This window comes from Rhipicephalus microplus, chromosome 1 (assembly GCF_043290135.1).
Source record: "Rhipicephalus microplus isolate Deutch F79 chromosome 1, USDA_Rmic, whole genome shotgun sequence".
In the NCBI taxonomy this organism is placed as follows: domain Eukaryota; kingdom Metazoa; phylum Arthropoda; class Arachnida; order Ixodida; family Ixodidae; genus Rhipicephalus; species Rhipicephalus microplus.
The window spans coordinates 202185637-202307532 of NC_134700.1; the positions used below are offsets into that span (position 1 = coordinate 202185637).

At 43.8% G+C, this 121896-nt stretch overlaps 2 protein-coding genes across 5 annotated transcripts in view; one reads left to right on the top strand and one right to left on the bottom strand.

The window, feature by feature from the left end:
- Positions 1–8890, top strand: part of eIF3j (eukaryotic translation initiation factor 3 subunit j) — an 11708-nt gene extending 2818 nt beyond the window's left edge. For 2 of the 3 annotated variants that reach the window (XM_037412595.2, XM_037412597.2), the window contains exons 5-8: positions 1813–1869; positions 5274–5432; positions 8213–8286; positions 8706–8890. In XM_037412595.2, coding sequence (XP_037268492.2) covers positions 1813–1869; positions 5274–5432; positions 8213–8286; positions 8706–8816 — 401 coding nt within the window. In that variant the 3' untranslated portion in view covers positions 8817–8890. The remainder of the gene's footprint in view (positions 1–1812; positions 1870–5273; positions 5433–8212; positions 8287–8705) is intronic. The other variant, XM_037412596.2, reaches the window with a different exon arrangement.
- A 45417-nt stretch (positions 8891–54307) lies between these two features.
- On the bottom strand, positions 54308–118772 carry LOC142804054 (spatacsin). Of its 2 annotated transcripts, none has more exons than XM_075890574.1 (38): positions 118533–118772; positions 118329–118459; positions 118069–118263; positions 117415–117832; positions 115872–116013; positions 114862–115012; positions 113884–114056; positions 112348–112572; positions 111344–111526; positions 110112–110311; positions 106173–106390; positions 105494–105650; positions 104140–104340; positions 99755–99843; positions 98833–99036; positions 98028–98202; positions 96695–96861; positions 94918–95023; positions 93437–93596; positions 90997–91171; positions 88046–88114; positions 87257–87408; positions 86642–86821; positions 84553–84660; positions 83429–83797; positions 81980–82096; positions 80809–81051; positions 71692–71808; positions 71476–71596; positions 66742–66878; positions 65192–65402; positions 63641–63787; positions 62458–62708; positions 61849–62011; positions 61446–61531; positions 59241–59390; positions 56013–56164; positions 54308–54618 (listed from the first exon to the last, which is right to left on the bottom strand). In XM_075890574.1, exons 1-38 carry the CDS (start codon positions 118706–118708, stop codon positions 54435–54437), a joined length of 6603 nt encoding a protein of 2200 aa, XP_075746689.1. In that variant the 5' UTR covers positions 118709–118772; the 3' UTR covers positions 54308–54434. The 2 variants fall into 2 exon arrangements, with proteins under 2 accessions (XP_075746689.1, XP_075746684.1); XM_075890569.1 differs by having other exon boundaries at positions 88040–88114.
- Between the last annotated feature and the right edge of the window lie 3124 nt (positions 118773–121896).

Sequence of the window (121896 nt, forward strand, 5' to 3'; positions counted from 1 at the left end):
CTGCTTTAGTGAAAAGGGTAAAATGTGAATGTCGCCCATTTTCAGTGAGATTGTCCCTTGTGCTCAACATAAAAACGTCATTGCAATGTACTGTAGGTGGTACACAAACCCGCATCCCAGTGACAATTTACTCCAAGTTAGAACCACAAAGTCTCAAAGGTTGTGCTTCTAGGTTCCCATAGCCCCAAATTCAATAGCAGGAGCAGGAAACTTGTCACAGATGCTGTCTTTTTGACACTGTTTCTTAATGATGAGATAGGTGGTCAAAAAGTCTCATCTATGCACTTCCATTTCACTGGTGTCATTAATGTGTGGCACTTAACTGGTTCTGACTGATTTCAGAACTCGCTTCAACTGCAGGTAAGGGAAAGTGCCGTATCTATGTAGTGTCATTGGATCAGTCTTTAGCCGCCATGCTTTATTTTAGCCAGGATATCACAGCGTCAACTGCTATTTGGCTACACTTATGCCTTCACCTTTCATAGCGTCACCTGTCAAACATAAAAAGACAGTGGGGTCACATATGTTTCAGGGCGGGTGATTTGGGTTACACTAAGGACTAGACAGACCTTTCATGTTTTTTTTTTTTTTAGGCATTTTCTTGGCATGCAAGCGCTGCTGCTTGGTTTCAGGAATAGGATTTTAACAGTAGCCCAGCTTAACGTTTGCCTTTAGTGTCCTCTTAAAATTTGCTGCTGCTGCTACTAATGCTGTCGCTTGCTGCTTGTGTGTTGTGTCTTTCCCCCACTTATTGTCAGCGCGACCTGACAAATCTTAATGTCCTCGTGAACTGGCTTAAAAGCCAACTGCACTGAAAAAAATTTTATAATAGGTAAAAAATGTAATCTCGGATCATGTATAAAGAGGGCCCTGCCGCGGTGGTCTAGTAGCTAAGGTACTCAGCTACTGACACGCAGGTCACAGGATCAGATCCCAGCTGTGGCAGCTGCATTTTCGTTGGAAGTGAAAATGCTGTGGGCCCGTGTGCCCAGATTTGTCTGCACGTTAAAGAACCCGAGGTGGTCAAAATTTCCAGAGTGCTCCACTACGGTGGTTTTGAGACCTTACACCCCGCATATCTATCTCTATCATGTGTAAAGAGCCTCCGTAGAAAATTTATCATTTGAAATACAAGCTGTATTGTTAGAAACTACTTGCATAAATAGCTGCTTTTATTCGAAATGTGAAAAAGATGTGGCAATGACTGCTCACCACAAGGAATTCACCACAAAAAAGTAACCTAGAACAAGTGTCTCTTCAGTGCAAAATTCAAGATAAGAAGGGGATGGGTGGACCAAGGTTATTTAGAGGAAAGCAGAAAGCCATATGGAATGGAGTGTCGAAAATACGATCACAGGGATTATATGGAATCAGCTTGCTCAGGATATACTAGAGGTCATTACGAGAGGCCTTTGTCCTATAGTGATCATAATCAGGCCGAGAATAATAATGGAGGCCGCCTGAAATTTCAGTGGCAGGTGGTAGTGCAAACCACCAGGTGCAACATTCATTTGCATAAATGGCGACTGGCCGCTAAGCAGAAAACTATGCAAGTGCCGACCATCTCTGGAGTTTTGCCAAGATCGCCGCATTAGTGCATACACTCGCCTGTCGCAACAGTTGTGAAAAACTGTTGCAGTTAGTCATTAATTCAGTCCTTTTTAATGTATCGAGTTTATAATACAAAGTGCTTGCTTCCACTGCATTCCCAACTCCCTTAAAGGAAGGAAAGAAGCTAGGAAGAAGCATTACATCATGCAGCCAGCCTTTGCAAGCCTGCTGTCTGCTTTTTCTCTCCCATTTCTCCAAAAGTTGGCCCAGCAGGTGACCCAGAGCTTGGCGGACTCGACCCATTATCTTTGGTTCCTGGTATGTTCTAATCGATGTGCACCTATATTGGTGCCTTGCTAACCGCTCTGTGTGAGCTCTAACCCAATACATTTTTACAACTTTATAAGTAATTCTTTCAACACACACTTTGACTTCGTTGCAACCCTGGAGTATGGCACCAGCACACTGCTGTTGCACCTGTTGCTTTTTTTTTTTTTTTTTGAAAAGTGCACTTTGAGGGTGGCAGTGAGGACACTAAAACCTATCACCTACCATAACTTTGTCACATGTTGGGCCAACATTTTCTGGCTTCAAAGATATCATGGCATCATCAGGCTCCCTCTTAGTTTTTGCTTCCTTCATACTAACCTGTGACGGTGTTCTAGCTGTTGTGTTTCACTACTGACCCGAAGGCTGTGCGATCGAATCTCGGATGCAACAGCCCGCATTTCAATGTAAGTGAAATCTTACAAGGACATGTGTTCAGATTTATGTGTCCAGGTAGTTGACGTTTTCGGAGCCCTTGAATATGGCATCTCTTATATTCATACTGTGATTATGGGACATGAGACCCCAACAGTTAATATTATACGTCTTTCATACTGTTTCCAATAGACCAATGTGCAGGCAATAAATTGACACTATCCTATTTTGTATAGACCAATCTCGCCAGATTATCTGCGCATGCATGGATTGCCGGCAGTGGCGCTGCCGCCGTCTTAGTTGGAGTACTTAGGGCGCTACAGGGACGGCTGCAAGCTTCAAGTATTTTGGCATCTGGCCCGGATCCTCAGTGCATGAGGCAATTTAATGTGGTACAAACTTGAGTGGAGACCTCCAGTACATATTACTGTATTTTAGGCTGCGTTGCATAACCTTGTGTAAGAAAAAAAAAGCAGTCGACAGTGCTTACATGTGGCCAGGTCAACTTGGTGTGTTGATACACTTGTGTCGCTTCGCTGAATTCATATTAAAGAGCTTAGTCCCTGTCATCATGTGAGCAAAAGTTATCATTAGTGAACGTCAGCACGCGAGCAATACAAGTTATAGTATGCGGAAAAGAACTTCCCCGAACTCTGCGATCCAAAGACAGGAAAAAGGAAAAATGGGATGGAAAAAAGGGCTTTTGGTATTTGATCACAGAAATGCATTAAACGTGAATTATGAAACGGTCCCTGTGAAGCGAGCTATAGAAGTGCGTGCCGAACCGCGAGTGAACTCCACGCTCTTGGATTGAACGGACACAGTAGACGCGATCGGAACAAACCGAACAACACACATTTTATTTAACTACCTTTTCGATCGACGATATTGTCAGCCGAATTATAATAACAACAATCTTGATCAACACGCTAAGACATCCTTACACAATATTAAACAACAGTCAAGAACATGACAAACAAGGCGGTGTCGCTAACGCCTGACTCACCACAAGGGCCCTGACAGACGGCCCGCGGTGCCGTGCACCACGGGCTCACTGTGAGACAAACCGTTCGCGCCAACCGCCACCAGTTGAAGAGACTTGCTCAACTCTCTCTGCCACCAAGACTTGCCTGCTGCCAGGGGTTACCGCCGGCACTACTGCTCTAACAACCATTATGATGATAGGGGTGATCTACGCTCGCGAACACGCCACCTGCCGCTCAATAGTTGTGACCCCGAAGTACGGCTTCTGCGCTAGACACGTGCGCCACGTGGCGCAAACAACTTTACAGGGGGTGTCAGCACCGCCACAGTCTCTATAGACGGCGACTGGCCACATGCCATTTGAAAAGTTACTTCGCACAGAAATCTTGTCAACGTCAAAATATTTTCTACTGCACAAGGTATGGATCAGTCCTTAAGAGATAGCATCGTGACACACACATTAAGGTGAACGAGTAGTAGTCCACTCTGTCTACCGGCGACGGCCTCAACGGATTGACGGCTCTGCGCCGATTTTGTTGCTAGTCTTACCGCTTCGAAACTGCAGTGTGCCCACGCTCATCTAAAAAGATAAGCCTTGCTACCGCTGTTGCGACTTTCTGTCGCGTTCATGACATCACACTTTGAAAGGAATAGGGCCATTTTGGCGGCGGCGTTGGCTGCGATGCTGGCACGGCAGAGTTTTCGCTGTGCACTGCATGGCGTGCAGCTGTGCGCACGTGCTGCACGTGCTTATAAGCATAGTTTTTTTCACAGGTCTCATTCAAGCTGTACACTTCACAGTCATCATCGCTTTTGGTGAGAAGTTCGTTTAGGTGCTCTCTGTGTTGCCCTGAAAACATGTAAACACTTTGCCACCGCTGACGTCAATCGCCCAGGCAAGGGATCGAGCATGCGTTGCATTAAGTTTTGCTACCGCCGACCAACCCACCGGTCGCACACAAAACTTGGTATGGTGCAGTGTTGCTGTACTGCTAAACTACCATGCTTAACTTGATGCACACTAAACTCGCAAACACTTTGAGGTACACATTGGTAGAGCGCGGTATTTGCCACTTCGTTGGACCGCAAAGATTGGCGAGTTTGATATACACGCGTGAAAAATCGGAGTCTTTTTGCTCTAGGCTGTTCTTTTAGCATCTCTGTACACAGCACATGAAACCAACCATCACGATTCATCCAAATACCATTACGGCAATTAAAGCTTGTTGATGTAGCCAGAGAATACATGCAGCTTGCCGATGCAACCAAATGTACAGGGTGCTCCAAGTACCGGCATGCACTGCGGCGGCGGTGGCGAGAACTTTTGGTGAGATCAGTCTATTGCGTAATGCTTGATCAGGTGCTGTGAAAAATGCAGCAGCACAGTTTTAAATGCAGTATGTATCAGTTACATGGGCTAGATGATGCTACCATTGGACGACTTAGTTGCTTTCCTTGCAATATATTTTCTATATCAACAATTATAGGCACCTACTGCGCGTAGCCCATCCACCCTCTTAATTTCAGCCCTTATCGAATCATTCCATATCTATCAACTTTCAGCCTGCTAAAAGAAAGGTTTTTTTTTTCGTGTTTTTCTTTCTCTTGTCTATTGACAGGTAGACAGTTGTAAAAGCCTGCAGCATACTCTAGTAGTTTGTTCTTTTTTTCTGCTTTTTTTTTACAATGGCAGAAACTGCTTCGGTGTGTGGTGCAGAAGACAGTACCAGGTTACACTCTGCAGTTTTTTAGTCTTTCTAGTCGGTCCATTCTCACCTTCTAGATAACAAGTGCAGTGACAAAAAACAGAAGCACTGAAAAAAACTTGCTAAGCAGCTCAGCTTGACATTACCTCCTAGCCTCCAACTTGAGTGCATATCAAAAATGAAATGGAATGTGGTCACTCAAGTGCCTTTCAAAGCTCTGCATGTTGCAATGCCATTTCCACAAGACATTATGTGCGCCAGCCACAGCTTCTTAGACAATGCTTACCATGTGCTTTTTTGTTAATGAAAGCCAAATTTTATTTATTTCAGGATTAACAGAGTCTGATGGCATTGACAGTCTTCAGCCGGTGACAAGAGACGACTTCGACAACCTCCGAAAGGCCTTGGCAACCAAGCTAACGGCATGTGAAAGGTCACCTCACTACATGGGCTTCCTGGATGATTTACTCAGAGACCTCAGCCTCAATAGTAAGGACCGCTTGCGGCATTTTCTTTAAGTTGTCGGATTTATCACTTTCGTGCTTTATTTAAGCTTCCATGCTTGCTGCTTACAGTTTCTTTAATAGAGCCAGCAGATTTTCTAAATGTTGGTGTGCTGTTGTACTGGATACTGTACCAAGATTGGTGGTGTGATTGGCAGCAGTGTATGTGAAGGTTTAAGACGGGGCCAAAGATTTGCTTGCAAAACGAAAAAAAAGCAAGCATGACTAAACAGGGGGTTCAGCAAGATAAAACAAAAACAGCGATAGGCTTGTAAGTGGCCGCACATCGTGGCAACCTATCTACTATATAACATGAGCAGAGAAGTACCATATTTACTCGATTCTGCCGCGCTCTTGATTGTAATGCGCACCCGGTTTCCATGACGAAAAAAAAAAAAGAAAATAAGACATCGATTGCAACGCGCACCCATTTTTCTCATTGGCCCGCACGATCACACCACTCGACAAAAACGACTCCTTTCTGGAGCGTCTTCCATTTAAATATGAGGTACGGCGGAAGCTTGTGCCCATCTGACGTGTAACAGAGCATTGCCGTCACTGTAGTTTTACCATGGATCAATGTCAGCACGCAAACTTGCTTCGCCCCCTTCTTCTCGACGTTTGTGGTGCCAGGCATGTCGAAGTAAAGAGGCGTCTGATCGGCGTTCCCGATTTGCCCAAGCAGGTAGCCGTTGTTGTGCCGCAAGTTTAGGACGAACCGCTGAAAACTGTGAAGCTTTTCAGCGTACTCCTCCAAAAACTTTTCGCATATGCCCGTTCACTTTCGGAGGGAAAAGCCTTTCCTCTTCATAAAGTTAGTTAGCCAGCACCTGTTCGCTTTCAACTGGCTCCGCATTAGCCCTTATTCTAAGGCTAACTGCATAGCCCGCACTTGGAGCAGTTCTGTTATCACGGGCCGCTCGCTGCTCAAGCACATACTCGCCGAGCTGCTCTTCAATTTGCGGAAACCGACCCTGCTGTGATCCACTGAAGCCTTTGCGTGAAGCTTTGCTGTCGACAATCTTCTGCTTTTGTTTCCGCCAGTCCCGCGCGCACGTTTCCGGAACTCCGAACAACCGTGATGCGGCCCGATTTTCGTCCGTTTCTGCACAGGCGATAGCTTTTCTTTCAAAAGCGGCATCGTGGTGCACTCGAGTTTTTGGAGTCGGCTCTTCCATGTCGTCGATGCTAATGCACTACAACATGACGAACCCCTCAGTACACGTACGAAGTGCCGCACATGAGAAACACATAGGCAGAAATGGCCGCCGCGCCATGCCGACGCACATAGGGGGCGGCCATTTTGAAAATGCCGATGGCAATGGAATGACCGTATTCATTTTTTTTTTCGTACTCTATTCTAATGGCATGCGATTTATGAACTCGCTTAACCGGAAAAAATGTGCGCGTTAGATTTGAGTAATTACGGTATGTTTGCAGTTCCATGATATGCACTAGTGGCGTCAAAAGCTGCAGCGTCATTGAGGTACCTGATAGGTAGGTTTCGTAAGAGTTTTATTGAGGTTCTGTTATTACATGAGACCATTGTATCGTTACCGTACCCAGATAATTATTGCCTCACATTATGCTAGTTGAGCTAGTTAGCTTCTTTCTTTATAGCACAAAGTTGGTCACGAGTGTAGGGTTGTACAAATATTCGAATGCTTTGAATATTCAGATCAATATGACAGTCACTTCAATCCAAATTACTGAAATTTTAGAAGAATTCATAATGAACGAATAGGTATATATATAAATCCGCATTTATTTCCCTGTAAAGGTGGTTTCACAGCAGTGACGTGATGTTAAGCCATGAAAACACCTATTGATTGAAAATACGCATTGCTACAAAGCCCCACTTCAAGGTTAAATGTACATATTACCCTCACATCGATTCATCATTTTTTTATGTTTAAAAGCTTGTTATACTGGCTTATACGCTCTTAGTAGGGCCAGTATAACAATTAAAATGTAACATATCTTACAAGTTATCACTTATCACTTGAATTCTACCAAAAGTCAGATCCTGCTACTATTCAAAGTTGTTTCCGCTTCCTTTGAACCAAAGGAATGGCATTCGCTCAGGCCTTGTTTCAATTTAAACAACATAAATTGTGCAGGTTAGTTAAACTAGGTCGTGGCATATGCCCATTTTTCTTTATAACATGTTATATATACTATTCGAGTTCGCTTCGAACCTAAAATTTACTATTCACAAAAGCCTACACAACTAATTTCTAATGCAACAATGTATGCCCAGTGTTCATCTTCATTTTTCTTTAATTCAATCTGCAGAATTGTCCCTCATTATTTTCGCCCTATTTTGTATCCACTGCAGGATGAAAGCCCTTCCCATTCATCTCCATTTTAACAACCCTATCCTGTGCAAGCCGGTTCTATTTAATGCCTGTGAACTTCTTGATTTCATCACTCCATCTAACCCTCTGCTGTCCTTGGCTTCATCTTACGTCCCTTGGCTCTAACTGACCAAGGGTTATCTCTGTTTGCATTACAAAGCTTGCCCCCCAAGTCCTCTTAACGTCAGCTACCCTCATTTGTTTTCTAAGTTATCCCACCCTTTTTCTGTCTCTTAAAGTTGTACCTATCATTTTTCATTCCATCACACGTTGCGTGGTGCTTAACTTCTTGAGTTTCTTTGTTGTTGTTTTTCTCAAGTTTTCATCCTACATGTTAGTACTGCTGCCAAAGTGGTCACTTATGTTTTTGCACAAGCTGGAAAGAAAACTGTATTTTTATTATGTGCAGTGGAACCTGAAGATGTGAAAAGGCTCTCCAGTTCTCTCAATGCAGTTGCCAATGAAAAAGTCAAACAGCAAAAGGTAAAATTATATTAAAAGAATTTAAGTGAACAGAGATCTCATGAAAAAAAATTATTGCCTAATGAAACAGCTTCTAATACGGCTAGTTTTGTACTTGAAATATACTCTTCTGTTCTTCTCTCAGTGAATGCAACTTTTGTTAAACAGAACCTTTTTTTTGGTCCCCTGAGATTCCGTCTAACGAAAGCCTACTGTTTAAGAACTTCTATGTTTTAACGCAGGTTTATGAAGTGTCATAAAGTTTTTTATGGATAGTAAATGAATGGAAGTAAAAAGTAGCATTTCAGGGGGGAACACAGTAGGCTGTATTAAATCACCTGTCCCGTGTACTGTGAGGTGCCGCAATAATTCAGCTCGCTTTCTACAGTGTTGCTGCAGTCATCATTCTGAATTTTGTGTTCACATGTCTCCATTTCCAGCTGAAGCACAAAAAGAAAGGAGCGAAGAAGGGAGCTAGCCTGAATGTTGGAAAGGATGATGGCCTAGTAAACCTGGACGATTACGGCAATGAATACGACGACTTCATGTAGCATTGGCTACCTGTCTAGTTATTTATCCATTTTGTTTATACTGCTACTGCAATAAAAGGGCTTTTCTAGGAGAATGCATTTATTTCTGCATTACAATTTTGAACCACAATTTACATGGCATAGTAGTTATGGCCATCCAATTTAGACTGGTCTGTCCCAACTAGCCTGAATAAGTTATTATTAGCCCTGTGTGATGTTTCTTATGTCTGTGGTACCATTAAGAATACAGTCGAACTCCGCTACAACGAAGGCAGCTTCAACAAAATTTGCGCTACAGCGAAAAATTCACGGTTCCCCGTTAGCAGTCCATAGGAGTCAATGCATTAATATTGTTGCCACAACGAACACTTTTTCTTCAATTGCCCCGCTTCAACGAAATTTTACAATGCAATTACAGGCTCAGATACTTATTTCTATGCAGTAAACCTGATTATTAACCTTTTGATGCATTTTCACAGCCTGAAAATGCGTCAACGAGTCTAAAATGCGCATTGGCACCACCAGAAACCGCCGCACTTCAGCAAACATGGGCACCGTCATTGCTTGATAGCGATGCCAATAAGACTGCCCTGGCCCTGCTATTGCCACTGGCTTGCTTTTGAGCCGCGGACGATCTGAAGCTGAAGCTCAGTCGCTCAGTAGTTGATGGTTCTCTTCACGCAGCTGCTAGGTGCAACCGCGGAACGATGCCTTTCTCGATTTTGATGCTATCATTATATCCATGCTTGGTCAATGTGGTCACTAATCAGAGCGGCTGTTCGTCCGCATTATCAACAAAATCTGCAAGCCTAGAGTGATAAATGATAAGAATGGCATAGAATAGTGCATAAGTCACTGCTCCACGATACCCTGCCTTCATGTCGGCGTTGTCGAATAGTTTTGACGGCGGACAGCTGCTGGTGTTAACGTGTTAATGCAACTGTTTAGTTTGTTCACAAAGGCGGTTTTAGGCATTGTTTCAGCGTGCTTTTCACCATGGGCTCGCTATGCATGAGTGAGAATGACGTGACGCTGCTGTGAAAGAATAGGAAGCAGCTGCTGACATTTTTTCAATTTTCGAGAAGTTGAGTTTTTAAGAATAAACGTTCTTTTGTTTTGCTAGCTCAGATCATCTATATTTTTTTCCATTTCACTACTGGAAATTTTCGCTTCAACGAAATTTTTTACGCGTGCTGTCAGTTTCGTTGTAGCGGAGTTCGACTGTATGTCATTTTACCCAGATCTCGATAGCCTTCAGTGTCTCTTCAAAGTAGGCTTCCCAGCCACTCTCTAGTTTGTAGGTGCGTCAGTGCTTTTTCTTTTTCCCTACTGCCAACTAGTTTGGAAGCCTTTAACTACACCAGCAGTTTTGTTCATTGGCCCTTTTGTTGTGAAATTCAACTGATCAATCAGTAAAGAGGATTGAACTTCTTAGTTTCCCACAATAATTCGACAACACTTCTCATTAAAAGCCTGTGCTGTCCCTTCCCTTTCATTGCTGAAATTTTTCTGTGGTGCTTCACTCTGAAAAGTGTAGTGCTTGTAAACAAGGACTAGAGCAGGGTTCTCAAATCAGGTTTCTGTGGAGCCTTCTTAGGGGTTCCGTGATGCCCTTAAGGGGGGAAGAGGGTTTTAAATTTTTTTTTTATATTTCTTGACCAAATTCAATGAAAATTGTAACCCAGACAGAGTTTTTCAAGCTGATTTCAAAAATATAATTGCTTTTGAAATTGGTTGGCCAGTTGCAGAGATAATTAAAATTAATCCTATATTGTTTATCAGAACAATGGAAAGGCAATTATTGGCCAGAATATTAATATTGACATATGGCTAGATACTATGAAGTGTAATTAACACAAATGTAGGATTACTTTTTTAATATTACAAGTATTACCAATTTTATAGCAATTTGAAGTTTAATCTCCAGATATCTCTATCAAGCGATTAAATTAGTACCAAGAATAAAAATTTAGAAAGACTAGATTGAAAAATCTGTTCCTACATTTGTGTAGGAGACATATGTAGCTACATGCCACCACAAGAATTGTGGCTCTATGTGACCTCAAGACCAAGATATCGCTTTGGCAAGTTTCAAAAACATCGAAAATGACATTCTGAGAAAACGTCAAAAAACAAAATAGGCTCATATTTTAATACAGAAAATCACAAACTATTTACAATGTTCACAAATGGCCTAGCATCAGTACCCTCCAGGAACATAGTCTGTCTGTTTAGAGTCATTTCGGTGTTGTTTTCGTAGCACACGCTGCAAGTTTTCTGCAGAAGCATGCTTGCGTGCGCATGCTTCAGCACGGTGGCGATCTTTTTCACTCATGCGCTTGGTCAACTGTTGGCCAGGGTTTAGCTGAAGTTCTTGAAGTATGGCTGTAGAAGCTTTTTCATACCCAGAATTGAACTTCATTACAGCCTCTGCCACAGCAGCTTGCACAGCAAACAATGATGCATGTTTCTCCTTCGGCGCCAGTGCCCAAATAATTGAGTGGAGACACTCGTTGTTATTTTGGGTCTTCCCTCTTAGGCATCGCCGAAGAAGCGATTCATCAGACAAACGTCTGTAAACTGGAAGAAGCGCCTCACATACATGGGGTGGCAGATTGTGGCGGTGTTTTGGAGCAGGCTCACCTTTGGCCTTTGCTGCGTTTTGGCGGCACCATGAATCTGGGCCCTCTGGACAGAGAGTGTGGTTAGAAGTGACATCGTTTGAGGTGATGTGGTAGTATGTGGCCATGACTGCTTTATGCATGGCCTTGACATCACCTTTGTGCGATTTCAAGGCCCAGCCATAGTAGCTGCTGAGCTTGGTGATAAGCTCACCAGTCAGCTTTCCTTTCCCACCGAGACTCTCTGTACCAGAGGACTTCTGCTTGGAAACTAGATTTCGCAGTGCTGTGCCCATTCTCTTGTGAATGTGGTTAACACAATCTTCCTTGTCCACGGGTATGTATCCATAGACTTTCGCATCTTGAAGAGCAAGGTAAGCGCGGCTGTCACCATCCGACAACAAGGTCGTGTACCGCAGCTTATGCTTCTGCAGCGATCTTTGGAAGAGGATCAGTGCCGCTTCCACCTCCATCTCCCCAGCTTTTTTGTCCGTGTTTTTCTGGCATGCGTGTGCCTCCTTCCAAGCCTGGTAGGCAGGGTCAACTTCTTTTGGTGCCCGTGCGCACCCAGCACAGAAATTGCTGAGCACTACATAATCGAGCACAAATCCTGTGTAGAGCTCAATTACGGTGCCGACGCCGATATGAGACGAGTGGCCGCGCGTCATCCATGTGCCATCGAACGATATAGCGATGTTGTCCGGGCTGTTTATATTTAGGTCACGGTACAAATCGCGCACTAATTGTGCACATGTCCCCATCAACTTTTCTGCCCCATCGGTTGCCGCGGGGACGAGTTTCGTTTTCAAGTGTCCCTGCCATGTTTTATTGTGCATTCCTCTCTCCGAAATGTTCATCGCCGCAAAAATGTCGTTCATTGCGGTTTGCCCGTTTCCGGTGCTCTGCATTGCACGCTCCGCAAGGATGTTTATGACAAAAGGCCTGAGCTTTGCTTTGCCGCTCACGCGCGGCGAGCTCCATCCCTGCACATTATCGCCGCAGATCGCACATTCGGCAACAAACTTCACAGCAAGGCCAAAATCCCGCTCACCTTTTCGCACCGTGAGGTTACCACCACAAATTGTACACTTGCAACTGGTAGACGCCAGCAGCGCGTTCATCGAGTCGTAACTAGCGATGAAAAAACTTGTAGCGAGATCGTTGCTAGCTTGTGTGGCAGCGTCATCACGATCCAAAAAGTCAGATTTTCGGGCAGTAGCAGGAGTTGAAGCAAGTACATTAAGTTTTTCTTGAGCTTCACTCTCTATACGCCGCAAATCTTCTGGCTGCAACATTGCAGTGTCGTGCCGAAACGACGACGAAGACCCGCGGCGGTTGTCAAGAGCGCTTTGGGGGACTAGGCCTAACACGCCCGCATCGGCGCCGCTCGACTCGGGAAGCACGCCGTTCTCCGCATGGTCAGGAACTGGTGGTGGCACAGCAGCGCATTTCTGGAAGTTGTACGGAGTCTTCCTCTTCCTTTTTGTTCCGAATTTGTACTTCGTAGCGAACTTCGGCGACGGCGTCGACATCGTTGCTCACGTGCGAAAACCAGTTGACGCGTACCATGACCTACTACACTCCTGACCTGCCCAGAGAGCACCTCTTCCAGCGCCCACGTTCTAGTTCATACCTTCTGCCGCTAGGGCCGTCACCTACGAGCGGCGTGGCGCTAGTCAGCACCTGCTCGCTGACGTCATCTTCACTCTTTGTGGTCAAATTTTGACCAACAAAGCACTCGTAGTGCGTATTTATGATCCAAAATTTAGAATTATTCAGAAATAATAATACTAAAAGACATTCAGAATTTTTTTGCAATAAAATGCACGCTACCACGCATAGGCTGCCCTACATCGTGTAAATCTACGGGTTCCCACGTTTGTCAACCAGTGTGCTATAAATACTCAAGCGCTCTGAACACCTTGCTTAACCAGCAATGTATGGGAAGAAATAGTCACATATATGCCGCCAGTTCACTACAGAATGCAGGCATTCTTATACCAGCGCCTACAAAACAACCGTAAAGAAACAGACGAACAGGTTATAGGTAGCGCCACCAATGGTGAGCGGTTGAACGAGAGCGGGGACACGCGCTCCCATAGGAACCCCGCTATCTGAACAGGTCAGGAGTGTAGTAGGTCATGACGCGTACGGTGTGCGCACAGTCGCCGCGGAGTGATGCAGACGATGCCTGTCAGGCCAATGGCGTGACCCGCTGCGGGTCACGTGCCGTAACTGGCCAATTACTGCGCGTGTTGGGACTTCTTTTTGAATCGGGATATCTTCACAGCCAACGCGCGCTCGGAGCCGAAAATGGCGCGAAAATCAAGACGAGAGGCTGCGCTTTCAAACGATATATGATTCGCGGCTGTCGGACAAATATGACGGCCGTCGCGTGTCACGGAAAAGGCGCTTTATTTACCAAATTCTTGGCTCATATTTAGCTGGCACTGGTGCTAAAATTGATATTACGGCTAAGATATCGTTTCAAACTGCATAAAACTTGGCGAAATGGTAGAATATTGGATGGAAATAGCAAAACTGCCATTTCCAAAAAATCAACTTTTTGACGATTTTTCGGCTTTTAAAACCCGTGTCCCCCCTTAAAGGGGCCCTGCAGCACGTTTTGAGCATGGTCTGAAAACGCTGCCGATCGGTAGTAGAGGCTCCTGACAACACGCGAGCCAGATATTATAGCACTGCTCGCGGCCTGGAATTCACAATACATTATCAAAGTCAGCTAAAAATAGCTTCTCTCGACAAATCACGGAAAATGAGGCCAGTAAGCTGATCTATCAGCCATTAGATGATTTGAACATGACGCGCTCGGTTGTTACAGAGGTCGCCGCAAGACGCCGTCACTTGTCCACGGGTGCGCGCGCGATTGCACTATGGTTTCTTGAATACTCTAGGGACCCTAATCGCACTGAAAAAGCCGTGTATTCAAAGAAAAAAAAAAGAAAAAATCCTCAAGGTCACGAGGCGCAAGTGGCGTTTTTCTTTGTCCTTTTGATCTCTCTCTGCTCAGCTTCCAGCGCTTTCGTCGGGACGAGAGAAGAGAGAATGTAATTGCAGCGTACAAAACTTTGTAACTCTACTCGTACTGGACAAACTCCTAAAATTTTTGTGGCGTTTCATGCTTACAACGCTTTTCCAGTGAAGTAATTACATGGTTACTCAAAAAAGTGTTTTGGGGTTCCTTCAAGGGTTTTATAATGTCTTAGAGTTCCGTGATAAGTCCAGCATGCATGTTTCTCACCAAACATAGTTGAAGATCAAGAAACTGCAATGTATTCTCTAGTGAAGATTCGTAGGGTTAAAATGAGTGGAGCATGGAAATTCTGGAAGATGTTTAAAATCCCGACTTCCTGGTCATTGTTGCCAAGGGCTTTGTCATGAATGATTATATAGCTGTCAACAAATCTAAAAATTCCTGAATTCCTACCGTGAAATCTCAAGCAAGCACTTCCCTTCCTCACAACTTGCACCGTTTCATTCACTGTTTTTATTTCCCGACATGAGATACTGAAAACAGGAAATGCATGTGCATTCAATAAAGCATTTCATTGGAAGCACGGACTTGCTTCCTTTATTCCTAGCTGCTCATTTGCCACTTATTGAATTTAGATCCATGACCAAGCAAAGGCCCCCCTACAACTCTCTTCATATTATCCTTCAACATAGGGGGGGGGGGGGCTCTTGTTTGGGATTTCATGATAGTTCCTCGTAGGTTATTGATTAAACAGTTGCCCATTCTAACTAAAACCAGGTCACTCAGGACTGGTGCTAGGCAAGGACTGATGCCTTGTTTACACGTAAGCATGAGAGATGTATCGCACAAATTTCGGCGTCGGCGTGGGCATTGTTGGTTGTGAGCGTAAAAATAGCTGCAGATCCACAAAGTGAATGACGGAGCAAAGCTAGGTCCTAAGGTCCATATTGTCTATGTTGAAGTCGCCGATTAGTATGAAGGACGGACATGCACGGCCAGAGTACGGTCTATTTTTAAACCATATGCGCTCTATGCACGCTCGGTAGACAATTCGCACACCACCTGTGTTTCGGCACATGGGGGAACTATGACGAACCTGGTGACAGTTTAAACAAGCTTCGCTCCTAAAAGTCGTCTTGTACCATGACCGAAAAATCGAGACATGTAAATAAAATATAATTTCCGGGTCAGAGTGAAGACCGAACCCAGGCAGTCTACAGGGCAAGTGCCCTGCCTGGCAACAGACAGCCACAAGGCTTGTTGAAACTGCCTTGGAAAAAAACGCCGCATGAATTTTATCTAGGGGAAACTGCCTTGGGAAAAAATGCCATATTAATGTCATTTAGTGGAATAAAGTCCTCTGAACGCACCCTATATTGTGTGCAGAAGCGTAGAATCACACCAGGTTGATAATTGAGCGACGAGTGGGTGTTTTAAAAGCCCTACCGATACAAAGCGCTTAGACATTTCATCATCATCAGCAGCAGCAGAACCATGAATGAGGTAAACAGTTGCGTAGGTTCGTGTGTTGCCCAATAGATGTGTAGTGGCCCCTTGCTGATTTGCAAAACTTGTAGACTAGATTGCTTCTTTTTTGTTGGATGGCTTCCAATATATTGTCACAGGTAATGGGTATGAGCCATAACTGTAGCGTGAAATCGCTTGGAAGTAGAGAAAGAAGAGGACTTTTGCTTCCTGGTCTGGAGGCAAGCAATACATTACAGTGTTTCTGGCTCCCCTGTTGCTAATACCAATCCTGTGGCAGGTAGGCCTACAGCCTTAGGAGATCACGTATATTAGGGGTGAAGCTCCTTATGTTCTAGGGCATACCCTCGTCCCTCCGGCGTATCCTGTAGCGTCACCTTATCATACAATAGATGGCGCTGTCCCGTAGAGTGTGGGGAAGCACGTGCGCCCATGATTCCTTTCTCTTTTGTGACAGCCTAGTTGCGAGGACGTGTCTATACTGTGAAGAAGATGTGCCTGCAGCGAGCAGCATCGCCAACGCCCGACTCTCTCGGCTCGTGCTTCGGTTCGCTGCTGTGCCGGTTTCTGCTGGACGGTTCATCACGCTGCCTTGCCGTTTTTGTTAACGACTAATAAACCTCTTCACATTTGGTGGAGGTGCTGCGTATCCCCGTCACTACACCCTGGCGCTGCAAAGCGGCACGCTACCGCCCGTCATGACTGACAACCCCAACCTATCGGCGTCGTCGCCCCAGTTCAACTGCCCTGGCCATCCTAGGCTACGGGACCCGAAGGTCTTCAGCGGTGCGGATGGGACCGACATGGAAGACTGGCTCGAGCACTACGAGCTAGTGAGCGCCAATAACAAGTGGGATGAAGCCGACAAGCTGGACCACGTCATATTTTATCTCACTGGTGTCGCAGAATTATGGTTTAACAACCACAAACACAACATTCTCACATGGAGCGTCTTCAAGACGTCATGTGCTGAAGTGTTCGGTCGGCCGGCTGTCCGCAAGCAGCGGGCAGAACAGCGCTTGCGCGTCCGCTCTTAGCAAACTGGTGAAAATTTTACCAGCTATTTTGAGGATGTTGTCGACATTTGTCGACGCGCGAATGACACCATGCCCGAGTCGGACAAGGTCAAACACATCCTGAAGAACATCAACGATGGCGAATTTCAAATGCTCTTGGCTAGGAATCCGAGCACAGTTACTGAAGTCGTTAGCTTGTGTCAGAGCTACGACGAGTTGAAGAAGCAACGCACTCTGACTCGGCAGCCTCAGCGTGGTGGTGAGTCGCTGTCCAGTTTCGACACCATGCCTGGCAATTCACGGTTGCTTCAGCAAGTCCGAGCCTTCGTCCGTGAGGAAGTCGCCCGCCAACTTTCTCTAGTGCCCTTTACTCACGAGACCACCACCCGTCTACCTGCCCCGCTTCACACTGCTATATCGAAAGAGGTTGCACAAGCTGTTCCCCTTGCATACTACGAGCGTCCTCTATCTAGCCGCGTTCACTGCCCACGTGTCGCACAGCCAATAGGTGCCCCTGTCGCCTATCCGCCAGCCGTTCAGCCTGTGGCCGCGCCCCTAACGTATGCAGCGCAGTCTGTGGCTCCTCCTGTCGCCTGTTTGCAAGATATGAAGCCCGTAGCCGCGCCACTCACATATGCAGAGCAGACGCTGTGCGTAGGCTTCTGCAACCGCCCTACACCATGCGCTCACAGCCCGCACACCCAGCTGCTTATACTGCACCTTTGGCGGCACCACCAGTCGCCAATCCTTGGAGGACGCCCGATAACCGACTGATTTGCTACCCCTGCTTCACTCCCGGACACCTTGACCGCTACTGCCGCCGTCGACCTCAGACGTTCGGCAACTATTCCCGGTCGTCGCAGCCCGGCAGCCAAACCTTCGACCAATACGGACCGGTCTCTTCACTTCGTTATGCCCCTACTGACCACCTTGACTTCCAGCCGCAGCGCGCACCCTCTCCTCGTCGGCATCCGCCCTCCCCCATGCATCGCCAGCCCGGACCTTCCGAACCAGAAAACTGAACACCGCAGTTCAAGAGGCAATAACTGTGCCGTTTTCTAACTGTCTAAGCTCTCACTCTTCTCCTGCTAACGTGGTCGCAGTAACTGTTGAAGGTTTTTGTACTTTCGCCCTTGTGGACACCGGCGCAGCTGTTTCTGTTATTGCCGCTAATCTCTGCCGTTTATTACGCAAAGTCACGACGCCGCTTTCGGGACTGTCACTTCACACCGCAAGGGCACAGCAAGTAACGCCTCTCGCAGCCTGCACTGCAAGAGTGTCCATTGAAGGCATTCTTTACATCGTGGAGTTTATTGCTCTCGCTGTCTGTTCGCATGACGTCATCCTCGGGTGGGACTTCCTATCCCACCATAATGCCGTCATCGACTGCGCACGTGCCGAAGTTGAGTTTTCACCCTTGTGTGATGTCCCATTACTTGACGCTCTTCATCAGCCGCTGAACTTGCTCGTTGATGAAGATACCGATATTCCACCTGGAAATTTCGCACTTGTTCCCGTTTCATGCAACGCCTACACTGACGCTACTGTCCTTTTTATGCCTTCCGATATCTTCAAGAGTCCTCGAGCTCTGCCGCTGCCTTTCGCAACAATTGGCCTAGCCGCCGGAAGAAACAATATGTTCATAAGCAATCCGCTTTCCACACCTGCCACTTTGCTTGCGGGGGAATGTCTCGGCCGCGTGCAGGACCTCGACCCTTCGTCTTTATTGATGTCCCGGATGACTACTGCGACCACCCAAAAGCACTGTCGGCACTCGGGGAGTCGTCCAATGATACGTTTTCCAGCGCCATCGTCGACACTCTCACTCCCACGGTCCCACCGAACATGCCAACCTGCTGGATCTTCTGCGTGAGTTCAGGAGTTCTTTCGATGTGTCGCAACCTCAACTGGGCCGCACGTCACAAGTCAAACATCATGTTGACACCGGCCTACACCAGCCACTGCGTCAAAGACCATACGGTGTCTCCGCTGAAGAGCGCCGCGTCATCAACGATCAAGTCAAAGATATGCTCGTAGAGACGTCATTCGACCATCTCACAGTCCCTGGGCGTCTCCCGTCGTCCTGGTGCGCAAGAAAGACGGATCTATTCGATTTTGCGTGGAATATCGTCGTTTGAATAAGATAACCTGCAAAGACGTCTATCCTTTGTCGCGCATTGATGATGCCATTGACACCCTTCACGGAGCGGAATTCTCGTCGCTAGATTTGCGGTCTGGCTACTGGCAGGTCCCAATGGCTGAAGCCGATCGCCAAAAAACGGCATTTATTACACCAGACGGACTATACGAATTTAACGTCATGCCCTTTGGGCTTTGTAACGCGCCTGCCACGTTTGAACGTCTTATGAATAATCGCTACGTGGCCTCAAATGGAATATGTGTCTCTGTTACCTCGACGATGTCGTGGTTTTCTCCCATGACTTTCCTACGCACCTCCTTTACCTCAGGCACGTTTTGACTTGTCTGACCAACGCTGGCCTGCAGCTTAACCTGAAAAAATGCCGCTTCGCTGCACGCGAGCTCGTCATCCTAGGCCACATCGTGTCCAACCACAGCGTATTACCTGACCCAGCAAAACTTCGAGCAGTCGCAGAATTTCCCAAGCCAACGACCATAAAAACTTCGCAGTTTTGTAGGCATAGTCTCCTATTTCCGGCGCTTTGTTCGCAATTTTGCATCTATCATGTCACCATTAACCCAGCTTCTTCGCGGTGACGTAAACCTCTCCTCCTGGTCCTCTGCATGTGACATTGCCTTCACTACTAAGTGCCGTCTGCTCACCTCCCCACCTATTTTTCGCCACTTCGACCCGACGGCTCCTACCAAAGTGCACACCGACGCCAGCGGCGTCGGGCTAGGCGCTGTCCTCGCTCAACGAAAGCCCGGCTATTCAGAATACGTTGTATCCTACGCTAGCCGCACTCTGACGAAAGCAGAAACTAATCATAGCGTGACAGAAAAAAGGTGTTTGACTCTGGTGTGGGCGCTTGGAAAGTTTTGGCCGTACTTATACGGTCGCCCGTTCGATCTAGTAACTGATCACCATACACTTTGCTGGCTCTCCACGTTGAAAGACCCTTCTGGCCGCCTTGCGCGATGGGCACTCCGCATCCAGGAGTACGACATTCGCGTCGTATACCGCTGCGGACGCAAACACTCTGACGCTGATGCCCTGTCCCGCTCACCTTTACCACCAGATCCGACGTGCGGAAGCACTTGCCTCCAGGTCTTGTCATCGCTAAGTCTCGACTTGATTGCCACCGAACAACGTCGTGACCCGTGGATCGCCTCTCTTATCGAATATTTATCTGGCACGCCCAACCTTCCAGTATCTCGATCCCTCCGACGTCAAGCTTTCCATTTCGCCATCCGCGATCAACTTCATCGACGCAACTACGCTCCCAATGGCAGCCGGTGGCTACTGGTCATTCCACGCACTTTACGATTGCAAGTATGTGCCTCTCCTCACGACGATCCGCAATGTGGCCACGCCGGGGTGTTCAAAACATATCAACGCATTCGCCATCACTATTACTGGCGCGGCATGTACAATTTCGTACGCAAATTCGTGCAGTGCTGTCCTGACTGCCAGCGACGCAAATCAACACCGTTGCGTGCGACTGGCGCATTGCAGCCACTTCCATGCCCTGCCAAGCCATTTGATCGCGCAGGCGTTGACCTCTACAACCCCCTTCCATTGACACCAGATGGTAATCGGTGGATTACCACCTGACACGCTACGCCGAAACAGCCGCTTTGCCGAGCGCTACAGCTCAGGATGTCGCCTCTTTCATTTTACAACGCTTTATCCTTCGACATGGTGCACCTCGAGAGCTCCTTAGTGACAGAGGCCGCACTTTCCTCTCCGAGGTCGTCGAAACTCTGCTTTCGGAATGCCATGTCATTCATCGGAAAACGACAGCATACCACCCGCAGACTAACGGGCTAACGGAACGGTTTAACCACACGCTGGGTGATATACCCTCAATGTGCGTGGCATCTGATCATTGCAACTGAGGCCGTGTTCTCCCATACGTCACGTTCGCATATAACACCGCAATACAAACCAACACGAGATTCTCACCTTTCTTTCTTCTTTACGGACGCGAGCCTTCCCATACAATTGATACCCTACTTCCCTGCCGTCCTGATGCTTCCGATTGTCCACCTATCTCCGATGCTGCTCGACAAGCCGAAGACTGCCGCCAGCTCGCCCGTACGTTCACCTCGAAAGAGCAGCAACGCCAGAAAGAACACCGTAGCACCGCCCTTTCAGATCCCAGCTATACCCCAGGATCTCTTGTGTGGCTCGCCATCCCATACGAAACTCCGGGACTCTCCTCGAAACTTGTCCCCCGGTACGAGGGGCCTTTCATCGTTTTGGAGAAAACCTCTCCGGTTAATTTTCTAATTGAAACAGTTTCCCGATCGGACATGCGCCGGCGTGCACGTGACATCGTCCATGTTTCCCGACTGAAACCGTACCATGAGCCTCTGCCTGAAACTTCTTAAGTCGCCAGGATGGCTACTTTTTCAGCGGGGGCGATTGTGTAGAAGATGTGTCTGAAGCGAGCAGCATCGCCAACGCCCGGCTCTCTCGGCTTGTGCTTCGGTTCGCTGCTGTGCCGGTCTCTGCTGGACGGTTCATCACGCTGTCTTGCCATTGTCGTTAACGACTAATAAACCTCTTCACAGTACGTTCAAGAAACGAGACAATGAAGCCTCTCTCGAAGGGACCAGTCAACCCGTGGCCGGCGCACTCTATCCCCCTTCTCCGGCTCGCCAAATGGGTTATCCAGGGGTGAAAGTGCTGCCCCAATCTGACCAGCTGTGTCAAGCCGTGCATAAACGGCTATTTGCACGTGCAACGCCAAATTTATTCAAGAGTTTTATCAGCGACTGAGCAACACGCGTGGGCTACACAAAGGACGCAACCGCGTCCATATAAAATTCCGCATTCATATCAAACGTATCTTAGATCATGCAGAAATCTTGTGCCACGTGAAAGCAGTGCATGATACTTGTTAAGGTGGTGTTTGTGTGCATACCTCATTATGCAACTCAGTGTATGTTACCAGCAAAGCTGTTAGGCAAATTATAATGACGGCAGTGCTGTTGCAAAAAACTCACCGTACCATTGCTGAGCTACCGCCGAGCGTGTGATTTGCTCGGCGGTTGCTTGGCAACGGTGCGGCGAGTTTTTAGCCATGTACACTAAAAAAATAATAATTAGTGTCACCGGCGTAGCAGGGGCGGCGCCAGGGGGGGGGGGCAAGGGGGGGCTGGAGCCTCCCAAAATTCTCGCCTGCCCCCCCTATGCCCACCCAAGTGCCCGGAAGCATATATTGAAAACCTAGTAGGAGCAGAGCTAGCAACCGACGGCTTGCCCCCCCCCCCCCCCCCCGGAGGAACTCACTTTTCGTGGTTGCCCCCCCAGTAAAAACATCCTGGCGCCGCCCCTGCGGCGTAGTGATGATTGCAACAGCAACAATTTGTAATGTTGTAATGGTGATGCCGCACGCGCTCCTTTCTTAATTTTTGTTACCGCACCATTAGGCATGTAACACTGCCTTGCGCAAACCGTGCTCGAATGACTGGAGACTATCCAGATAATCTTGGAACCTTTCTATGAGATTACGTGCACAATGCGTACATTGCAGTTTGTTCTGGAACTTACGATGCCGCTAGTGATAGTGCTGGAATCTTTGATGGCGCATGTATAAATGCCGCTGCTCTATATTGCGTGGCAGATTACCGACGGCGACGCTCTATGTTCGGTGCTATCAATCTACAGCGTGTATTGCTTGTAGAATGACATTTCGTTTTCCAGGCACAGGTTAGCCAAGAAATAAAAAGTTCACTCAAGAAAATAGCTACTGCTGCCTTTATCGACGTCACGACCCCGTGTCAATACGAAGGGTGACAGCTAACTACAAAACGTTGGTGTAAGAAAAAGTACGTCCGCTCCAGAGAGAAATGTGCATATTGCATAACCTATTCCCGTTGAGAGCGTACCACGTAGAACGGTTTACGAGCCGTGGCTGGTGCTTGCCGATATCGCGCGCGCTACCTATCGCAACCACGCCCTTGATTAGAATCAAAGTTCACGACTGCTGCTCGAGTGAGCCTCCCTTTCCCCCGCCTATTTTCATGCTCTTCCAAGACGGGCGGCGTGTCTCCTCTCTGCTTGAGCATTCGACGGCAGTTCTGACATGTGATGGGATGCTAAAGCGTGCGCCCTCCAAGCGACGGAGATCGGCTGGCTCGTTTAATCTCGGCTTGAGCAGCGCTCATCATCCCAGCTTGCGCAATTTCAAGCGCGGGTCGAACGTATGATGCGCAGAGAGTGGTACCAACTTGTAGTTTACGCGGAACATGGCGGCGACGACGAAAACCCGTCGTGTGTCCATATAATTCTTATTGTAATAAAAAAAATCACTTAAATGCTCAGCCATGACGCGGCGAGCGCATCTCAATTTTCTCGTAGTTGTCATGTCGGCTGTGGCACTTCGATGATCGAAAAATAAGCTTTTTACATTTATTTTTATAGAGCCCTATGGGTTTAGTATGGATATAACTTTTGTTATATTGATACAAGCCATCATTAACATCAAGGAATGGACCATAAAGGCGACGAAGATGACGATCGAACAAAAGCTCGTGTTGTTGCCACTCCGCCATCTTGGTTCAAGGACACTGTGTACTCCGTGTACAATCTGTAAATATATTTCTACCCTCTGCCTACTCTCACCCAGTGACATTATAGTAGCTCATCTCTGGTCTTTAGTTGCTATTCGTGTTGTATGTGATGTGTTAATCACATTTTGAACATTGCAACATTTTAACATTAGTATTTTTCATTCATTTGAGGTCTAGTAGCTGTCCAGAACGCCGCTCATGTTTCTGTTTCTTTTTCGAGTTGCTGCGCTTTCACCTTTGATGTAAGCTTTAATATATATGCATTTTAAATAAGTCTGGTCACTTGATCAGCATTGCATGCTTAGTAGAAACCACTGAGATGTTATGTGTTTACCATAAAGGAAAAATTCTACTTAACAGTGATGTGTGGCCCGAAAAATCTGCTCCAAAACTAAATTTCAATGCTCCAAAATTCTCTTTTTACTGCTCCAAAGCTGCTCTTAAACCGCATTATTCCTGCTCCCAAATCTGCTCCAAAACACTGAAGCCCGCTTCCACCCCTGGTTACCCTCCCTCATTGAGGGAATCAACCCTCGCGGGGAGAGGGAAACTGGGAGGTAGGTCAAGGCGAGCGTGCTGACAGTGAGAAGCTCGCTTGCGCCGGCCACCAGACTGAGGACAGCACCCGGATACACCCCTGCGAGGTGCAATCCAGCCCGCGAAGAGCGGCGCTGCCTGATTAGAAGCTGCTGACGCCAGATGCCATATGTGGTTCCCGATTGGTGGCTGCTGACGCAAGGTCCAGCGGCGTTTCAGATTGGAGGCTGCTGACGTAAGTGAGGGCCTATAAAGGAACCAAGCAGCAGACGAGATCGTCAGAGCAGACAACAGCGTTGGAGCGTTTAAAGACATCTGGGCTCTTCGAGCTCCTCAAGCTGTCGGCCCCATATCGAAGTTGTAACGCCTCTGTTTACGCTGTACATAAATGTTGCCTTAACTCACCGTCGTCTTGTCCGCTCCATCTATCAGCTCTCCGCAGAAGCAGCCGCGAGCTGAGAAACACATGATACTCTACAGTGGTAGCCTTGGCACACGACACACCACACCCCACGCCATAATTTGCGAATCGGCGAAGTACCCACTACACGCTCATAGGATGCCACGTGAACCTGCGTAACTCTTTGCTACATAACACTTTGCATAACACTGCATAACACTGTGTTGATGCTATTTGGGCGCACGTTAAAGAACCCCAGGTGGTCAAAATTTCCGGAGCCCTCCACTACGGCGTCTCTCATAATCATATAGTGGTTTTGGGACGTTAAACCCCACAAATCAATCAATCAACTGTGTTGATGCTGTTGCTGATAACAATGATTATACATTAGCGCTTTGCAGCAGAGGGGTTTTTAAAACTTGCGTAATTCGTATCTTTTGACACCTGGTGCGATAAAGTTCTACGTAAAACTACGCTTAATTTTCCCACATGACATTCGTATTGTATGACATTCTGCCCCTATTAAAGAACGAAAGAGAGATATGAACACGACGATGTGGACGGCACTTCCAACTGATTTTTCACAAGTATATGGCGTTTGAGAAATACTTCTCAAGTATATGACATTCATATCGCGCTCTTTTCCGAATCAGTATCAAGCAGAGTCGTGGCTCTGTGGTCAAACGCCTGCCTACCACGCTACCAGCCTGGGTTTGCTTCTCGTTTGTACCAAACTATTTTTATTGTTCATTGTATTGTCTATGGGGTAATTCAGTAGGATAAAATCAAAGTAAGTGTTCATTTGATAGGTTGGTTTCACCGCAATAGGTACTCAAAAGCAGTAGAAAAAAATGAGGCCTTTATCAGTCACACCTCGCAGCGATGGTGCTTTTATGTGTCCCTTCTGAGCTTAATGTTCCCCTGACGGGTTGGCTCCACCGCAGCATGAATCCAAACCCACCCGAAAAAGTTTAGGCCCTTGTCACGCTTGATAAGGCACAACTTTTGTCTGACGTCACACCTTGCGGTGATGGGCCTCTTATGCGACCTTCTGAGCTAAATGTTCTCCTGCTGTGCTGTTCACTGCAACATGCGTCGAAAACCACTCAAAAAAGTTTAGGCCCTTATCACGCACGATAAGGCTCAACTTTTGTCTGACGTCACACCTTGCGGCGATGGGCCTTCTATGCGTTTCTTCCGAACTAAAGGGTCCCCTGATGTGTTGGCTTCACATATAGCTTCACCCAACTATACCTGCTACATCCTCCAGTCTGTTTCTGCTGGTATTGACTGTCCAAATCGGCAGTGCGCTTTGCATGCTTTGGTGTTGCTTCGCCGTGCCGGTAAACATGTAGGAGCATCGATATGCCACAAAGAGCACATAGCCACTGAAGGGTATGTGGGGCCGGGCCACAATCATGACGAACAAAAGAACTTTCACTATGATGGGAGTCGGTTTCGACATGTATGGCATGCTTGCCGTCTTTTAATTAGTCTGTCACAGTGTTCCTCTGTATGCTTTTGTAGAAAACAAAACCGAGGACAATGAGCACCGTGGGGTGCTTATGTAATTTTAGGGGGTCGTGTGTTTTAGGGTGCGGGTCGTGCCACTCACAGTAGTACGTTGCCGTAGTAGCCACTTGTGCGCAATCGCTTTTTACGAAGAAATGCGGTTGACTTGCATCAGTCTAGAAAGGGCGATGATATATTTAGTGCCCTTTTTAAAAGTGAGACATCCCGATTTTCAGAAGTATTGAGGATTGTGTTTAATTTCTTAATATATGCTGATCTGTACATTTACAGTGAATAAATTTGAAGCAATATGGGTGGGGGGAGTGATTTTAAATGAAAAGAAGAGAAAAGGGAGCCCCGTAACAGTCTCTCAGGAGAAGTACACCTCAGCTGTAGCTCACGAGGGGTTGATTGATATTGATTGATATGTGGGGTTTAACGTCCCAAAACCACTATATGATTATGAGAGACGCCGTAGTGGAGGGCTCCGGAAATTTAGACCACCTGGGGTTCTTTAACGTGCACCCAAATCTGAGTACACGGGCCTACAACATTTCCGCCTCCATCGGAAATGCAGCCGCCACAGCCGGGAAAAAACGCCTCAGCTGTACACCTCAGCTGTAGCTCACGAGGGGTGGGGGTAAAGGAGGGATTAAAAGGATAGGATTAAACGGTAAAGAGATAAAGAGAGAGGAAGGAAAGAGCGAGGCGCAGGGACAGCGAACGACGGAAGTAAGGAGAAGATAGGAAAGATGGAGACAGTCGCAGAAGTCCGAGGACGGGTCACCACTCGACGAGAGCTCTTGTCGGCAACAGGAGATGGCGTGGGTTAATTCAGTTGGCCAGAGCTACGCGGTCGTCGTCGCCGAGGATCGGCGTCAGAAGGTGGTGTTGGACCAACCCAGTCGGCCAGAGCTGCACTGTCGTCGGAGATCGCGAGGGCACAACCGGTCGGCACGGAATCCAGCGATCACCGGTACGGTGCAGCTACCTTTCTTACGGGCGTTAGCGCTCTGCAGATGCTGGCGCGTAGCTCAGCGCTTAGGGCACTTTCTTTTAGATCGAAAGGGGCTAGGCTCGACTCTGAACACTGTATGAGATTTTTTATTAAACAATAAACAAAGTTTCGTAGCTTTTTTATTGTTTACATCCGTTCTAAGTGACATAAACACGTCCGGACACACAATTTTGGTCGTTGATTGCGTTGCGTGCCGACGCTCTACACATCGTCGCAGCAGAACGTTCGATAGACTATTCCGCAGAGTTTTCAGCGGAGCGAAAGAATGCGACAATGCGCCCAGTTCGTTTGATCAAGCAATTGATGCTGTACAAACTTGCTACCAACTGCACGGACGTGTTCCTCGGTGGGTAAGTTCTTGGTATTGACACATTGTCAATAATAGGTCGATAACTCAGTCACTTCATCTTTGTTTGCCTTTTTGAGTGCAGCTACGACACGACGAGGCTGATGTCCGACCATATATCCCATTGCTTAATTATGGTCACCGGGGCAATGGTGTTTACAATGAGAGAAACCTGAGGTAAGAGTTCCCCTGATGTGCTGGTTTCTCCGCAATAGATGGTCGGAACTATTAAAAAAAGATCAGATTCTTATCATTACTGATAATGCTCAACTTTTGTCTGAGTCACAACTTGTCACATGAGCGTACTGTACGTTTGTTCCGAGCTAAAGGTTCCCTTGAGAATTTGGCTTCCGCAAAATGCATGGTCAAAAGCAGCGAAGAATTTTGAGGCCCTTATCACCCATGATAAGGCTCAATTTTTTGTCTGACGCGGCCCTTGTCACATAGACATACTGTACACTTGTTGCAGGCTAAAGGTTTGCTTGAGAAGTTTGCTTCACTGCAATGCATATTCAAAACCAGCGAAAAAAGTTGAGGCTCTTATCAACCCTGATAAGGCTCAACTTTTGTCTGACGTCCACGGCAAGTTGAATGACGTCAGACAAAAGTTGAGCTTATCAGGGTGATAGGCCTCAATTTTTTCGCTGGTTTTGACCTATGCATTGCAGTGAAAGCCAACTCCTCAGGGGAACACTTTAGCTTGGAACAAGAGACAGTACTGTACTCCTCGTGACAAGGGCCGACGTCAGACAAAAATTGAGCCTTATCATGGGTGATAAGGGCCTCAAACCTTTTTCGCTGGTTTTGACCATGCATTGCTGGATAGCCAACTTCTCAGGGGTACCTTTAGCTCGAAACAAACGTACAGTATGCCCACGTGATAAGGCGTCACCTCAGACAAAAATTGAGCGTTATCAGGGGTGATAAGGACCTCGACCTTTTTTCGCAGGTTTTGACCATGCATTGCGGGGAAGTCAACTTCTCGGGGGTGGCTTTAGCTCGGTACAATCGTACACTACGCCCACGTGTAAGGCGTGACGTCAGACAAAAGTAGAGAATTATCAGGGGTGATAAGGGTCGCAACTTTTTTCGCTGGTTTCGATCATGTATTGCGGGGAAGCCAACTTCTCAGGGGACACTTTAGCTTGGTACAAACGTACGGAACGCCCACGTTTAAGGCGTGACGTCAGACAAAAGTTGAGCGTTGTCAGTGGTGATAAGGGCCGCATTTTTTTTCGCTTGGTTTCGACCATCTATTACGGAAAGCCAAATTTTCAGGCGAACCTTAAGCTCGGAACAAACGTACAATATGCTCACGTGGCAAGTTGTGACGTCATATAAATGTTGAGCCTTATCAGTGGTGATAAGGGCCGCAACTTTTTTTAGCTGCTTTCGACCATATTTATGGAGAAGCCAAATTCTCAGGCGAACCTTTAGCTCGGAGCAAACGTAAGTACAATATGCCCATGAGACAAGTAGTGACGTCAGATAAAAGTTCAGCCTTATCAGGGGTGATAAGAGTCTGAACGTTTTTCGCTGGTTTCGATCATGCATTGCGGGGTAGCCAACTTCTCAGGGGAACCTCTATCTTGAAACACTTACTGTACGTCCACGTGATAAGGTATGGCATCAAACAAAAGTTGAGCCTTATCAGAGATGATAAGGGCCTCAACGTTTTTTCGCTGGTTTTGACTATGTATTGCGGGGAAGCCAACTTCTCAGGGGACACTTTAGCTTGTACAAACGTACAGTATGCCCACATGACAAGTTGTGACGTCAGACAAAAGTTGAGCCTTGTCAGGGGTGATAAGGATCTTAAATTTTTTTCGCAGGTTTCGACGATGCATTGCGGGGTAGCCAACTTCTCAGGGGAACCACTAGCTCGAAAAAAAAACTTACAGTACGCCCACGTGATAAGGTGTGACGTCCGGCAAAAGTTGATTCTTATCAGAGATGATAAGGGCCTCAACTTTTTTTCGCTGGTTTTGACCATGCATTGTAGGGAAACCAACTTCTCAGGGGACACTTTAGCTCGGTACAAACGCACAGTACGCCCACGTGACAAGTTGTGATGTCAGACAAAAGTTGAGCCTTATCAGGGGTGATATGAGACTGATCTTTTTTGACTAGTTTTGAACATCTATTGTGGGGAAACTAGCACATCAGGGGAACCCTTACCTCGGGTTTCTCCCATTGTAAACACCATTGCCCCGATGATCATAAGCAATGGGGTATGGTCGGACGTTTGCTTGATCAAACGAACTAGGCGCATTGTCGCATGCTTTCGCTACGCTGAAAACCTTGTGGAATAGTCTATCGTTCTGCAGCTATCATGTGTATGGCGTCAGCATTCAAAGCAATCAACGACTAATTGCGTGTCCATCCGTGTTTATTAGAACGGATGTAAACAATAAAAAACTATGAAACTTACATTGTTTAATAAAAAATAAACTCTCAGACAGTGTTGGGAGTCGAACCTAACCCCTCCAATCTAAAGGCAATAGCCTTAAGCGTTAAGCTATGCGCCGTCATGTGCAGGGCAAGAACGCCAGTAAGCCAGGTAACTGCACCGTCCCGGTAATAATAATAGTAGTAGTAGTAGTAATAATAATAATAATAATAATAATAATAATAATAATAATAATAATAATAATAATAATAATAATAATAATAATTCCTGTCACGTACATCTTAGTGCATCTAAATACTGTACGGGCGACGCGAGTTGGCCGGACGGGGTGCGCCATGGTTTCTGCAACTGTTTTTAATTGCAGGAAACGCGCTATAGCTTAACCGTGCTGCACCTCTTTACTCATGACTCTAATGAGAGATAATAGTTAGATAATAGTTATAGCGCGAGAACAGAACGACGACGCAGAGACAAGAAGGACACGAGCTGTCGTCACCTTTTTTTCTCTACGTCGTCGTTCTGTTTTCGTGCTATAACTATCGCCATGCCATACCAACTAGCCCAAGCTGCCACACTTCTAATGAGAGAGATGCAGAGGGAGAAAGTCTACGGCCCATTCACAGCGTGGAAATGGCGGTACATTGAAGCTGTCTATGCGTGATGATCCCCTTACGGCATTCCTTGCAGCGACCCTTGGTTTCCTCAGTAGTACCATGAGCCCTTTCTTGCCGTGTTGCCTCAGCTTCGTGAACTTGCATTTCGGAGCCTCCGCTGGCACTCGGCCACCGTTTCACGCATTACTGCATCTTGTGTATCAGAGCTCGTGTGATGTCTGAAATACGCCGCTATATATTTAAATGAAGGAATGAGCACTCCGGTGAATTCGCCGGAAGAATGCGGTCTCTTCTTCATGGGAATGCGTTTCTCGCCATCTGGCCCCTAGTAACGAGCAGCAGTTGATCTTTTAGGGCCGAGATTCAAAGCAAGATCTTCCATTGGTCTCGGGAGCGTATGTTAGCAGTGGGGTGAAAGAGGAGCGGTGGCAGGTGATTTTGGTTGAAGTTACATACTCCTGTCATGTGTTCTGGTGTTCCTGGTTCTTGGCACATGTACGGATCATTCCTGTCTGTTCTGGCTCGGCTGCATTATTTAAAGTATTCGGGAGTGCAGAATATCTCTGTTTCTATCTCTCTATTGCTCCCTCGAAAACCATGTATCTGAAGTGCGCGCGCTTAATTACACCTGACCGGTCACAGCGAGATCGCCTGCCCTGCTGGATCAGCCAGGTACTTGCTTGGAATATTTGGCGCGCGCCGACTACTACGGCACAGGCTGGCCTCACCTACGCCTTAGGACGCTTTAGCGCGTGCACGGCGGGCACGCTCACGTGTGCGCCCTGTCACGGTGCGATGCCAAATTCACGCGCCACACGCGGACGCGTCGTAACGCGTACGTGTGGTTAGGGCTTAAGAACGCTAAAAAAAGATTCACCTGTTTCTCCCAGGCAATGAAAGAGATTAACTGCAAATGTGCTAGACTGTACCTTATTGCTAGCCTCACGTACGCGTTACGACGCTTTAGCGCGTGCACGGCGGGCACGCTCACATGTGCGCCCTGTCACGGTGCGACGCCAAATTCACGCGCCACACACGCGGACGTGTCGTAACGCGTACGTGTGGTTAGGGCTTAACAACGCTAAAAAAGATTCACCTGTCTCTCCCAGGCAATGAAAGAGATTAACAGCAAATGTGCTAGACTGTACATTATTGCTAACAGTGATACTTGAAAGAAGCAAAATGAATTTCAGTGCAATTAAATGTATACTTAACAATTTTTTGATGTGCCAGAGTACAGTACATATGTACGACAAGGTGAACCACTATTTAATTTTTTTTTTGTTTACACTGAACTTCATGCAGACGGAACTACGTTTTCCGGTTTCCTCGAGGGCGGCGTCACCGAATTGATCAGGGGGGAGGGGGGCGGTGTCTCCAGCTCTACTAAATATGATTTGCTCAAGACTACACTGAAATTCTTGTCATGTGATGTCACGCGAAGGAACAATTACGGTTAATTAGTTACAGGAGCGATAACAGGATATTTTTTACTGGGTCGGTGGGGTATCCACTGCGAGTTCATTCAGGGGGGGGGGGGGTGTCAGGTAGTTGGGGAACTAAGGAACTTATTCTGTGTTTTGAGCATGTCTTTTTGGGTTGGGAGGGGGGGGAGGGGCAAGGGCATGCAGGCAGTAGTATTATAGGGGGCAGCTACCCCTTCCATCGCGGCACCATTGTTTGGCAACATCCAGTAAGTATGAAAGGCGAAGCTTACCTTTGCAAGGGCTTTTCCGGGGCATTATACAATGGCTTAGAATGATTCTGGAGCATTTCAGCCCACGAAACATTGCTTCCAGCACCTTAACTGCTTCTCAACTACTGTAACCACCATTAATGTTGTATCCTTAGGAACTTCAGATCCTTATGAATATCTGAACCAACATAAACTGTGCTCTCAAACCCAAGGTGCTCAATTCGATAATTTCAGCAGGTATAAAAAAGCTGTGTCACATCAAACATGGCTCGCAAAGTTTGAGTATCCAGGTACGCCCAGTCCAAAAACAGACTTGTTTTACCGCTTTACAAGCAACCATTGTTGGATACCATACTTCATCACAGCACAGATGTCAAAAGTGGTGAGATGGCACCTGCATGCTAAGTTGGAAGCTTGCCCACCAAACATGCACAATTATTACTTTGAACAACAGGCGGGAAAATGAACATTTTCACACAAGGAGGTACACAGGACAAAACATATTGTGCTTAAACCGGCATTTTGGCAAGCAGTCTTGTCTAAGCACCCCCCCCCCCTCTACATGAAGGTGAGACCATTTGTAGAATCAACCTCGCCAACATGCAGTGCTGAATATTCATCTCTTGAAGCCTTTATCTTCTGCTGTGTTTGAATTTCCATCTTGTGGGCTTGTTGCATATGTCGTTCCAATGGCTAGCAAACTATTTTATGAATGAGTTACCGAGCAATGCTGTGTGCGCCATCAGGCTCGACGTACCAGTCAAGGCAGCAGAGAAGCACTCGACTGGCCGAGCTCCAATGAACGCTAAGTAAGAAAACGCAATACACAAGCTACGTTTAATTTTTATGTACTGTAGTAACCACAAAATTTAAAACAAAGAATGTAAATGAACACAGCAGCTTAAGTCCCTGGACAAGGAATCCGTTCAGAAACCTGCACGTGTAGTCAGGTCTGATACAGAAACTAGATGGGAACTCTCACTTTACTGGGCAAAGATGAGATGTAGTGATACTATGAATTAGAATGAACATATTACATGTTACATGCTCTCAATTGAACAAGCCACATGTAAGCAACCATATGCCTTAGCCAAAGGAAGGAATTGTACTGAAATAACAGGTGCCTTAAAGTATTTGATAAATGTTGAGAAATAGTAAAAAGACCTTGTCCAACTGCAAATGTACAGAGCAGCCTATAATTAGAAATTAAACACAATCCTCAATACTTCTGAAAATTAGGATGTTTCACTAATAACCGCATTAAATATATCTTCGCCCTCTACTAGACTGACTGATGCAAGTCAACGGCATTTTTTTCCTCAAAGGCGATTGCACACAAGTCAGCACCAATAGGCATGTACTCCAGCTGTGAACAACTCAACAACCGGTCACTTTTTTAAAGGAACATCACAGAGTGCATGAACAGGACTATTTCTTTAGTCACAGCCGACCGGCGGCCATACTTCACTTATCTGGCCAGGGCTCATACGGTTGTACCCGACTACATATTGATCAACAGGGTTGAGAAAATTTATTCCCAGCATTTATATTTATTACACAAACAATTGTGGGCATGTATAGCTCGGAAGTAACCAACCGAGTGGGGCAATTGCCTGCGAATTTTGCAAGATTAGTTCCGCCAGCAACCTAAAAGATCCTGAATCCTTGCGGGCAAAAACATGCCCCTTTTAAGACAACCAAAATTCACTAAGCGGCACGTAGTTATGATCTTCTGATTGACAATCAACATTCTAGAACTTCCCCGGGAAAAACTTCCCCCACATAAATTCACAGCATATCCACGGAGCGAATAGACAGTTATAGTACAACGGGCTTATTGGGATACCGGCCGTACCGTGGTAGCGGGATCAAAGTGTACGTGCGCAGATACGTACGTTACCCGTACTGCTTACAGTATGCTCGCTGTTTTTCAGATTTAACGTTACCGTGGTAGCGTAGGTGTAAGTAGTGTACGTAGAACATGGCAGTGCTCTTGGACAGGCTATTACTGAACATGACTATATGCCATTGAACATGACTACATGCCACGCTCATAATGCGCTCGTCGCCATTTTGCTAGCTTCATATATTATAAATTTGGTATTACGTGACATGAAAGGACGACAAAAGTAAATGCCGCATTCAAACATGATAATCATGACATGCGTGTCTTGTAACAACATGACTACATGCTATGCTCATAGTGTGCTCGTGGTCTATTCGCTAGCTTCACATATATAAAATTTGGTGTTACATGACTTCAATGGATTATGAAGGTATATGACTGGTGAAAACATGATAATCATGACATGTGAGTGATGTAAGAACATGACAACATACCACACTCATGATGCGTTGACGGCCTTTTCGCTAGCCTCACATAAACCAAATTGGGTATCACGTGACGCGAACGGATGACAAAGGTAAATGACACGCCCAAATATGATAATTGGGACATGCGTGTCATGTAAAACATGACTTACTTGCTAAGCTCATAGCGCACTTGCAGCCATTTCGCTTGCTCCACATATACCAAATTTGGTATAACGTGACAAGGGTAAATGAAAAGTCCAAACATGATAATCATGACAAGAAAGTCATGTACGGCATATTTTACGTCCACCTCATCACGTTGTGCTGATTTTAGAGTGACCTATCAACCCTCCACATTTGTGCTTCGCATATCATCGATTCCCACTGTACATGGGATCCGCCAACCTTTTTTCATTTTTCATCTGCTCTACTTTCTCCTCTTGATCTATCCTCCTCCTACTCGCTTTTCTTTTCTGCCCTTATAAGAATTGCTCTAAAAGTTATGCAAGGCTACGGTCTCAACAAGTAGCTCCTTATCTGTTGCTTTTTTCATTTTTAGTACGTTCAGTGAGTAGTGGGATTTGTCCAATTTTTATGGCGCATACCTATTCTCACGCGAGTCCTTTAACGAACATCTTCCTGCCAGCTTTAATAGCTTCGCTGTTAGAAAAGCCACTTGAACCTGTGTAATGAAGTATTATAGCGATGAAGGATACAGCAGTGAAAGAGGTAGATAAAATTATACTAATATGAGGAAACTTGCTGTATGCAAAGTGTATAATGATTTTTTAAGTTTTAACGTGAAAAAACTGCTAAATGATTACAAGGAATGCCATAATGAAGGACACCTAAAAATTGGGCCACCTGCAGTTTTTTTACTTGCATCTTGATCTGAGCACAAGGGCCTCACGCATTTCTGTCTCCACTGAGAATACAGCCACCGAGGCCACGATTTTAACGCCTCGAACTGCGGCTCACCAGCCGAGCGCCATAACAAAAGACCACCATGGCTCGGGCCAGGGAAAGCATGCAAAGCAAGACCACTGGGTCGAACCATGAAAATGTCATACACGTATTGGCTTAAACGTGACAGCCCCGTTAATGCGTGGTCACGGTCGTCGTTTTTAAGTACTCTGGATTGTGTAGATTCCACTGCAAGCAACAATACTCGCGTTAAATGTGCCTGCAATTAGATCAAAACACAAAGAATCACTGCCGGATGGCATGTGGTTTGTATGCCAATGCAGCTGAATCAACACTCCTGGAGAAGCAGACAGGCGTTCTGTTGCTGCCGTTGGGGAGATCTATGTCGGTCCCAGAGCGATGGCATTGGCAGATAGATTTTTTTTCTAACTTCAGACACAAAGCGGGCAGATTTCTGGAGCGATTTGTCTCTGAACTTACGAAGTACTTAGCTAACCACCCTTGGTTATGTGTTCGTATACAGTGGTCACTCTGGTCACTCGGAGATCAAAGGGAATGAAGTAGCACACGCCATGTCCCGCGTAAATCTCCCAGGCCTTCCTCTGTAGTGGCCGGATTCACTGAAGTGCACTGAATTACTTGCTATGGCACGTTTAGATGAGATCAACAACAATCACAGCGTTTATCCCGATCCTCCTCACTTTGTGTCGAGACGCGAGGCAGCCCTGATAAGGCGTGCCCAAACACACTGTTTAATGACACTTCACATTCAGCACTACATATACAAGGAAAGGACAGGTCTTTTGCTTGCATGGCCTACGGTGGCTTCCCGGATTACGCTAATGTTCTGCTGTACTGTCTGGGTAGTTGCGCAGCCATGGGCAAGAGCCTCAAGCACATATCTATAAACCTAAGACCTGCGACCGTGGAGGAGTGGCTGGCGAACTACTCTCCAGACATCATGAAAACACTGCTCAAACATTTGAAACTTCTAGGCCTGTACGATAGATAGGCCTTTTTTTTAGAGGACGTGGACTGGGGTTCCTTTATTTTTGATAAAGTTGTTCTCTCTCTTATGCTGTTTTCGAGCCAAAGTGTGAATATATATTTAGGTATCTGTTTTTGCTCGAAGAGGCTCACCTCCGGAGTGTGCACCAGAATCAGGGCTTATTATAGCCCAAATAAAGCCAAGTCGCAGATTTTCAATAGCCCAAACATAGCCACATAGCCCACTCATCCAAATGACCGCCAAACTTTTTTTTTCTGAAGCCCAATTCGGCTATATATAGCCAAACCTGGCAACACTGCTTCCATGCCGCACCAAGACTTGCCTTCAGGCGTTATTGCCGGCACCACCATTCTAACCATGACGATGATGGTGGTGATAAACTCTTGCGAGCACAATGCAACCTACAACTCGATAGTTGTCATCCCTGAATGCGGCTTATGTGCGAGACACGTGCACCATGAAGTGCAAACAACTTTACAAAGGTGTTAGCACCTTTGTAAAGGTGCTATCACGAGGATGGAGCCGCTGTCACGAGGATGGGAGCACCCAGTCCAGCCCTGGTTGTCCAGACACCTTCATGGCCTCCGATACCTTGAGGCCAGGGCGCGGTACGCCCCGAGCCTGCCAGACTGAAGGAGCCTTGACTTGATGCGGCAGCCCAGGTCATGCTGGAGAGGGCAGCCTGAAACCAGTGCTGAATACACTTCACCAACTGGCTACTCTCATTTTCCACCAACGACCTGAGTGGCGGGGCTCAACGGGGTGCAGTCCGGACCAGAGTGCTACCGGCGTCGGATCCACGGCAGTGAAAACGACAGCAGTGGTAGTGACAGCGGCGAAGGTCACAGTGGTGGCGATGACTGGCCATGACGCAAGTGGGCACGGCAGCTGCGATGACTACATCGAATGCAGCGGTGATAAGTGGGTGCACCGGCGGCATCCACAGCAGAAAACCAAGCACAGGAGGGCACGGATTAGGACCCACTGTCCTAGTTTTACTTGATGATGAATAACAAATTATCCTCTTGTATCAGTCTGTCGTTCGGGGTCCTTCTTAAGAGGAGAAGGATGTGGGCACGCATGTGCACCCATGGTTCTTTTCCCTTTTACGGCAGCTCGGCAGCCTAGTTGGGAGAATATGTCTGTCGCTTCGAGAAACAAGACAATGAAGCCTCTTTCGAAGGGACCGGTCACCCCACAGCCGGCGCACGCTATCCCCCATTCTTGGTTCGCGAAATGGGCTACCCTCCCTCAGCGAGAAAACTAACCCTCGTTTGGGAGAGGGAAACAGGGAGGTTGGTTAAGATGAGCGTGCCAACAGCAAGAAGCTCTCTTGCACCGGCTACAAGACTGAGGACAACACTTGGATACCCCACTGCGAGCCAAGGACCTCAACGACCAAAGGGGTAAACGTATACCCTTTGTTATCTTCCTAGAGCGAACAGTCCCTCTATGTGACATTTACGTGTTATGGCTAATGTTGCAATAGAGTGTTGTTTTGATAGCCTAGCCTGTTTCCTTATTCACCTGAACCCATGCAGCTGTGATGACTCGAGCTATAGGAAGGGGACGTTATTCATGCACGGTACACCTGTGTGCAGCTAAAACATTAGCTAGGCCTCTGCGTCAGCCATACATAGGGCAGACTTTCTTCAAGAGATGGACAGACAGATGGGCGGCACCTTCGCTCCACTCATAATCATTCACTCTGGGGATATGCTGTGGATATTTTTCAATTTTTTAATGTCTCATCAAATTTTGTCAAAATTAATTGGGGGGCACATCTATTAAATAGGTAAGCCTTTGAAGATCTTGTAAATGTTGAGTTTTTAATGTTTGAAGTTTGGTCTATTTTGCCACACTAAGTACAAAAACTTCAGATGTGGTTTGGAAGGTGAGAAAAAAACTACGTATATATGTAGCTTGACTGGCCCCACGGGCCATTACACAGCAGTGGACACTTTAGCGGGAGCAAATTGAAGCAATACACAGAAAGGGTCTTTGAATTGTAAAACAAAGTTATTTAGAATATACATATAGAGCAGACACTTCCAGAGAAATAACGAAACATGCGCACAAAAGGTAACAACGTTTCATTAAAATTTATCAATGCTCTTTCTAGGTGTATTTCTGCTCAAGAATGTAAACCTATAGCCTTTGAAGATATCGTATATTTAGATTTTTTAATGTTTATGAACCTAGTGTAATAGGCTTTTTCTGAAGTGGTAGCACTATATTTGATTAGGGTGTGGATTAAAGCATTATAAAGTGAAAGTGCATAAACGATTGTATCAACGAAAGTGTATTCAAAAAGTGAGCGACCTTTAATGCATGCTCTAATTGAAGCCAATTTTTTCTACTAAATCAATGTGAGCCTCCCATTTTAGATTAAAATCTACAATCTTTCCTAGGAACTTTGCACAACTTATTTAAATTTAAGATAGCTTCATGTGTAAGTTTGATGTCTCCAGTATTTTAGGTGAATGAAAAAAAATGAACTGATATTTAACAGCATTTATTCCTATATAATTATTGTGACCCAAGTTCTCAAGCCTGCATACATTGTAGTTTATTTTATTTTAAAACTTGAATGGTGTTTGTGGCAGAAGCCACAATTGCCATATTGTCGGTGAAAAGAAAACACTTGCAATCAATCCCTGCATGGCAGATACGCTTAAATGTTTCTAAGTGTGTTCAGATGAGAGTCGCATGCTACAAGGAGCTGCTAGTTCACACCTATAACATTAATAATTCTTCATTAGCTTCAATAGACCAATTTAAATACTTGGAATTGCATGTAAGTTCTTTTCTAAGCTAGAGTAGCCTTGTGTGATAGTACATAGTTTCCAAAGCTTTGAGGAAACGCTTAGAAATTGTATGATACATTTCACTCCTAAATCTAACCTTGTGCTCTGCGTGACATTAGTTACACCACTATTAGAATATACAGATGCAATATCAATCGCATTGAATATGTACAAAAAAGAAGTGTTAAGAGCATCAACGCTTATAGCAGGCATGTGTACATTATTAACCCGAAACGTTAATGTGAACTTCCGGCTCTAGAATCATGCAGGAAATTGCACCGACTGCAAATGCTTTGCAATATTGTAAACAGTAACATTAAAATGGACATCACTGGTTACATGCAGTACAATAGCGCAAGGCCAATGAGATGGAAGCACAGTAAGACAGTTATAAGACCACAAGCTAAAACGAATGCACATCAATTTTTTTTTAATATCAGAATGAAACGAGCTTCCATGTGATGCAGTCTACCTGTTGTTGGTTCATGCTTTCACAAATTTTGTGCAAGATTATCTGTGATGTTTCACACAGATCTTTTCTTTCATTTTCTTTTTACAGCTGGCAATGTATGCGGGTATGTATTCATTTCATGGTATGCTTCCGTGGGCGCAAGCTGTTCTTTGATTCACACTCTTTGATTTTGTTTCGTTGACCATTTCCCTTAAGGTAAATCAGCTCTTGTTCAGTATTTCATTTATGTTCTTCAGGTTTTCAATCCTTCTCTTTTGTAAGTGTTATTGTTCCTCTGTGTGTAACTTCAGTGTATTATTGTGAATGTTGTTGGTCTCGTTTTTCATGAGCGCGTCTTTAGTTCTCATTCATCCGCATGTATTTTTATGATTGGTCAATGTGCTCTTGTTCTCCCCCCCCCCATTCATTAACTGAAACGATGCAATGTCTAATATTGTAATCTGGTATAACCACTCCTACCATGGCTCCTAAAAGGCAGCCAGTGCTACCTGATTATAAAAAATAAAAATAAAAAATAACCGGGTGGAAGCAATTTCCGGTTATCCGCTTCCCTTACTGAGCAAAGTGTGGGATCACGTGATCCAAGTTAGCATGTCGCAACAATTGCAGCGCACATTTGCCCAGTGACAAGTCCAGTGCCAATGGACAATTCTTTGTGGTTGCCCTGTACACTTGAATGAGGGCTACGCTTTGAACAAGAACAACTTTATTGCACTAGTCACTATTTCATAAGGTAAAAATCATTTCTTTACAGTACAGTACAAAATACAACAAATACTACTTTGACAACATTGTAGAAAATTATGAAAACAGTGGCTACCGAACGTCTTGTTCGAGGCGGTCGCAAAGGTAAGAGTGATCTTGCTGTTCGAGGCGGTCGCAAAGGTAAGAGTGATCGGCTGCATTTCCGCCTCCATCGGAAATGCAGCCGCCACAGCCGGGAAAAAACGCCTCAGCTGTACACCTCAGCTGTAGCTCACGAGGGGTGGGGGTAAAGGAGGGATTAAAAGGATAGGATTAAACGGTAAAGAGATAAAGAGAGAGGAAGGAAAGAGCGAGGCGCAGGGACAGCGAACGACGGAAGTAAGGAGAAGATAGGAAAGATGGAGACAGTCGCAGAAGTCCGAGGACGGGTCACCACTCGACGAGAGCTCTTGTCGGCAACAGGAGATGGCGTGGGTTAATTCAGTTGGCCAGAGCTACGCGGTCGTCGTCGCCGAGGATCGGCGTCAGAAGGTGGCGTTGGACCAACCCAGTCGGCCAGAGCTGCACTGTCGTCGGAGATCGCGAGGGCACAACCGGTCGGCACGGAATCCAGCGATCACCGGTACGGTGCAGTTACCTTTCTTACGGGCGTTAGCACTCTGCAGATGCTGGCGCGTAGCTCAGCGCTTAGGGCACTTTCTTTTAGATCGAAAGGGGCTAGGCTCGACTCTGAACACTGTATGAGATTTTTTATTAAACAATAAACAAAGTTTCGTAGCTTTTTTATTGTTTACATCCGTTCTAAGTGACATAAACACGTCCGGACACACAATTTTGGTCGTTGATTGCGTTGCGTGCCGACGCTCTACACATCGTCGCAGCAGAACGTTCGATAGACTATTCCGCAGAGTTTTCAGCGGAGCGAAAGAATGCGACAATGCGCCCAGTTCGTTTGATCAAGCAATTGATGCTGTACAAACTTGCTACCAACTGCACGGACGTGTTCCTCGGTGGGTAAGTTCTTGGTATTGACACATTGTCAATAATAGGTCGATAACTCAGTCACTTCATCTTTGTTTGCCTTTTTGAGTGCAGCTACGACACGACGAGGCTGATGTCCGACCATATATCCCATTGCTTAATTATGGTCACCGGGGCAATGGTGTTTACAATGAGAGAAACCTGAGGTAAGAGTTCCCCTGATGTGCTGGTTTCTCCGCAATAGATGGTCGGAACTATTAAAAAAAGATCAGACTCTTATCATTACTGATAATGCTCAACTTTTGTCTGAGTCACAACTTGTCACATGAGCGTACTGTACGTTTGTTCCGAGCTAAAGGTTCCCTTGAGAATTTGGCTTCCGCAAAATGCATGGTCAAAAGCAGCGAAGAATTTTGAGGCCCTTATCACCCATGATAAGGCTCAATTTTTTGTCTGACGCGGCCCTTGTCACATAGACGTACTGTACACTTGTTGCGGGCTAAAGGTTTGCTTGAGAAGTTTGCTTCACTGCAATGCATATTCAAAACCAGCGAAAAAAGTTGAGGCTCTTATCAACCCTGATAAGGCTCAACTTTTGTCTGACGTCATGTATTATCACGTGAGCGCCCTTCACGGCAAGTTGTGACGTCAGACAAAAGTTGTGCTTCATCTTTTTTCGCTAGTTTTGACCATGCATTGCGGAAAAGCCAGCTCCTCAGGGGACACTTTAGCTTGGAACAAACGTACTGTACGCCCACGTGACAAGGCGTGACGTCAGAGAAAAGTTGAGCCTTAGCAGGGGTGATAAGGGCCTCACCGTTTTTCGCTGGTTTTGACCATGCATTGCTGGATAGCCAACTTCTCAGGGGTACCTTTAGCTCGAAACAAACGTACAGTATGCCCACGTGATAAGGCGTCACCTCAGACAAAAATTGAGCGTTATCAGGGGTGATAAGGACCTCGACCTTTTTTCGCAGGTTTTGACCATGCATTGCGGGGAAGTCAACTTCTCGGGGGTGGCTTTAGCTCGGTACAATCGTACACTACGCCCACGTGTAAGGCGTGACGTCAGACAAAAGTAGAGAATTATCAGGGGTGATAAGGGTCGCAACTTTTTTCGCTGGTTTCGATCATGTATTGCGGGGAAGCCAACTTCTCAGGGGACACTTTAGCTTGGTACAAACGTACGGAACGCCCACGTTTAAGGCGTGACGTCAGACAAAAGTTGAGCGTTGTCAGTGGTGATAAGGGCCGCATTTTTTTTCGCTTGGTTTCGACCATCTATTACGGAAAGCCAAATTTTCAGGCGAACCTTAAGCTCGGAACAAACGTACAATATGCTCACGTGGCAAGTTGTGACGTCATATAAATGTTGAGCCTTATCAGTGGTGATAAGGGCCGCAACTTTTTTTAGCTGCTTTCGACCATATTTATGGAGAAGCCAAATTCTCAGGCGAACCTTTAGCTCGGAGCAAACGTAAGTACAATATGCCCATGAGACAAGTAGTGACGTCAGATAAAAGTTCAGCCTTATCAGGGGTGATAAGAGTCTGAACGTTTTTCGCTGGTTTCGATCATGCATTGCGGGGTAGCCAACTTCTCAGGGGAACCTCTATCTTGAAACACTTACTGTACGTCCACGTGATAAGGTATGGCATCAAACAAAAGTTGAGCCTTATCAGAGATGATAAGGGCCTCAACGTTTTTTCGCTGGTTTTGACTATGTATTGCGGGGAAGCCAACTTCTCAGGGGACACTTTAGCTTGTACAAACGTACAGTATGCCCACATGACAAGTTGTGACGTCAGACAAAAGTTGAGCCTTGTCAGGGGTGATAAGGATCTTAAATTTTTTTCGCAGGTTTCGACGATGCATTGCGGGGTAGCCAACTTCTCAGGGGAACCACTAGCTCGAAAAAAAAACTTACAGTACGCCCACGTGATAAGGTGTGACGTCCGGCAAAAGTTGATTCTTATCAGAGATGATAAGGGCCGCAACTTTTTTTCGCTGGTTTTGACCATGCATTGTAGGGAAACCAACTTCTCAGGGGACACTTTAGCTCGGTACAAACGCACAGTACGCCCACGTGACAAGTTGTGATGTCAGACAAAAGTTGAGCCTTATCAGGGGTGATATGAGACTGATCTTTTTTGACTAGTTTTGAACATCTATTGTGGGGAAACCAGCACATCAGGGGAACCCTTACCTCGGGTTTCTCCCATTGTAAACACCATTGCCCCGATGATCATAAGCAATGGGGTATGGTCGGACGTTTGCTTGATCAAACGAACTAGGCGCATTGTCGCATGCTTTCGCTACGCTGAAAACCTTGTGGAATAGTCTATCGTTCTGCAGCTATCATGTGTATGGCGTCAGCATTCAAAGCAATCAACGACTAATTGCGTGTCCATCCGTGTTTATTAGACCGGATGTAAACAATAAAAAACTATGAAACTTACATTGTTTAATAAAAAATAAACTCTCAGACAGTGTTGGGAGTCGAACCTAACCCCTCCAATCTAAAGGCAATAGCCTTAAGCGTTAAGCTATGCGCCGTCATGTGCAGGGCAAGAACGCCAGTAAGCCAGGTAACTGCACCGTCCCGGTAATAATAATAGTAGTAGTAGTAGTAATAATAATAATAATAATAATAATAATAATAATAATAATAATAATTCCTGTCACGTACATCTTAGTGCATCTAAATACTGTACGGGCGACGCGAGTTGGCCGGACGGGGTGCGCCATGGTTTCTGCAACTGTTTTTAATTGCAGGAAACGCGCTATAGCTTAACCGTGCTGCACCTCTTTACTCATGACTCTAATGAGAGATAATAGTTAGATAATAGTTATAGCGCGAGAACAGAACGACGACGCAGAGACAAGGACACGAGCTGTCGTCACCTTTTTTTCTCTACGTCGTCGTTCTGTTTTCGTGCTATAACTATCGCCATGCCATACCAACTAGCCCAAGCTGCCACACTTCTAATGAGAGAGATGCAGAGGGAGAAAGTCTACGGCCCATTCACAGCGTGGAAATGGCGGTACATCGAAGCTGTCTATGCGTGATGATCCCCTTACGGCATTCCTTGCAGCGACCCTTGGTTTCCTCAGTAGTACCATGAGCCCTTTCTTGCCGTGTTGCCTCAGCTTCGTGAACTTGCATTTCGGAGCCTCCGCTGGCACTCGGCCACCGTTTCACGCATTACTGCATCTTGTGTATCAGAGCTCGTGTGATGTCTGAAATACGCCGCTATATATTTAAATGAAGGAATGAGCACTCCGGTGAATTCGCCGGAAGAATGCGGTCTCTTCTTCATGGGAATGCGTTTCTCGCCATCTGGCCCCTAGTAACGAGCAGCAGTTGACCTTTTAGGGCCGAGATTCAAAGCAAGATCTTCCATTGGTCTCGGGAGCGTATGTTAGCAGTGGGGTGAAAGAGGAGCGGTGGCAGGTGATTTTGGTTGAAGTTACATACTCCTGTCATGTGTTCTGGTGTTCCTGGTTCTTGGCACATGTACGGATCATTCCTGTCTGTTCTGGCTCGGCTGCATTATTTAAAGTATTCGGGAGTGCAGAATATCTCTGTTTCTATCTCCCTATTGCTCCCTCGAAAACCATGTATCTGAAGTGCGCGCGCTTAATTACACCTGACCGGTCACAGCGAGATCGCCTGCCCTGCTGGATCAGCCAGGTACTTGCTTGGAATATTTGGCGCGCGCCGACTACTACGGCACAGGCTGGCCTCACCTACGCCCTATAGGACGCTTTAGCGCGTGCACGGCGGGCACGCTCACGTGTGCGCCCTGTCACGGTGCGATGCCAAATTCACGCGCCACACGCGGACGCGTCGTAACGCGTACGTGTGGTTAGGGCTTAAGAACGCTAAAAAAAGATTCACCTGTTTCTCCCAGGCAATGAAAGAGATTAACTGCAAATGTGCTAGACTGTACCTTATTGCTAGCCTCACGTACGCGTTACGACGCTTTAGCGCGTGCACGGCGGGCACGCTCACATGTGCGCCCTGTCACGGTGCGACGCCAAATTCACGCGCCACACACGCGGACGTGTCGTAACGCGTACGTGTGGTTAGGGCTTAACAACGCTAAAAAAAGATTCACCTGTCTCTCCCAGGCAATGAAAGAGATTAACAGCAAATGTGCTAGACTGTACATTATTGCTAACAGTGATACTTGAAAGAAGCAAAATGAATTTCAGTGCAATTAAATGTATACTTAACAATTTTTTGATGTGCCACAGTACAGTACATATGTACGACAAGGTGAACCACTATTTAATTTTTTTTTTGTTTACACTGAACTTCATGCAGACGGAACTACGTTTTCCGGTTTCCTCGAGGGCGGCGTCACCGAATTGATCAGGGGGGAGGGGGGCGGTGTCTCCAGCTCTACTAAATATGATTTGCTCAAGACTACACTGAAATTCTTGTCATGTGATGTCACGCGAAGGAACAATTACGGTTAATTAGTTACAGGAGCGATAACAGGATATTTTTTACTGGGTCGGTGGGGTATCCACTGCGAGTTCATTCAGGGGGGGGGGGGGGGTCAGGTAGTTGGGGAACTAAGGAACTTATTCTGTGTTTTGAGCATGTCTTTTTGGGTTGGGAGGGGGGGGAGGGGCAAGGGCATGCAGGCAGTAGTATTATAGGGGGCAGCTACCCCTTCCATCGCGGCACCATTGTTTGGCAACATCCAGTAAGTATGAAAGGCGAAGCTTACCTTTGCAAGGGCTTTTCCGGGGCATTATACAATGGCTTAGAATGATTCTGGAGCATTTCAGCCCACGAAACATTGCTTCCAGCACCTTAACTGCTTCTCAACTACTGTAACCACCATTAATGTTGTATCCTTAGGAACTTCAGATCCTTATGAATATCTGAACCAACATAAACTGTGCTCTCAAACCCAAGGTGCTCAATTCGATAATTTCAGCAGGTATAAAAAAGCTGTGTCACATCAAACATGGCTCGCAAAGTTTGAGTATCCAGGTACGCCCAGTCCAAAAACAGACTTGTTTTACCGCTTTACAAGCAACCATTGTTGGATACCATACTTCATCACAGCACAGATGTCAAAAGTGGTGAGATGGCACCTGCATGCTAAGTTGGAAGCTTGCCCACCAAACATGCACAATTATTACTTTGAACAACAGGCGGGAAAATGAACATTTTCACACAAGGAGGTACACAGGACAAAACATATTGTGCTTAAACCGGCATTTTGGCAAGCAGTCTTGTCTAAGCACCCCCCCCCCTCTACATGAAGGTGAGACCATTTGTAGAATCAACCTCGCCAACATGCAGTGCTGAATATTCATCTCTTGAAGCCTTTATCTTCTGCTGTGTTTGAATTTCCATCTTGTGGGCTTGTTGCATATGTCGTTCCAATGGCTAGCAAACTATTTTATGAATGAGTTACCGAGCAATGCTGTGTGCGCCATCAGGCTCGACGTACCAGTCAAGGCAGCAGAGAAGCACTCGACTGGCCGAGCTCCAATGAACGCTAAGTAAGAAAACGCAATACACAAGCTACATTTAATTTTTATGTACTGTAGTAACCACAAAATTTAAAACAAAGAATGTAAATGAACACAGCAGCTTAAGTCCCTGGACAAGGAATCCGTTCAGAAACCTGCACGTGTAGTCAGGTCTGATACAGAAACTAGATGGGAACTCTCACTTTACTGGGCAAAGATGAGATGTAGTGATACTATGAATTAGAATGAACATATTACATGTTACATGCTCTCAATTGAACAAGCCACATGTAAGCAACCATATGCCTTAGCCAAAGGAAGGAATTGTACTGAAATAACAGGTGCCTTAAAGTATTTGATAAATGTTGAGAAATAGTAAAAAGACCTTGTCCAACTGCAAATGTACAGAGCAGCCTATAATTAGAAATTAAACACAATCCTCAATACTTCTGAAAATTAGGATGTTTCACTAATAACCGCATTAAATATATCTTCGCCCTCTACTAGACTGACTGATGCAAGTCAACGGCATTTTTTTCCTCAAAGGCGATTGCACACAAGTCAGCACCAATAGGCATGTACTCCAGCTGTGAACAACTCAACAACCGGTCACTTTTTTAAAGGAACATCACAGAGTGCATGAACAGGACTATTTCTTTAGTCACAGCCGACCGGCGGCCATACTTCACTTATCTGGCCAGGGCTCATACGGTTGTACCCGACTACATATTGATCAACAGGGTTGAGAAAATTTATTCCCAGCATTTATATTTATTACACAAACAATTGTGGGCATGTATAGCTCGGAAGTAACCAACCGAGTGGGGCAATTGCCTGCGAATTTTGCAAGATTAGTTCCGCCAGCAACCTAAAAGATCCTGAATCCTTGCGGGCAAAAACATGCCCCTTTTAAGACAACCAAAATTCACTAAGCGGCACGTAGTTATGATCTTCTGATTGACAATCAACATTCTAGAACTTCCCCGGGAAAAACTTCCCCCACATAAATTCACAGCATATCCACGGAGCGAATAGACAGTTATAGTACAACGGGCTTATTGGGATACCGGCCGTACCGTGGTAGCGGGATCAAAGTGTACGTGCGCAGATACGTACGTTACCCGTACTGCTTACAGTATGCTCGCTGTTTTTCAGATTTAACGTTACCGTGGTAGCGTAGGTGTAAGTAGTGTACGTAGAACATGGCAGTGCTCTTGGACAGGCTATTACTGAACATGACTATATGCCATTGAACATGACTACATGCCACGCTCATAATGCGCTCGTCGCCATTTTGCTAGCTTCATATATTATAAATTTGGTATTACGTGACATGAAAGGACGACAAAAGTAAATGCCGCATTCAAACATGATAATCATGACATGCGTGTCTTGTAACAACATGACTACATGCTATGCTCATAGTGTGCTCGTGGTCTATTCGCTAGCTTCACATATATAAAATTTGGTGTTACATGACTTCAATGGATTATGAAGGTATATGACTGGTGAAAACATGATAATCATGACATGTGAGTGATGTAAGAACATGACAACATACCACACTCATGATGCGTTGACGGCCTTTTCGCTAGCCTCACATAAACCAAATTGGGTATCACGTGACGCGAACGGATGACAAAGGTAAATGACACGCCCAAATATGATAATTGGGACATGCGTGTCATGTAAAACATGACTTACTTGCTAAGCTCATAGCGCACTTGCAGCCATTTCGCTTGCTCCACATATACCAAATTTGGTATAACGTGACAAGGGTAAATGAAAAGTCCAAACATGATAATCATGACAAGAAAGTCATGTACGGCATATTTTACGTCCACCTCATCACGTTGTGCTGATTTTAGAGTGACCTATCAACCCTCCACATTTGTGCTTCGCATATCATCGATTCCCACTGTACATGGGATCCGCCAACCTTTTTTCATTTTTCATCTGCTCTACTTTCTCCTCTTGATCTATCCTCCTCCTACTCGCTTTTCTTTTCTGCCCTTATAAGAATTGCTCTAAAAGTTATGCAAGGCTACGGTCTCAACAAGTAGCTCCTTATCTGTTGCTTTTTTCATTTTTAGTACGTTCAGTGAGTAGTGGGATTTGTCCAATTTTTATGGCGCATACCTATTCTCACGCGAGTCCTTTAACGAACATCTTCCTGCCAGCTTTAATAGCTTCGCTGTTAGAAAAGCCACTTGAACCTGTGTAATGAAGTATTATAGCGATGAAGGATACAGCAGTGAAAGAGGTAGATAAAATTATACTAATATGAGGAAACTTGCTGTATGCAAAGTGTATAATGATTTTTTAAGTTTTAACGTGAAAAAACTGCTAAATGATTACAAGGAATGCCATAATGAAGGACACCTAAAAATTGGGCCACCTGCAGTTTTTTTACTTGCATCTTGATCTGAGCACAAGGGCCTCACGCATTTCTGTCTCCACTGAGAATACAGCCACCGAGGCCACGATTTTAACGCCTCGAACTGCGGCTCACCAGCCGAGCGCCATAACAAAAGACCACCATGGCTCGGGCCAGGGAAAGCATGCAAAGCAAGACCACTGGGTCGAACCATGAAAATGTCATACACGTATTGGCTTAAACGTGACAGCCCCGTTAATGCGTGGTCACGGTCGTCGTTTTTAAGTACTCTGGATTGTGTAGATTCCACTGCAAGCAACAATACTCGCGTTAAATGTGCCTGCAATTAGATCAAAACACAAAGAATCACTGCCGGATGGCATGTGGTTTGTATGCCAATGCAGCTGAATCAACACTCCTGGAGAAGCAGACAGGCGTTCTGTTGCTGCCGTTGGGGAGATCTATGTCGGTCCCAGAGCGATGGCATTGGCAGATAGATTTTTTTTCTAACTTCAGACACAAAGCGGGCAGATTTCTGGAGCGATTTGTCTCTGAACTTACGAAGTACTTAGCTAACCACCCTTGGTTATGTGTTCGTATACAGTGGTCACTCTGGTCACTCGGAGATCAAAGGGAATGAAGTAGCACACGCCATGTCCCGCGTAAATCTCCCAGGCCTTCCTCTGTAGTGGCCGGATTCACTGAAGTGCACTGAATTACTTGCTATGGCACGTTTAGATGAGATCAACAACAATCACAGCGTTTATCCCGATCCTCCTCACTTTGTGTCGAGACGCGAGGCAGCCCTGATAAGGCGTGCCCAAACACACTGTTTAATGACACTTCACATTCAGCACTACATATACAAGGAAAGGACAGGTCTTTTGCTTGCATGGCCTACGGTGGCTTCCCGGATTACGCTAATGTTCTGCTGTACTGTCTGGGTAGTTGCGCAGCCATGGGCAAGAGCCTCAAGCACATATCTATAAACCTAAGACCTGCGACCGTGGAGGAGTGGCTGGCGAACTACTCTCCAGACATCATGAAAACACTGCTCAAACATTTGAAACTTCTAGGCCTGTACGATAGATAGGCCTTTTTTTTAGAGGACGTGGACTGGGGTTCCTTTATTTTTGATAAAGTTGTTCTCTCTCTTATGCTGTTTTCGAGCCAAAGTGTGAATATATATTTAGGTATCTGTTTTTGCTCGAAGAGGCTCACCTCCGGAGTGTGCACCAGAATCAGGGCTTATTATAGCCCAAATAAAGCCAAGTCGCAGATTTTCAATAGCCCAAACATAGCCACATAGCCCACTCATCCAAATGACCGCCAAACTTTTTTTTTCTGAAGCCCAATTCGGCTATATATAGCCAAACCTGGCAACACTGCTTCCATGCCGCACCAAGACTTGCCTTCAGGCGTTATTGCCGGCACCACCATTCTAACCATGACGATGATGGTGGTGATAAACTCTTGCGAGCACAATGCAACCTACAACTCGATAGTTGTCATCCCTGAATGCGGCTTATGTGCGAGACACGTGCACCATGAAGTGCAAACAACTTTACAAAGGTGTTAGCACCTTTGTAAAGGTGCTATCACGAGGATGGAGCCGCTGTCACGAGGATGGGAGCACCCAGTCCAGCCCTGGTTGTCCAGACACCTTCATGGCCTCCGATACCTTGAGGCCAGGGCGCGGTACGCCCCGAGCCTGCCAGACTGAAGGAGCCTTGACTTGATGCGGCAGCCCAGGTCATGCTGGAGAGGGCAGCCTGAAACCAGTGCTGAATACACTTCACCAACTGGCTACTCTCATTTTCCACCAACGACCTGAGTGGCGGGGCTCAACGGTGTGCAGTCCGGACCAGAGTGCTACCGGCGTCGGATCCACGGCAGTGAAAACGACAGCAGTGGTAGTGACAGCGGCGAAGGTCACAGTGGTGGCGATGACTGGCCATGACGCAAGTGGGCACGGCAGCTGCGATGACTACATCGAATGCAGCGGTGATAAGTGGGTGCACCGGCGGCATCCACAGCAGAAAACCAAGCACAGGAGGGCACGGATTAGGACCCACTGTCCTAGTTTTACTTGATGATGAATAACAAATTATCCTCTTGTATCAGTCTGTCGTTCGGGGTCCTTCTTAAGAGGAGAAGGATGTGGGCACGCATGTGCACCCATGGTTCTTTTCCCTTTTACGGCAGCTCGGCAGCCTAGTTGGGAGAATATGTCTGTCGCTTCGAGAAACAAGACAATGAAGCCTCTTTCGAAGGGACCGGTCACCCCACAGCCGGCGCACGCTATCCCCCATTCTTGGTTCGCGAAATGGGCTACCCTCCCTCAGCGAGAAAACTAACCCTCGTTTGGGAGAGGGAAACAGGGAGGTTGGTTAAGATGAGCGTGCCAACAGCAAGAAGCTCTCTTGCACCGGCTACAAGACTGAGGACAACACTTGGATACCCCACTGCGAGCCAAGGACCTCAACGACCAAAGGGGTAAACGTATACCCTTTGTTATCTTCCTAGAGCGAACAGTCCCTCTATGTGACATTTACGTGTTATGGCTAATGTTGCAATAGAGTGTTGTTTTGATAGCCTAGCCTGTTTCCTTATTCACCTGAACCCATGCAGCTGTGATGACTCGAGCTATAGGAAGGGGACGTTATTCATGCACGGTACACCTGTGTGCAGCTAAAACATTAGCTAGGCCTCTGCGTCAGCCATACATAGGGCAGACTTTCTTCAAGAGATGGACAGACAGATGGGCGGCACCTTCGCTCCACTCATAATCATTCACTCTGGGGATATGCTGTGGATATTTTTCAATTTTTTAATGTCTCATCAAATTTTGTCAAAATTAATTGGGGGGCACATCTATTAAATAGGTAAGCCTTTGAAGATCTTGTAAATGTTGAGTTTTTAATGTTTGAAGTTTGGTCTATTTTGCCACACTAAGTACAAAAACTTCAGATGTGGTTTGGAAGGTGAGAAAAAAACTACGTATATATGTAGCTTGACTGGCCCCACGGGCCATTACACAGCAGTGGACACTTTAGCGGGAGCAAATTGAAGCAATACACAGAAAGGGTCTTTGAATTGTAAAACAAAGTTATTTAGAATATACATATAGAGCAGACACTTCCAGAGAAATAACGAAACATGCGCACAAAAGGTAACAACGTTTCATTAAAATTTATCAATGCTCTTTCTAGGTGTATTTCTGCTCAAGAATGTAAACCTATAGCCTTTGAAGATATCGTATATTTAGATTTTTTAATGTTTATGAACCTAGTGTAATAGGCTTTTTCTGAAGTGGTAGCACTATATTTGATTAGGGTGTGGATTAAAGCATTATAAAGTGAAAGTGCATAAACGATTGTATCAACGAAAGTGTATTCAAAAAGTGAGCGACCTTTAATGCATGCTCTAATTGAAGCCAATTTTTTCTACTAAATCAATGTGAGCCTCCCATTTTAGATTAAAATCTACAATCTTTCCTAGGAACTTTGCACAACTTATTTAAATTTAAGATAGCTTCATGTGTAAGTTTGATGTCTCCAGTATTTTAGGTGAATGAAAAAAAATGAACTGATATTTAACAGCATTTATTCCTATATAATTATTGTGACCCAAGTTCTCAAGCCTGCATACATTGTAGTTTATTTTATTTTAAAACTTGAATGGTGTTTGTGGCAGAAGCCACAATTGCCATATTGTCGGTGAAAAGAAAACACTTGCAATCAATCCCTGCATGGCAGATACGCTTAAATGTTTCTAAGTGTGTTCAGATGAGAGTCGCATGCTACAAGGAGCTGCTAGTTCACACCTATAACATTAATAATTCTTCATTAGCTTCAATAGACCAATTTAAATACTTGGAATTGCATGTAAGTTCTTTTCTAAGCTAGAGTAGCCTTGTGTGATAGTACATAGTTTCCAAAGCTTTGAGGAAACGCTTAGAAATTGTATGATACATTTCACTCCTAAATCTAACCTTGTGCTCTGCGTGACATTAGTTACACCACTATTAGAATATACAGATGCAATATCAATCGCATTGAATATGTACAAAAAAGAAGTGTTAAGAGCATCAACGCTTATAGCAGGCATGTGTACATTATTAACCCGAAACGTTAATGTGAACTTCCGGCTCTAGAATCATGCAGGAAATTGCACCGACTGCAAATGCTTTGCAATATTGTAAACAGTAACATTAAAATGGACATCACTGGTTACATGCAGTACAATAGCGCAAGGCCAATGAGATGGAAGCACAGTAAGACAGTTATAAGACCACAAGCTAAAACGAATGCACATCAATTTTTTTTTAATATCAGAATGAAACGAGCTTCCATGTGATGCAGTCTACCTGTTGTTGGTTCATGCTTTCACAAATTTTGTGCAAGATTATCTGTGATGTTTCACACAGATCTTTTCTTTCATTTTCTTTTTACAGCTGGCAATGTATGCGGGTATGTATTCATTTCATGGTATGCTTCCGTGGGCGCAAGCTGTTCTTTGATTCACACTCTTTGATTTTGTTTCGTTGACCATTTCCCTTAAGGTAAATCAGCTCTTGTTCAGTATTTCATTTATGTTCTTCAGGTTTTCAATCCTTCTCTTTTGTAAGTGTTATTGTTCCTCTGTGTGTAACTTCAGTGTATTATTGTGAATGTTGTTGGTCTCGTTTTTCATGAGCGCGTCTTTAGTTCTCATTCATCCGCATGTATTTTTATGATTGGTCAATGTGCTCTTGTTCTCCCCCCCCCCATTCATTAACTGAAACGATGCAATGTCTAATATTGTAATCTGGTATAACCACTCCTACCATGGCTCCTAAAAGGCAGCCAGTGCTACCTGATTATAAAAAATAAAAATAAAAAATAACCGGGTGGAAGCAATTTCCGGTTATCCGCTTCCCTTACTGAGCAAAGTGTGGGATCACGTGATCCAAGTTAGCATGTCGCAACAATTGCAGCGCACATTTGCCCAGTGACAAGTCCAGTGCCAATGGACAATTCTTTGTGGTTGCCCTGTACACTTGAATGAGGGCTACGCTTTGAACAAGAACAACTTTATTGCACTAGTCACTATTTCATAAGGTAAAAATCATTTCTTTACAGTACAGTACAAAATACAACAAATACTACTTTGACAACATTGTAGAAAATTATGAAAACAGTGGCTACCGAACGTCTTGTTCGAGGCGGTCGCAAAGGTAAGAGTGATCTTGCAGTGTTTTTGATGCTAGCCGCGAAAATCCGAGCCTCTTCGACAGCTGCAGCCGTGATTCCAAGCAGGGAAGCCTCTCAATGATGTGTTCGAGTGCTTCACGACTCTTCTCATTTCTCACTCCTTCTGCCTCGTACCTTGAATGGAAACATTAATTTTGTTGGCCTTAATTTTGAGGGAAGAGGTTAAAGAAAACATGGGTGCTCAAAGCAACTGAAAAGCTGCAGTAAGAATCAATAAAACTATTTTTAGAGTAATTTTAAAAGCAAATAGAACTTGTCTAATCAGCAAAGTTTTATTAGTGTTTGTCTAAGCAATAGATACAAACATATTACAAATATAACAAGTGCAGCTCTAATATGTCACATGTCTTCTTTGTTTACTTCTGCTTCACGCTTCCATACGTTCGTTATTTAGAGAAGTTTAAATAAAATTACATTCCCTTCATGCTTTCTCTAGCTTCATTGTCATCATCATCATCATCATCAGCCTGACTACGTCCACTGCAGGACAAAGGCCTCTTTCATGTTCCGCCAGTTAACCCGGTCCTGTGCTTGCTGCTGCCAATTTATACCCGCAAACTTCTTAATCTCGTCTGCCCACCTAACCTTCTGTCTCCCCCTGACCCGCTTCCCTTCTCTGGGAATCCAGTTAGTTACCCTTAATGACCAGCGGTTATCCTGCCTACGCGCTACATGCCCGGCCCATGTCCATTTCCTCTTCTTTATTTCAACTATGATATCCTTAACCCCCGTTTGTCCCCTAATCCACTCTGCTCTCTTCTTGTCTCTTAAGGTTACACCTACCATTTTTCTTTCCATTGCTCGCTGCGTCGTCCTCAATTTAAGCTGAACCCTTATTGTAAGTCTCCAGGTTTCGGCTCCGTAGCTAAGTACCGGCAAGATACAGCTGAATATGAATGATTCTAGAGTATGCGCCCTAACCATGTCAGGTGAATCACTGTTCAGGCGTCACGAAGGGCACCAAGAGAGCTTCATTGTATGTATCTTTATACAGCTGACACTAATTACTTAGTGAAAATGTAATGCATGCTAGTGATGCGCGGCTGGCTCCTTAAAAGTACAACACAGCACACAGTCAAATTACTGCGGAGGTAAAAGTGATAACGCATAAATGAACCTGCATGAAACTTTAACATGTTTACGTTGAAATATACATTTATCATGCACAGTTCACAAAACATTTCTTGAAACTGCTGTACTAAAACCAGTACACTGGCTTTCAACAGGAACTTAGGGTAACGCAACACTTATCTGGTTGACTTGCCAGTCAGTTCATATTTGATATCCAAATTAGTCATTTACTGGCTAATTTTAAACAAACATTCCGTCATAATACACAGTTATAGTACGCCTTGGTGAACCTTACAAAGACACGAAGGAAGGACCGCAAATGACAAAAGCAACAAATGTGAGCAGTGCTGTCAAAGTTATCATCACCATGACTTGCACAGGTACTAGTATCAATTTAATATTGCTGTGGCTTCATACCATGCATAAAGAAGACTTACTTGAGTGCTATCTCTTGAACATTTTCAGGAGTCAACTCGCAAACTGAACACAGATCCCGAAGGTATTCCCAGTCTTGTTCAAGCAATAACCTCTGAAAAAGTGCTGCACTGTGCCAGCCTTGAAGTCCGTATGCCTCTGCTATCATGTCAGCCTATACAAAACACATGCCAAGTAAAACTGTAAGCTAGAAACATCTTTTATCACATAAATACACTTAAATTATACAATTAATAAACAGGGGTCGCCATGACAGACACAGGCAAAACAGGCTTAACACAGCGCTGAATATCAACAGAAATTTATTGGTTGAACCACCCATATAGAAACATGCACACAGTGTGATCAAACCCAACTCAGGCAAACAAAAATATTGCCACAATATACAAGAAAGGTAAAATGCACAGCTAACATGGAAAGGAATGATAAGCCGATCATCAAGAAGGCTCAGATATCAAAAAAGCAAAGATGAAAGTAAAATAGCACAATGCAAACAAAATTGACTAATGTTTGTCCATTATCTAATAAATAGGGGTGTGTGAATATTTATAATTCCAGATATTTTTCAAATATTATTTGCTACTTAATTCTATTTGCACTAGTATTTTTAGTATTCAAACTATTTGAACTTACCGAAGACATACAGTCAACATGAAATTAAAAATGACCTCTCCATATTTACAATATGCTTCACCTCATCACATTCTCGTATTGCTGTACAGCGGCCTTTCAAGCTTCATTACGGTCAAATTTTTTATACAAATACAGTCAACGTCCAATTAAAAGTGGACCCTTCACATTTACAATATGCTTCAACTAATTACATTCTTGTATTGCTACAAAGCTGCCTTTCAGGCTCCGCTACGATCACAAATGTATCGACTCGAGAAAACGCATAGAAAATTTTGTAGGCCCGTGTTATCAGGTTTCAATGCACGTTAAAGAACCCGGTAAAAAACCCGGGAATAAAGCAGGGTTCACACAGTGATATCATAGCGTGTAGAAGGGTAAACGAGCCATTTGCTGATGCCTGCTAAAACACCGAACACGCTAGCGTGTGCTAGCACTCGCCACCACACCCTTATATTCAAAGTTCACAGATGCGAATCGAGCCACGCAGCCTCCTACCCAAGTATCCCTTCACAATTCTTCAACCAGCAAAAGGCAGACTGGGCTTCCTTTCCAGTTGAGGAGCAAGCAACGGTAGGCATCGCATGCGCCCTTTGTGCGATGGAGATGAGCAGCTTGTGTCATCTATGCTTCAGCAGTGTTTCGCGCTATAGGGCTCGAGAGATTTTATACGCAGGAACATCATACAATGTACATACAAAAGTAATTTATTTGGACGTTTCACAGAACATGCCAGGGATGATGAAAAACTATAAAGATAGTGCATATAATTCTTCTCGCAATCAAAAATTATACAAAAACCGTCGAAACATGCTGGCCTTTGTTGTAAAGAATTCGCTGTGCCTTCGCTGTAAAGAATTCGTCTGTTGAAAGATTGAAATAATCAGGAGCGTTTTCCTTTGGTTTCATTCACCATTACACTGCACTACAATCTCTCTACTACAATTTATACAGGCTCTTCGACATTTATGTCTTCATAAGACATGTGTGCTATGTGAGTGCTAAGCATTGAGCCTATCATCATTTCGGATTTCTCGGCTACACTCTTCTTTTTTCCACTTGCGCAATCAGAAACTCACAAAATGCAGCGAAATCTCAAGTTCATCGTACATAATAATCCTGCAAGACGCGAGGAAGAACAGGGTAGCGGGTGGGGAATACATGGCAAAGCAGGGTAGAAAGCAATTCACAACACACATTTTTCGTATATGAACAATTCTAGAGTATATGCCCTAACCATGTTAGGCGAATCATTGTTCAGGTGTCATGAAGGGCACCAAAAGAATGAGAACCGCCAAGAGAGAATAACACGCTCGACTGTGTATCCTCAGAAGCTGTTTTAAAACTCTTACATAGACAGCGCATGTAAGCACGAAAACAAGAGAGCAGTCATGACACCGAAAATGCCACTCTCAGAAATTTGCAGAAACGAAGGTGAAGTGATTGTATTTTGTGCCCAGATTCTCCGCTCTGGTAAACATAAGACAAACGGTGGCACGCCCCAAATTATTGTGCGTTGGCTGTACAGAAGTTCGGCGGCGGCGCGGACGGTGTGATCAAAAATGGGCGGCGCCAGTGTTGTGGCGCGGCGGCGCACAGCTCTACTCTCGTCCTTGATTTTTTAACGTCTATATCTTCCTTGATGATCAGTTTGTATTTCTTTTCATGCTCGCTGCACGTTTCGCCTTTCTTGTATTTGGTCATCTCCTGTGCTTGCCTGAGCAGGGTCACGTTGTGTAAGCATCATATAAGTGTGGTTCAGCCAGTAAACTACAGTTGATAATTATTGCACTGTTACATTCATTTTGTTGCCTTTCATCTGCGTCTGTCACATTGTCTGTCAGTTATACTCCAACTATTAATTTCTAACGATAGAAGCAAGAACCTCGAATAGATATGCAAATGGAAGGGATTCATTAAACAGTAGCAGTGATGAAAATGAAACCGGTTAGCAGTTATAATCTGTTTTGTCTCATTCAGCAGGTAACTCATCAAGGTACCAGATAGAGTAAATACAGTGGAGGTTTAATAACTGCAAAGTGTTTAAACAGAATGGCTGCGTGAATGTAACACCAGTCTCATTATTGGTTGGTTTTGCATTTGTGCAATGGTGGAAAAACACCACAGACCATGCCAAACAGGTCATTTCAGCAACAGCGTGACATGCATCGGCGACAATGCGATATGTAGTGTCTCTGCATGTTTCATACAATCTGTCATAGAAGTTGATGTTTCATTGTTTGCGCTCAGACATGCTTGAGGTTGGTCATAGGCACCGAGCCCTGGCCGAAGGGCACAACGTAATTACACCAACATCAGCTAACACGGGCAAGTAAAATTCGACGCATTAAAAGTACATGCAAGAACATTTGAGGCATATTGTTCATTGCATGCAATCATTTACTGTCAGTGATATGGCAGAGGCTGACTGACTGTCTTATTTGTAATTTACTTCTGCTGTGCAATGCTATTGCCCTAAACAATTAACTTCCTCTGTGCAATAAAGTAGTTGTTCTTAAAGCAATGCAATTTTGTCTTTCCTTCATCTTCATCTTTCATTAAATGTAACTTCCGAAAAATGGGGGACACACAAACCTCACCTCGAAAAAGTTTGGATGATGTGCTACAGTAGAAAGGGCAGATGTAGGTGTCAGGTTGAGCAGTGGCAGCCGAGATTTGAAGTAGCGCAACTGAAGGGCAACAAGCTGCGCTTGCCGGGCACACGCTTGAGCCCTGAGAAGACATTCCGCCTGCAAGCAATGATTGCCTATGAAATCGACAATACACGATGCGACGTCGACTTATATTCGTAGTGCACCCTTTTTCTGGCAATTCAAAGGGATCAAACGAAATGCACATAAATAAAGCAACGGGCAAGATAAAAAACACAATGAACATTCTGCTTTTCACTGTGTTTCATTAAGTTTCCTTTCATTTTTTCAAGTCAGGGGCTTGAGACATCATCAGACTATGCAGAGGTACACTCACTTTTAATTTTTTAAGCGTTTTTGCCATACACATACGACAGCAGTTTTCTGTTACATAGTGACATATGGGAACAGTTTCAACACTGCACGTATAATTTCGTGCTGTCATGACAATACATACTCATTGGAAGGTGTTTCCTCTTGCTAGGACTTACAAGAAGCATTGAAAATTATTGTGCTACCTTCTAGCAAATATAAAACATTCCTAGCACCAGCGTGTCATGAAGTCTGCAGCAACATTCATAGGCAATGTCTATTCGTGGTTTTGGCTTCGTCCCACGGCCTCAACAAAGGTGTGCGAGACTTGAGTTTTTGCCTTTACTAGCACTGGAAGTCGATTTTCACCCTTATTGGTGCTGCTGTAATTTTTATTGCCGAAACTCGCGAGGTATTCTTGTTGTCCTTGATTACACAGTTTATTCTGCCCAAGGCAGCCACACGCATAGAAGATGTCGTGTGTTTGCTAGCGCAACTCATCGCTCCAAGAAAAGAACAGACGCGTGTCATGTGTGCAGACGGTGATAAGACACTGTGTGTAGACCTGTCTTTCAAGGAATATCATGCTTTGAATGTTTTGCAGTTCTAAGTAATGCTGACACCAAAATACTGTAGCTCATTTTTTACGATTTTTTTTCCTGACTTTACACATTTCGTACATTCAATGATCATTTGTGAGTTTTTCTCAGAATAATTTGACACTTAAAGGGTTAAAACTCGAGGTGAGCGAATATTCAAACTTTCTAATAGTTCTTTTTTATAGTGTTTGCTATTCAATTTGATTTGCACTGAAATTTTCACTATTTGTACTTCACAAAGACAAATACAGTCAATGTACGACTGACACTGGCCCCTTCAAATTTTTTTATATGCTTCAACCCTTCACACCCTTGCATTGCAGCGAAGCTGCCTTTCAAACTCTGTTATGGTAGCAAATGTGTTGACTCGAAATCAATGCAGATTCCAACATGGTGATGCACTGAGCCGTTACAGCGGCCCCTTCATTTTATAATTATCCTTCACCACAACACAATTTAGTTTTGAGGCAAAGCTGCCTTTAGAGTACGGCCGTAATCTGGTTGACTAGCAAAAGTGCTGGTTAGAACCGGTGCGGCATAAGTGAGGGCTTTAATTAATGCCATTTTGGATAAAAAAGTCTCAAAAATTATGGCTAGCATTTTAGCATCCGAAATTTTATGTTCTTATACATTGATTTTTACAGCAGCCTTGAATTAGAATGGAGGACGCCTGTGCCAAATCACTTGGACCTCCACGGGAATTGGAGGGGAGAGGTAGAGGAAACCGCATCTTCTCCTTTAACGCGTAAGGTGTTGTCGACACTACATAGGTTGCACCAAACCGAGTAAATGAAAAATACAATTCGGTCTCTGCATTGCGTAATTCTTGATAAAAGAGCTAGGAAACACCATCCCTGCAGCACTTCAATCTAGCCAAAAGAAACAATTCCCTGTTCCTATCTCATAAGAATGCGCATTGGGATCCCCTGCCACTGAAGTTTTCACTTCAAAGCATTGAAAAAATATTAAACAAATATTTGAGCCCTGTTTAAATTCACTTTGAATTAAATTTTTTTTTTTCTATTCGTAAGTACTGTTTTAGTTGAAAGTATACAGGCTACTGAATGGGAGGCTGAAGATGATTTCAGTCTATGAAGCATGGCTGCTGTTACATTTCAAACTCTGCCACATTTACTCGTCAGTGTCTTCATTCATTCTAAGGCTTCAAGAGTGACGGAGTGACATTCTAAGGCTTCAAGAGTAAAATAACATGATAAAAAGCCAGCATGAGTGGAGGACGAACCTTGACATAGCTTTCAGCTGCATCGGCCAAATCCTGCATCACTGTGTCCAAGGTCTGCTGTTCTTGTACACTCCATGTCATGGGCCCTGGTATCATTGCACAACACCACTCATTGCACAACGCCACTAATGTCACAGGTGAATGTGAATGCTATTCATTTACAGACAATGCAGTGCTATTGTACCTCAGCAAAGAATTTCCAAAGAGATATTACAAAAGCTAACTTTATACAGTTAATTGATATGCCCAGGTTCAACTATATCACAAGTCAAGAGGCTTACGAAGCAGTAAGTGCTACTCGTCTCACAAGTTTCAGTTGGTGTATTACCATAAAGAACAGGATAATAAAATACCGAGTATGACAGCTAACATAAAAAAAGGAACAATATGCCTAAAACTTTACCATCTCCTGAGAGTCGGTTCATCTTCTTGAGAGCCGCAGATTCCAGGTTTTCGGCGATTTCACGATGCATATTGAAATTCAGTGTCAACATGGAGTACAAGTCAGTGTCTGCACATCCCCGATGCTTGAGGTAGTCCAGCAATGCGACCCTTAGGTAGGGCACCTGACAATAATAAACGAAAAGAAAAAGAATACCGAATTACATGGTTGGTATGTGTCTTGGCTTATCAAAATCTTAAATCTTCCTCCACCATAGATATAATTAAAGTGTGTCACAACATGAGCTTCAGTGCAACTCGCTATGAAAGTGTTGCTGCACTTCCTTACAAACACCAGGCTGAATTAGTAATTCATTATGACTGTGCATTGATGATGTTTCGTGTATTGTACACTGTCATGGTCATGACAGCTTAGATCACCCAGAAGTCGCCACAGTGTTTTGCAGCGTAACCAGCCGCGTCAGTTACAAGGGGAGGGAGCACAAAGGGTGCAGTGAAGATATGTCACAGTGAAACCATTCACAATGAGCTTACACTTATCCTCACCTGTATGTAGCAAAAATGAAAAAAGTTTAGACTGCCTGCGAATGCACGCTGTCTCGACACTAACCTTTTCCATGCCTTTTTGGAACAAGAGCTCGAAGCGATGGTGCTGCTGCAGCAAATCAAAGACATACGTCATCTCACTGTACCGCGCCATGCCAGTCAGTAAGGACACAAGTAGGTTGAAGTGGTTGCCAGCCACGAGGTATGGTGTGAGCCGGTGGCAGCGATGCAACACGCGTGAGATTCCCTCCATGCTGCATGCCTCCAGGAAGCAGTTGTGAGCCCGCACACACAGCTCCACCTCCAGTGACAGTGCTGCATGTCGCAAAATAGAGAGCAGCTTATAAAAAGAGTAAACCAAAAAACAGATTTTTTGAAGTTTTATGTGCAATACCTTATGAAACATGTAGCGGGGGAATTTCCAATTCATTTTAACCACCTTGGTCTTCTTAATGTGCAGCTATATCATAGTATGGAGATGTTTTTTGACATAATTAGCAAAATACTGCAATCACGAAGACACTGCACGTTGGGCTATTCAGCAAATCCAAATGAAGATTTTGACCCATGTATCGAGGAGGAGTGTCAGGTAACTCAAGTCTTGCAAAGAAAAATTATCATTGAGTCCTGTCACTTCTGTGTTTCATAACTATAATGTAACTGTGAATTTGACTCATGAGGTGTGACAACATGCAATTTCTTGAATCGTACGTAAAAAGAACCATAATTTCTAGGAAAGTGTGCTGCTGTGCTACATACTGAGGCTCCTCATGCAGCTTTTGCTGCACTGTGTCTTCCACACATTGGAATTTACAAGGCCCCGATGCTCCTCATATTTCAACACTTCATAATGAGAGGCATGCTTGGCAAACCTTTCATAGAGATCCAGAGGCCCACCTTGCTCCTTGTAATTAAACATTAGCACAATATATATGATTGGAATGATACAATTCCAAAATCACTTTAGTGAGTATTGATTATGTAGCCATGACTCACTAGCTGAGAATAATACTAATCAGTGGTAACATCTTCACTTCACAACTTGCCTAGTGAATAAGTGACAGCACGAAAGTCACAATGTTTTACCATATCTTCTAGTGCTATAGCGGTGCCCTTATTGCCATGAAAAAGCTTAGTTACATAGTTTAACTACCTATGAATCCCAAACCAAATTTGCAAATCACCAGCCAAATGTTCCATAACTGACACGAAAGTGGCCTAAACAATGACAACATGAAATATTTCACCTTTGAAGCTATGACGAACAGCATCAATGCTTGGCGCTCGTGCCTTGAGCAGGAAATTTCCAAGTAAACATGGGTCATTGCACAGGCCTACAGCAAGGTCCCAGGAATCTAGTATCGTCTTTTTCTTGCTCTCGCTGTCACGTTTTGCTGGAATGCAAAAAGATATATCACAGAAAGCTTCCAGTGTAAAGAACAGACACAATGTTATGCACTAAAATTTCTCCAGTCTGATAACTATAACAGAGCCAACATAGAAACAATGCGATGCACAATCACTAATGAATAAAAGGGAATTTCATTTGAGGATTAATACAGCACCCTAATTTGCTTTGTCTTACTTTATAGGCAACTGCAGCTATTTTACTTAGTCCTACCATTATCCGTACAAACATTTCTTAATCTCATAAAACATTAAGCAGATAGTCAGCGTTCATGTTCATTTTCTTTATAAATATTTTTTATTCCCTCTTTCTGCACTGCATGGAATAATGTTAATGTGGCCCTGCAACACTTTTCCATGTAATCTTTGAAAAGCCTTGTTAAAGAAGTTTATTGCCGCACAAGTCAGCAGTCACAATTCAGTCAGCAAGCACTGAGATCAGCAGTCCCTCAGTCAGCAGTCACTGAGATTAGCAGCACACTGTAAGCGCTTTCTCTCTTCTCCCGTCGAAATATGGCACACAGGAAACTAAAGGGGAAGGAATGGCATTGGGGAAAAAAGTTATGCTGTGCATGTCCTGACCTTGAGCATTTTTGTTTTCTTTTTCTTCATCGAACGTGCCGCTTGCATTCAGTGGGATTGCGAGCAAGCGCGCAGACACGTTGCGCCATCCCAAGGCCACCGCAGTAACTATGCAGCTCACGATGCTGAAATCAGCTAATGGCCATGAACTTAAGGCTTATGGCATGGTCTTTTGGGTATATGGCATCATTTGTTGAGAAAAGAGCGAGCTATTTTTAGCTGACTTTGATAATTATTTGTACATTTCAATCTGCATGCTGCACTACAATTTTTAGCTCACGTGAAGCCTAGACTACCGGCAGCATTTTATGACCATGCTCAAAAAGTGTTGTGGGGCCCCTTTATTGTCATTCAGTTCACCGAAATTATCATTCTAACTTTTGACACGCATTCTGATGTCAAAAATAGAAAAGGGCATTGAGGTTATGCGTAGGCACTAACCACAAGGTGGCGTGACATTGGGCCAGTCGGCATATCATGATGCAAAACACTACTTGACGAGGCACCATGTGAGAATCGTCACACTGCACAAGCTATATTGAAGAGTATTGCCTTTCATTTTTTGCACTTTTCAAAACTAAGATGAGAAAACTAGTTCCAACAACACACTCTTGTGCATTTAAATTCTCTCACAAAGCACTCTTTCCTCCCGCTCCCACCACATGAAAATGCCAGCTTGTCTTTACACAGCGATCATTATTTTCATGTAAAAATTAAATGTGATAACACGCAATGTTTTTATGGCACAAAGGCCAAATGTGGTTGCAGAAGAGCAACAGAGGAACAATGAGAAATCAAAGGTTCTATACCTGTGGTTGCTCGGATGGCCGTCATAGCCTGACGAAACAGAAACTTGGCCACGTCTTCATCAGGAATTTTAAAAGACACTATCACCTTCTTTGCCAGGGCAAAGTCGCTACGAGAAAGAATGCGTTCCGAGTCATTACTGCTCAGCAGACTTCCTAGGTGGCTGATAGGGTCAGTCTCCAAAGCCAGCTCCTCATATGAACACTGCAGATGCTGCATGGGCGATATGCAACAGGTTAGGCACCAATATTCTGACAAAATATTTTAAGCACATGCAATTGTACAACCAGTAGACAGATTTATGAGTTTACCATAATGAGAAACAATATTTGTCTATGACTCCTTAAAGCAGTGCGTGCCCAATTTCATACAAGGCAACTTTAGCAAGACTTTAAAAGTATGCCAATGCACTGCGTGACAACGTTGCCAAGTGCATGTTGCTGTGGCATGGAGTAAGTCGCACTATTTTTTGCGTTCTGTTCACTTAGTTTGGCAAGATAAATTAATCACCTTTTAATGCAACAAGGCTGGGCAAAAAATTCTAATTAGAAAGTTGTACATTGATTTATAAAATGCCCAATTGACGGTTTTCAACTCTCTTACTATTAACTATTAGTGTTTTTCTGCTCACTGCTGCTGCCCACAAAAAAAAAGCGTAACATGCCTGTTAGTACGCCATGATTGCAAACTGCACAGTACACATCTTAACTTTTTTTCTGACAAGGCAATCTGGTAGAGTTTGATATGCAAAAACCTACCAACCTCCTTAAAAGATATATCACAGGTCCATCTCAAACCGATATGGTAATAAAATCAACAATAACCAAACATTTTTAAGCATTGAAACTCAGCATGTTTCTTGGGGGGCTTGATTTTCTGCGCACATCTTCTTAAATATATTGTTATATAAAGTGAGCTTGCAATTTGATTTCATTGCTTCGGTGCTATACAATAGGCTTCGAGTTATTACAAGGGACTGAACAAACATTGATAATCATCATCATCACCCTCACTACGTCAACTGCACGACAAAAGCCTCTCCCATGTTTAGCCAGTCAACTCGGTCCTGTGCTTGCTGCTGCCACCTTATACCCGCAAACTTCCTAATTTCATATGCCCAACTAACTTTCTGTCTCCCCCTAACCCGCTTGCCTGATGATAGATATAACCTTAAAAGACATGAAGAGAGCAGAGTGGATCAGACAAATAACCGAAGTTAAGGATATCATAGTTGAAATTAAGAGGAAATGGACATGGGCTGGGCATATAGCGTGTAGGCATGATAACCACTGGTCAATAAGTGTAAATTACTGGATTTCCAGAGAAACTTTGATGATGTATTGAGCAAAACATAAGCTTCGTTAAAGCAAGGCTTGAATGTATTAAGAAGCATCCATCTAGTGAGATCGCTTAATTCCCACTCAATAGTAAGTAGAAGTTGATGGCATGAAACTGAATAAAATCTACCTTGCCAGTTGAATTTGTTGCTCAAGTGACACTGAGTGAAGCAGTGGGAAAAAAACACAACACACTTTGAATGACTGATTCTCACCAAAGACAGGTTAAACATGACCAGGACACGCTGGCATAGCTCCTGGGAATGAGAGGATGACGTGGCAAGCTGCTCCAAAAGCTTCAGGATCCCTTCGTCTCTAGATTTTTCGTAGCTGCTGGTACTTTGCCAAGCCGCTAAACCAACAGAACAAATAAACGTTACCTACATAACACATTCTTTTTTGCAGCTATTTATAATTTAAACATTTGTACTAAGCCCATCCCCTTCATTTGCAGTGGCTATGTTTAAATACAGAACTTGTTTATGCCAGTTGTGCCAACTTGTGCTGAAAAAGAAGCAATATACATTGCTGACTGGATGAACTTCGTGAACTTTCTCCATGGTCAATATGTCTTGACTTAAGTCAGTGTGATGTGTATGACTGTAATACATCACTTCGGTGAAAACAATGCAATGTTCCATGAGTTGCTTAGCGCACAGTTGTCAAGAACAGCAGTTCTCAGCCATAAATTTGTCGCGGACCCCTTGTGAACTGGTGGAAGTGATGGGGGACTCTTTGCAGTGGAAGGAACGGAGGGGGAGTACGTATGTAAATTAACACAACTAGATTGTGAAAGATGTGCCTTTTAGTGTTACCAAAAACATCAAACAAACGTGCCACATCGCTTCGTTTTGTAAAAAAAATGGTAAAAAAAAGTGGGTGAGAGTTTCGCAGATAATAAAAATGGCTTCGCGGACCACTGTTTGAGAACCACTGTTCCAAAACAAAAGTTGGGGTACTACTTTTTTTGTCTCGAAATGAATGCAATCAAAAACTACATGTACACACATTTGGAGCCTACGATGCGATTCTGTTTATGTTAAAATGGAATGTGACTGAGAGCATAATAATTAAATATTGAATGACATGCTATTTACAAGTAATGACAAACACACGAAACAACACTTTGATTCATTTTATTTTTTTCTGAATGTAATAATGAGTGCCTTGCAATTATGCAATGTGAATTTGACACATTCATAGACAGTGCATCATAATTTGTGCCTGAAAGGGCTGTTCACAGAAAATGTTTTCTCTGGTAGAGTAGAAACATGGTATTCAGTGAATTAACAGTATGCATCAGGATGTCTAAATGCATGCCTGCCTACTCAATGCTTTTAGCCACTGATGAATGATGGTGACAGTAGAGCATCAGAAAAGTGGTCATGCTAAGAGGACTACAATGCAGCTGCTACTATTGTGGGTGAACGTAAACTGATGGGGGTCATTCTATGCCCAACGTCCCAGCCATTTTGGCGACCATTTCAAATGTACATGAAAAAAATATACTTTAGAAAGAAAAATTTTAATGTCGCGTTAGAATTGCTGAAATGCTTTAGAGAGAAAATGTTTTACGCCATATTGGAGTCTTCCAGACTTCGCAAAATGACGCCCAAGTGTGGTTTGATAGAAAAATTATTAGTACCATTTTTTTGTTCCGATTAGTTTAGATATTAATCAAAGACACTTGGCTAAGGTGTTTGAAGTTCAACAAAAGCATTTAAATTTTTCTCCCATATATGCCTCTAGAAATTTTGCCGCAATATTCCATGTTTGCATTTTTTCGCTTATAATATTGCACTTTGTGTGAATGTTTGACTAATAAATACTTCCTCAAAAGAAGGTATGTTCTGCATTAAAAGTATGTTCAGGCCAATGTTGTATTTAAATTTTACAAGAAAAAAATTGGAAATTCAAGAAAATCGCCATTTTTATTGAGAGTGAGGTATAATTTACATGATGTGATGCTCCAATAAAAATAAGCTTGATACTTCAATTAATAACAAATATATTATTCTTCTTATGTACAAGTTTTATCATTAATGAAAACTAATAGACAATAACAGCAAGCAAGGTATAGGGGATGTTATAAGAAGTAATTGTAATATAAATGAGAAGAAAGAAAAGCTGGACAAAAAGATAACTTGCGACCAGTAGGATCTGAACCTGCGACCTTCAAATAACGCGTCCGATGCTCTGAGTTCTCATCGGGCAACTGAAGAAATTTCATGATTGTATTGAGCAAAATATTAGCTTCGTTAAATCAAGGTTTGAAGTTTTATCATTAGAATTTCTGTTTTAAAGACGAAAGTAATTTCCAAGGTTGCCCATCGATCGCAATAGAGAAACTTCAATGAGGAGATTGCTGTATGACCAAATGGGAAGGTAGCCACAAATATGGAATTTCAAAAATTACTTTCCTCCCTTCCTTAAAATGAATCGTTTATTGATAAAACTTGCCACGCAGAAACAACTTATTTTCAATATATGGAAGTATAGAGATAACTTTGATAGGGGTGCCACATAGTGTAAATAGCGTTTTAATGAAGACGAAAATGATGATTTTCTCAAAAGCTTTTTCTCTCCTAAAATTTATAAACATAAATGGTCTGAAAATATTTGTAACTCAAAATATACTTTGTGTAGAGCAACCATTTATTACAACGTATTATAAACATTCATACGTCATGGACAATTATAAGGAAAAAAATTCTATGATAGAATATCTTGGCAGAATTTCTAGAGGTGTCGTATGTGGCAGACACACCTTAGACAAGCACTTTTGCATAATATCCAAACCAAATTTGGCATTGAAATAAGAAATGATACTCTCAGAATAATCTTTCTGACAAACCACACTCAGGCAACATTCTGCAAAGTTCAGAAGACTTTCGCATGGCGCAAATGTTTTTGCTCTCTAAAATACTCCTGCAAAAAAAAAACTGGCAGATCCCACGAACAGTGGGAATCGATGATATGCGAAGCAGGAATGTCGAAAGTTGATATGTCACTTTTAAATCAGCACAACGTTAAGTGGTGGATGTAAATAATGCGCTACATGACAGTGTCATGATTAACGTGTTTGAATGTGTCCTTTACCTTCGTCATCTATTCCCGTCACGTGATACCAAATTTAGTATATGCGGAGCTAGCGAAACGGCCGCGAGCACACTTTGAGCGTGGTATGTTGTCATGTTCTTACATGACACGCGTGTCAGAATTATCATGTTTGCACCAGTCATATACCTTCATCTATTGACGTCACGCAACACCAAATTTGGTGTATGTGGAGATAGCGAAACGGCCGCGAACGCATCATGAAGGGCCCAATATACTCCAATGTAGCGTTGACGCACGTGCATGCTGGGCACAGCGATGCTATAGGTTAGCAGAACGTGAGAACTCTATAGTTAGACGCCAGGTGCGACCAGCGTCCGTTGGCACGGCCCGACGACAACCGGCGTGGAATGCAACATGCTGCATTTCACACCCACTACGTTACCAAATAGCACTGCGTCTGGCTCTTTTCGTGAAGGAGGGACGCTGGACGTGCTGAAACATGCATGCGTCAAAGCAACGCAGTGCGGCGCGCGCCTGCAAGTATATGGCAGGAACGGCGCCTAGCGTGGCAACGCCGGCGTGACGTGACAAAATGAACGCCAGCGAGCACGCGCACCGTGCCACGTTGAAATGTATGGCACCTTGACTGTGGCATGTAGTCATGTTCTCACATGACACGCATCTGGTGATTATCATGTTTGCACCAGTCACATACCTTCGACATCCATTCACGCCACGTAATATAAAATTTGGCATATGTGAAGCTGGCAATACAGCCGCGAGCGCATCATGAGTGTGGCATGTACTCACATTGTTACATGACACGCATGTCGTGATTATCATGTTTGGATGTGTCATTTGCCTATGTCATCCGTTCACGTCGCGTAATATCGAATTAGGTACATGTGAAGCTAGCGATGTGGCCGTGAGCGCATCATGAGCATAGAATGTAGTCATGCTGTTACATGACACGCATCTCATGTTGATAATACTTGCACCAGTATCATGACTTCGTGATCCATTCACGTCCCGCAATACCGAATTTGGTATAAGTGAAGCTAGTGAAACGGCCACCAGTGCATTCTGAGCGTGGCATGTAGTAATGTTTTTACATGACACGCATCTCAAAATTATCATGTTTGTGCCAGTTACATACCTTCGTCATCCATTCACGTACCGTAGTACCGATTTTGGTATAAGTGACGATAGCGAAACAGCCACGAGCGCATCATGAGTGTAGCATGTAGTCATGTTGTTACGTGATACGCATGTCATGATTTTCTTGTTATGTTCTGTTGCTTGTGTTTGCCATGCAATCATGTCATGCCATACCAGTTTTGCAACATGCCATGTGAACGAAACCACCACAAGAGTGGCATGACCATGAAATATATATCATGACATTCATGACAAACATGTCATAATTTTCATGTTATGACTAGTCAAACATGTTCTTCATACAGTGATCAAATGCCATACCAAGTTTGGTATCGATACCATTATTGAAACGGCCAGGAGAGCTAAAATTCGTAGGCGGCTAGATAGATAGATAGATACGCACAAAGAAGTATATTGCATTGTCACATAATTGCAGTGTTGATGAAATATCTCAAACATTATCGCCTTGCTTTAAGGGATCACTCTATGTCATTTTAAATCGAAAAGCCATGGGTCAGCTAAGAGAGATCTAAAATGCACCCAGATAATTTATGATCATTGAGACTTTTCTTCCTTGCACCTTCAAATATTAGCACACAGGCATTTCAGCATTTCATGTTCTTCAAAACAAACTGCTACACCCAGGCATCAAACTAGCAGTTTCACACTCATTGGTATAATTTCAATGTGGTTGAGCTGTCATAGAGCAATAGCAATGTTGAAATACTCACGAGAAAGCACAACCATGGAAGTCTTTCTCAGAGGCACCAACAGGGCCTTCCCAACTAGGCTCATGATTTGTTGGTCGACACCATCAGTAGTCAACATTTGCTGTGCTAAGCGTACGCACGTCTGCCAAAGAAAACAGTAATGATTGCAAACAAACGTCACGGCACAGTCAAGTTTGGTGAGGGGGTTGCGTGAGAGAATTTATTTTATAAGCTTACCAATAAGACGTCGAGGTCCGGAGTAGAACTTCCAAAAAGAGACGACAACTGGCAGGCCTTGCGAAATTGGCCTTGCGAAAGAAGCTCATCGATAAGGCTCTTCAATGACTCAATCTCCTGAAAAATAAATAAATAAAAAATTGAAATCAGTTTCGTGCCAGGAAAACCGTCAGATAGTGAAGCTGTAGGTACGCGAGCGCATGAGATCAAGCATTATCATCATCACCACAATAATTTCCCTTTCACGTGACCCACTGCCACTGCCACTATTTACTACTACTACTACTACTACTACTACTACAACTACTACTGCTACTGCTACTACTACTACTAGGACAGCAGAGAGTTGACTAAGATAACTTCACTGTAAAAATTGGCAGATCCCACGTAGAGTGGGAATTGATGATATGCGAAGCACGAATGAGAAATGTTAACATATCACTTTAAAATCAGCACAACATTATGAGGTGGAGGTAAATGATGCCGTACATGACTTTCGTGTCATGATTATCATGTTTGGATGTGTCGTTTACCTTTGTCATTTGTTCACATCACGTGATACCAAATTTAGTATATGTGTTGCTAGCGAAACGGCTGGGAGCACGCTATGAGCATGGTATGTTGTCATGTTTTTACATGACATGCGTTCACATCACGTGATACCAAATTTAGTATATGTGGAGCTAGCAAAACGGCTGCGAGCACGCTATGAGCATGGTATGTTGTCATGTTCCTACATGACATGCGTGTCAGGTTTATCATGTTGGCACCAGTCATATATTTTGTCATCCATTGATGCTACGTAACACCAAATTTGGTATATGTGGAGCTAGCTAAACAGCCGTGAGCGCATCATGAAGGGCACAATACAGTAAAAGCTCGTTAATTTGGATTTCACGGGACCGGAAAAACTGTCCGAATTAACCAAATGCAGAATTAACGAATGAACAGGAAAAACAACATTTAAAATCAAGCTGCAGAAGCATACCTTTATTTGTTGAAGTATTTTGCAATTGTCGTCTGCATTTTCACGCAGATTCCGGCTGACATCACAATTTTTCTTAACTGTCCGAAATGGCCAACAGCACGCAAGCAGTCGGGAGTGTTCAGGCAAGCGTCCTCTAATATTAACAGCGCCTACGAGACTTCCCGTGAGATGCGATGAGGTCGCGGCTGTATCTCCTTGCATGATTCTTCGTCGTAATCGTGGTCTTCATGGGCGCCCGTCACATCATTAATAATCTCTTGATCGGTCAGGAGACCACTCGTGGCAACACCATGATCAATCGCGATGTAGTCCTGAAAGGTCACATCTGTGGGAAGGACAGCATCGAAAGTCGGGCAGTCATAATCGGTGGACTCGGCTGGCACCTCCTCGATGCCATCGTCAGCCACTGCTACATGCTCGGGCCTCACGAAACCGCTGTGCCGAAAACAGTAGGCGATGACTTGCGGTGGAGTGTTTTTCCACACGTGGGCGGTGATGTGCACTGCGCCGAGTAAGTCCACTTGATACAACTTTCCAGCTTCTGAGCATAGGATCATTCGCTCTAGCAGGTGCTTGCGGTACTTCGACTTCACGTAGTGAATGATACCCTGGTCTATCGGCTGAAGAGCAGACGTAGTGTTGGGCGGCAAAAAAAACTACTTTGATGCTCTTCAGTTCGACTGTACAGTTATGGGCACTGCAGTTGTCAACAACCATAATTATCTTGCGGTCCTTCGACGTGAGTGCCGCTCCAACTGCTGCAACCAGCAGCGAAAAATGTCCGATGTCATCCACGCCTTCCTGTTCGCTGTGTACTCGACAGGAAGGCTTTTGACGTTCTTAAAACAACGTGGCTTAAGCGCCTTCCCGATGACAAGTAGTGGCAAGCGCTCCGTGCCAGCCTTACTGGCGGCAAGAAGCACAGTTATCCCTTTGCTTGCACTTCTTGCCACCAATGCACGCGTCCCCTTTGAAAGTCACCGTCTTGTCGGGCAGAGCTCTGAAAAATAGAGCAGTTTCATCTGCATTGAACACGTCACGTGGTTCATATGCGGCGATGTGCTCCAGCAGCTTCACATTTCTCCACTCGGTGGTCACGCTTTCGTCAACACTGGCCTTTTCGCCACACACACTCCTGAAGACAAGTTCGTGTCTCTCTCGAAACCTCGCAAACCACCCTTCTGACGCTTTGAACGATTCAATGTTCATCATTACAGCATACTTCTCACCTTGAGCCATGATGAGAGGTCTGCTCAAAGACAGATGCGCGTTGCGACAGTCAGTAATCCACTGGAGCAAAGCTTCTTCGAGCTGGGGATGAGCTGCGGTTCGCAACCGCTTTCTAGAGGCATGAAACTTCTCGCTTTCGAAGGCTTGTCGAATCTGTTGTTCATTTTTCACGTACGTTCCCAACGTGCTCCGCTTCACATTGTACTTGGTCATACCCTGCTGTCGCGATTCACCGTTCTTCAGTGCTTCTGAAATTTCCACTTTAGTCGCCAAGTTCTTCGCGTCGTAGTTCTGCCGCTTTTTTGGCGCTGCCATCACTGTAGCGCACGATGGTGGCGGCATGCAAATACGGTCACAATGGAAGAAAAAGAGAACTCCGCAAGAAGAGATGGTTCCGACACGACAACACAAGGGAAAATGGCGTCGGAGGCGCTGAGAGGAGAAGAAAGAAGACGCCGACGTTCAGTGACGCTGCGATCGCCCCCACTAGTTGATGATGATGGCGATGCCACTCAGGTTTCGGTTTTACTCCCGTGGTGCCAGCGCTGCTTTATCACACTTTTTAGTAGCAGCAGCCGTCAGAATTTGTCCGAATTAAGCGGTGCGGAGCCGAATTCCGACGAAATAACGAAGGTTTGGTCCCATAGATTAACATGCACTTTGGCTGGGACCAATAGAGCCGTCCGAATTATCCGAATTTCTGTATTAACGGGTGTTGAATTAACGAGCTTTTACTGTATACTCCAATGTAGCGTTGGAGCGCGTGTACATTGGGAACAGCGACGCTACTTTATCAAAACGCGAGCACTCTATAGTCTGATGCTGAGCGCGACCAGCGTCCGTCAGCGTGGCCTGATGGCAACCGGCGCGAAATGCGACGTGCTGCATTTCGCGCCAATGCTTTACCGAAACAGCAGTGCATCTCCCTCTTTTCGTGACGGAGAGACACTGGATGCGCTGAAACGATGCGTCAAAGCAACGCAGCGCAGTGCGCGCCTGCAAGTATATAACAGGACCAGTACCTGGCGTGGCAACGCCGGCATGACGTGCCGAAACGAACGCCGACACGCACGTGCGCCATGTCACGTCTATGTATTGAAGCCTTGACTGTGGCATGTAGTCATGTTCTCACATGACACACATCTCGTGATTATCATGTTTGCACCAGTCACATACCTTTATCATCCATAGGCGTCACGTAATACCTAATTTGGAATATGTGAAGTTGGCGAAACGGCCACGAACGCATCATCAGTGTGACAGGTAGTCATGTTGTTACATGACCCGCATGTCATGATTTTCATGCTAGGGTCTGTCGCTTGTGTTCGCCATGCAATCATGCCATACCATCCTAGTTTTGCAACATGTCATGTGAAAGAAACCACCGCAAGAGCTGCAGGACCATGAAATATAAATCATGACATTCATGACATACATGTCATAATTTTCTTCTTATGACTACACAAATATGTTCTTCATACAGTCATGTTATGCCATACCAAATTTAGTATCAATACCATTATTAAAACGGCCAGGAGAGCTAAAAGTCGTAGGCGGCTGGCTGGCTAGATATATTGGTCGATCGACAGACAGACAGACAGACAGACAGACAGACAGACAGACAGACAGACAGACAGACAGACAGACAGATTCAGAACCATGATACAATTATGAGAGGTGCCATAGTGGAGGGCTTCAAAAATTTCTACCATCTGGTGTTCCTGAATGCTCAATGACATAGCACAGCACATGGACCCCTACCATTTTGCCTCCATAAAAATGCGCCTGCCGCGACCAGTATCGAACCCGCTACCTTTGGGTCAGCAGTCGAAGACCGCATCCATCTCTACACCACCTCAACGGACAACTCATCAAACAAGAAGTGTTCAAACCACCAATGTCTTCTAAAAACTTTTGTTGTGGCTACTACAGGTTTGTTCTATTACACATGTAGTGAAGAGGAATGCCCACTACTGCAGCGACATCGACACGTGGGCGCGAGGCACGAGCGAGGACTGCCTGGTTGCTGCTGCGACGCTGCCCGTATACTCGGCCTGCTCTTGCTGCTTCGGTACCGACGCCGCTACCGCTGTTTACCTTGCATTTACATTATATTTTGGTGGAGGTGCTGCGGTCTTCCCCAGTCCTGGAACTGCGTAGCCGAAAGCTGCAGTTCTGCAGTCCGTCATGCCTGACGACGCTGTCTTCACACCCCCACCGGCTTCGCCACGCAGGAGCTGTCCCGGTGCACAGCTCTTGCGAGAACCCGACATCTTCAGCGGCACCGACGAGAAAGACGTTGAGGATTGGCTGGAATCGTATGAACGAGCCAGCGCTACTAACAAATGGGACGATCCCACAAAGCTTGGCACCGTGATGTTTTATTTAACGGATGTTGCCAAGCTGTGGTACAGAAACCATGAGGCGGATATCCCCACCTGGACTACCTTCAAAACCTGCATCGCAGATGTTTTCGGACGCCCTGGTGTGCGCAAACTTCGCGCAGAACAACGCCTACGAGGCCGGTCCCAACAAACTGGTGAGACATTCACCAGCTACATAGAGGACATCCTTGACCTCTGCCGGCGTGTCGACCGGTCGATGGCAGAAACTGACAAGGTGCGACATATCATGAAAGGCATTTCCGACGACGCCTTTCAAATGCTGCTCTCCAAGAACCCTGTCACTGTCTCTGAGGTCATTGAGTTGTGTCAGAGTTTCGACGAGCTGCAACGACAGCGTCTCCTCACTCGACGCCCTGACGTCCCGGATGACACCCTCTCCAGCCTGACCACCACATCTGACCTCCAGTCGCTGCTATCGCAGATTAAGGAGTTTGTTCGTGCTGAGGTCGCTCGTCAGCTATCGCTGCTATCAACAGCCGGCCAACCAGCGTCACCTCTGCCAGCAAACATTCGCCAGGTCATCCAGGAGCAAGTTTGCGCGGCTCTGCCATCTGCCCGTGACACTTCACCCTTGCCGAGCCCTGTTGCCTGTGCCGAGGTAAATGCACCTCTAAGCTATGCTGAAGTAGCGGCTCGACCACCTCTTCAGACTTTTACGTCACTTCCCTCAGCCGTGCCGCTCCGACCCACTCCTCGGTTCGCTCAGCCAAGGTCCGTCCAGAGTAGTGGACAATGGCGTACACTCGACAATCGCCCAATATGCTTTGCCTGTGGGCTACCTGGCCACATAGCGCGATACCGCCGTCGGCGCGTTCCTGTCTACCGACAGAGCTACGACCAGACCTTCGAACCTGCCCTTTATGTGCCACCGCGCCGTTCGTTCACAGGCTCTCAGCCACCCGACCAGATGTCATCATACGCCGACCACCGCCCTCCTGTTAACCGCCGCTCGCCATCACCTCGACGCCGCTCGCCATCGCCGATGCGTCGTCGTCCTTCATCGCCGGAGCGGGAAAACTAATTGCCGCAGTTCCGGAGGCAGGAACTGCGTCGCCAGCGAAAAGACCAAGACCTCTCACTTCACCAACGAATGTTCTGGACGTACATGTGGACGGCGTCGCTGCACTCGCTCTTGTCGACACTGGTGCCGCAGTTTCAGTGATAAGTGCTAGACTCTGCCGCTCGCTGAAAAAAGTTATGACGCCACTAGCTAGTATATCACTTCGTACAGCCAGCGCAGATCACGTCACACCGGCCGCTGCTTGTACTGCTCGCATCGCGATTGATGGCCTCATTTATGTCGTTGAATTGCTAGTGTTGGATTCCTGCTCCCATGACCTCATTTTGGGCTGGGATTTTCTCTCCGCTAATAAGGCCGTCATCGATTGCTCGCGCGCTGAGGTGGCATTTGAAGTGTTTGACGACGCTCCATTATATGATGCTCATGAAACCGGGGACAAACTATTTGTTGCTGAAGACGTCATCATACCGCCGCACTCTTTTGACCTTACCATGGTGTCTTGCAACTCTCTCGCGGAGTCTAGTGCCCTTTTCACGCCATCTGCTCTTTTCGTTCGTCGCAAGTGTTCGCCGCTACCTTATGCCCTTCTAGAACTTCATGACGGCGTCAGTAGACTACTCATTTCGAACCTGTTGTCATGTCCTGTAACACTACTTCGGGGTGAGTGCGTCGGGCGTGTTTACAGTCTCGACCCTTCTGCAATTATCGACATGCCGGCTGGTCCTTCCGCCGAACACGAAGTCGCCGGAGTGACCTGTGCCTCTTCGCCGCAGACTACTAGGCCGGACGTACTGAGCAGCTCCATCGCCGACACGTTAACCGTTTCGCAACGTGCTCAGCTTTTACGACTACTGAACAAGTACCGTTATTCCTTCGACTGCCAGCATACTCCCCTCGGCCGCACGTCAGCCGTGTGTCACCGCATCAACACGGGTACCAATGCGCCATTGCGTCAAAGACCCTATCGCGTGTCCGCAGCCGAGCGCCAGGTTATCGATGACCAAGTAGCTGACATGCTCAAGCGTGGCGTCATCCAGCCTTCGAACAGCCCCTGGGCATCTCCAGTCGTTCTCGTTAAGAAGAAGGACGGGTCAATTCGCTTCTGTGTTGACTACCGTCGTCTTAACAAAATAACTCAAAAGGACGTTTACCCGTTACCGAGAATCGACGATGCCCTTGACTGCCTCCAAGGTGCGGAGTTCTTCTCTTCTATTGACTTACGGAGTGGCTACTGGCAAGTCCCTCTGGCACCTGAAGATCAGCCTAAGACGGCCTTTGTCACACCTGATGGCCTTTACGAATTCTGTGTCATGCCTTTTGGTCTTTGCAACGCACCCGCAACATTCGAGCGGATGATGGACAATCTTTTGCGTGGCCTGAAGTGGAAAACATGCCTGTGCTACTTGGATGACGTGATTATATTTTCCCCGGATTTTCCAACGCATCTCCGCAGGCTAGATGAAGTGCTGCAGTGCCTAACTGACGCCGGCCTTCAGCTCAACCTTAAGAAATGCCGCTTCGGCGCAAGTCAGCTCACCATCCTCGGTCATGTTGTATCTAAAGAGGGTATTCTTCCTGACAAAGCCAAGCTTCGGGCAGTTGCAGAGTTCCCTAAACCTGCGTCTCTGAAGGATCTGCGCAGCTTTCTTGGCCTCTGCTCGTATTTCCGCCGCTTCATTCGGAATTTTGCTATGATCACCGCCCCCTTGACTGAACTTCTACGCAGTGACTCGAAAAGTTACGCTTGGTCACCCACCTGTGACGATGCTTTCGAAAAGTTGCGCCGTCTGTTAACCTCGCCACCAATCTTGCGCCATTTCGACCCGACTGCTCCGACGGAGGTACACACCGATGCCAGCGGTGTTGGACTCGGCGCCGTGCTCGCGCAGCGTAAATCGGGATTCCAGGAGTACGTAGTCGCATACGCAAGCCGTACCCTCACCAAAGCGGAGAAGAACTATTCTGTGACAGAGAAGGAGTGTCTGGCAATTATATGGGCTCTAGGTAAATTTAGACCGTACCTATATGGTCGCCCTTTCGACGTAGTCACCGATCACCATGCGCTTTGTTGGTTATCCACATTGAAGGACCCCTCCGGCCGTTTAGCTCGCTGGGCTTTGCGGTTGCAAGAGTTCGACATGCGTGTTGTCTACAGGTCTGGCCGACGTCACACTGATGCCGACGCTTTATCACGCGCACCTATGTCCGCTGAAAGCTCTGCATGTTTATCTGCCGTGGACGAAATGGTTGCGTTCCCAGATAACTGTGACATGGCGTCTGAGCAACGCAAGGACGACTGGATCAGCTCTCTTCTGCGATTCCTTTCAGATCCTTCGACTACTCCATCTTCTCGAACGTTGCGCCGTCAAGCGGCTCACTTTGAGGTCCGCGATGGCCTCCTTTATCGCAGGAATTACAAGTCTGAGGGCCGAAAGTGGCTACTTGTCATACCTCGCCATCTTCGTGCTGCAATATGTTCAGCTTTCCACGCTGACCCTCAGTGCGCACATGCGGGCATCTTTACAAAATCCAGGATAATGTCAGCATGGCCGATGCTCTTCCTTTTTTGGCTGCAGGTTGCATCGGCCCACTTAACTCGATAAGTGACCATGATTTCATGCATGTTGCCGACACGCAGCTTTTTCGACTACCTCGACTATGGCGGCCAGCCCTCTTTTTTATTGTGAGCAACAGGTGACAGTGATGGGCAGCTTTTGGAAAGCTGGAAGGGACAAGCCGCGTTGACTTGCGCAGAATTTGCTCCTTCTTACCTACAGAATGGGGAGCGTGGGCTACCTGTGCAACGTGGGTTCACCTGATCCCCGCGTCACCCCCCATACAGCACACTCATGTGACCCTTTTCATGTCTCAATGCACGCCTGGTAAGCGTCCCCCTAGCATCCTCCCCTCACTTCCACAGCATGCCATTGACACACTCGGCTTAGGATTGGCGGGTTGGATGGGAGACAAGCACGTGATGTCAGTAGTGCGTAGAAAAGCTGAATAAAATCCAAACATCTACCTGAAGTGAATCATAACAAGTGGGTGAAGCTCTGGGGATCGTTCTTACAGTAAATTACCTGTGACACTGCCCACTCGCACATGTAGATGAGTGACAATGCGTGTGTACAGTATGGACAATGTGTTTTTAACATTGAGCTGCCACTTTTCGTGGTACAACTCCAGGGTAGCAGCCCATTGTTGGCGTTGCACCTTTGCCGTTGCTTCGTGAGATCTCGCCTACGTAGCACCTTGTTGTCTGTGTTGACGTGGCCTTTTGCGGGCGAGCGTACATTCATGTTCGTTTTCATTCATAGCAGAAAGAGAATGTGTGGTTTAGAAAGCGCTTATTCTCTGTCGTCATCAGCGTCACTATCACCATGAGCACACATTACGGACAAGTCTAGAACCTAAGGTGCTTTGCCTGTAAAATTAATTACTGTGAAAAGAAAAAAAATTGCAGAAGTACTCACCAGTGGGTCGGTCAACGTTTCGCAGACACCAGGGCTTGGTGGTGACGGCATCACCAGAGGCCCTCCACCACCGGCACCTTCTAGTTGTGGCCTGCTTCCACTGCGTATGCACCAGAGCCACACTCTGGCCTCCCAGTGCTCAGCCTGTGGAGACGGCCATGCAGGACTTGCCTGCAGCCAGCGCAGAGCGATACGACCAACGTAGTGGCGCTCCTCATCTGTGGCCAGCATTTCTGTTTTGCTCTGCACAGAGGACACCAACTTTATTGAGGCTTAAAGTGAAAATGCAGGCAACACAACCTCAAACATGGTGCAATAGCGGCTGTTGATACTGTGCTGTGGCTACAAAAAAGAACCACAGCACTGCAATATGCAATGCATAGACATTAAAATGAAACGAGTGCAACTACAGATTGAGTAGAGTCACACGAAGCACGCACTATGTGATAGAAAGAAACCTAAATATCATGTTTTAAAATGAATTAAGTGCATCTTACATACCTGCTGCACCACTTGGCTGTATTAGCTAATCTCAACTAAAGGTGCAGTATTAGTAGCAGTCAGTGTGTACTAAAGACAAGCCTCACATCATGCATTATATCAAATCACTGCATTTCTTTTTTATAAATTCCAATGGAATTTTTTCAGCCCAATATCCCACAGCAGCAAAGATAATTATAAATGGACCTTTCTTGCTCAATTATTTGTGCTCATTCACTACAGCAGCAACAACAGAATACACCACAACTTCGCAGACCCAGATGCTGCAACAACTAACTGCAGCAGGCCAGTTAATGTTTACACTCATAAGCAACAGGTCTACTATCAACAATTTACTATTCCTTAAAAGTCATTGCTCTATAACATTACAAACCTAGAATCATTGTGTTGTCAGACGAATAGACCTAATAAACTAGCTCGAATCCACATGTTGTTCAGTTAAGGGGCTACAAAGTCACTTAAAAGAAGGAATTGAAAATAAGATGAGTTGACTGTTTTTTGTGACGAATAAAACACTTGAAAAACTTCTTTATACATTTATTAATGTTCCCACAACAGTAACACAACATAACTAGCATAATCTCAGGACACCAGTGTAAACAACTTCATGCAATCAGTCACGTGACAAAATCAGGCCAAACGCTCAGAAAACAAAGAGCAAATGAGATACCTTGAGAAATGAGTATGCCATGGTGGCATCTACTTCACAATCCTTCAGCACCTTATCACAATCATCCCAGAAGGTAATGTCTGTTGCTCCTCGCAGGGCATCAAAACGAAGCTCAAGCTAGAAAACAAAAAAAGTAAATTAATCTATCCAGAAGTATAAGCAAGAGACCGTTAGAAATTCAGCTCTCTGTGCATTACACTGAAAGCTGCTAGAAATGCAAACTGCATAGACACTTCAAACACTTGCCACCTAATTGCAGTTAATTTCACATAAGCTTACATACATCTTTTCTGCGTGACAGCTATCTCACTGTGAGAGCCAGCTGGATGTAGTTGCGACTGATCAGGCGTGGGCATGTTGCCAGCAGAAACGAAATTCCCCCTGTTACAACTGCACTTAAAAGTTTCAACAAAGTAATTTCTTACAGGTATGGTTGCAGACAATGAAGTAACATAATAGTTTTTTTCATTAATCAAAGAATGCTAATTTAAATGTCACAAATACAAATGATGCCTTTCATTTCAGTTTAGATTTGTGACAAGAGATGTATCACTCTCCTTGATAAATATAGACTACAGCATTATCTACCTCTGTTCTTCCCCTCTTCTTTTATCTAAAAGATGGCATTATTTCGTTAGAAGCAACCATATACATTTTAAAAACTCTAACAATGTAACCTTGCCTTTAATGAGTACAAAGCAATTGCTACAGTTATAGGTTACTGATATAAGAAAGTAACTAGCATAACTAGTAAAAATGAGAAGTTATCGAAAAAGGTTGCTGGTCACTGCTAAAATGTTATTAGTAGCAAGTTACCGCCCAAGACCTAAGGTGACAAAACCGACGACTGCTAGAGTTCTAAATTCTAATGTCCCACTTTACAGTGATAATGAAGTGAGTGCAATTGCGAATACATTCAACTCTCTTTGGCTCAGAAAGTCAGCAGGCATGGATATGTATTCAATATTTAAGTTAGAGAATGGTCATACTGAAACCACAGCCTGAATTCATTCGTGACGAGCTGAGCCCTCACATGCATCAATTTTGAGACTATGATAAGCACACAAGAGAAAGTCATAGTGTATTATAAACTGGTTAATAATCTTATCAGTGGCACTTGCAGAAATATATAAGCCTGCCACTATTATGTATCTGGTTTAAAACTTGTTTTTAATAGCTGGAGCTTGCCAATATCGACAGAACCGGTATATATGGCCCACGGCAGGTCAACAGTTTCAGTATTTTTCCAAGAGTCACCAAAGAAAATAATACGACATGGAAAGCAAGATGCAGTCACACACTGTGCTAAGCTTAAAGCTCATGATGAGAACTGTCATTCGTGTTCACCATGTTTCCTTTCCATCTCTTTTGATTTCCAATGCTGCTATTGCTCAACGAACTGAGCAGTACCAGCGGACCTGACTTTTTGTACTGCTGTGCAGTGCCTACCTGACTGATAGCAACGTCGGCCAACGGCAGCTGTGCCGCTCGTGCCAACTGTAGAGCAGACGCGAAATGGCCCGCCTCGTTGAGTAGTGCAACCAGTGTAGCCACAGCACGAGCGTGTTCTGCAGGAGTTGCCGCCCACAGAAGGGACCAGTCGAAGCCCACATACAGTGATGGGCTCAACGAGGCCAGCAAGGGTGCCAGTTCGATCAGATTACTGACATTGTAGAGGGAGGCACAGTGATGGAGCAGGGCCTCCACGTCCTTGTGCGAGCGACAGAGCGCAAATGAAGCATTAAGCAGCCTTCGCAGTGTCTCCTTCAGCCAAACCCGAGACCCGACACCTGAGCCTAGCGTGCAAGTCGCACTCAGCTGCAATGCAAAACTGTCAATGAGAAAATGACAACTGAAATGGCAATTTAGATCTTATAAAACTGAAGAGTGAATTCCTGAGCCAAGTTCACATGGTCATACAGATATATACAAATTTTTACCCTCGTACTCTGAAACAGGCCCCGAATCGAAGGTTGGAGTCAAGAAGATTGCAACCAGTGAAACTGTTCATGGCACGAAGAGTTTTGCATGCACCGTTTCAACAAAGTTTTGCACAACATCGGCAGCACCACATCATTACTCCTTCCGTTTACATAACCATGTTTTAAGATGTATCCAAGGCCAAAATTTTCTCAAAACATTGCAAGTAGCCCCTTAATAGGCTGCAATATATGTGACTTACTGTAACCAGAGCTATTTAGGCAGCCTTCTGAAGATAACACAGCTGCAGACAATTATTTAAAAGAGTTACCAGAGACATGGCTTTGAAAGCACTCACTGGTGCGTTTTGCATCTTTTAACGTAGTAATAATTCTATTTTATTTTTTTTTCTTACGAAGCTGCTGTCTGAATATTAAGGGCACAGAAAACTACAACACCACCACAAGTCTTACCCTATTGTTATAAATTCACACTACAAGCACGATGTCAATAGCGTGTACATCACTGACAAAACTCATTTTTCTTTCTCCCTTGTTATGAAAAGCTAATCATTAACAGGAACATAAAACAAAAGGCATTCATACGACACCATAATATATAGCTTTTAACAAATAAATAAAATTCAAACAAACCTTTGCAAAGCGAGCTCTCAGGTTCTCGAGTGATGACGCCGACTGCCCCTTGTCACGTTCAAGGAAAAGAAAAATAAGAAGCTCCACCAGGGTGACCAGGATACTTTCCTGCAAGAAAAGATTGCCGGAAATTCGAGACAGTCACTTCAAACAATACAAATACAGGGCAAAAAGAACAGACACATGACCACCATAAGGAATATATGCATCTGTTCCAATTCCTACATTTCCAAGAAAAAACATTAGAATTCGTGCCACTGCTGAGTCATGTGCTCCTGCCTAATTAATGCAAAGTCCATATTTTTATACTGTATTTAGGACAAAAATTTTCCAAAAGCCAAGTGAATTCATGATTCTGAAAGTTTTACTCCAAATTAACTCAACAAACTTATATAAAAATTACAGAGATGTTTTGCCACAAACGAAACGTCTCTAAGTCCACCGATGCCACGCATTCCAAGACAAAACTCTTGAAAATCGCTGGACAACAAGGCATGCATTCAACTTCAACAATGCAACAGCACAGGCTCGGGAACAAACGTGGAAGGAAGCAAAAGTCCTGGAATCGTGGTTCATCTGTCGTGACGAATCGGTGTGCAACAACTGCGGCCCCTTATTGGATTGGAAATTCACAGAAGCATGAGCGACTAGCAGTGGACTGCGTGCATCCTCCACTCAATTTGTGTTAGTGTATACCAAAGAAGCCTCCCACACAGGTAGAAAAACTTGTAGTTTTGTTATACTTTAATATTCTTGTTTATTTAAGCTAGAGTGAATCTTTAAGAATCATGCTTTTTGGATCCCTCTGATCATTTTCAAAGCAGCCTGTGTTGCTCAATGTATAAAACTATAGCAAAACTTTTGTAATTGTTTTACATCTGTATCACAACCATCATATCTCATGAGATGAAAGTGTCATTTATTACACGCAAATGGACAATACAATTTACTGCTAAGAAATCTGAGCAAATTGGTTCAGCACATAAAAAAGTTGTGTAGCAAATTAACTCTCTGCTAGGCATGTGCAAATAATAAATTTTATATTCAAAGCGAATTCACAGCAAATAGTCATCTGGTCAAATAATTCTTAATGGAACTCTAATAGCATATATGGAATATAAAAAATCAATATATATTGAGTTCGAATAGCATATATCTAATATAAAGAAAAATCAGTATATTTGTCACAATCCAACTAACTAGGACAATATTTTACAGTTGAAACAAGGTATGTGCAAATGTCATGCTTTTTGGTTCAAAGGGAAGTGGAAGCTGCTTTGAATACTAGCAGCAGAATCTGATTTTTGTAAGCATGCAAGTGATAAGCTGTAAAACATGTTACAATTTAAAATTAACTATACTTAGAGAATATAAGCTGGTATAATAAGCTTTTGAACTTCAGAAATGATAATCAATGTGAGAGTAATGTGTTCATTTAATGTTGAAGTAGGGGTTTGTAACAGTGTAGATTTCTGAATAGGTGTACTTGCAATGTAGAACCTCCTCCTGGCAGTGAAACCACATTTACAGGGGCTTCCATATGATTTTTATGTTCACTCGTTCCTTTGTAATACTTAAAAACTTCAGATAATTTCAGTTCATGTTGCAGCAAATTCGAATGCTGTAATATTTATTCAGATATTTATGCATGTTTACTCTTTGTAAAATCTGATGGTTAAAGCCTGCTGTACACTTGCTAATAAATTATATATTGTACGATCACCAGACATTTTGCAAGACACAAAACTAACAAGCCACATTGTGCGAGACCATGCATTAGGGTACCTTTACATTCCAAATTGACTGCATTGTTCCACCCCCTTCTGTGTAGCTTGCTGCATTTCACACATTGTAGAATTACCTACAGGATCGACCTATCTTTAACCAAGTGACCATGCTATGTGATGACTCATGATGATGTCACAAATTTTGGCAACCTGTGACATCACATCACAATAAGCCATTCCCTCTCCACATGCTGCTCGCTCAGAGAAGGTCACTTCGGTTTTTATAGCACTTCATTTGCATACCGCACTTCGCTAAACGCCACGATGCAATGAGATTTTTCAGAATGTTTAGCCAACCATACCGGTAAGAAGAGCTGCAGCCCCAGGTGCAAAGTGCGGAGGCGTCCCTTGCGCACTGCTTCCTCCATAGTCTCTTGCAGATCAACCAACGTCAACTCCATGGCACCTTCACTTGACTTCATGTTATAGGTGCCCAAGCACAGCTGTAACCAAAGCGCTAAGCAGCTGCCCATAGGAGCATCCTGAAATAGGTGGGGAAAAGAAGTGCTTAAAGCCTTATACACATACACATTCAACATGATGTCCACAGCATCTTAGTCCAGGTACAAAGGGTTCATTAACTAATGTCCACCATTATCAACCCCACTGCATACCAAAGATCACATAATCACGTCAAATGAAATATATATTAGACATTCAATTTTTGGCGTCAAGATAGCAGTAATTTCGAGTCTAGGCATCCATCAAAGCAAGATACACTAAACTTCACCGAAAGAAAAATTCTAGAGTCTTTTTAGCACTTCACAAAAATTAGAAATATTTAGCAAGGTAAGTTCTGCAGCAACAATGACATATATTAGATCCCATGATATATAATGCATGAGATCAAATCGTAATTTGGTCCATTACGTGAATTAGGAGCAGGGAAAAAGAGAGAAGGTGAGAAAGATACTCACAGGACAACAGCCAGCAAGCAGGCACGGTGTCTGGTGCTGCAGTGCAGCTGCTGCACGAAAGAATCGTTCCCACGCAACCACTGCGCTGCCCGATGTATTGCTTGCACTACACTGCAAAACCAGTTCCATGAGCTCCGAGGAGTAGTGTTGTTCTGCAAAGGAGGCAGTTCACGTTCAAACAAAAAACACCTGAAGCTGCACATTTTCAATCAAAAGTAAAAAAAATCCCAATAAGTGTTCTATTTCTGATGATAGAATAGTTTGCTTATGAATGCTAGAAAACCTTGGCTGTCCATTTACATTATACAACAGTTCAGTATAACAGAAGTACAATTAAACTGCGGGTCACTAGGTAAAACTCCTCCATGTAATTGTCCTGCTCTCATGTCAATAGCATGCAAGTTCAATTAAATAGCAAGTTTAAGCAAGTTCAGCTCCTGACAAAAGGCAATAGTCCAATTTAATAAGAAGAATGCATTTCTTTTTGTAATTCTTGCTAAACTACACATCAAGATAAGCTGCAATGCTCCACTAGTTTTGACTATGACTACTTGTAGTGATAGGGGCTTACATTTCTGAAGACTCCTGCACATTACAGGTGTCAAGAATTTATGTAACAATAAAGCTTCCTCAAAAAAGTTCACCTGTCTACAGTTTTCCAGTCTTGATTCTACATTTGTTCTAATGGGATCGACAAAAGAAAACAGAAATGAAAGCTATTAACTGTGATGAACATCTCAGAGCTCAAAGTTTGCACTTGAAATAACAAGTACTACTACATACCCGTACCAGCCAGAACAGCAGCATCGATGCTTTCATTGCTGCAGACAGACAGTGCATCATTCTCAGCCGCGTTCTCTGAAAAACATGGGAAAAAGAAGTCGTCGAATGACATCAATTAGGCTGCAAGAATTTGCACATTTTCTATACCTTATGGCAATGGATGAAAGATGACCTAAGCTTGCAAAACGCTCAGAGCCAACGGTGTACTACAATTATAAAAGTTTATGCAGTTGCACGCAACATGAAAGTTGTAGAAAGTGCGGAGCAATGATGACTGTCCTTCAGAGACGAACTCAAGATGTGTGTGTTGAGGGGCTGCTTGGTATGCTTTACTTGATCCCTTCCTTCTTCCCATTCTTCCCTTCCCTTCCTTCTACCCTCACTTCATTTTCACACACCCCTTGCTAGACATGGCTATGTTGTTTTGCCTGCGTGATGCCATACATGACTAGGCCATGCCTTGCCCTTCTTTCTTCCCTTTTTTCCATCATCCTAACACTCGCAACACCCTCCCCACCCTCTTGCTATTCATTGTTATAGTTCACATGGTTTTGCCTGCCTTACGCCATACATAGCTATGCTATTCTTTACCCTAACTTTTCATGTTCCTCATCCCCACCATCACTTCCCTTACCCACACCCTTGTTTACATGGCTATGCTAGACGTTGTTTTGTGTGCATGACACCACGTGGCTACATAAGATGACAGCATGTTCTTTTCCTCCTCCCATTCTTTCTCCTTTCCCTCCTCCTCAGGCTCACTTCCCTTACCATCCCCCTTGCTATACATGGCTGTGCTACAGATGGATATGCCATACGTGGTGTTGCTGAATCGACACGCCAGCACACAACAGGGCTAGCTCTGCTCGCACCTTTGCAGATTTTGTCGTCGTCACCGCCTCGGCACGCCAGCACACGACAGCCGCTTTGCTAGGGTTACACCAAGCGAAATGTGATGATAACGGCATAAGACAGCATACGACAGCCATGGCTCCTAAAGTGCTTCCCACTTAAAACAAGCCCATACAGAGTTCAACAAACTCGAGTATCAATGGCAGTGAAAAATTGAGCTATATAACCCATAGAACAGAGCCAAACAAGATAAAGTTTCACAGGAAGACGGAAGCTTCAGTATTCAACAGCAGATGGAAAAGGAAGGCCTCAGCCTGGAGACAACATTTCGACAGGTTTCGTCTTAATCTGATCCCTAATGAAGACAATATCATTGTCAGCACACTGACTGCAGGCTTAGTTTTTCTTTGTTTGACGAACATGTCATAGATAGGGTAGAAACTGTGCTTGTTAATAATTAAATGAATGAGTCACTAATAAACATAACAAAACTTGAAGGATGCTTGAGTTTTGCAATTAAGAATAAAATTCAATAGTATAATGGGTCCCTGTGCACATCATTTTCTCAATTGCTAGCCCAGCTTTGGTTCTCATTGCATACCTCAACCGTGCCATAAGGAAATGAATGAGTGCACGCATAACATTGGTTGTTCAAAACTATCCTCGGATGCTCACTGAAAGTTGGTTGGTTGGTTAATCCTTATTGAACCGTCCTGACCCTCTGCCAGGGATCGGCCTTGAAATGGGCAGTGCCTTGTGGTATAAATGAAGTTGTTTACATCCACAATATATTTAGAAATGAATTGCTTTTGAAATGAATCGTTAGCTTAATTTAGGAAAAAAAAAGAACGAAAATAACAAAAGTACCATTGGTAAGTGCCCACTACGCCATACTTTTTCTCTTTGCGAATCATCAAAAGGCCCACACAACGCGTTCATACGGCAGCACGTGAACCTACACAGCTGCTCACTCTGTTGGTGCTTTTGCAGCTGATAATGACTAATGATGTCACGAGGCGTGAAGTAGCTGAAGGCAAGAGAATGGATGGTCAGATCAAACTGTTTATTTGGGCGAACCTGTGCCTGGTAAACAGAAAGTCAGATTACAGTAGCAGACTTGCACTGATAGCGGCAAACAGAGGGTCAACCGTCAATCAACTGATGAGCTGCGAAACGTGTTGGCATTTATATAATTGCCATCGAATATTCTAGCGTTATGGCTAGCGGTGACATAGGTTCCAGAATAATCTGTAATGTTCACAAAGTGGAAGTAATTTTAACAAAATTATCTACTGCAGTCCCAAGCTTCTTAAACAGTGTAGGCGCGATTTGCACTGAGAATTAATGACAGTGAAATAGGGTGATAACAAAACTCGAGGAGGGAATGTGCCAATATGTCTGAGAGCTTTGTAATGAGTGGACCTTCAAAACACCCGCCCGTAACAATTCACATGTTTTGATGCTTGGCACAATTCTGCACTTTTTCCACACAATATTACACGTTTTGAGGAGTCTCCTTTATCACATGACTTTCATATAGCGTTTTTTTCCAAAGTAGTTTCAAACAGTAGCGTGGCTCTGTCGTAAAAATACCTACTTGCCATCCTTTCAGATGGCCTGGGTTTGGTTCTAACTAAAACACAATGTTCGTTTTTTTTTTCTTTGAACTTTTCTCACTTTTTTGGTCACAGAAAGTATGATTATTTGCTCACAACCAACGACACCAAAACAGTGATTTCTGCAGAACGAGCTTTTTAACACCATCACGTTAAAATGGGAACAGTAAGCCACACTGATGATGCCAAAAGATTTACGTGGTTCCTTGTTGATTGTCTGCGGTGTCTAAGTGTACAGCGTAAATATACTACTAAACCTCCATTCACAAATTGTTAGCGAGACCATAGAGAAGAAAGCAAGATCAGAAGAAATGTATCAGTCAGGAAGTGAGAAGCTAATAACAGTGTTCAAATGGGACACTGCATCTACGAAAATAACAAAAACTAAGAACCTACAGACAGAGTTTAATTGAATTAGTTTATTCCTTTTTTTTTCTATGCATCACTCACTCAATGCCGTGTGCATGCAAGATTCTCCACAGGACTTACCCTGCTGTTCTTGTGACTTGGCAGCGGGTGCTTGCAAACCTATGCGAGCATAGAGTGATGCCCTCAGGTCTCTACGACGGTGTTCGCTCGGTCGCAGGGAGCTCACCACAGAGAGGGCCTTAGTTAGGTGCTCTCTGAGGCAGTCGCCTTCAAAAAGGGGCACCAATTCCAGCACCTGAAACAAATGGCGGAGCCATTTGCACAGAGAACACACAATGCGGCAAACCAATTTAAATAATTTTCCGAAGGCGATTTTACTCGGCCGTACGAAGCTCCCGTATACAGAGACTGCTCTGAGCAGAAAGGGTGAAGCTCATCAAATGCGGCCGTACGAAGCTCCCGTTTACAGAGACTGCTCTGAGCAGAAAGGGTGAAGCTCATCAAATGCTAATAAGATCTCTTATTTTGATAGTAAAGTCTGCTTTCTCATGGCGAACCGCCAACATTAACATTAGCATGGATGTCAGGCTACGGTACTACTTTCAGTGACATCGCGCAGCAGTCTGGCTAGCTGTGACGACGTCAGGTATCAAAACTTCCTAATTCATTTGCGCATCATGAGCAGAGCCATATTGCTAAGTGGGAGTGGAAACGCCACAGTATCTTGCATTAGCACATAAAAAGGATCTGATACTGTGTTGCGATTCCAAGGTACAGTAACAAAATAAAAAAAGCACTTAAAAGTGTACTATAATCCCTTTGTCAGGGTGCGCTCACACATGGCAGTAGATTTTCTAGGCTCTTCAGGACTTGGTCTTTCATTCAATAAAAAAAAAAGACAATTCAAAATTTCTAGGTCCATACCCTTTAATTAAGAAGCAAAATACTTATAAGCTCCCTTACACATTTGCGTAAGATGACTCGAAGGCAAAAGCCATCTTTTTCTTCTCAGTCTGCTGTACTGATACACCACCTCTGAAAACTTTCTAAACATCGCAATATCTTGCATTGCCTTGAAGATCAGAGGCATTACAAGCTTTCTCCACCTCACATGTCTCCAGGCTCTGCCCAACTATGACCAAGCAAAAACGTCATGTACAGACGTAATCATGTGGCATCGAGTTACACAGTGTCATAGTGAAATAACTATGACGTCATAGCATGAATTCATCCCATGATAATGATTTTTTTACATCCTTCCTGTTGACAACAGCGCCGATGGTCACTTTTCATGTTTGACGAGGCATCTACGACTTTTGCCTTCAAAAAGTAGTGTAAAGTTGAGCCCACATCAAAAACCACAGAAGTGAGCTTTTGCTTTTATTGACTCTTGCAAAGCGCATATAAAGTATGAAACAGTTAGTGTGTGCATACCATGGTGTCTCCAATGACAGTGACTCCTTTGTCACAAATGAGATATTACATGCTTATGTGCGCAACAGCGCTACTCTCTAGTAATGTTCCTAAGCAATTTTCGAGTTGCATGGGAAACGCATCTACAAATAGGAACCTTCAAAAAACCACCAAGAGTGACTAGGTGAAATTTTAGCACTGGAATAACGTAACACCAAAATGATATAGTAGCATGAAAATGTAATATGAATAAAAAAAATTAAACTAATTTTAAATCTCAGTTTGCTGAATAATTTTCTAAAGATTGGCAGGTCCACAAAATGTCAGAAACACTGGGCAGTATGACATATTAAATTCATGAGAAAAAAATCAATAAGGTTTTCTTTTACCACGTTAACAGCATGAAACTCATTTGGAACATTCAATCAGCACTGCGCTTTCTCAAGATAATGTGCACTTGAAGTTTCATAGTGCTACATGTATTTTGAGTTTGGCCATCGTACAGGTTGGTGTGTGTATGTGCGTAATGAATTTCTGGGGCGCAGCATGCAATTACGAAAATTCGATGTTTTCGGCCTGCACACAAGTTTACTGCATTTTGAGGGCATGATCTCCGGCTCAATCAGCGATTCACGACTCATAAAGAACATAAGTGGCAAGCTTTCTTCGACTTGTCATCCACCAATCCATTCACCAGCGACAAATTTCAGCCAAGTCCCATTGGCTGACACAGTTTAAAATGTTCACAAGTTTACACTGCGTGGCATTGGCTAAGCTCCCCCATAAGCTTTTTTTATAGTAAAGCAATATCTACTCTTGTGCATCAAGCTTTGTTTATGTTGCTGCTTCTCACGGTGCACAATATCTGTAAATAAAACGATTTTGAAAAGATACGGGTAATCTACATCTGCAACATCACAATGGCTGGCGCAGTTTAAAATGTTCACAAGTTTACACTGCTCGGCATTCGCTGAGCTACCGCAAAAGCCTTTATAGTACAGCACTGTTTGGCTTTATACAGTGTACAAGGTGTGCTTTCTTATAATAGTTACACAGTGTCACTAACACTATTTTGAAAAAACACAGATAGTCTACACCTTTGTGGAAACAGCCGCACAGAGGTATCCACACAGAGTGCGGTGCTCACCTGTGCCCTTGGCAGCTGCAGCAGCTGTGCCCAGAGAAGAAAGCCCAGCCAGTCACCGGACGCCGCACACACACGAAGCATCACATCGGGTGTATCCAGGCCATGCTCGCATGCAAAGCGGTGCAACAGAAATGCCCCACTACTGCATGTTTCATCCAGCCTGAATAGCAATCAGAGTGCAAAAGAAAAATGCGTTACAAGTTGTTACATCATTTCATGAAATTATTAGGTATGAGTGAATGGTAAATCTGAGGCTTGAAGTGAATTTAATGCGAATAGTGATTTGGTCAAATAATTTCCAATTGAATAGTTGAAACAGCATATACATATCACATGAAGAAAAATGAGCGCTTTTGTCCTGGCCCAACTAACTTGCACAAAATTTTTAAGAATTGGAACCAAGCATATGCGAACGTCCATTTTCTTGGGTTCCAAGTACTCTAAATAGTAGTAAGGTGCAAGTCATAGGCAGTAAAATACATTAAATTTTAAAATTTGCTAGCTATACTTGGCACCTATAAACCCATATAGCAAGATTTTAAACTTTAAAAAGTAATAGGTCAAGGTAATATGTATATATAAATTTGAAGTGTGGCTTTGCGAAACAAACCTCTTTTTATTAATTGGTTTCATGGCATAGTAGTTCTACACTGCAGTGAAACCACCTTTACCAAAGATCACATGCAGTTGTGGTTTATTTTGAACACTTCCAGATTTCTAAAAATTTATATTCACATTGAAGTGAACTTCGATACTATAATATTTACTTGAATATTGAAAATGCTTGAATATTGATCCATGCCTAGAAATGATCCATAAGAGTGACATAACTTAAAAGATCTCATTCGATTAACTCATAAATATACACTGTGCATCAAGCCATCAATATGTATGTTTCTGGAATTGGCTGCATTTGATAAGGTACAGGGAGTTGAAATTAATTTTTCAAACTAGCTGCTTGCACTGGCTGCCTCCACCACTAGTCATTGTATTCCAACCGCACGACTAAGGCATCACCCACAAATCTTCACCTCCTTTTGTCTTGCTCCAACTATGTGCACAAATTTTCCTATTTCCTCCCTCCGTTCCTACTTTGATTATGAGCTAACATTAGTTCTATAATCTATACTATCTTCTAATATTGTTATCAATAATAGAACAATTATAGTTATAACATTGGCCCTGTTCTCACCAACAACAAGAATTTGGGCATTATTAAAATGAGCCTATTCATGCAGGTAACCATAAATTTTCATAGAATAAAATATTTTTGTGAAAAGAGCAATGAAATATTACAAGCTATAAAAAATTGACTTTAGAAAAAAATAAAAATGATGACAATGCCAGATCTACTGGTCACTTGCAGCAATGTGTCTATGGCCCACATATCCATTCTATAGTCTTGTAGGAAAAAACTACACAGATATGAAAGACATCATTAGATGCAAAAAAAATGAAACACACATAGTTCAAACACTCACGCTGCATGGGATGATCCTTGGAGAGCCTGCTGAAATGAAATGACCCCTTGATGCAGGAGCTTTTTGGCAACATCCTTGGTGTTGCGAAGAGCTCTAAGAACTTCTCCTGCAGACATTTTACACATACAGGCGAAAATTTCAGTTAAGAAGCAGTAGGCAAATAACGTTTGGTTCAATGATTTAAGGACTTCATATCGACTCAGATGCCTTAAATACTGCAGACCAGGCCTACAGTCAAGTTTGGTGAGATTCCTGTGACTCATTCAAACAGTAATTTTTGTTTTTTTGCTTCGTACCACAGCCATCAAGGCAACTGGGGAGAAGGCTTTCTGTTAAAAAATGTTACAAATATCATTGAAATTAATAATCATTAAAAAAGTAGTTAAAGCAGTGGCACTGAGAGCACGTACACAACTGCCTAAACTTCTGTAACTTTCATTATTTTTCAATAAAACACTCAGCAGATACTACTAAACCTTGTCTCGAAAAGATTCACAAATGTTTTATGATGTATGCACATTAATTTTTTTCTGTGCTTTTGCTTTTTTTTGGGGGGGAGGGTATCGTGATGTGCATAATTGCATACAAAGAGTGGTAAGGGGTCAAGTGAAGAACTGAGTGCTTAAAACAACCATGTTAGTTCATGCGTGCCAATAGTTAAACCAACAGACAATAAAGCCAAGGGAAAGCACAGGGGACATTACTTGTGGGTTCTCAATTGTACCGTAATAATTTTCACTTAAAGTAATAGAAAATAAAGGGGATGAAAAATTATACTTTTCATTGGTGGAATCCAAGGTCACAACCTTCAAATGTCAGTTTCATTAATTGTGCATAGTACCAAAAAAACGAGCCTTTCGAACCATTCCCTTACTTCCGTACTTTCATGAATACCAATGTTATCAATATGTTGCCCTTGTCTCTTGGCTGTTTGTATTTTTTTCAATGGCTTCTTCTACTGGTAAAACACTTCTCAACTGGCATACTACACACATACTGCTATGATACAGCAGTTATTTTTAATTACTCGTGGCAAGAAAGCTCAACTAAATTAAATCACCAATGTCTAGTGAGAACAAGGTAGCACAGGAAATTCTGGAGGCATTTTTCATACAGAAATGAAGTAGTAATTGCATAAGCGAAACTTCAATCACTGTGTAAAAGTCGGAAGCACAGTATGTTATCAATATGTTGCCCTTGTCTCTTGGCTGTTTGTATTTTTTTTCAATGGCTTCTTCTACTGGTAAAACACTTCTCCACTGGCATACTACACACATACTGCTATGATACAGCAGTTATTTTTAATTACTCGTGGCAAGAAAGCTCAACTAAATTAAATCACCAATGTCTAGTGAGAACAAGGTAGCACAGGAAATTCTGGAGGCATTTTTCATACAGATATGAAGTAGTAATTGCATAAGCGAAACTTCAATCACTGTGTAAAAGTCGGAAGCACAGTATCTAAATTGTGTCCTGTAGTGCGATTAGGTTGACAATGGCGCAAGCATGTTGTGGATGCGTTGGCTATAAACCGATTTATATCAGCCTGCATTCCTCGTGGAATACACAATTGCAATTGAGCCGCCGTCTTGTAAATCTGTTTTTTTCATTTTCAGCGTGGTCGACATTGTGGCATGAACTTGACTACTGAATTCAAATAAATCAATCAGGTAAACGGTTTCCTAAGCTTTTTGTGACAGGTCATAAGCTGGGACTGTAATATTTGAGAGCCTGCCATAAACGGATCATAAACAGATCAACAAAGTAGAACAAGCACCTAGAGGACTGTTTGGAAAGACAAGTCGCGCCATTCTCAGGTTCAGCCTGAAGTTCCTAGAATCAGTGCCCAGGAGTTCTGCAAAGGCAACGCTCGAAGCAACCATCTTCATGTCATCTGTGTTTCGTTCAGCAAGTCTCCATGCTCTGTTGCAAGCACCACGAATCCTGTGACAAATATACACATAAACAGCCTCGATTTTTTTCAACCTATACACTGTTACACGTGCAGCACAAGAATTAAAGGGTTAATTTCAAAAAGAAAGGTGACATTTACAATACCACAAGAAAAAAACACCGTAAAAAATATGCAATGCAGGAAAACACACAATCCAGATTCACTTGAACGTCACACAGTTTCGCTCGGTAACAATATTGCCAATGTTTGCACAATTGTATGAAGTGAATACATATCATTGAGCTTGTAATGAGCTCGATGTCTCTTATCCCAAACTTGCAAGAAATACTACTTTGATCTTTAGCTTAAAATAGCTTTACCGTTCTGTCCTTGCATAGCGAAATGAATCAAACAATTCAATTACCAGCTCCAACTGCTGCAGTGCAGGGAAAGTACTACAAAACGAACCACTGTTTGAAAATGCTTAGTGTGATGCCTCAGGGTATGCCTAGTTTACGAAAGGCTAGGCCTTAGGGCATCTCTTTAGGTTTACCACTATCAGGTTTCAAAACATACTCTGTCCTTCCTCAGCTAGCTGCATCGATCTTTCGCCTTTTACTCAGCCCACAGATACACACAAAACATATACATCAACACATAACGAGCCATGTTTGTTACATGGAAAGACTAAAATTCTGTGCACAGAAAACATCATGTATACAAGATTTAATGTAATTATAGTTGTTATAGTGAGAAATGGACAACAGTGAGCAAAATACTTGGAAAGTTCTGTTGCATATACACTATACAATCGAGTGAGCACTCAACCTGGTAGGCTAAAATTGAAGAAAAAAAAGGTATGAATTCTAAAAAGTCTAATAAAAAGTTCATCAATCTTTTCAAACACACAATTTACTAGATTTACTAGATAGCATTATAAAAGGCTTTGAACTTCCTCATATACCTAATGCTGCAAATAACACACAAAATTACTGCATCCACGAGCATGCTGCAGATCTCATACTGAACAGTGATATCAGTGATAGTGCAGAGGAAATCGTCAAAAACATTGTATGCATGCATGAGTGAACAAACACGTCATTAAAAGAATAGTGTGAGATCTAACAGGTACAAAGCATAAAGAAATTCCTGGGATTATGCACGACAAGAAATTCAAGGTCAATTTGAAGTAAACACCCCCAACTTATCATCTTACCTTTTGCTGAAAAGGCAGCCATGCTGGAGTATCTCTTGAGCCAAAAACTTGAATGTCGCAGCACAAGGGCGCCCCTTGTGTAGGTAATAGGTGTAGCCCAGCTCTTCGCGCAGGCCAAACTTATCTCGTAACGATGGTTGCGAAAAGTGTGGGAGCGAGGAACCTTCGGAATCAACTTCAGCAAATGAAAAAGAAGCAAATGTAATAATAAACTTCACTGCAGCCATTTCAATAAACCCGTCTTCAAATTTTAGGCACAAGAGAAAGGAAAAACTTACAACGGATTCCTGTTCCAAGCACGAACAAACACGCTATAAACATGTACAAAATGTAACTGTTTCAGATTCATGAAGCGACATATCTTTCGGTTTTTAATAAAAGGACCTTAAAAAATTGAGACTAGGACATAACTCTTCTGCAAAAATTGTGGAGTCACCACGGAACCTGCATATAAACTGTCACCATCAGTTACTTCAAAAAGGACAAAAGATACATTTTAAAAATACTAAAGTTTGTGCATAACGCATGCAAGCAAAGCCTTTGTGTCTAGAGCAGGAGAAAAGTTTTAAAATTTTTATTTGGACACTTCGTAATATTAAATACACATCAGTATTTTAGAGCACAAGCATTTTTGGGTTCAGCCCGCATTAATCAGCAGCTCAGCAACAGCTGTACCACCCTAGCCGAATGATTGCAAGTAAAAAAAAAGTGAAAAAATTTAGTAACTTATTTTCTTACAGCGTGAGTCGCAACATAACAATACCAGCAATGCTAGTTTATAATGAGCAAACATTTGTCGGCATACCTTGACACACGTTTGTAGATTGCCAACCGAAAAGACCACCAGTTTCAAATGGCGTTCCTTTCTGAAGAAGCTGATACAAGGAGATATCTTCAGGGTCGCTAGGTGTTGATGACATGGCAAAGAAGGTAGCAGGATCCACACTGCCATCTTTCTTTGGTAGGCATTTTGCAAGTGCCGCCATTGCACGCCGTGCTTTCACGGCATCTGGAAAAAAAAAGGGAAAAAAAATGCAGAAAAGTAACACTGCACCCAGAACATCTAATTTAGGCACTGAGCACAGTTTGCCAGGACGAACTTTCAAATTCTGGCCCTGTGTACTTGCACAGGCAAGTATCATTTTGAAGTTCGGTGAGTCGCATCAAAGATTTTAAAATGATATCAAAAGCATTTATGTACATGTATACAAGCCTGCTACAATTTCCACCAAGATTGGCAGTACTGCAACTCTCAATTGCAACATATACACACATAATTACCTTCTAAAAAGCAAATAATATCAATTAATACAGATTAAATTCAAGTACTAAATCATCCAGATTGAGTGTTTACCCTGGTGCCACATTGTGATACCCGTAACTACCATATTTGCAAAGTTGTAGTACTGCGAAGTGGACCAGAAATCCAATGAACCAGAAAAAAAAATGAATTGGCCAATCAAGGACTGAAGTTTAAGATACCCAAGCTTTTATTGGTTGATCGTGTGCTTAATCCAGATTCATCGTAAACTTCCCCATGTACTAAATCAACAACTATTTCAACCAGCGGCTAGGAATAATGGCAGAGCGATCATTATTTTTCACAGTACTGTGCATATTCAAAAGAGGAATCAATGCCATTGCAAAATATATACATCGAATGTCCTGAAAAACATCAACAACACAGCTCTTTATTTGTCACATTAAAAATATGATAGAAAATTCACCATTTGGGTCTTCCATCCAGTACCAGTGTTCACGCAGAGCTGACACGAAGGAGCCATTGCATCGAGGACACAAGGGTGGCAGTTCTTGGCTGTAATTCAGAGAACAAGGCTATGTTGTGAGCAGACAATATTTGACTATATGCAATGTGCCATGTATATTCAATGTTCTTTTTATTTATTTAGAATACTCATATGTGCAATGACAACAATATGTATTGTAGCACAAATACCATTAATAGCAAACAAAATGTGCATTTCTAAATAGGTATGTCACGGCTCAGTCTCTGAATGTAATTAATAAAAGTTTAAATCAAGGGCTGCACATCAAAGCTTCGAACAGATCCGGATGCTTTCAGAATCTTAAGCTTCATAAATTTTGACAATGGCCATATTTGCCAACAATCTTGGTAGGCGCTACTTCTCAGCGAACCCTTCAAACATAAAATTGTTACCAAGATCAGAAATGAAATTGTAACATATTAATGTAACTACAACACTGCATGCATTTAACATGCTAACAATAAATACATCAGGCTCCAATTTCAATTCATCTGACTTTGCACTTAATCTGATTTCATGAGTGTTCCACCTATTCTTTCAAGGTCAATGACGCACATGTACAACATCACTCAAGTTTAAAAGGTGCGCCTATTTTGATCATTTCTCTTACTTGACATGTGCTGCCACACTGTGAGAATACAAACTAATTTTTTAGATATCTTATGCTGGGAGCTTGTGTCTTCGATGCACTGCGATGCATGCATATTAGAGAAAAAAATTAGACCCTCACAGCATTGATCTCACATATGCCTGCATTCACAGCACAATGATTGCAATATAGCGCTTTTTCAATACAGGTCATCATCATCACCATCATCATCATCATCAGCCTGACTATGTCCACTGCAGGACAAAGGCCTCTCCCATGTACTGCCAGTCAACTCGGTCCTGTGCTTGCTGCTGCCAATTTATACCCGCAAACTTCCTAATCTCATCTACTCACCTAACCTTCTGTCTCCCCCTAACCCTCTTGCCTTCTCTGGGAATCCAGTTAGTTACCCTTAATGACCAGCAGTTATCCTGTCTATGCGCTACACGCCCGGCCCATGACCATTTCCTCTTCTTGATTTCTACTATGATATCCTTAACCCCCGTTTGTACCCTAATCCACTCTGCTCTCTTCTTGTCTCTTAAGGTTACACCTACCATTTTTATTTTCATTGCTCGGTGCGTCGTCCTCAATTTAAACTGGACCCTCTTTGTAAGTCTCCAGGTTTCTGCTGCACAGCTAAATACCGGCAAGATGCAGCTGTTATATACCTTCCTCTTGAGGGATAGTGGCAATCTATACCTCTATCCCTCTATCCCGATTCAGGTACCAGGTTTCATTCCAATAGTATTTTCAGTTTTAGGGGCGAAGCCCCTTATGGCGTGGCTTGGGCGTCCCTCGTATGTAACCACCAGTGGCACATACCCGAAATAGGTATAACACTTGACCTCCAAGGTGGTGCCAGTGAGAGATTTCTTCTGTGCGTTGTTTAACAATAAAAAATAGTGCTCAATGTACACGCCAATGGCTGCTAATGGGGAATGAGAGACATGAGCATTCGGCTTTTAGTCAACGCGCACGCTGCGATCCCCATTAGCAGCCATTGGCATGTACATTGAGCACTATCGCACAAGAAAGGGATGCTACATTATACTCGCTAGGTGTAACCTCCTTAGCTTTAGAAAGGTTTAGCGAGCATTGAGCCGCAGTGCCATGAATACAATGAACTTGTATATACCATGAATGAACTCAAGGTGGTTAAAAATGAGAAGTAGATACGAAGGGCAAGCCGTAAGAAAGTAAAAGCCGAATTTTCCTGTCTCTCATTTCTCATTAGCAGCCATTGGCATGTAAATTGAGCCCTATCTGACAGGGAAAGGTTGCTACGTTACCGTATATACTCGTGTAAGGGCCGCCCTCGTGTAAGGGCCGCACCCCAACTTTGAAAGCGGATATTTCGAAAAAAAAAAAAACAAAAGTTCAAAATGTCCCGCCAGAAAAGTGTAGTTAGTTCATTTACAGCCAGATGGCGCTGCACGCTTTTCCGCTTTTATTCTACTTCCGCCGACGCGCCGACCACGCTGTTGACAGCGCGCCGCCATATTTGCCTTGTGCGGCCTCTTTGTTGGCATCGTTCCTAGCATCGTGTCGATACGTTGGCAGCGCGACTTCAGATCGGTGTCGTCGGTGTCACTTTGTTGGTTGTAGTGAACCCTGCAGAAGCCAGCGCACGTGACGGACGATGGGCCGGCATCTGAGATCATTCACTGCAGCATTTAAGCTGCAAGTGATTGACTATGCCGAGGAGCACGGGAAGCGGGAAGCTGGACGAAAGTACGACGTCGATGAGAAGCGCGTGCGTTACTGGATGAATCAGAAAGATGCCCTCGCCGCTACTAACAGGAGCCGAAAGGCGTTTCGCGGGAAAAAGTGCAAGTACCCGCAACTCGAAAGCGAGCTCGTCAACTACGTCGTCGACACACGAAGGGACGGCTACGCCGTATCGACTGACATGATACGCGTCAAAGCCCTCAGCATCGCTCGCCACATGGAAATACCCCCGGCACAATTCAAGGCAAGTCGGGGCTGGGCTACGCGGTTTATGAACCGTAACCAGCTTTCTATTCGGCGCCGAACGACGATTTGCCAAAAACTGCCGCGCGAGTACGAAGACCACGTCATTAAGTTTCATCGCTTCGTGAATGCTCTCAGGAGGGAGCATGAATACGACCTGTCCCAAATTGGGAATGCGGACCAGACACCTGTGTGGTTCGATGCACCGGAAAGCACCACAGTGGATTTAAAAGGTGCGAAAAGTGTGTCTGTGCGCACGACTGGTGCAGAACGCCAAAGGTGCACTGTGATGTTGTGCATCACGGCAGACGGCAGGAGGCTTCCGCCGTACGTCGTATTTAAAAGGAAGACTCTCCCAAAAGAGAAGTTCCCTCAGGGAATCGTCGTACGTGCGCAAGAGAAGGGCTGGATGTCCGAGGAACTGGTCGTTGACTGGATTAAGACCGTCTGGGCAAACAGACCTGGAGGGCTGTTACAACGGAAAGCCCTCCTTGTTTTGGACAGCTTTAGGGGCCACTTGACCGACCGCGTCAAGAACCGAGTTGCCGCAACTCGTACGGACTTGGCCGTCATTCCCGGTGGCCTGACGAGTGTGCTGCAGCCGCTCGACGTATGCGTCAACAGACCATTCAAAGTGGAATTTCGCCGATGTTACTCTGAATGGATGGCTGGAGGCGTCCACGAGAAGACCCCTACAGGACGGCTGAAGCGGGCGTCGCTCCAACAGGTGTGTGAATGGATTTTGAATGCGTGGCGTGCCATGTCAGTAGAAGTAGTTGCTAAAAGCTTCAAGGTAACGGGAATTTCGAACTCCATGAACGGCACCGAAGATGACCGTCTCTGGGAAGACGCGGACGCCGAGGCGAGCTCCTCCGAGAACGAGGACAGCGAAATGGAATCCGAATAAAAACATTTCTGGCATGTCATTTGTGACTCTTGCACTCTGCTACTGTTGCATAAACAGTACAGACCTTTGGCCTGTACTGCCTGTACTAAATCGGCCTGATTCGTGTAAGGGCCGCACCTAGCAAAATTTTCGAAAAAAAAGTGCGGCCCTTACACGAGTATATACGGTATACTCGCTGGGCGTAACCTCCTTGGTTTTCGAAAGGTTTAGCGAGCGTTTGGTCGCAGTGCCATGAATACAGTGAACTAGAATATACCATGAACTCGAGGTGGTTAAAGGTGGGAAGTGGACCCAAAGCGCAGGCCGTAAGAAAGTGTGCGTGTGCCACCTCTCGTTTAGTCCTTGGAATGTCCGCTGGATGGCGGTGCTTCTATATGGGGAATATATGATAAAAAGATGCGAGATGGTGGGACTTGGAGTGTTGAATAGATGAACGAACGGACACACAAACAGATGCATGGATGGACGCATGAACGGACGCAGGGGCGGATGCATGAAAGAACGCAGGGACGGGCGCACAAACAGACGCATGGACGGTCACACAGACGGACGCATGGACGGACGAATGCTTCGCCCCACTCTCCATCATTCACTCCGTGGATATGCTGCCATTTTCTTATATTAGTCTCTATATCACGTTATTTTTTGTTTCTTTTTGTATTTTTTATTATGTTCAACTTTTTATTTATTTGTTCCTTCTACTTCTTCCTCTTCATTATTATTTTACAACAGGGGCAATTTCCTTATGTATGCAAATCTCACGCATGCTCTTCCCACACTGATCCCTCAGAATGGGATTTCTAACGCTTAGGCATTAAAGCAAAAACTGATTGGATAAAGCAATCTTATGCATACCAGAGGTCCTTCAGAAAGAGGTACAGCAAGTGGTACAGCTTGTGCTGCAGGCAGAAGTGTACCATGCGATGCACAAAGTCCTCCGGTGTGATAGCCCCGTGTGACGAAGCTGCCAGCTGAGAGGGACGCAATCCGGCTTCGCCCAAAAGACCAAGAAGTTCCTCGAAGTCTTCAAGTGTGTCTTCATCCACATGGCCTTCCCTGAAATGTCGGAAGAGAAATTTCGCCTACATGTTCAAGCGCACATACATAGTCAAAATTCAGGGGTTTTATATGTCATCACTTTGCATTGCCGTGATTATGAAATGCACTGTAGTAGGAGGATCGATATTTAAAGGAACCTTGCAAAACTTCTTCAGTCTGACTATAAAGTACTGCCAATCGACAGTTGAGACTGCTGAGAACATGTGATCCAAACACTATAGCACAGCACGTTGCCTGGAATTTATATTTACAGTAGAATCTCAGTAAGTGAAAATCTGTTAAATGAAACATCTGCTTAAATGAAAGAAGTGCTTTTGGCAAGATTGATTTTATTCCTGTATTCTGCACCCCTGGTCTTATCCAGGAAAACAGAGCTCCTGTTAAATGAAGCATATTTTCCTGGTCCCTTCAGGTTCTCTTTAATGAGAGTCTACTGTAATTCTCTAAGTCAGCTAGAAATCTCTCCTTCTTTTTTCTATAAATGATGCTATTTACACCAATTTCTCAGCCATATACCCAACTCCACGGCCATTTGCTAGTTTAGGCATCGTGAGCTTAGTAGTTGCCATGGCCGCTGTGGTATGCCAACATGAGCCCATGTGTGCTTGCTATCTAGCACTGAAAGTAAGCAGAGCCATGCATCCTAAAAACAAAAAAAAATGTGCTCAAGGACATGACGTGCGCCGACGAAGGGATGCATCTTCTTTCCCCCTTGTCATTAACCTCCCTGCATAGCTTTCAGCACGCTTACTAGCACGAAAGAAGAAAGAAAGTGCTTGGAGCATGCGACGAATCCCTGTAATTGTGCTTGCACTTGACGAACTTTAGAAAGCTTTGTGGTCCATCATTTGTGAAGTGCCATTGCGCTAGTGATGAGACTATTTCATTATAACTCTGAAAAGTGTTGCAGGACTTCTTTACAGTGCACTTTTGTCTGAGTATGAGGATGTTTTTGCATTTAACCCACAAAAAGTGCCTTCGAGGCAGGGAATCGAACACGCACCCCTAAGCTCAGCAATGCCATACATCAGCTGCAAGGTTGCCACGACAGCCATGCAATGATAGAGGCAGCTATCTCGGTAAACAGTGGAGCCCTATAAAGAGAGATTATTCTGTTTTAGCATAAAACCAACGGCATTCGCTTCCTCACCTCGCCAAGGCTCCAAGCAGCTGGCGACGAATGTGCATCATACAGCCTGTCTCCTCCACCGCCTCGCATGGCAAAGGACTGGCTAGGGCTTTTTCAAGTAGGCCATACTCCAGAAAAAGACGCCACGACTCATTACCAAGCCCAAGGTGAACATTGTCTGAAGAAAAGAGTGCCAATTCATCACGAAAAAATGCTTATCTCGCAGATATCTGCACACAGTACAACAATAATTCACAGAGACCTGACCTAAATTGAACAATATCACCTCTTCCTTACCTATTTATATAAATAATCTCGTACCAAAAAGTGACAGACAGCTGCAATTATACACTGAATCACAATGACAAAGTGTAATAGCTTTTTTTTTTTATTGGCAAACCAAACATTTGCCCAATACAGTTGGACCTCCACATATTGAACCCAGATATTATGTAATTATTGTGTATATTGAGCAATTATAAAATCCTTCTGAATATATTTTTCATATATAAAATACATCTTGTATCAAATTACCTACATATAGAACGTTTCGTGATCCCATTCAGATTCAACATGTAATGTAATATCTGGCTGACGTGCCAATGGCAGCATTGATTACAGATTGAGAACTGTTTTTTTGAGCATGTTAAAGAACTTCCTACAGCGGCACTTCGGAAAAGAAAAGCTGATGGCCACCTACCTTGCGATGCAAGTACTGCCCGGCCCTCTGTTAACACCCTATCAATAGTGTCGGAATCCCAAAACTTGAGCCAGGAAGGTGCAAGTCGACAGTAAGGTGCCATTACACCTTGGTTTGTTGCCATGTCCCAGTCGTGAGTTACGTCAGCTAGCTGGCAAGGTTTCACAGCGATGACAACCTGCTTTGACCCATATGGCTGTTTGTGCTTTGCAGTGGCCCTGAACAATTACACAGAAAGAAATCAATCTTCTCATCTGTGAAATTCACAAGAATTCATAACGAAAGAGACATTTATGCCAATCTGTGAACAAGCTTTCAAAAGAATAAGCCATCAAACTGAGAACATACAGTGCTCTCAAAATGAAACGAGACATCAACACTTTCGTTATAATAACTGGTATGTGCAATTACTCAACTTAATTAGGTCATGTTGCTGTGAATTTGGCCACAAAAATTATGATGGTTCTCACATAAGTGTACGAGGCAATAGTATGTCGATGTGACACAAACTAAAGACAGCAGAGATAGAAGTAAATGCACTGCTGGCCCTAAATTGACATTTTTCGTTTCACGATCGCTGTTCTTAAATTGGGACTCATTGAAAGGCAGTGTTATCTTCACCTGAGCATGTTGAGCATGTTCCACAATTATGGAGGAAAAATATCAGGGGCACTGCACTTGGCAGCTGCCGGAACATGATGCCGAATGAAATTAATATGAGAAAACAAAGGAAAACATATGAACAAAGAGTAAATTATACACAGCAGTGTATGAGAGATCAAATTAAATAACAGGTGTGTATAAAATACGTCGATGAAGTGGGAAGTACGAAAACAGACAAGAGAATGTTAGTGTCTTTGACTACCTTTGTTCAAACAGTCACTACCTCCTCACCATTTTGTTTTTTCAGAACATCGAGAACATTGTATTACAAACAACTTCTCTAATATTACGTGAAGTTGCTGGCAATTGCTCCTGTTAAGGTGCTTTGTGAATAGAGTGTTGCTGTGATACACATTTCAACAGTTAGTTTGTCACCCTCCCGTTACTGATATGGATGATGATGATGAAGTATGCTGTGAAATACTGCCATGAGACTGATTCTGACTTCGATATTTACGGTCATCTTTAATGTTTGAAAACACTTATTTCTATAACACATACTGTTTTATGTCAGGGTGCACTATGACTCTGCTGACGTATTTCCATCACAGATATGACGTTATGAAATATATATCAACAGATTGACAATAAAAAAAAACGAGAACAAATAGTTCCGTGGCAGGGCATCGAACCCGCGACCTCTCAGTTATCAGCAAATGACGCAAACCACTAGGCTACAGAGTCTACGTTGTCCAAGTTTGCTAACGATGAGCCATTTATATACACCATATACCGAGCAACTTCAACGCATTTTTGTCATCAGCAGCCAGAAAAAGCGAGAGGCACGCGATGGGCATGCAGGCTCTTAAAGGGACAGTAACGGCAACTATAAAGTCAACTTTGATTGACGAAATAGCGGAAAACTCGTAGTATTACTTTTGTGGCAAGGAAGGGCTTATTTTGAAACAAAATCACGATTTAGCGGCCCGCATCGTGTTAGTGCACTTCAAATTATCCGCCTCAAGAAGCAGTTTGACTCACGTCACTGTTGCCGTGCACAACGTTGCCCGGCTTTACTGCGCGGTCACCGACACTAGTAGACAGAATGGAAGCAGCGAAAGCCACAGCAACAACAATGGCCATTGGTCAATTTCCAGTCATTGGCTCCGAGATTGCATACATGTTTTCACTCAACTGGACCCCGCTAAATAGCATGACATGTCCACTGTAACCACGCGAAAATTTTCTAACCACTCGTGCCATTTTCCATAGTAAGGTCTGATGTTTTTTTTTTCCATGGATCAAACAGAAATGAATAAGCAGCATTTTATTGCATCTCTTGATGCACGAAAGATTCTTTATTTATTACAGCTAGATCGATTACTAGTGGTTAATTGTAGGCAGTTCGTCTGATGTCGTCGGTATTATTTTGATGATATCCTACTGGAGCACATGTATTCTTGTGCATTTACCTTAATTTCTCTGTAAGTGGGGCACTGCTGTTGATAATATGGTCATTTTAGTTGTCATACATTGAGCTTTCACTCTGCCGTAAATTGTTATTTGAATTTAGTGTCCCTTTAAGGTAGTCGCGCCACGCCACCCCGCGTGTTGTGATGTGCGTAGGCTTCCACAAGACATGGTGAAAGTTCGTAAAGATGTTCTCTGGCATGGTCGCTAACTCGCTCGCATTGCTTATCTTGGGATTTGGGCGCTTTGTACCTCTTGTGCTTCCACCGCAAGTTTGCTTTGAATATACAGTGGTTATAAAGAGCACGAAGATCACTTGGCTCACTGCCACAACCACGCTTTTGAAAGGAGCGTGCTGCTCACACAAAGAAGTAAGAATTGTGACAGTTGTTTGTGCTTGTCCTGTGAATACTTGTGCGTTCCTTTCATGCGTCTTTCTTTTTGTCTGAGCAGCGTGCTTTAAAAGCCAACTGCAACGAAATTTCACTTGGGTGGAAACAGCAATAAATACATAGTACATATACGGTAAGTTACGATAACGACTGTGAAAAATTTTGCAGTCAAGTATTTAATTTATAATTGGTGCTCTAATTACCAGCAAGCAGACGACGCGAAGCACTAGCTGTGTGCTCAGGCGAATAGGACAGAACCGAATATGACGATTACTACAGAACGCCGCCGCGACGCTACTTGTGAGCAATCTTCCGTGCATCTGAATCGCTCTTTCCTGCTTTCAATCCAGCGTGTTTGAAATGCATCTGTGCGTTACCACTGCCTAAAGACAGCACATTGGAAATGCGTTCGTGCTGCATTGAAGTTGATGGCAAGTCAAGTTCAAGTCAAGCAGCGTTTCTGAATACAGGGGTCAGACAATGCAAACCCACCACTGTGAAGCCCGGACCAGCATTTGATAAGAGGCATGTTCATGCAGCTTTCCTAAGTTAACATAGAAAAAAAAACATGCACTGAGGGGAGCATCCGCGATGTGCGTGCTCGAAGAGTGCGGAGCAGACGATTTTTCTGTCGTTCATGTCACTTCTGGTCAGCCGTAATGGCGTCATTTTTTCTAGTTACAATCTCAAAAACAACGTCGTTTGCAAGATTTTTCCTAAGGCAAGCGCTTGTATTTCGAAGGTGACATTTTGCAGGCAGCACCACCTCTAGCTGGACTACCTATATATTGACTTTTTGCAGAGTGCCAATTTTCGTTGCAGTTGGCCTTTAAATGTCAACCTGTGACAGTTGCTTGTCCGTGCTCGTCCTGTGTAAGCTCAATTGGTGCATTTTTTCTGGTTGGAGAGCACGCTGGAAGTTTTGAGCTGCTTGTTGTTCTTCACCCGACATTGCAATTTGTTGCTGTAGTATTCATTCTTTTGCCCTTGTGGCGAAACAATGCACAGTGATCGCTCAACTATTTCTGTGAAGACACATTTCACTTATATGTTATACTGATTTCTAAAACGAGGAATCAGCCATATTTATTTTTATTTTTCTTTATGTTCTAGCTAGTGTAGACTGTTTTCACTATGTTCTCATTAATCATGCTTACTGAAAGCTAATTATCATAAGAAACAATGGACACGCAAGTGCAGTACTTATGCAGCACTGCCACTTGTACGTCTTGTGTGCACAAGCCGCTTGCATCTTCTCATCTAAATTTCTGCAATGAGTTTCTCTACTAGACACATGCATTAGTTTCCACATCTTTTCATCATTCCAGACGTGAAACATCTGTGCATTTTTATTTCCTGCAGGATCAGCCCCTCAGTGCTACAAATCTTAACAAAAGCATAGAATTGAAGGGAAAATTTTATAGTGAAATACGATTTCACATTCCAACCGTCAATAAAATTTTTATTGTCTCACCGGTGCCGTGTAGCAGCTGAGCACGCCCACAACTTGTTATCACAAAATATGGCATCAATGCTGGCACTCTTCTCCAAAAGACGTGTTTCGTCGCTGCTCAAGACACCAGTGCCTGATAGCTCGCTTTTCAGTAGCCTGGTGATAACACGATCCCGACAAAGCATCAACATCTCCTTCAACTTCTCTGTACTTGAGTATCCCTGCGGGTCAGAGAAGAAATAAATATTACAAAAAAAAGGTCTAAGAAAGCATGAGCCAAGCACAAAATACCGAGCATGCATACGGAGTAGTAAATCGAGTGTAACCTTATTACTCCAGCCAATCCTCCGCCAACCTTGACTATGTTTCTTTAGTTCTTTATACACCTATTTTGTTACTCTATAAACCTCTTGATGGGTTACTCTATGTGACAAATCACCTTTACAATTATTGATCATAGTTTTCACTTCGACAGTAAAAAGTACAGTCACCTGCTCTCTGATTTATACTAATGACGACATCGCTTAAACATACACCTACCAATGTTCTTCAAACCCCTCATTCCACAGTAATTACTTCTAAAGCTTTCATGCAGCCTTCCAAGCTTTAGACCGGCATGGTACTATAGATAAAATGCAATGACTGTACTCTTTTTTTTTGTCAAGAATAACAGCAAACTGCCAGTGATGACGTAAGAGTGCCTCTCATATGCATCCTAAACATTTCTAGCAGTACAAAAGTTTTTTTCCTCTGATTGGTGCCATTATGACCACATGACCTAGATGCACTCCAATACTAAAATGTTAACAGTACTGTAACCACAAGCTGTTGTTCTGAGGATACCGAACATTGCTTTTGTATCATACATATCAATCTTCAAGCACTTTGCCAATAACTGCTCTCAATGAATTGTTACAAGTAGTCTCCATAACTGCTGAACAGGTCAACACTGCTATGTGGGAAAGCTGAATAGGTCAAGTCACTTGAAAATTCCCCATCAACCCACCCAACCAATTATTCCTAGTAGTTAACAGTCTGAGTGAGTGAATCACATAAGGCATGTGGTGAATAGCGTTAACCTCTGCCAGCAATTAATGGCACCTCACTAGTCTAGTTGCTAACCAACTGACCTAGAAAGCACAAGAGGGCACTCTCTTGTAAAAACAGCAAATGACTTCAATGGTGCAATATTGCTAAATCTCACACACTGAACTGACTCTACTTGCGAAATGAACAGCACAGAAAAGCCTCACCACATTGCCAAGGACACGGTCAGCCTTAGCAATGTCTTTGCGACTCAGGCACTGCAGGGCTTCACGCTCCGCCACTTCTTGGAAGGACTTCATAAGATCGGCCTTAAACATCTTTCCACGACGCAACAGGTGGTACTGGCCTTCGGGTATATTTCCATTTCGGACGCACTTTAGAATCACCTCCTGTGTCAAAGCAACATCCAGTTCCATGACAACTATAATGAAAACACAGCATTGTGCTGGGAAGAATACACAAGGAACACAACACCGCAAGACAGTGGAAAAACTGCACCCTTACATCAATGTTTCAGCTCAAGGCAGATTCAGGGAGCAGCAATGTGCCATGAAAGGCAATTTCAGATGGTGAAAAAAAAAAAAATGAAGACAGGAGGACTAAAGTTGAAATAGGATGAATATCTGTAGAAAGTGAGGCAGTGCAGGCTTCCAAGGTACTTCATTACATCTCCATGAGTCCCTTAATACCTGCCCTGATTACAATATCAATGATATCTGCAGCATCAATCTCAAATGATGAAAAAGAAAGGCTAAATAATGTAGCACTACCTTCTTGCTAGAACTCTATAATAGCATATACCAAACATGTTACATCTGTTTAACAAAAAAGGTAAAATGAAAGAGGCCAAGTTAGAAAACTAAATGCAACATAGTTTGTCTTGCCACTTCATAACACACATCATCCCATTAATACAGTTCAGCACACACACTACACTAAAAGCTACATGCTAGGCAGCAAGAAAATAAGGAAGCCCTGTAAGTCTCCACAGAGAGAGAGAGGGCACTGTGACTTTGATCTATATTATTTCTCAGTACAATACAGAGGTATCTCTATTGCTCTGAGCTTATATGTACACAAATGATTTGTAAGATTAAAACTTGGTTGAATTGGTGCAGTTGAGCAGTTCAATGGTGCCTAAAATGTACACAGCATCCATAAATCTGCCCCGGCACCTTTCAACAGACTGAAAGTTATGAAGGAGCAGCACCTGGTCAGTGAGTCTGTCCCACTCCGACGTTGAGTCATCCGTAATAACTTTGGGTTGCACAGGCTGCTCCATCACATTGCTGTGAACATGGCTTCGAAGCTGACTCAGGTAAGAAGCAAGAGTCTTGCAGATACTCCTGCGAAGCTCTGCCCTTTCGGTCCAGCTGTCATTCATGTCTTGTGGGTGCAGCATAGTGAGTAGGTGGACGAGGCTGGACAGCAGAAGCTGATAAAGTGGTGTGAAATAAGAGGTTAAGAATAATGTTAGAAGCGAAAGTATGAAACAAGTTACGTGGCATAGTGAATGTACCTGAAATGACTCTTGCCGTACCTCTGGTATCTCTATCTCTCTTGCTAGTGACAAAATGCTTTAAGGGGTCCTGCAACACTTCTCGAGGTAATCATCAAATGACTTCCTTAAAGGAGTTTATTGTCTCATGTACTGAGTGCCACAATATTTTTTTTTAATAATCTGTCCAGTACAAGCGGAGTCACAGAGATTTGTTGCACGCTTTTAGCACTGACTCTCTCCTTTCGTACCAATAAACACACTGAAAGCTACGCAGGAGCTTTACAAGGGGGCAAGAAGCTATGCAGCCTCGTCAGCGTGCACCATGACCTTGAACACTTTTTTTTTTCTTCAAACGCATGGCTTACTTTCATCGCGAGTAGGCGAGCGGGTATGTTGCATTGTTTTATGGCGGTTGCGGTAACTGTGCAGCTCACATTGCCCAAAATCAACGGCCGTAGACTCTATGTTTATGATGCAGTAATTTTATTTTATGGGCATCATTTGTCAAGAGAAAAGCGAGTGATTTCTTTCTGAATATGGCAACTAATTTTATATTCCAGGCCACCTGCTGCGCTGTAATGTCTGGCTCGCATGTCCTCAGGAGCCCCGACAACCTACGCGCAGCATTTTCACACCATGCTGTAAAAGTGTTGCAGAAGCCCTTTACATGCTTTCCTGACCTTCTTTTTTCCATGTGTGATGATTATGAATGGGCACAAGCCTATTATTTGTAAGTAGCAAATCTTATAGGAGCTTTAAATTCTGAACATGGCACTTTGCTGAACATAAATATACTGGCTGTAGTATACAGCAGCTTTGATATACACTACAGCAGGATGTATTATACACCAAAGGAAAACAATCTTAATTCATAACACAAGAATCATGACACAACGACGTACAGTTGGCCCGACCGATAAAAAACACAGAGTACGCAGCTAAACATTTACCGCCATCTATCGAATAGGAAAATCTACAAGAGTTAAACACTACTCATGGTTAAGTTACAGAAAGAATCATAGACGCAAGGTCAGCATGCTTTATTGACATAAGTAGCCGAGTTGGAACTTTGGAGGTAGCAGCCGCACTCCTGGAACAAAAGTACTACTACGAGTGTAAACTTATGGTCACTCTGGCATGTTTTCCCAAAAACAGCTGTATGCACTGATGGTGTAGCTTCCTACTACAACTTAGAGGTGCCGAATCTTTCGTGTGAGGTTTTTTCCTATAACTAGGTGTAGTCACCTGAAGCAACTGCTGGGAGAACAGCTTGGATGAGAGATCCTCAGAATTTTCCCTGATGACTTTCGTGAGCTCTTGTAACACTTTGCTCCACGTCTCAGCTTCCTTGGACAGCAGCTCTAACTGAGCACTGCTCTGCCGTGGCTCAGACTCCTTGGACAACTGTGCTGCCAAGGCTTAAAAGGAAATTGAACTGACGGTATATAAGAATGCAGATCGTCTTTGAAAATATGTGACTATTATTGAAGTGACAAGTACTTCAAATTTCAAATGAGACGGAGGTTCGCAACAAGAGGTGAGAACTGAATCAATGGTATAGTTGAACGAAGAACTTCTATAACTAGAGACATTCTTTCTCTGATCACCATTGATTGCCTTAAGCCATTTTCATTATACACAAAGAGAATGGTAATGTCATTAGGCCCAGCAAAAAAAATAGCATGCATTAAACTACTTGCACCATGTAGGGTTTCAAGATATGCCAGAAAAACAATGTGTAACACGTGGCTTAATCAGTCAAACTTCTTCACTTATAAGCAGCAAGGAGTCAATACAAATTTGGAATATCTCATCATGGTTTAGTTTATTTATTTATATGCAGATTGAGCTATATTTCCCTTAATGCAATGCCTAGGCTATAGAACATGTCATAGCAGAATGCTAACCATCAACTTTAACTTCAGAGAGTACATTACAGGGTATTTTAGTAGCTTGTGAAACAATATGTGTTCCTTCCTTCAAATAGGGAGCAAAGTGAAACAATTTTTAGATGTGGGTGTTTTTCTGCAGTTAGTTTCTCTTTTTTTTTTTTGTCAACAAAAGCATCCACTAAGACTTACAGTATGGTTCACAGAACAAAGGGATGCACTGCATTTGCATACATGTAGGTGGCATATCATTAGTCAACTGTCGCAACAGAGACAGTAATAAAATAGTGGAGCTTATAGTGAAGCAAATGCGGATTCAGTCTTTATCACTTACCATCTTCTTTGGCTTTTAGAAAAAAAGAAACCATGTCAAGCTGTCGATTTTGGACACCACGCAGGAGCACAGTCAGGTCAACGGCCATTACCTGCCACTGGTTTAACTGAGACAAGGTCTCAGCTGCCCGGGTTCCAGTTCGCTCCATGACCTAAATAGGAAGCATTGGAAGCTAAGCTATAGACCCGACTTTCTCAACAATGTGTTTAATTTGGTTTTCTAGAGCCATAGGCAGAGGTCTTACCATGGTTTGAAAACAATGCATACAGAAGACCAGAGTGTGTATGATACCCTATTATGATTATCTGGGCCAAATATGACTGCTTAACACATTGTAGAGAAGCTGCAAACATGCATCGCTAATTCTAAGCTCTTGGTTTCTCTTTAATAGCAATCACGATTTATCTGTTTGCAGCTTGGTGATGTCGCGAAGCGCTATAGTATAAACAGTAAATGGGCATCCTAGTCATTGGCTGAAGGAGCTTATGAACAGATTGAAATAAAAAAGAAGTAATAACACATAGTGTTGCTACAGCCATATATATCCCTGTCAAACAAAAAATGACGCTGGCATTTTCCGGTAGAAGGTTTGAGCTAATCAATGTGGCTAGTGAGGAGGTTCCTACAACAGTTTCATTCCATCGACTTAATAATGACCAACATCTTCCAGCTTACTGTCCAGCCTACTGGAGATTCAGCCACAGCAATTACCATAGTGCTCCCTTTGAATGTGAACGCAGGCTTGCATGTGTACGTGAACTAACAGCTGAAATGATTACGACAACCAGTATTTTCTGCACTTCACTTATGTTAGGTCGTTAACTTGCACGGCAGTACTCTGGTACTCATCCCTTACGATAGCAGTTGGCATGACAAAAAAAAAAAAAAAACTATTGTGTGAAAGGCACTAACATAACAATAACACTGTGGATATGACCTTGATATTTTTAAGACAGCCAGATAAGTCTAAAAAATGTCAAGAGCATCAAAAAACAATACTATGACATTACCTCTGCAAGCAGTCTTCGAGTGGCAGCCCCAAATGTGAGTGTTGCAGTGCAATGAGAAAAAAGAAATGCTGGAGCATGTCCCATAGTGCTTCTGGTGTCATAAACGACGGAAAATGATCCTTCCTCAGGCAGGCCACTTTCACTGCACAAAAGAAAATGTCATACAATGCCTACAATACCCTTTTAGTTCATTTTATTCAATGTACGAGTATCCAATAATAACGACAAATGTTCATGCAGCAAGTATGACCCTCTCTCAGTTAGACACAGTATTAATGAAAACTGACAGACAATTATGCTAAGGGCCCCGCTGCGATGGTCTAGTGGCTAAGGTACTCGGCTGCTGACCCACAACAGGTTGCGGGTTCGAATCCCGGCTGTGGCGGCTGCATTTCCGATGGAGGCGGAAATGCTGTGGGCCCATGTGCTCATATTTGAGTGCACGTTAAAGAACCCCAGGTGGTCGAAATCTCAGGATCCCTCCACTACGGCGTCTCTCGTAATCATATGGTGGTTTTGGGAGGTTAAACCCCACATATCAATTAATTACGCTAAGGAAAGTATAGGGGATGTTATTAGGAGTAATTTTAATGTAATTGTAAAGAAAGAAAAGTGGTCAAAAAGATAACTTACCGAGGGCAGGGACCGCACCTACGACCTTCGAATAACGTGTCCGATTCTCTACTAACTGAGCTACACAATATATGCTACTAAACCCTGCTTGTTTTATTATTACAACATAAAGAAACTGTTGGCACATACAGACATATTGCTTCTGTGGTGCTGAGTGGCTCAGTAAATGTTTGACTAGAGTCATATAGCTGAAAAATCAAGCAACCAGTCTTGAAATACTAATCTCTTTTCACCTAAACTGGACATTTGTCATGATTGCACCATCTCTGTGAGTTGCTGGTGTGAATGTACTCCAAGAATAATGTCCACATCAGGGCCACGTGAACACCGCAAAGTCGGCATAAGTTTCAATTACATAAGCAGCTAGAGTGATATGTAAACGTTGAAGAATGTGTAACTTAGTACTGAGCTTTCCCGCAAACGCATAAGCTGAGAAAAGCTAACCAAACTCACTTTAATTAGCCAAGCCTTGCTTAGTTTCAGACTGCGGACTTAATACGTAAAGTGGATATCAAACAAGCAAGAGGTCAGACAGCATATGACTAAAGCAATGCAAATACATAAATTCCCAAAAAATGAATTAGTAATTATTGCATTCAATTTCCAATAGCTTTACAAGTTTCATTTGTGATGCTGTTGTTATGTTGCAGCTCCGAACTAATTTTGTTTCTCAGGATGCTTCAGATTATTTTTTAAAAATAGCAATTGATATATATATACTCTCATACCAAAACACTGGAAAGTGTTGCTTCGTTGAATATTTGTAAACACTGATAATTCATAAGATGTCAATCTAATCATTATACAGGTTATTAACACGCAAGTCAAGCTATCATTTCTAGAAAGAACAACTTTCCTTGCTTCCACAGCAGAGTACAGGCCTGAAAATATAATGGGCACAAAATCTTACCAAGGCACTAAAGATAACACCCCATTGGTGTCCAATTCAAAAGTCGCCAGTTTTTGGAGGCCTTGAGCACCACAGCACAAAATTAGGTGTCTATCATCTGGCATCCACATGACATGTTGGTCAGCATCTTGAATGGACGTATCAAGCAATAACTGGGACGAAGCAGCTGTTGCAGGGCTAGGTCTTCCTTTCAGGAGGCCAGTGATGATTCGCCTGGACTTGATCGTACGTTTGGGAGCATCCTTCTCGTCAACTGAACGTCGCAAACGCACTGTGTACAACTTCGTGTGACCAACACAAATGACGGCAGTTTCCGATTTGTGAAAGACGCAGAAATCGGAACTCTTCTTAAGATCGAAGAGGTCTTCCTGGAGCTCCCAGTGTGCAGTCTGCGAGCCATCTTTGATATCATAAGCAACTGAAATAAATCGTCAAGGCATAAAGGACAAGTAGTTCGTGAACGTGGTTGAAACGGGAACTTGAAATGTGCGCATCTTTTAAACTTTAATTTTTGTAAACGATTACCTGACAGGTATACAAAATTAATTGTGTTACATGCGTTAAAAAAATCAGTTGAGATAACACATGGTAAAAGATGCCTCAGTTCACGAAAGTGTGGACAGGGTGCAAGCACTTCGCCAACGGAAAGGATACAGAGGCTCCCTTGCAACGTAAGCACATGTAGGTCTGATCCTAGTACTCTAACTTTTAATATATCACAAGGAGATTCCAGGCACCACACAGTTTCCAACGCATCACTTATCAACACGGCGCTCGCAAGGTGAGACTTGTTGATTAGAAACACGAAGGTGCTGGCATTGCAGTAAAGCAGCTCGATTGTCTCCGGCTCTGCAAAGACAAGAGAAGGTCACACAGGCTATGCTTCGCGAAGACGAAATGTCTGGGACACTGACCGTGCAGAGAAGTCCACTGAAGCTGCTTTTTCACATGGGACCCGGAGACAAGTGACGAGTACAGCGATAGATCATGCTTGTTTGATACAATTACAAGTTCATCCCCGTCTACTCCTTCTCTCCATATGAAGCTGGAATTGGAATAACAAGGTCATAAAAACCACACTGAGCGTAAAACACATGGGAGCGGCCTCTTCTACTTACTCTTGCACACCGTCGACTCGTGCTGCGACAGACTCTGTCTTGAAATCGACGACACTGAGGGAACAGTCGTTCAAGTAGCAGTACGACAAAAGGTTCGGCGATGGGCTTATTGGCGTTCCTCGTATTAATTCCCTACAATGACTAGTTTTCTTTAACACTGTGAAAGACATGGTCATAACTTCCTAAACTGTGCAACATGACCGATCACACTCGCTCCACACGCCTCCAGAATGTAAACACGATCACGTGCAAAATGAGCTATGGCGGCGCCCCCTGTAGTTTTGTGTCATTGAATTATATTAACCTTCGGCTACAACAGGTGCAACTGACCGCAAAAACACTTCTTGTGATTTCGTATTAAAGTTCAGGTGTAAAACTAGGCGAGATTTGTATCACTAGTTGGTTTGACTTACCGCGTTTTTACGTTAGCGACGCGCACGCCGTTACTGCCTCGCGGAGAGGTGAGAAAGTGAAACGTGCTAAAGTTTATAGAAGGAAGCACGTGCAACATGCATGATTGGTGGGCACAACAATCGAGTAAGCTCCTGAAGAAGAGTGTTGCTTGTTTTGAAAAATGACCTTCAATGATATCGATATCGTTGCTAAATTCCCACTTATTTCGTTTTCCCGGCTATAACGTTTTGCTAAGCAGGCCCCCTGAAAATGTTCACTTTGCATTTGTTCAACTGAATTGGCTGAATTTACGATCGCATAATTGTCAGTGTAGCTCCTTCCTTCGCTTACAGTGTTGTCACAGTCATTACTAGTATTTTTTTCTGTGGTTATTTTTATATGAAAATGGTTCTTTCTTGCACCTGCATATGAATGCACTTATTACGTGACGGAGACGAGAAGCATATTTCGGGAGACCCGAAATTATAGACTTGAGTGATGGAGCCACACCACTGCAATCTTACATGACCTTCTGCCATGAGCTCTGAACAGTTCATCACATATGAATGCAATTAAGGACTTGCATTAGATCGATGGGAAAAGAAATGCCTCATTAGTTTCACTCTTAATTGTTTAACATTCGTTTATTTCTGTCTTTTATCATTTTTTTTAAAATCTTCCAGCACGCCAGTTCTACTATTAGGCAGATCTTAAAATTTTAAAGGAACTTACAGTACATTTAATTGTCCAGCACGGTGTTGTAGCAGTTACGGTGCTAGGCTGCAAACCTAGAGGTAGCAGGTTCGATCCCTGCCACGGCGGTCGCATTTCGATGGGAGGCGAAATGCCAGAGGCATTCTGTACTTTGCAATGTCAGTGCACGTTAAAGAACACCAGGTGGTGCAAATTTCTGGAGCCCTCTACCATGGCGTCCATCGTAATGACGTTGTGGCTTAGGGACGTAAAACTTCAGGAACTATTTTGGCAGGAAATGCAGCAACTGTTACACGGAACACACAACACAAGTGATAGTTGCCGAGCTTCCTACCAAGATGGACTCATACCAAGTAGCCCGATAAAATTGTTTATTAAGAAACTATCCCCCCCCCCCCCGCGGTGGTCTATTGGCCAAGAAACTTGGCTGCTGACCTGCAGGTTGTGGGATCTAATCCCGGCTGCGGCGGCTGCATTTTCGATAGAGGCGAAAATGCTGTAGGCCTGTGTGCTCAGATTTGCGTGGTCGAAATTTCCGGAGCCCTCGGCGTCTCTCATAATCATATGGCGGTTTTGGAACGTTAAACCCCGCATATGAATCAATCAACATCAGGCATTATTACATTTGATAAAAAGTAGTGATAGTTTCCTGCTCATAACAAAATCAAATGTATACTGTAAAATGAAAAATGAGTGCATAAGCAATGCATGCGTATGTTACACCTGCTCATGAAGTTGGACTCCTAATACAGAGCTTGCCAAGTATATTATAGCATTCATTTACCAATTGAAAAGAACCACATTCACAAGTGTTGCAGCATATGTAGCAATAGCCGATCTGCATTCTATTTGTCTTTTTCCTGGGAAAGGCAAAGAACTTGCAACTCGTTACTCTGCCACACGATTGCATTTAAGCAATATATTTTGCCATTTGCCAGCATTCTTTATGGCTTGTTAAAGTGGTAACTGTTCATTTTTTATATTTATTTCAACCATTCATGAGAAATGCCTTTCACATCTTGCATGCAATATACATGGATTCTTTTTTCCATTGCACTACTTCCCTGCAGCAAGGAAGCTGATGCACCTGATGCAGTAACATACATTTGTTACGTATTTTTGTATATATGCATTGTATGATTGTCCCTCAGCTTTTCTGCCACAATAAACATTTCTCTCTTTCTTGCATGCTTGTATGTCTGGTACCACATAAATGCTACGAATATACAATTTTTTATAATTTTTACAGTGGTGCTTTTGGTTTTTTATGTCTGTGTATTAATGATATGGGCAACATATTTGTAGTTAAATTGGCATCAAAATTTACAATGCACTTGTTAATGAAGGAAATCACCCTGTAATATTGCACGTTAGGTTTCTTTAAATATGCAGGGCATACAATTTAGCAATCATATTTTCCAGCTCCACATAACACACAACATTTATGGCAGTGGTCTTAGGTACTTTTCTTCCAGCATGTCCTTAAAACTGCAACATGTATGTAGATGATTAGTCTCGAAGCCTTTTTTGCATCCCCGAGCTCTAACTTATGTGGCAAAGCATGTGACACAGACAAGTTTTATGTGCTGTAATTTCACACTAAGGGGTATCGTAATCATCAGTGAATCTTATTCAAGTTCTGATCTAATTCAAGGTATTTTTTAGAGCTTCCTGCATAGTAATTCACATGCCTTGTATGAGCAAAGGTGTGCTAATGTTGTTTATAGCAGGAGACTCCGATAAGTAGTCTGCCTTCGCATCAGTTTTTATATACAAAAGCTTGTTTGGGAAAAATGCAATGTAATAAACTGCGAGCAAATCGTCCACAAAGTTCAGTTTCTTCCCGAGACCATAGTGGTGTTTGTCTTCATAAACTTTTTGCAACACACTAGAGAATTCTTGGTATCCCCAGCAGACAACAAAAATGACCAGAATGCGAGCTCTTTGTAGTTTAAAATTAAAATAAATTCTGGAAATAATTCAAGTTTATAATTGTACAAGGTATGAGCGCATTCTGCCACAGTCAAAATGTGGCTGCTGCAGCCAGCATTGAACACAACCTCACAGTTGCACTAAAATGCCATATCCATAAAGCTACTACAGCAGGTCACATATTGCATGTGAATTATGGCCGAACATTCCAAATAGGTAGATAATAATAAGCCAATAAAATGTTAATCAGCCCGCTTGCTAGCTCTTCAATACTGACCCAATACAATAAAATGAACCACAGATCTTTTAAAGCAAGCAAGTGCTT

Excerpts from the sequence above, each read along its gene's own strand:
- LOC142804054 (XM_075890569.1), bottom strand. The coding sequence starts at position 118,708 with ATGACCATGTCTTTCACAGTGTTAAAGAAAACTAGTCATTGTAGGGAA. Across the intron at positions 112,573-113,883 it reads TCTCCCAGCAGTTGCTTCAG|CTTCTGCTGTCCAGCCTCGT; the intron begins GTGACTACACCT and ends CCACTTTATCAG. Across the intron at positions 56,165-59,240 it reads ATCATCCAAACTTTTTCGAG|GCTGACATGATAGCAGAGGC; the intron begins GTGAGGTTTGTG and ends TGTTTTGTATAG.